This window comes from Hemiscyllium ocellatum, chromosome 2 (assembly GCF_020745735.1).
Source record: "Hemiscyllium ocellatum isolate sHemOce1 chromosome 2, sHemOce1.pat.X.cur, whole genome shotgun sequence".
Classification (NCBI taxonomy): Eukaryota; Metazoa; Chordata; class Chondrichthyes; order Orectolobiformes; family Hemiscylliidae; genus Hemiscyllium; species Hemiscyllium ocellatum.
The window spans coordinates 41,513,416-41,635,311 of record NC_083402.1 but is presented as its reverse complement, the minus strand read 5'-3'; the positions used below and the strand labels follow the sequence as shown (position 1 = coordinate 41,635,311).

Sequence of the window (121,896 nt, the reverse complement as noted above, 5' to 3'; positions counted from 1 at the left end):
TGGTGCATGGGTAAAAACAATGACTGCAGATGCTGGAAACCAGATTCTGGATTAGAGTGGTGCTGGAAAAGCACAGCAGTTCAGGCAGCATCCGAAGAGCAAGAAAATCGACGTTTCGGGAAAAAGCCCTTCATCAGGAATACGGCAGAGTGCCTGAAGGGTGGAGAGATAAATGAGAGGGGGTGGGGTTGGGGAGAAAGTAGCATAGAGTACAATAGGTGAGAGGAGGGCGGAGTGGATAGGTGGAAAGGAAGATAGACAGATAGGACAAGTCATGGGGACAGTGCTGAGCTGGAAGTTTGGAACTAGGGTGAGGTGGGGGAAAGGGAAATGAAGAAGGATTCATATTTTTGGATCATTGGAATCTCTTTTGGGGTAGAAGTGACCTGTACAAGAAGGACGGATTGTAACTAAATTGGAAGGAGACATATACTGGCAGGGAAATTTGCGAGAGCTGCTCGGGAGGATGTAAACTAGTAAGGGTGGGGGTGGGACCTAGGGAGATAGTGAGGAAAGAGATCAATCTGAGACCGGTACAGTTGAGAACAGAAGTGGGTCAAACAGTCAGGGCAGGCAGGGACAAGGTAGGACTAATAAATTAAACTGCATTTATTTCAATGCAAGGGGCCTAACAGAGAAGCCAGATGAACTCAGGGTATGGTTAGGAACATGGAACTGGGATATCATAGCAATTACAGAAACATGGCTCAGGGATGGATAGGACTGGCAGCTTAATGTTCCAGGATACAAATGCTACAGGAAGGATAGAAAGGGAGGCAAGAGAGGAGGGGGAATGGCATTTTTGATAAGGGATAGCATTACAGCTGTGCTGAGGGAGGATATTCCCGGAGATACATCTAGGCTAGTTATTTGGGTGCAACTGAGAAATAAGAAAGAGATGATCACCTTATTGGGATTGTATTATAGATCCCCTAATAGTCAGAGGGAAATTGAGAAACAAACTTGTAAGGGGATCTCAGCTATCTGTAAGAATAATAGGGTGATTATGGTAGGGGATTTTAACTTTCCAAACACAGACTGGGACTGCCATAGTGTTGAAGGTTTAGATGGAGAGGAAGTTGTTCAGTGCGTACAAGAAATTTTTTTGATTCGGTATGTGGATGTACCAACTAGAGAAGGTGCAAAACTTGACTTCCTCTTGGGAAATGAGGCAGAGCAAGTGACTGTCAGTGGGGGAGCACTGTGGGGCCAGCGACCATAATTCCATTAGATTTTAAATAGTGATGGAAAAGGATAGACCAGATCTAAAAGTTGAAGTTCTAACTGGAGAAAGGCTAATTTTGAGGGTATTAGGCAAGAACTTTCAAAAGCTGATTGAGAGCAGATGTTTGCAGATAAAGGGAAGGCTGGAAAATTAGAAGCCTTCAGAAATGAGATAATGAGAATCCAGAGAAAGTATATTCCTGTCAGGGTGAAAGGAAAGGCTGGTAGTTATAGGGAATGTTGGATGACTAAAGAAATTGAGGGTTTGGTTAAGAGAAAGAAGGAAATATATGTAAGGTATAGACAGGATAGATTGAGTGAATCCTTAGAAGAGTATAAAGGAAGTAGGAATATACTTAAGAGGGAAATCAGGATGGCAAAAAGGGGACATGAGATAGCTTTGGCAAATAGAATTAAGGAAAATCCAAAGGGTTTTTACAAATGCATTATGGACAAAAGGGTAACTAGGGAGAAAATAGGTCCCCTCAAAGATCACTGCACTGTCGCCCAACATTTCAACTCCCCCTCCCACTCTGCTGAGGACATGAATGTCCTGGGCCTCCTCCACCGTTGCTCCTCCACCATCCAATGCCTGGGGATGAACGCCTCATCTTCTGCCTCGGAACACTTCAATCCCAGGGCATCAATGTGGACTTCACCAGTTTCCTCATTTCCCGTCCCCCCACCTTACCGCAGTTCTAACCTTCCAGCTCAGCACTGTCCTCATGACCTGTCCTACCTGCCTATCTTCCTTTCCACCTATCCACTCCACCCTCCTCTCTGACCTATCACCTTCATCCCCACCCCCATTCACCCATTGTACTCTTTGCTACCTTCCCCCACCCTCCTTTCTGACCTATCAACTGCATCCCCACCCCCATTCTTTTATTGTACTCTACACTACTTTCTCCCACCCCTACCCCCTCTCATTTATCTCTCCACCCTGCAAGCCCCCTGCCTCTATTCCTGATGAAGGGCTTTTGTCCAAAACGTCGATTTTCCTGCTCTTTGGATGCTGCCTGACCTGCTGTGCTTTTCCAGCACCACTCTAATCCAGACTCAGGTTTCCAGCATCTGCAGTCCTTGATTTTTACCCCCTCAAAGATCAGCAAGGCAGCCTTTGTACGGAGCCGCAGAAAATGGGGGAGATACTAAATGAATATTTTGCATCAGTATTTACTGTAGAAAAGGATATGGAAGATATAGACTGGAGGGAAATAGATGGTGACATCTTGCAAAATGTTCAGATTACAGAGGAGGAAGTGCTGGATGTCTTGAAATGCATCAAGGTGGATAAATCCCCAGGACCTGATCAGGTGTACCTGAGAACTCTGTGGGAAGGTAGAGAAGTGATTGCTAGGCCTCCTGCTGAGATATTTGTACATTCAATAATCACAGGTGAGGTGCCGGAAGACTGGAGGTTAACAAACGTGGTGCCACTGTTTAAGAGGGGTGGTAAGGACAAGCCAGGGAACTATAGACCAGTGAGCCTGACGTCGGTGGTGGGCAAGTTGTTGGAGGGAATCCTGAGGGACCAGATATACATGCATTTGGAAAGACAAGAACTGATTAGGGATAGTCAACATGGTTTTGTGCGTGGGAAATCATGTCTCACAAAGTTGATTGAGTTTTTTGAGGAAGTAACAAAGACGATTGATGAGGTAATCTATTTGGACTTAAATAAAGCATTCGACAAGGTTCCCCATCGGAGACTGATTAGCAAGGTTAGATCTCATGGAATACTGGGAGAACTAGCCATTTGGATACAGAACTGGTTCAAAGGTAGAAGACAGAGAGTGGTGGTGGAGGGTTGCTTTTCAGACTGGAGGCCTGTGACGAGTGGAGTGCCACAAGGATCGGTGCTGGGTCCTCTACTTGTTCTCATTTACAAAAATGATTTGGATGCGAGCATAAGAGGTACAGTTAATAAGTTTGCAGATATACCAAAATTGGAGATGTAGTAGTCAGCGAAGAGGGTTACCTCAAATTACAACAGGATCTGGACCAGATGGGTCAATGAGCTGAGAAGTGGCAGATGAAGTTTAATTCAAATAAATGCAAGGTGCTGCATTTTGGGAAAGCAAATCTTAGTAGGACTTATACACTTAATGGTAAGGTCCTATGGAGTGTTGCTGAACAAAGAGACCTTGGAGTACAGCTTCATAGCTCCTTGAAAGTGGAGTCGCAGATAGATAGGATAGTGAAGAAGGCATTTGGTATGCTTTCCTTTATTGGTCAGAGTATTGAGTGCTGGCCACTACTGGCATATTGCGTGCAATTCTGGTCTCCTTCCTATCAGAAAGATTAGATTAGATTACTTACTTAGATTAGATTATTTAGTGCGGACACAGGCCCTTCGGCCCAACAAGTCCACACCGACCCACTGAAGCGCAACCCAAACATACCCCTACATTTTCCCCTTCACCTAACACTATGGGCAATTTAGCGTGGCCAATTCACCTGACCTGCACATCTTTGGACTGTGGGAGGAAACCGGAGCACCCGGAGGAAACCCACGCAGACACGGGGATAATGTGCAAACTCCACACAGTCAGTCGTCTGAGGCGGGAATTGAACCCGGGTCTCTGGGGCTGCGAGGCAGCAGTGCTAACCACTGTGCCACCATGCCGCCCATTTAGATGTTGTGAAACTTGAAAGGGTTCAGAAAAGATTTACAAGGATGTTGCCAGGGTTGGAGGATTTGAACTACAGGGAGAGGCTGAACAGGCTGGAGCTGTTTTCCCTGGTGGGTCGGAGGCTGAGGTTACAAACCTTATAGAGGTTTACAAAATTATGAGGGGCATGGATTGGGTAAATGGATAAAGTCTTTTCCCTGGGGTGGGGTAATCCAGAACTAGAGGACATAGGTTTAGGGTGAGAAGGGAAAGACATAAAAGAGACCTAAGGGGCAACGTTTTCACACAGAGGGTGATACGAGTATGGAATGAGCTGCCAGAGGAAGTGGTGGAGGCTGGTACAATTACAACATTTAAATGGCATTTGGGTGGGTATATGAATAAGAAGGGCTTGGAGGGATATGGGCCGGGTGCTGACAGGTGGGACTGGATTGGATTGGGATATCTGGTTGGCAAGGATGGGTTGGACCAAAGGGTCTGTTTCCATGCTCCACACCTCTATGACTCTAAAAGAGAATATTGCCCAAAGACAGCATAATGTTCAGCATCATTCACAATTCTTCAGATATTGAAGCAATCCATGTTCACATTCAGAATGAACAATATCTAGGTTTAAGCGGCAAGTGACATGCTACATAGGGCTGACCTTTTCCAATAAGACCATCTGACCATCAGTTTTTGAGATTCAATGGAATTGCCATTGCTGAATTCCCCACTGTAAACAATAAATAGATTTTGTTCAGTAGGAGAATCAAAGGTTGTGAGGGAAATGCAGGAAAGTAGACCTAAGGCATGCCAGATCACCCATGATCCTGCTGAATGATGGAATAGACTGGAGGAGCAGAATGGCCTACTCCTGTTCTTATTTCGTATCCTGATGAGTTACCACTGACTAGAATCTGAACTAGACTAGCCATATAAATATTGTACGACAAGCGAAAGGCAGAAGCAAGGAACCATGCAGCAAGTAACTCATCTCCTGAGTCAGGGGTGTGATGGAATACTTCCCACTTGCCTGGATGACTGCAGCTCCAATAAGCTCAAGATGTTTGACACCAGCCAGGACAAAGCAGCCTGCTTGATTAGCACCATAGAATATTCAGTCCATCCACCACCAACATTCAGTAGCAGCAGGATGTACTATTTCCAAGATGCACTGCAGAAATTAATCAATGGTCTTTGGACAGCAGTTCCAAACCCACAAACAAATTATCTAGTAGGTCAAGGGTGGCAGATACACGGGAACATCATAACCTACTAAGTTCTCGTCCAAGCTGTGTACTATCCTGACTTGTAAATATATTATCGCTCCTTAAGTATCACTGGGTCAGAATGCTGGTGCACACATACCAAACAGACTGCAGTGGTTCTAGAAGGAAGCTCACCGCCACCATCTCAAGGAGAACTAGCTATGGGCATTAAATGCTGGTCAGCTATTGATGCCCAAATTCCATGATGTAATCTTTAAAAAAAGACTAAGATCAAATGGATAATATCTCCATTGTTCACAAGATAGTGTTTCTTTTTCTTAAAGCTGATAATGCCATCTGTAAATAGTAGAAATAATATTTTCTACAACTTTTCAACTTTGAATCTGCAGTGCCAACTGATAGTCTCTGGGCTATCCCTCAATGCCCTACAGTTGAATCCATGATCATGGATCAGAGAGTTGCGACAAACAACTAAATGACAGAAAACAACAAAGCCTGCGGCTGTGGTGGTGTTCCAGCTGAGATCAAACCGGGTTGGCTTATGCTCACATCAAAATTCCACAAACTAATGCTAGGGATTTGGGAGCTAAGTAACTCAACTCACTCCCTTGAATGCTGCCTAACCTGCTGTGCTTTAACCAGCAACACATTTTCAACTCACTCCCTTGCTGTCAACTTCAGGAATATGACAATTATAATCCTCTTCAAGAATAAACATCCATCATGTTATGGATTTTGATTTACATCCCCTCAGGTCCATAGCACGGATTATTATCGACAGGCATTCTCCTCAACCGACTATTTCCTGTGTCTGTCTGGGGACATCTGGAGACATGGTGTGGCATTCGGCCTTCCTTAAACGTGGAGCTGAGCATTGCCAGCAGAAATGTTTGGAAGTTTTCCTGGGAAGCGGCTTCCCTTTGCTGGAAACATTCGAATACAAGCAAAGTTTTGCAGATACTGGAAATCTGAAATTAAAAGAATAACAAAACGCCAGAGAAACTCAGTAGCATCTATGGAGATAAAAGACGGAGTTAAATATTTTGAGTCCAATGTGACTTTTGAAAGAGTCAGATCAGATTTGCAACATTAACTGTTCATTCTTTCCACAGATGCTGCCAGACACACTGGGTTTCTCCATCACATGTTGTTTGCATTGTTTGAAATACTGTCTCCGTTTATACAAAATATCTTTCAATAAAGGCAATGCGGAAAAAAAACGCAACCGAATGAGGCAGTCTTTGTGAAAAGTCGTTTTCCTGCCTCATCACGCAGTTGGGAGCACGTCATCGTTCATTTCAAATTGTAGATTTCAAACCTCCCCTCATTTCATGATTCTGGTAATAATCGACTGGACAATGCCCCCAGGTCCTGCTTCTGAATTTTGGAAGATGCTGATGTTTGGGTAAATGGGAATGACTGTGACTTTGTGGCTCTCACTCACACAGCTTGTTTCAGCTGCACCCAGAGCACGTTCTGGGTCGCCTTCACGCAGCTTACGTATTGGATTCTTCCTGCTCCCACATTACAGCCTCTGTTCACACACACACACGCACACACAGATAGACACAGAGATGGCGAGTTTCTTCAAGATTCTGCTTCCCTCGGTTCGGAGCTGCTCCTGGTGGAGAAACCCCACCGTCCGTACTCTCCAGCGAAGAGACTGTGAGTCAGCCTTAATCATAATCTTCTCCCTTGAACACAGACTCAAGTGAACTCAGGAAAGTTTCGTCCTGCATATGTGAACAGCTTGCGACGTGACGGCTTGCACATACGGGCTGCCGGCGTTTTCACTGGCACAGCTCATTCATTTTGCGGTCAGGTTGAAAGCTGGGAGGCTCCACAAGCTTTACACAGCTCTGGGACCCCTACAACACCCACCTTCCCTAGGGCGGAAGGTCACTGCATCACTGAATTCAAAAAGGTGTTTTTCAGGAACCATTCACAATGTTAGCAGTAGACAAAGGGACCCGTGGATGAATGAATCCAGCGGTACCAACTTGTAGTAATGGTTCACCTGAGTTAAGCCTGTTTTGTTTTAAGATGTCCAGAATCTCTATTATTTAAACCATAGCTCATCCACACTTTACGTGTTGTTTTGTCATCACTGTTGAGCGCCAGTTTTATTTGCCATTTCAAAATTCCGATGTCTGTATTTCTAACAGCATTCTGTGATGTAAGCTTGTGCTGTGAAATACACCGTTTGGCCACTCGGCGTTTTGTTTGCAGTGAATGAGGTTGTTAGCTTTCGAGTGAATGTGTTCCTGTAGCTTTCACATTCTTCAGAAACCAGATTTTATCTTTCTGCTGCTCTGAAAGTCCAGCTTTGCATTCCATCTTTAACTTGGGGACAAAATCATTGACCGGTTCGATGATTATTGACTGTCAAACAGTTGTATGTCCCAAAAGTCCTTAAAATGTAGAAACAGCATAGGCCATCCAGTCTACTAAGACTGCCAGCCATTCAATGAGATCATGGCTGATCTGATAGTCCTCAACTCCACTCTCCTGCTCTGTCCTCATAACCCTTGATTTACTTGCTGATTAAAATCTGTCTATCTCAGCCTTGAACATACTTAATGACTCAGCCTGAGAGGCTTCTGTGGTTAAAAAATCCACAGATTTGCTATACTCTGAGGGAAGACATTCCTCCTCATCTCAGTCTTAAATGGACAATCCCTTACTCTGAGATTGTGCCCTTTTTTCATCGACTGTTCCACAGTTCTGCTGCAAATGTGTTGCTGGTCAAAGCACAGCAGGTTAGGCAGCATCTCAGGAATAGAGAATTCGACGTTTCGAGCATAAGCCCTTCATCAGGAATAAGAGAGAGAGAGCCAAGCCGGCTAAGATAAAAGGTAGGGAGGAGGGACTAGGGGGAGGGGCGATGGAGGTGGGATAGGTGGAAGGAGGTCAAGGTGAGGGTGATAGGCCGGAGTGGGGTGGGGGCGGAGAGGTCAGGAAGAGGATTGCAGGTTAGGAGGGCGGTGCTGAGTTGAGGGAACCGACTGAGACAAGGTGGGGGGAGGGGAAATGAGGAAGCTGGAGAAATCTGAATTCATACCTTGTGGTTGGAGGGTTCCCAGGCGGAAGATGAGGCGCTCCTCCTCCAGCCGTCGTGTAGTTGTGTTCTGCCGGTGGAGGAGTCCAAGGACCTGCATGTCCTCGGTGGAGTGGGAGGGGGAGTTAAAGTGTTGAGCCACGGGGTGATTGGGTTGGTTGGTTCGGGCGGCCCAGAGGTGTTCTCTGAAGCGTTCCGCAAGTAAGCGGCCTGTCTCACCAATATAGAGGAGGCCACATCGGGTGCAGCGGATGCAATAGATGATGTGTGTGGAGGTACAGGTGAACTTGTGGCGGATATGGAAGGATCCCTTGGGGCCTTGGAGGGAAGTGAGTGTGGAGGTGTGGGCGCAAGAACTTGTGGCGGATATGGAAGGATCCCTTGGGGCCTTGGAGGGAAGTGGATATGGAAGGATCCCTTGGGGCCTTGGAGGGAAGTGGATATGGAAGGATCCCTTGGGGCCTTGGAGGGAAGTGATATGGAAGGATTTTTACCCACAGTTCTGCCCACCTACTATGTCAAGTCCCATAAGCAAATAGTATGTTTCAATAAGGTTATCTTTCATTCTTCCAAACTCTATTGAGTACAGATTCTGGATTAGTGGTACTAGAAGAGCACAGCAGTTCAGGCAGCATCTGAGGAGCAGTAAAATCGACGTTTCGGGCAAAAGCCTTTCATCAGGAATAAAGGCAGTGAGCCTGAAGGGTGGAGAGATAAGCTAGAGGAGGGTGGGGGTGGGGAGAAAGTAGCATAGAGAACAATAGGTGAGTGGGGGAGGGGATGAAGGTGATAGGTTGGGGGCGGGAGGAGGGTGGAGTGGATAGGTGGAAAAGAAGATAGGCAGGTAGGACAAGTCATGAGGACAGTGTTGAGCTGGAAGTTTGGAACTAGGGTGAGGTGGGGGAAGGGGGAATGAGGAAACTGTTGGAGTCCACATTGATACCCTGGGGTTGAAGTGTTCCGAGGCGGAAGATGAGGCGTTCTTCCTCCAGGTGTCTGGTGGTGAGGGAGCGGCAGTGAAGGACGCCCAGGACCTCTTTGTCCTCGGCAGAGTGGGAGGGGGAGTTGAAATGTTGGGCCACAGGGCGGTATAGTTGATTGGTACGGGTGTCCCGAAGATGTTCCCTAAAGCGCTCTGCTAGGAGGCGTACAGTCTTCCCAGTGTAGAGGAGACCGCATTGGGAGCAACGGATACAATAAATGATATTGGTGGATGTGCAGGTAAAACTTTGGATGTGGAAGGCTCCTTTAGGGCCTTGGATGGAGGTGTGGGCGCATGTTTTGCAATTGGAGGGTGGGTTGTAGGGGGGCATGGACCTGACCAGGTAGTCACAGAGGGAACAGTCTTTATGAAAGGTGGAAAGGGGTGGGGAGGGAAATATATCCCTGGTGGTGGGGTCCTTTTGGAGGTGGCGGAAATGTTGGTGGATGATTTGGTTTATGCGAAGGTTGGTAGGGTGGAAGGTGAGCACCAGGGGCGTTCTGTCCTTGTTACGCTTGGAGGGTTGGGGTCTGAGGGCGGAGGTGTGGGATGTGGACGAGATGCGTTGGAGGGCATCTTTAACCATGTGGGAAGGGAAATTGCAGTCTCTAAAGAAGGAGGCCATCTGGTTTGTTCTGTGGTGGAACTGGTCCTCCTGGGAGCAGATATGGCGGAGGCGGAGGAATTGGGAATACGGGATGGCATTTTTGCAAGAGGTAGGGTGGGAAGAGGTGTAATCCAGGTAGTTGTGGGAGTTGGTGGGTTTGTTAAAAATGTCAGTGTCAAGTCGGTCGTCATTAGTGAAGATGGAGAGGTCCAGGAAGGGGAGAGAGGTGTCAGAGATGGTCCAGGTAAATTCAAGGTCAGGTTGGAATGTGTTGGTGAAGTTGATGAATTGCTCAACCTCCTCGTGGGAGCACAAGGTGGCGCCAATGCAGTCATCAATGTAGCGGAGGAAGAGGTGGGGAGTGGTGCCGGTGTAATTACGGAAGATCGACTGTTCTACGTAGCCAACAAAGAGACAGGCATAGCTGGGGCCCGTATGTGTGCCCATGGCTACCCCTGGAGGAAGTGGGAGGATTCGAAGGAGAAATTGTTAAGTTTGAGGACCAGTTCAGCCAAACGATTGAGAGTGTTGGTGGAAGGATACTGTTGGGGACGTCGGGAGAGGAAAAAACACTGGGCTTAGAGGCCCTGGTCATGGCAGTTGGAGGTGTAGAAGGATTGGATATTGATGGTGAAGATGAGGCGTTGGGGGCTGGGGAAACGGAATTCTTGGAGGAGGTGGAGGGCGTGGATGGTGTCTCTAATGTATGTGGGGAGTTCCTGGACTGGGGGGGGGAGGTGGCACTGTGTCGAGGTAGGTAGAAATGAGTTCATTGGGGCAGGAGCATGCTGAGACAATGAGTCGGCCAGGGTAGTCAGGCTTGTGGATCTTGGGAAGGAGGTAGAACCAGGCAGTGCGGGCTTTCCGGACTATGAGGTTGGAAGCTGTGGGTGGGAGATCTCCTGAGGTGATGAGGTTCTGTATGATCTGGGAGATGCTGGTTTGGTGATGGGGGGTGGTGGAGTCATGGTCGAGGGGGCGGTACGAAGAGGTGTCCTCGAGTTGGTGTTTGGCTTCAGCCGTGTAGAGGTCAGTGTGCCAGACTACCACTGCACCCCCTTTATCTCCTGGCTTGATGGTGAGGTTGGGATTGGAGCAGAGGGATTGAAGGGCTGCGCATTGTGAGGGTGAGAGGTTGGAGTGGGGGAGGGGGGTAGACAGGTTGAGGCGGTTAATGTCCTGGCGGCAGTTGGAAATGAAGAGGTCGAGGGCAGGTAATAGGCCAGCACGAGGTGTCCAGGTGTATGCAGTGTGTTGGAGTTGGGTGAGGGGGTCCTCGGAAGGTGGGTGGGAGTCCTGATTGTGAAAGTAAGCTCGGAGGCAGAGGCGGCGGAAGAAGTGTTCGACGTTACAGTGTGTATTCATTGATGCGTGGACAGAGGGGGATGAAGGTGAGTCCTTTGCTGAGGACTGATCATTCGTCCTCAGTGAGGGGGAGGTCTGGGGGGATGGTGAAAACTCGGCAGGGCTGGGATCTGGTGTGGGTGTGAAGCTGGGAGTGGGGGTGGAGCCAGTAACAAGAGTGAGTGTGATGGTGGGGGGAATGGGGGTGGAGTCATGAACAGGGGTGATGTTCCCCTCAGGGTTCTGGGGGCCGGGAATGGTGACAGTGGGATCTGTGGGGGGGGGGGGGGGGCGTGTCAGCAGAATGCAGGTGAGTGGCGTTGGTGGGGACAGAAGTAGTGGCAGACATGGCAGTAGTGGTGGTGGAAGTCAATGAGCATGTGACATCAGCAATGATGTGAAGGGGAGAAGTGATGTCACTGTGATGCATGAGGAATTGTGAGGGTCAGAAGTGGCTATGGGAGTGGCCATGATGGGGGCGGAAGTGACATCGTTGATCAGCGTGGGGGTGGTAGCTGCATGGCTAATGGCGTCTGAGCAGTTCCAGAGGCCGGGGGAATCTTCTGGAATGTTTGTTGAGTGCTGGTTATGGAGGTGGGTAGATAAAAGTTTGTTGTACTTACAGTTTTTGATATTTGAGATGGAATTGAAATACTGTTTGTTGAGATTATGAATTCTCCTGAGGATGTAGTACGGAGTGGGTCCTTTGCAATTCTGAGAGAGTGTGGCCCTCAGCTGAGACAGGGCTGACTGTAGAGAGGTTAGGTGCTGGTGCATTGCTGCAAGCGTGGAGCGGAGGATCTTGAAGGAGAACTGTTGCTGGTGTTTTTAGGTCCAACCTGGAACGATGACATGGGTCAGTGGTGAGCACTGCTGCCTCACAGCACCAGGGAACTGGATTTGGTTCCAGCTCTGGGTGACTGTCTGTGTGGAGGTTGCATATTCTCCCTATGTCTGCACTTTTTTGCTTGCATGATAATTATTATATTTATTTCAATTCTTCCCCTTCAATATTTAGTAATCTTAGAATGCTATTAGTTTTTCCTACTGTGAAGATTTATGCAAAATATTCATTCAACTGTCCTGGTTCCCCATTATTATTTCCACTGCCTTACCCTCTAAGGGACCAATCTCATTTTGTTCTTTCTCTCTTAACTTTTAAGTATTTAGAGAAAGTCTTGCTGTCTGTTTTGATATTAGTTTCAAATGTACTCTCAATGTCTTTTTCCGGGTCATCTTTTGTTGGTGTTAGAATCTTTCCCGGTCCTCTGGCTTACCACTAATGTTCCCTACATCAGGTACTTTTCCTTCAATTTGATGCTGGCCTTAACATCGTTTAACCATGTTTGGCTTATCCCCTTCCTAAAATTCTCCTTTCCTACCAGGATATATCTTTGATGTGAGCTATGAATTATTTTCTTCAATGTCTGTCATTGTCATTGTTTTTTTAACTAACTTTACTGCAAAACTCCTTTCATAGTCCACTTCAGAACGCTCAGTTATCATTCCTATAGAATTACCCTTATTTAAGTGTGCACAGTTGTTTCTGACCCAAGTTTCTGCCTCACAAACTAAATGCTAAATTCTACCATGTTATCAAGACTGTTTTATAGAGAATCTTCACCCTGAGATCATTTAATACAACTGCCAAATTCAAACATCACCACATCCAAAATAGCAGGATCTCTGGTTACATCCACAACATATTTTTCGAGGAAACAGTCTCGAATACACTCTATGAATTCTTACTTGTGGCTCTGCTAGTCTGATTTTTTCACTAAACAAGTATTTTGCACCAGTGTTTACTGTGGAGAAGGAAATGCAAGATATACAATGTGAGGAAATGGATGGTGACATCTTGAAGAATATCCATATTACAGAGGAGGAGGTGCTGGATGTCTTAAACACATAAAGGTGGATAAATCCCCAGGAACTGATCAAGGGTACCCTAGAAGTTAGGGAAGTGGTTGCTGGGATATTTGTGTCATCAATAGTCACAGGTGAGGTGCTGTAAGACTGGAGGTTGGCTAATGTGCCACTGTTTAAGAAAGGTGGTAAGGACTAGCCAGGGAACTTATAGACTGGTGAGCCTGACATCGGTGGTGGACAAGTTGTTGGAGGGAATCCTGTGGGACAGGATTTGCATGTATTTGGAAAGGCAGCACTGATTGGCTTTGTATATGGGAAATCATGTTTCACAAACTTGATTGAGTTTTTTAAAAAAGTAACAAAGAGGATTAATGAGGGCAGTGCGGTCGATGTAATCTATGTGGACTTCAGTAAGGTGTCCAACAAGGTTCCTCATGATAGGCTGGTTAGCAATGTTAGATCTCAGGGAATACAGGGAGAACTAGCCATTTGGATACAGAACTGGCTTGAAGGTAGAAGAGGGGGGTAGATTAGATTAGACTTAGTGTGGAAACAGGCCCTTCGGCCCAACAAGTCCACACCGACCCGCCGAAGCGCAACCCACCCATACCCCTACATTTACCCCTTACCTAACACTACGGGCAATTTAGCTTGGCCAATTCACCTGACCCGCACATCTTTGTGACTGTGGGAGGAAACCGGAGCACCCGGAGGAAACCCACGCAGACACGGGGAGAATGTGCAAACTCCACACAGTCAGTCGCCTGAGTCAGGAATTGAACCCGGGTCTACAGGCGCTGTGAGGCAGCAGTGCTAACCACTGTGCCACCGTGCCGCCCAAATAGAGTAATAGAGGGTTGCCTTTAAGATTGGAGGCCTGTGACCAGTGGTTTGCCACATGCATTAGTGATGCGTCCACTTCTTTTCATCATTTATATAAATGATTTGGAGTGAAAATAGGAGGTATAATTCGTAAGTTTGCAGATGACACCAAAATTGGAGGTGTAGTGGACAGTGAAGAAGGTTACCTCAGAGCGCAATGGGATCTTGATCAGATTGGCCAATGGGCTGTGGAGTGGCAGATGAAGTTTAATTTAGATAAATGCGAGGTGCTGCACTTTGGAAAGGCAGATCAGGGCAGGATTCACAGAACAGCCTCAATTATCTGAACGAGACAGGTGGGGAGTATTTTGTTCAGATAACCAATCTGAATGCAAACAAAGGAACATACAGTGTTATGACCTAATGCTTTGAAGTGTTCGAGCAGGGACACACTTCCAGAAACAAATATCACCAGTCATTGATACTATTCAAAGGGTCTCACTGGACTCAAAATGATAACTCTGTTTCTCTATCTCTAGATGTGAGTCAGTTTTTTTTATTTCAGATCTTCAGCAGCTGCGCTATTATATTTTTATTCTCAATACTGAAGCTGTTTTGTGGATCAGACCTTGCTGTTGAGGCTCTCCTGTGTTTTCAATGCATCATGACCCTTTCCTTCGTACAGGATGGATTATTCTACCAATTGAGATTCAGAAGCAATTGGACTTGGCAATCTGTTAATTGGAGAAATTGAATTGAATTTATTGTCACATGTACTGAGGCACAGTGAAAAGCTTTGTCTTGTAAACACTACAGGCAGATCTCATCGTTAAGTAGCATAAATAACTAAATAATAGGTAAACAGCGGCAAAAACAATAACACAGATACAGCCGAATGTTAAGAGTTTGTGAGTCCATTCAGTATTCTAACAACAGTAGGGTAGAAACTGTTATGAAACCGGGTGGTGTGTGTGTTCAGGCTTCTGTACCTTCTCCCTGATGGTAGAGGTTGTCGAAAAACTTTGCCAGGGTGGGATGGATCTTTGAGAATGCTGGGGCCTTTCCTTGACAGCGGGCGTGGTAGATGGATTCTATGGATAGGAGGTTAGCCTTTGTGATTGGGCCAAGTTCATCACTGTCTGTAACCTTCTCCGATCTTGAATGATACAGTTGCCCTACCATGTAGTAATACATCCAGACAGAATACTCTCAATGGCACACCTATAAAAGTTGGCAAGGGTATTCGCCATCATGCCGAATTTATTCAGCTGACTGAGGAAAAAGAGACCTGTTGAGAGGATGGCTAAGAGCTGTACTCGGACACGTTAAAAGCTGTGAATCAGCGTCATGCTTCCTGTAATATATAGCTGGTTAGTTTTCTTTTAATGTCTGTCATTTCAATTCCCTGTCCATATCATCTCTCCAATAAACCACTGTGGTAGTTACAGCAGAATACGTTATTTAAACAGTTCACATGTGTTTTATTTAAAAAAAAAAGCAAGTATGTAAAACATTCAGAGGTCTTCCTTTCCCTCCATAACCAAAGCATTTTCAGAAGCATGGGAGGCATAATCAATCCACTATTTCTTGATGGAATTCATTTTCTCAATGATTCCTTCCACCTTCGTGCAGTTCAAACAAAAGATGCGATTGTCGCACCAGTGTCGGTAACACCTCTTTGATGTAACCTTGAGATCTTGTTTGGAAAATCCAAAATTTGGATAATTGATGTTCAGATAACCGAGGTTGTTCTGTGTACACTCAATGGTAAGGTCCTGGGGAGTGTTGCTGAACAAAGAGAGTGCAGGTTCACAATTCCTTGAAAACGGAGTCGTAGGTAGCTAGGATAGTGAAGAAGGTGTTTGGTATGCTTTCTTTTGTTGATCAGTGCATTGAGTATAGGAGTTGGGAGGTCATATTGTGGCTGTACAGGACATTTCAGAGCATTGAGTATGGGAGTTGGGAAGTCATGTCGCAGCTATATAGAACATTGGTTAGGCCACTTTCGGAATATTATGTGCAGTTCTGGCCTCCTTTCTATTAGAAGGATGTTGTGAAGCTTGAAAGGGTTCAGAAAATATCTGCAAGGCTGTTGCCAGGATTGGAGGATTTGGGCTATAGGGAGAGACTGAATAGGCTTGGGCTGTTTTCCCTGGAGTGTTGGAGGTGGCCTTATAGAGGGTTATAAAATCATGAGAGGCATAGATAGGCGAAGTAGACAAAGCCTTTTCCCTGGGGTGGGGGAGTACAGAACTACAGGGCATAGGTTTAGGGTGAAAAGGTAAACATTTAAAAGGGACCTAAGGGGCAACTTTTTCACAAAGAGGGTGGTGTATGTATGGAATGAACTGCCAGAGGAAGTGGTGGAGGCTGGTACAATTATAGCAGTTAAAAGACATCTGGATAGGTATATGAATAGGAAGGGTTTAGAGGGATATACTGGCAAGTGGGACTAGATCAGGTTGGGATATCTGGTCGGCATGGACGAGTTAGACCGAAGGGTCTGTTTCCATCCTGTACATCTCTATGACTCTATGAAGATTGAAATCACCCATGATTAATACACTACCTTTCTTGTATACCTTTATTATCTCTGATATATTTTGTCTTCTATAGAACAGCTACTGTTAGGGGACCTATAGATCAATGTTCCCAATAAAGGTATATAGCTGCTTCCAGTTCTGGAAGTCACTGTTGCACATGGTCCTTGCAGGCTGCAAAATTAGAAAGTTGGAGTGCTGTTACAGGCTGCTCCTACCAGTGTCTTCATCCCTTTGCTATTTCTTAATAGGAAATAGAGAATAGTGGTATACAGTCTTTGGATTAGATTAGATTAGATTACTTACAGTGTGGAAACAGGCCCTTCGGGCCAACAAGTCCACACCGACCCACCGAAGCATATACCACCCAGACCCATACTCCTATATTTACCCTTCACCTAACACTACGGGCAATTTAGCGTGGCCAATTCACCTAACCTGCACATTTTGGATTGTGGGAGGAAACCGGAGTACCCAGAGCAAACCCACGCAGACACGGGGAGAACGTGCAAACTCCACACAGAGAGTCGCCTTAGGCGGGAATAGAACCCGGGTCTCTGGCGCTGTGAGGCAGCAGTGCTAACCACTGTGCCACCGGAAGGTATATATTGAAGTTCTTTGTGGCCTGTGTTAGGACTCCTGCTTTTTTAAATATTTTATATATATGAGCCAGACTTCAGTGCACAGAGTACAATTTCAAACTTTACTAAACTGTGGGGAGAATAGTAACAAGTCTTAAGAGGACTTATTCAGGCTGTTGGAATGGGGATTGACAAGTGGCAGGTGCAATTTAATGAAAAATATGCCAAGTGACTTAATTTGGTGTGAAGGACGTGGTAGGCTATATAAGACAGAGTGTGTACAGTTCTGCAGGGGAATACGATACAGAGGAATGGCGGGGGGTGAGGGTATATTCACCACAAATCATTGAAGATGAAAGGATATTTTGAGAAAGTGATTAATAAAGCACTTTAGACCCTAGGTCTGTCAGTGTGTTAGAGTACAAAGCTGGGATGATATGACAAAACACTGGTATGGCTTCAACATAACTTTTTTAAAAATCCTTTCATGAATTGTGGACCAGAAATACCAGCATTTGTTGCCCAACTCTAATGATCTTGAGAGGGTGGTGGTGAGTTAACGCAGTCCATATAGTGCAGATATGGTCACGGTGCTGCCAGGAAGTGAGTTCTTGGATTTTAATCCTGTGACAATGAATGAATGGCAATATAGTTTCAAGTTAGGATAGTATGTGGTGTGGAAGAGGACTTGAAAGTTCTGGTACACCCATGCATTTGCATTCATATCCCCAAACTCATGAAGGGTCTGGACACAATAGATGGGGAGAAACTGCAGAAAACCAGCTATGAAGTATTGAAGAAATCCTGTTTGATGTAGTCAGGATCTGGAATGCACTGCCTGAGGATTTGTTCGAGGTGCACTCAATTACGACCTTTTTAGTGGAAAAATGGATAATTAACTGGTGGGACAAGCTAGAGGAGGCAAGGTAGGAGAATGGAAGTAGTCGAGCGCTTTTGTAGAGAGCTACCATAGACATGATGAGTTCAATGGCCTCCTTTTGTTCTGTAATCATATGGTGGGGGTGTTTCAGGAGCTTTGGGGACAAGTTGGGAGTTGGAGGTAGATTGCAAAAGCTTGAATGAGCTGCCATCGCTAGTATTTTACCAGGAGCAGGAAAAGTAGTGGAAGCCACTAGGGACTAAAATTGGGCCCTTGAAGACAGAAACAGGGGAATATATTACAGGGAACAAAGAAATGGCAAAAGAATTGAATTATTACTTCAGATCTGTGTTCACTGGGGAAGACACAAGCAATCTCCCAGAGGTAACAGTGGCTGAAGGACCTGAACTGAAGGGAATTTATATTTGCCAGGAATTGGTGTTGGAGAAACTGTTAGGTCTGAAGGTTGATAAGTCCCCGGGGTCTGATGGTCAACATCCCAGGGTACTGAAGGAGGTGGCTCGAGAAATCGTGGATGCGTTGGTGATTATTTTCCAGAGTTCGATAGATTTGGGATCAGTTCCTGCGGATTGGAGGGTGGCTAATGTTATACCACTTTTTAAGAAAGGTGGGAGAGAGAAAGCAGGAAATTATAGACCAGTTAGTCTGACCTCAGTGGTGGGAAAGATGCTGGAGTCTATTATAAAGGATGAAATTACGACACATCTGGATAGTAGTAACAGGATAGGTCAGAGTTAGAATGGATTTATGAAGGGGAAATCATGCTTGACTAATCTTCTGGAATATTTTGAGGATGTAAATCTGAAGATGGACGAGGGAGATCCAGTAGTTGTAGTGTACCTGGACTTTCAGAAAGCTTTTGATAAAGTCCCACATAGGAGGTTAGTGAGCAAAATTAGGGCGCATGGTATTGGGGGCAAAGTACTAACTTGGATTGAAAGTTGGTTGGCTGACAGGAAACAAAGAGTAGTGATAAACGGCTCCATTTCGGAACGGCAGGCAGTGACTAGTGGGGTACCGCAGGGATCAGTGCTGGGACCGCAGCTTTTTACAATATATGTTAATGATATAGAAGATGGTATTAGTAATAACATTTGCAAATTTGCTGATGATACAAAGCTGGGTGGCAGGGTGAAATTTGAGGAGGATGTTAGGAGATTACAAGGTGACCTGGACAAGTTAGGTGAGTGGTCAGGTGCATGGCAGATGCAGTTTAATGTGGATAAATGTATGGTTATCCACTTTGGTGGCAAGAACAGGAAGGCAGATTATTACCTAAATGGAATCAATTTAGGTAAAGGGGCAATACAAAGAGATCTGGGTATTCTTGTACACCAGTCAATGAAGGTAAGCATGCAGGTACAGCGGTAGTGAAGAAGGCTAATAGCTTGCTGGCCTTTATAACAAAAGGGATTGAGTATAGAAGCAAAGAGGTTCTTCTGCAGCTGTACAGGGCCCTGGTGAGACCGCACCTGGAGTATTGTGTGAAGTTCTAGTCTCCAAATTTGAGGAAAGACATTCTGGCTATTGAGGAAATGCAGCGTAGGTTCACAAGGTCAATTCCTGGAATGGCAGGACTATCTTACGCTGAAAGACTGGAGCGACTGGGCTTGTATACCCTTGAGTTTAGAAGAGGGGATCTGATTGAGACATATAAGGTTATTAAAGGATTGGACACACTGGAGGCAGGGGTGAGTGCCGAACCAGAGGACACAGTTTAAAAATACGGGGTAGACCATTTAGGACAGAGATGAGGAGAAACTTCATCACCCAGAGAGTGGTGGCTGTGTGGAATGCTCTGCTCCAGAGGGCAGTGGAGGCCCAGTCTCTGGATTAATTTAAGGAAGAGTTGGATAGAGCTCTCAAGGATTGTGGAATCCAGGGTTATGGAGATAAGGCAGGAACAGGATACTTATTAAGGATGATCAGCCATGATCATATTGAATGGTGGTGCAGGCTCAATGGGCAGAATGGCCTACTCCTGCACCTATTGTCTATTATTTAATCAATGTTCTTCATTGGCCAGTTAACAACTATTTAAGGGCTTCTTGGTAATTTATTCTTGGAGGGTGGCTCCTCTGCTACATCTGAAGGCCACTTTATATTGCCCAACACTTTCTTGTGACTTGTTGAAGGTGTGCTCTCCAGATTTAGCCACCCCCTTGGAAACATTCACTCCACCCCCCCTTTACTGTGTTTACCTGACTGGCCTCAGTAAGCCCAATCTCATCTGGACATGGGGCCTTTTCCATCGTTATTATTTGTACTTGTTTACAGGCCCTGCAGTGGCTACCACTTTTTGGGAATGAGGAACTGACTGACCTGTCTTTTGATTGAAAAGCAGCCCTTGCAGACCTCAACCCTCAAAGGGAAATGACCTTTGCCGACAGGTAGCTAATTGCCTGTTACATGGAAAACGCTGTGAGGGCTCCCTAAGCAACCTGACAGATGGTTATGGCCACTGCCATTCTGTGGTATCTTGGTTTGTTATTCATTGTGACATTTTGCATAACTAAAAATCTGGGACAGCAACAGATAATACAGGAATTGTGCAGCAACCATCAAGAGAGAGAGGGGAGAACCTCCCTCTAACTGGCACCTCCAAGTTCAGTTACCCTTTATGGGACTGACCTTACAAGGAGGGACACCTGTAAGTAAATGTTTTAATCATACTGACTCCTATGAAAGTGAGAAGTTACTAGGTTAAATGGCCAGTAACTAGACTTGTGAAATGTGATAGATGATAGGAGAGATTAATTCAATGAGCTTTGAAAAGAAAACAAAAGTTGAGAAGTTATGAATGATTCACAGAAAAGAATTCTTAACAGTGGAAGTAAATGCATGCAAAAAGTGAATAGCTGGGCACAAGTTGGCTAAAGATAATCACTACTACAAATGGAAAACAGGCACACATCCCTTCCTTCACTGGATTACCTTTAAGTAAATTAACAAAATGTTAACCAACCTCCATCATCCTTGATACCCATGAACACACCATAACACCTCATGCTTCCAAGAAAACAGGAGCTAATGAGAATGATGAAGTCAATTTTTTCTGATACCTAGACAAATGCAAAAGATCAAAAACAAGGGATGTGAATTGGATTGAGAGAGGAATTAGAGACATAAATAGCAGTAGTGTGTACCATCTATAAGATGCAGAAATTCATTGAGGCACCTCAGTCAGTAACCTTCCAAACATGTGACCTCTACCTTCTAGAAAGGCAAAGGCAGCTGATACAGGAGAACACCACCATCTGCAAGTTCCCCTCCAAGCCATTTACCATCCAGACTTGGAAATATATCACTGTTCCTTCAGTGCCACTGGCTCAAGCTTACTGGAACTCCTTAATGGCATTGTGGGTCTACTTCCATCAAACTTCCACCATTTAAAGAAGGCAGCTTACCATCATCATCTCAAGGGCAATTTTGAATTGGCAATAAATGCTTGTCTAACCAGTGATGGCCACATCTGCTTAATGAGTAAAATAAATGAGCGAGAATGACATTTCCAGAGAGAATTGAAATATTGATTTTAAAAAAACCTCTGCGAGTTTTAACACAGTTATTAAAGTATTTAGCATTGTGCATTTGAAAAATGTGACATGGAAGCTATTAGTACATTATTTTCTTATGGATCCTCTTGCAAATTCTGTAGCAAACAGGATATGAGTATATAAAGTTATTCCAAATCTGATTTTCTGCCTCTGCTTTATTGTAGCTATCTATGACTGTGTATCAAATCTGATTCTGCAGTGTGTATAAGATTGCCAGTTCAATTCTGATTCTAAATGGTAATGTACATGTGACAGTCAGGCTAACTCTGGCTGTTGTACATTCTTCTGGTCTTATCTAACCTATTGACATTTTACTTTTTAAAAAAAACTGTATTCTTATTTGTTTATGGGATATGTGATTTACTGGCTGGGCAAGCATTTACTGCCCATCCTTCTCTGTGTGGTAAGACATAGGAGCAGTAGTCAGCCACTGAATGAGATCATGGCTGGTCTAATAATCCTTAATGCCACTTCCCTGCCTTTCCCCCACAATTCTTGATTCTTTTATGTATAAAAATTTATTAAATAAACTTAATGTCTCTACAGCTCTCTGCAGTAATGAATTTCACCAATTCATTACCCTCTGAGAGACAAAATTCCTCCTCATCTCTGTCTTAAATGGGTGATCTGTAGTTCTGAGATTATGCCCTAGATTCTTCCAGAAGGGAAACCAGCCTCTCAGCGTCTCTATCCTGTCAAGTCCATCCTCCCCTCACTGTCAAGTCCCCTAAGAATCTTGTATGTTTCAATAAGATTGCCTCTCACTCTTCTAACCTCCATTCACTACAGGCCCAACCTATTAAAAGTCTCCTTAAAAGAAAATCCCTTCATACCTGGGATCTACCAAGAGACCATTCTCTGGATTGCCTCCAGTGTCGGTATATCTTTGCATAGATAAATGGAGTAAAACTGTTCACCATTTTCCAGGTGTAGACTAATCAGTGTCTTGTATAGTTTTATCAATACTTCACTATTTTTGTATTCCATTCCCTTTGAAATAAAGGCCAATATTCCATTTGCCTTTCTGATTGCCCATTGAATGTGTTTGCTATTTTGTGTTTTACACAGAGGACTCTGAATCCCTCTGTGCTGTAGTTTTATGTTGTCTTTCTCCATTCATCTCCTCTATTCTTCATGTCAAAGTGCATAGCCTTACATTGTCTCACATTTTATATTCCATCTGCCAAGTTTTTGCCCTCTCTCTTAACCTGTCCATATCCCCCTTCAAGCTCTTTGTGTCATTTTCACTACTTGTCTTCCAACCTATTTTTGTGTCATCTGCAAACATGATTATATTTACTTTCCTCATCCAAGTCAGTAACAAATTGTAAATAAGTATGACTACAGCACTGATCCCTGTTGAACTCCATCAAGTACAGATATCCATTCTGAAAATGTCCCCCTCATCCCAACTTTTTGTCTTCTATTAGTTACTTCTCTATCCATGCTAACACACTACCTCAAACACCATTATCTTATTTTGTATCTGCACATGTGGTAACTAATCAGACATCATCCAGTAATCTAAATATATAACCTCCACTGCTTCCTTTTTATCTATCTTATTTGTTATCTCCTCAATTGGCAGAACCCAAGTTGAGCATTAGTGTGCAGGTTTTTGCTAAGCAAGTTCTGCTTGATAGTACAATTTGCGAAATTGTTTTTTCATTCATTCTCAGGATGAGGGTATCCCTGGTTAAGCCAGTATTTATTGCCCGTCCCTGTTTCCCAGAGGGCAGTTAAAAATCAATCACATTGCTGTGGGTCTGGAGTCAACTGTAGACCAGACCAGGTAAGGATGCCAGTTGATTCCTGATGAAGGGCTTATGCCTGAAACGTTGATTCTTCTGCTCCTCGGATGCTGCCTGACCTGCTGTGCTTTTCCAGCACCATACTCTTGACTCTGATCTCCAGCATCTGCAAAGCTTACTTTTCCAAGGATACCAGTTGCCCTCCCTAAAGAACTTTAGAGAACTAACTGGGTTTTTCCAACAATCTGGAATGGATTCATTGGCATCATTAAATTCTGAATTTCAGATTTTTTTATTGAATTCAAATGCCACCATCTGTCATAGCAGGATTCAAACCTAGGTCCCCAGAATATGACCTGGGTCTCTGGATTAACAGTCCAACGATAATACCATTAGGCCTTATCTTCCATCTCTTTACTGATAATCAAGCATAGCCTGACGGGGTCGTAATTGCTCAAGTTGGATTTGTCTGGCTTTTTGCATACAGGACATACCTAACCAATTTACCATATTGTCAGTTAGATGTCTGTATAGTGGCTGATTGGAACTGCCTTGGATGCGGCAAGTTATGGAACACTAGTCTTCAGTACAATTGTAGGAATGTTATCTGGGCCAATAGCCTTTGCAGTAGCCAGTGCCTCCAACTCTTTCTTGATATTACTTGGAGTGAATTGAATTGGCTGAAGACTATGTGGGAAGGTGGGGATATGTGAGGTTATGCACTTTGACAGGAAGAATTGAGGTGCTAAATAGTATTTAAATGAGAAAAGACTGCAGAAAGCCAAAGAACAGATAGATTTGGGAGTCATTGTCTATGTGGGAGTCCTAGCATTCAAATTCAGTGGGTAACAGGAAAGGCCAATGGAATATTTAGCATTTATTTCAAAGGGAATGAAATATAAAGGTAAGTAGGTTTTGATAAGAATATACAAGGCGATACTCAGACCACAGCTGGAATTCTGGAATAGGTTTGGCCCTATGGTTTTTTTTTAATCAATATTTGAATTCTCTCTGGAAATGTCATTCTTGCTCATTTATTTTACTCATTAAGCAGATGTGGCCATCACTAGTTAGACAAGCATTTATTGCTAATTCAAAGATACATTGTCATTGGAGGCAGTCTAGAGAAGATTCACTAGGTTGATAATAGGTATGGAGGGACTACCTTATGAGAAATAGTTGAGTAGATGGGCTCATACTCTTTGGGATATAGAAGAATGAAAGGTGATCTTATTGAAACATTTAAATTCTTCGGGTACAAGGTAGATACAGAAATGGTGTTTCCCTGTGTGGGAGGGTCTAGAGCCAGAAGGTATAACCTCGGAAAAAGGAGCTGCACATTAAAACAGGAACCAGGAGGAATTTCCTTCCTCAGAGGATAATGAATCTGTGGATTTCTTTATCACAGAAAGTATTGAGGTTGGATCGTTATGAATATCCAAGGCTGAGGTAGATTTTAATCAGCAAGCAGACAAAGGGGAATAGGGAAAAGGTAAGAAAGGTTGAGAGTTATCAGAGTAGCCATGATCTCATTTAATGGTAGAACTGCCTTGATGGGCTGAATGGTCTGCTTCTGCTTCCATGTCTTATGGACTTGCAATTGTGACGCCGGGATGTCCAGAGAAGGCTGTGGTGAGGCTGAAATAAAGCATCCACTTGACACTGTTCGCTAAAAATTATTCCAAATGTTTCAGCCTTATCTTTTGCACTGATGTGCTGGGCTCCCCATCATGAAGGGAGATATTTGTGGAGCCTCCTTGTCAGTGAGTTGTTTAGAACTGGACGGAGCAGGACTGCAGAGCTTAGATCTGATCCGTCAGGTATGGATTCAACTGGCTCTGTCTATCACTTGCAGCTTATACTGTTTAGTGTGCAAGTAGCCCTGTTTGGTAGCTTTGCCAGGTTGCCACCTCATTTATAGGTATGCCTGGCATACCTTCCTGCACTCTCCATTGAACCAAGGTTGATCTTCTGGCTTGATGGTAATGATAGAATGGTGAGTATGCTGGGTAATGAGATTGAAGATTGTGTTTGAGTACCATTCTACTGTTGTTGGTGATAGTCCACAGCACCTCGGGGATGCCTAGCCTTGAGTTATTTGATCTGTTCAAAATTTATCCTATTTACCATGGTGATAGTTCACCACAAAACAATGGTTTCCTGAATATACTGGTGGGACTTTGTCTCCAGAAGGACTGTGCGGTTATCATTCTTACTGATATTGTCATGGACATATGTATGTGTGGCAGGCAGATTGGTGAGGATGCAATCAACTATATTTTTCCCTTTTGTTTTTTCCCTCACCACTTGCTGCACACACAATCCAGCAGCTATGCCCTTAAGGATTTGACCAGCTCGATCAGTATTGACATTGCTGAGCCACTCTTGGTGATGGACATTGAAGTCTTCCCAGAATACTTTCTGTGCCCTTTCCACCTTGAGTGCTTTCCTCAGTGATGTTCAAGATGGAGGAGTACTGATTCACCACATGAGGAGGTGCTGGTGTGTGGCAAACAGCATTTAGTTTTGTTGCCCACTTTTAACCTGATAACATGAGATTTCTTGGGGTCTGGAGTCAATGTTGGACAACTTCAGAGGAACTTCTACCTCGCCATTGACTGGTGCCATCATTTCTGTGCATCTGTCCTGCTAATAGGTCAGATTTTCTTCATGAAGGGTGTTAGTGAACTTGATGGGCTTTTATGACAGTTGGCAATGGTCTCATCATTATTATTAAACATTTAATTCCAGATTTTTAAAAAAATTGAAATTCCACTACCTGCCATAGTGGGACTTGGGACTCTGACCTATTAATCCAGAGACAATATCAGGATATCATTGTCTCCCATAAAATGAATCACTATGTAAATATTTAAGTGGATATAAATGGAGAATGCAGCAAACCTGTTATAGAGTCATAGAGTGGTACAGTACAGAAACAAACCCTTCATTCCAACTCATCCATGCCGACCAGATATCCTCAACTAATCTAGTCCCGTTTGCCAGCACTTGGCCCATATCCCTCCAAACCCTTCCTATTCATAAATCCATTCAGATGCCTTTTAAATGTTGCAATTGTACCAGCCTCCACCACTTCCTCTAGCAGCTCATTCCATACATGCATCACCCTTTGCAGGAAAGTAGTTGCCCCTTATATCCCTTTTTTTCCCATCTCACGCTAAACCTATGCCCTCTAGTTCTGGATTCTCCCACCCCAAGGAAAAGACTTTGTCTATCTACCCTATCCATGCCCCCCATGATTTTATAAATCTCTATAAGGTCATTCCTCAGCCTCCAATGCTTCAGGAAAATCAGCCCCAGCCTGTTCAGCTCTCCCTATAGCTCAAACCCTCCAACCCTGACCACATCCTTGTAAATCTTTTCTGAACCCTTTCACGTTTCACAACCTCCTTCCCATAGGCCATGATGTTCTTGAAAATGTTTGTACAAGTCCCTGAATAGGAAGGAATTCAGTATGATGTATAACATTCTCCATACGCTGCCAATGTGAATGAAGAATGTGCCAAACTTCCAGCAGAATGTAAGCTCCTGAAAGTGACTGAAGCCAGTTTTCATAATTGTAGGAAATACTGATAAAAGTGGTTTACCTAATTGAGAAGCACAAACAGCTCTCTCAGTAACATGTTGTTCAGGCAAAACATCAAGGTAATTTATTTAATGGGTTTGGTTTGTCATAGAAAACTTCAAAAGCAGCACTCTGCACTAATAATTTGTAAGAAACCCTGTGATATATTTCAAGCAATTGCTGCATAAGCCAACCTGAACACCGCGGGTATAAGATTGGTCCCCACTACATTGTCTGTATTAGCATATGTTTACAAGACAGGGGATGCTGAACTTGACATGTTGCAAGATCTGTAATTAGTGAAAGCCTTGCTGTATGTCTAGCATCTGCTAAATATGCTTGGTTATCATGATCTGTCCGAGCGATTATACAGGTAGATCACATTGCACTATCCTTTCAGACAGTACAAACCAGACAGTAACAAAACTGTTTAAAATAAATTGTAATTTTGCCCCATCATACTTTTTCTAAATATCTTAAATTGATGTGATTAGGTTCCTGACCTTTAAAGATGCTCATTAGCACCCAGATCAGAGTATTTTAATTATTTGTACCTATACAAAACATATTGTAGATATTAGGGAAGGCAAGTCACCAATACCTTTTTCCAGGGTTAATAGGGATGGACAGTAACTGCTGACTCAGCCAGTGAAGATTACATCCATGAATGAATTTTTAAAAATCCAAGTTTGGGCACAATATCCTTTGTATTAATCACTGCAGAATGTATTTCCCTTCAACATTTACCATGGTAACTTGCCACACTCACTTCAACAGTCTCTTCCAGTGCAAACTTTATCACCCAGGAAAGATGACAGCCGCAATAGTGTACTGTCACCTCCATGGCACCCATCATCCTGATTTAAATACTTCCATTGCAATTGGATGAAAATCTACAATTAAAGCGCTAACAACACAAGGACTGCAGTGCTTCAGAGACAAGATGACCTATCAGAGCATCAGACTGAACAACAAATGTGACCTTTTCACATTTCTGAAAAAAATGTTTAACGTGTATGCTACACTGATTTATGAAGCATTTCCTGTGAAGAAAATGAATGTTGATGGGAATATTCGTTAAATATGATATGCCCATTGAGGGCTTGGGTTCAAGTTCCTCGTGAGATTGTGTATAGGTATAAACAGGCAGGGAAAGAGTTAAGTTCTGAGTTTTGTGAAACAAAAGGTTCAGCTGAGCATGATTCAGATCAGATAAGAACTTACAGTTAACAATGGGGTGCTGGAGGCAAGAGTAATGGTTTAAAAGAGTGGAAAAGCATTCATTATGTAAAGCTATTTAACAAGGTGAGGTAGTGTTCAGCATGTGAAGTCAGTTTAACAAGGTGAAAACTATTCATTATGTGAAGTCAGTTTAACAAGGTGAAAACTATTCATTATGTGAAATCAGTTATTCAATGTGTAACAGCAGATAGCTTAATCTTTACTTGTGCTGATTGTAATAGTCACCCAATCAATATGTATGTTGCCATATCTGGACGCTCCTCCCTGTAAAATGGCTATATAGTTCATTGAGAAACTGCTGTTCCAGAGAAGACCGTGAACTCATGTGTGTACATGAGCAATCGTTCTCTCTCCCTCCAAGGCCAAGAATAAAGATGAAGGAGGGAAAACCACTCTGTGTCTCTGAGCATTTTGCTTTGACTATTGGCGTAGTCAGCAGGATCCAAATAGATAGTTACGATGTCAGCGGCCACCCGGGACATCGGTGTCTTGAGATGGACGGGCCCACAAGGTAAGATTTTAAACCTTGGTCCCGCTCAATATTCCTGTGTGCCAGAGAGGGTCCTCTCGCTCGATTGCTGTCTATTCTATGGATTTCTTGAACAGTAATTAGTTCAGTTGAGAGACACAGTTTTGCAAGCGTGCTTGTAGGCAGAGGTTTGAGTCCTCTGAGTTGCATTGGGGAGAATGGGGTGAGATTGAGGTTCGGGTCCTCTGCGTGGGACTGGGGTTCGAGTTCCTGGAGGGGGGGGGTTGGGTTTGTATTGAGATTAGAGTTCTCTGCAAGGTACTGGGGTTCACATCTACTAGGTGGGTTGATTTGAGGTTCAAGACCTCCACACTCTGCTAACTTTCAAGCTCTGTGTGTTTGAGATTTGAGTTTTCTGTGTTTAATTGGAGTTCATATTATCTGTGTTTGATTGGGGTTCAAGTTTTCTGTTTTAATTCTGGTTTGGATTCTCTGTGTTTAGGTGGGATTCGAGTTCTGTGTTTAAATGGGGTTCCAACCCCCGTGATGAGTAAAGTGAGAATTGGGTTAAAGTCCCCGGTGGCGAGATTTGAGGCTCTGCGAGTCTTTGTTCGGGTGGAAGAGAGTGGCTTGGATTGCGGCGTCATGTGGTCCGCTGTGAGGGTTTTCTCTTTTTGTCAGTGTAATCTCAGAGAGAGGATGCAAAAAAAAACAATGACAACCGCTGAAATTAAGGTTATACTGATACTTGGGTTAAAAAAAGAAAGTTTCATTGTAAATTGTGCTATGCTGAGAGTGTTTGATGTTTTAAATTTTGGTTTATTAAAATACTGGTTCAGAAAATCCTGTTCAGGAACTGTTTTGCCTTGTTTGAATCAGAATCTCAATTCAGTGTGTCATATGGGCTATGTAATGGGAAAGATTTTGTTTTTACATTGAAATCGTACAACATTGTGTCCGTTTTAAAATGATCAAACTTGTAATCTTAAAACAAATTGATTGCCTTGAGCCCTTATTTGTTTGAAACTCTACAATACCTGTTGTTGAAATAAAAACAGCTGGGTCAGTGATCATGCTTTAGCCAGATGACAGTCTTGTCTTGAAATATCTTTGCTGCTGTGTTTTTAATGCAGTGTTCACAAAAAGAAGAGTGAATTTTGAGTTTGATGTTTTGTTAAGATTTTCTAGAGAATATCAAAACTTAAGGCTGAGCTGTTTCAGTTCAGTTAATTATTGTTAAGACTTCACTGGCCCTTCATATTGCAAATTCAAAGAATGTTTACCAATGTTGCCACTGTAATTCCGACTGTTTAATTTGGGAAGCTCCATTTGGAGAACGTATTTAGCATTTGTTTCCCACAAATATTTGAGACTTAAATCTGAACTGAAACTGCCTCTTCAGTTGCTAAAGCACAGGAAACATTTTGTTGTTTTCTTGTGCTCCAAACTTCTGAGATACTTTTCCTGCCAGCTTTCACATTAGCCAAGTCTCAATTTGTTAAAGGAAAATAATTTTTGAATAACCTGAAAGGGGTCCCGAGAGTTTGATTTTCGGACCATTGATTGCTGTTTATAATTGGCTGAATTGTTTAGGCAGTTCAATTTAGAAGTTTATGGATTGTATAAATCCTTATAATGTCACGAATAGTGAACAGAGTAATAGACTTCAAGAATTCAAAGAAGGATGAAATGGCAGGCACAACTTAGTGTAGTTAAACATGTGACTGTCTTCACACTGGGAACCACCTTAGCAAAGGAGGAATGAGAGAGGAAATGCAAAGGTACTTTCAGCAGCTAACATCTTCTCTAGAGTTTCTCCATTCGTAGGTAAAGCACATCTTTGGACCACCACCCACCCCTCCACAACCTGATCCAATCAGCTCCCCAGTCATGAGCACAAAAAGTGAAAAAGATAACAACAGTGAAGAGGAGGTCAGTACGCTTTTTGTCAGCAGCCTTCCTATGGACATTAAAGCGTGTGAGCTTTACCCAGTCTTTCAATCATTTAAGGGATATGAAGGTTCACTGATTAAGCTAACATCACAACAGCTTTGTTACATTTGACAGCAGAGCGGGAGCAGAAGCAGCAAAGAATGCTGCGTTCACCTAGCCTGCTGCTGCACTGCACACTCCGATGCGCTGGGATCCTCCATCTGAAGCATCTCTGGAAGGATGGAAGTCTCGTCAGTTTTGTTAAGTATTTAACTGCCCTTAGCCAATAATTCAGATTTCTCTAAAGAGTGATACACAAAGACAGACTGAATTTCGTTTTCAGGTTGGAATTACTAAAGAAGATTTTGGAGAATTGGCTTGATTCCATTCAACTTGAAGGGGTTGGAGTGTCACTCAGGACTGTGGATTTAAGAGCCTCTTTTTCACATGGGAGGATTCTTCCCATTACTGTAACGGTCTAGAAATGTTTGTTGTTATAATCATTGCATGCTGTATGTCAATAACTTGCTTAAATACTGACTGTCAGAGTCTTATGAAACCTGGTAGTGCCACCTTGGTGGCTATCATGAAATGATTAGAGGAGGAAATGAGAATGTGTATAGAATATAAACAGGCAGGAAAAGAGTGAAGTTCTGAATTTTGTGAAGGGAGGGAAAGAGTTAAGTTCTGAGTTTTGTGAAACAAGAGGTTCAGCAAAGCATGACTCAGATCAGGTAAGAAATTACAGTTAACAATAGGGTGCTGGAGGCAAGGGCAATGGATTAACAAGGTGGAAAAGCATTCATTATGTAAAACCATTTAACAAGAGGAGGTAGCATTCAGCTTGTGAGGTCAGTTTAATAAAGTAAAAACTATTCATGATGTGAAGTCAGTTATTCATTGTGTAACAGCAGATGGCTTAATCTTTACTTGTGCAGATTACTTGCTGATTGTAATAGTCACCCAATCAATATGTATGTTGCCTTATCTGTACGCTCCTCCCTGTAAAATGACTATATAGTTCATTGAGAAACTGCTATTCCTGAGAAGACCGTGAAGTCTTCTGTGTACTTGGGTAATCGTTCTCTCTCCCTCCAAGGCCAAGAATAAAGATGAAGGAGGTGAAACCACTCTGTGTCTCTGAGCATTTTGCTTCGATTGAAGGACAACACCTGCACATGTGTATAATAACATCCATGAGTAGATTAATTAGATAATATGTATATTGACTTTCAGTGCAAGAGGATTTGGTTCAGAAGTAGGGATGTCTTACTGCAGTTATACAGGGTCTTGGTGAGAACACATGTGGAGTATTGCATGTGGTTTTGGTCTCTCTATCTAAGAAGGTCTATATTTGCAATAGAGGGAATGCAGTAGAGGTTCACTAGGTTGATCCCAGGGATGGCAGGACAACCATGTGAAGAGAGATTGGTTTCACTGGCCTATATTCACTAGAGTGTAGAAAAATGAGAGAGGATCTGATTGAAACTTGTAAAGTTCTAGCAGGGCTGGACAGACCAGTTACAAGGAGGATGTTTTCCTTAGCTGGGGAGTGTAGAACCAGAGGAAACAGTCTCAAGAAATTGGGTAGACCATTTAGGGATGAGAGGAGGAAATGTTTACTCACTCAGAGGGTCATCGACCTGTGGAATTCTCCATCTCTGAAAGATGTGAAGACCAGGTTACTGAATATATTCATGAAAGAGATAGATAACTTTTTAGATTTTAAAATATTAAAGGATGGAGAGAGAAAGCAGGATTATGGTCTTCAGATAGAGGATCAGCCATGATCCTGTTGGATGGCTGAGCAGGCTCAAAGGGCCAACTGATTGACACCTCCTCATTTCTATGTTTCAATTAGAGGTTGGAGAGTGTAGAAGTACAAAGAGACCTAGGTGTCCTTGTCAGTAAGGATCCTGCAAGGAAGCTTAATGAAAAATTAGCCTTGACCTTGAGAGTGTTTGAGTACAGCACTAAATACAATGCTTCAATGGTATAGAAGCTTGGTTAGACTCCGTCTGGAGTAATGTGTCTAGCTTTGGTCTCCTAACCTCAAGAAGGATATTATTACCATAGAAGGAGTTTAATGAACGCTCACCAAAGTTGGTCTTGGGAAGGCAGGATTGTTGTAGGAAGAGATATTAGGCAAACTGGGCCTATTTTCTCTTGTGTTTTGAAGAATGAGAGGTGATTTCAATGAAACTTACAAAATACTTAAATGGATAGTTAGAGTAAGTGCAGGTTGGGAAACTAGAACAAGAGGAACAATTTAAAATAAAGGGTACGCTGTTTAGGATCAATATGTGGAGAAGTACTTTTCACTCAGAGTTGTGAATCTTTGGAATTCTCTACCTCAGAGAATATGGAAGCTCAGTCTTTGAGTATATTTAAAGTAGAAATTGATAAATGTTCTATTATTAATGGTGGAAAGGGTAATAGGGATAGTCTGGCTGAAAGGCACTCAAATGTTGAATCAGACATGATCATATCAAATAGTGAAGCAGGCTTGAGGGACTGAATGGCCTACTTTTATTCGTATGTTCCTAAATGTTCCTAAGAAAGTGTCCCAGGTTGAAACATTCCAAGTTAAAGGTGTTTGAATTGTCATTGATTTAATCTAGAGATCCCATAGCTACTCATTTGCAACCAGTTTTTCTTGGTCTGGGAAGATGTCTCCTTTACCTATCGTATGGGAGGAACGCCTCCCCACGTTCAGTCACCGGTTGAAGGAGGGTATGCAGGGTGTCATAGTCAAAGTGTGGGATTGTTTATCCTGCCTCTGCCCTTGTTCAAGTTAGCTAATGGTATTGCCATTTCTCAATCAGTCCTGATTGGCCGAGATCTGGATAAACAGTTAATGCTGGTGTTGAATGTGTTGGAAAAATTGAGATCGGCAGAGATGATGGCAGCCCCTCATTTTGCAGCAGATTTTTAATAACAGGTCTGGACTGCGTGCTAACTTCCCGATGTCGCCTCTCTGCTGAGGCACATTGCGGAGGGATCTTTAATCCACACAATGACAGCTACTCGCAGGTGAGTATCCACCCTGTCACAGCCTGAACTCTTGCCTTCCTGAATGTATTTGCTGGTAGTCCTGGCAGTCAGTCGTTAATTGGTCCTTAATCATGGTGGGGCTGGTGGGACTGGCTGGGAGCAGGCACACCACACAGTACCACCACCATGACCCCTTCACCTGGCTGGAGAGCACTGACATGGTTTTGGCTGTGGTCCACTGACATGGTTTCTCATGCTTTATCCCCAACTATTTACATGAAATTGAAATTGTATTTCTTTCTTTATCTCACCCTCTCCATTTTAATTTTTAGAATTAAGTTCCTTAAGCCGTCTCTGTACCCTTTCTTACCCCTCTTTTTTTTCTTATATTTTTCTTGAATTCATTGTTCCTTTTGTCCCATTTTTCATTTTTCTTCCAAGCCTCTGTACAGTTCTGTTATTCTAATCTTTTTAATTTCTGTTTTCTCTCTCCTCTTTCATGTAATCTCTCCTTCCTGTGTCTGTTGTATTTCTGTCTCATTCCTTTCCTCCCACATATTGCAAGACAAGCTTTTTATCTGAAGATTTGATGTTGGCTATTCTCTGCAGGTATTGTCATCTGATTTACTTTCTGCTGCAAAGGTTGATTCTGTTGACAGTGTAGGCCTCTGACAGCAGACACTATCCGTTGCAGTTTAATCATTTGACAGGCATCAGACTAGTCACTATCAAAGTCACCTCTACTCCTACCTCTATTTCATGAATATCTAATGAATGAAATTGACAGGAGTTGTTTGGCTGCTAACAGCATGAAAACTAGATAATCAAAAAATAAATTCATTCTGAAAAGAACTTTTTCTTTAGAAGGCAGGCTGGAGTATAAACCTTGTGTATGTTAATTTGCTGCGACTAATTCTGTAGGGCAGCCAGATTAAAATGGAAGGTTGCAGTGGCTCCCATTGTTTGTTGCATTGAGCGTTGCACATTGAGACTGACGGCTGAGGTAGGGGAGCTACCAAACAGCTGCACATCAGCCACTGAACAGCCACTTGTGATTTATTGCCCCATAATGGAAAGTGTGTAAGTGTTTCCTATGTATCTTGGGTCACTATGACAGAACATGAAATATTGTTGATGGTGAAATTTTGCGTTAAAATCAAAACATGCTGAAGTCACTCACTAGATTAGACAGTTGTGTGAATCAAGGACAATGGTACTATCAGTTCAGATCACTCTTTTATTTTGAGCATAATAGTGTAGTTCTTTCACTTCGTCATAGATTGAGAGTGACCATTCGTGTGCCCTTGAGAAGGTGGTTGTGAGCTGCCTCCTTGAACCACTGCAGTTTGTTTGGTGTAGGTACAGGACTGATTTGATTTGATTGAATTATTGTCATGTGTACCTAAGTAGAGTGAAAAGCTTTGTTTACGCGTATTACAGGCAGATGTACTAAGTAAGGATCATGAGTGAAACAAAAAGCTAAGTCAGAGGCACATAGGTTACATTGCATAGGGCACCTGCAAGGCAAGATTAACAATAGCAAGATCAGCATGATTTGAAGTTAGAGAGTCCATTCATCAATCTAATAACAGCAGGGACGAAGCTGTTCTTGAACCTGCTAGTGCATGGGTTCAAGCTTCGCTGACAGAAGAGGTTGTCGGAGAGCATTGCGGCAACAAGCAGTGTAACTAGAGTCCATGAAATTCTCAAGCTGTTTGCTTTGACTGCCCAAATACCACTGTCAGCTCTTCTCAACTATCCAGGGACGCAGTATATAATCAAGTACTGTGCTTTAAAAGGCATCTTTTAATGAAGATATTCAACAACAATCGGTGTAAATATCGTTGTTATTGTGAAAACTTTCTTTGTAAACCTGCTGGCAATCTGAGTTTGGGCATTAGGAATTTCAATATTCAAGAGACAGTCATAAGTTTGATCACCTGATTTTTTTTCAGTGATTTGAACTATTCAGTTTAATTCTTTTCTAAAGTATTTTTTGGTTTGAATGGGTTCTTTGTAGTGCAGGATGAAGAACTGGGAGATATAAATTGTACTGTAAAGAGGTTTTATTATAATGTGGTTAAAAATTTACAAAGGCTTGCTTTTTATAAATGTGGTCATTGCATCTTTTAAATTAAAATGTTAGCATTTGTTAAACTTTTAATATAATAGTTATATTAAAATACAACTGAACTAATATTTCTTATGAAAAATATATATGGGCCTGGATCACCTTTAGATTTTAAAAAAAGCTTTCTTCTGTTGTGACCATATCATTGGATTAGTTTGGATTTAGTTGGGAATCATGGAATCATACACTACAGAGGTCATTCAGTCCATCGACAAAGCTACAGATGAAACTACTTTATATCTGCGTTAGTCCCACTTTTCTGCACCTGGCTATGTTATGACATTTCAAATGATCATCCAATTTTTTTTAAAGGTAAAGGTTTTCCTTAATTCCCCTCTATACCTCCTGCATTTCACCTTTAACGTCTGCCCGTTGTTACTGACCCTTCAACTAAGGGGAATGACTATTTGTTTCCACACTGATAGTCGCATTTGGCTCTATTACATCCTCCTTCAATCTTCTCTACTCTTTCCACACACCCCCCAAAAAAAAACAACCTGAGCTTATCCAGCTTCTCTTCAAAACTAAAACACTCCCTTCCAGGTAGCATCCTGTTGAATCTCCTCCAGCACAGTCACATCCTCCTACACTGTGGGGACCAGAACTACACACAATACTCCAGCTGTGACCTAACCAAAGTACAGTTCCAACATAAACTACCTGCTCTTTTAATCTATAAAGGCAAGTGTCCCATTAACCTGTCCTGCCACCTTCGGAAGTCTATGGTGTCCCAAGCTTCCTCTGTTGTTCTGAGCTTCTTAATGTCCTGCCATTCATTGAGTACTCCTTTGACTTGTTACTTCCAAAGTACACCACCTCCCCTTTTTAGGGTTAAATTTGATCTGCCACTGATTTGCCTGTCTGACTAATCTGTCTCTATCCTCCTGTAACCTGAGACTTCCTCCATCACTGTCAACCACCCAGCAAATCATTGTGTCATCCATAAACTTACTTAACCCTCCCACATTCTTATCTAATTGTTTATATGTGTGTGTCAAACAATAAGAAACTCAGCATTGATCCTTATAGTATGGTATTATCACTGGCTTCAAGTTACACAAAAAAACCTTGTGTAGCCACTCTCTATCTCCTACCACTAAACCAATTTTGGATCTAATTTGCCAAATTACCCTGGATCCCATGTGTTTTTATCTTCTCTATCAGTTTCCCACGTGGGACCTTGTCAAAGACTTTGCTAACATTCATATAAACTACATAAACTGCATTACCCTGATCTACACAGCTGGGTCATTTTCTGAAATAAATCAAATTTACTTCAGGAAAGATCGTTTTCTTGGAGGTAGATCAGTGAATGTTCACGAGGATGTTTCCTAGTATGGAAGGATTGTCTTGTGAGCAAAGGCTAAGCAGGTTGGGACTGTACTCACTGGAGCGTAAAAGAATGAGAGATTATCTCATTCAAACATAAGGATTCTTAAGGGGCTTGGCAGGCTAAATGCTGAAAGGATGCTTCCTCTCTTGGGAGAGTCTAGGATCAGGGGGCATTGGCACCCTTTATTCTGAGACTATGTAAGACTGAGATGATGAGGAATTTCTCCTCTGAGGGTTGAGAGTCTTGGGAACTCTTTGCCACAGAGTCCTTACTTACACTTAAGGGTGAGATAGGTAGTTTCTCAATCAGTTGGGAAATCAAGGGTTATGAGGAAAACACAGGAAAATGGATATGAGGAATGTTGGATCAGGCGTGAATGGTAGAGCAGGTTCGAGGAACTGAACAGTCAACTCCTGTTCCTATTTCTTACCGTCTAATGAAAACCTGGCTCATGACCAAATTCATTTTAAAATTAGACCAAAACCAAACTAATCAGACTGCTGTGAAATAAAACAGTGAGCCATTTATTCGCATGCTGTTCTGTTCCCCTTGTTTCACCAATATCTCTTAAAACATATCCAAGCCCCTTTGGATAGCATGTATATAATCGCGCACAGGTTTACCTTCCTTCGGTAGTGAAGGTTTCTGTAGGTGATAGAAATTTATCTTTTTTTGCAGATGCCGTAAAACGAATCAAAGCAGATAATCCAGTGGTAGAAATGGATGGAGATGAAATGACCAGAGTGATATGGAGCTTCATTAAAGAAAAGGTAATCATTGTGATGGATTGAATTCAAATGAACAGAAATCTTGTATGTTCTGTCCCATGCTCATCTGAATAGATGATTTGTTTTGATCTCAGTAATGTCTTAATAAGACATCTGATTATTTCTGGAAGTTGCAGAATCACTAAGAGGTAGAGATTAATCAGCAGAAAAACTCTCCATTAGTTACAGCCATACCTGGTACAAAGGAAGATGGTTGTGATTGTTAGAGATCAGCTCTATGGCAACTTTGTAGGAGTTCCTCAGGATAAATATTTCCGAATCAACCTGTTCAGAGATGTTATCCTGCCTGTCCAGAGGTGAGTCGTTTGAACCTGGGCTTTCTGACTCAGAGATAAGGACACTACCGCTCCACCAGAAGAAACCTGGACAGTCCCTCACTGTAGTGTCCAAGGTCTAACCATCTTTAGCAGCTTCATCAATTACCTTCCCTCCATCATAAAGTCAGAAATGGGGATCTTTGCTGACGATTGCAGAATGTACCTCACCATTCACAACTTCTCAAATACTGAACACTCCAAATGCATCAAAATCTGACAGTATCCTGGTTTGGATTAATAACAGTAAGCAACACCAATAAGGGGGTTATTTCTCCAGTCATGTAACTGACCACGTGGTGTTCTTTTGTGATATCAGTTCTTCAACTGAATGGATCCATTAGAATTTAATTAGCACATATGATATAACATATGAATAAGGCATTACAATGGGAAGTCTGCAAAATGACTTCTGTAGATAAGAGTCTATTTAAATTTGTGAACAGCACAATCTTCACAAAGCTGGACTCAAACAGCAGCGATCTGGAGTTCAACATTTTTTCCACTTGCATAACCATCTTAAGACATGTTTACTACATTTACATTTGGAATCACATTTGCTTGGAAATTTTTCAAAAGACGATGTCAAATATATGTGAAGGTGTGGAAGTCATCATATGTCACAGGGATGACATCTTTGGATCAACGCAACAAAAAAATGCAAACAAGGTGATGAGTTCCTTCTTGAACTGCTGCTGTGTTTGGGGTGTAGGAAGATCCATAATACTATTACAAAGGGAATTCCAGGAGTTTCACCCAGTGACAGTGAAGGACTGATGATATCATGTCAAGATGGTGAGTGACTTGAACAGGAGCTTGCAAGTACTAATGTTCTCTTGCCATTGCTCTTGTAGATGATAGAGGTTACAGGTTTGGAAGGTGTTATTGAAGAAGCCTTGGTGAGTTTCTGCAGTGTATCTTGTAGCTGGTACATGTCATTGTGCATCAGTGGTGGAGGGAGTGGATTACAAGGTAATGGTTGGGGTACCGTATCCTGAAGTGGGCTGCTGTATCCTGAATGGTACTGAGCTGCTTGTTTGAGCTGCATCCATTTAAGAAAGTATTCCTCACTCTTCCTAACTCGCGCTTTGTAGATAGTGAGCAGGCATTGGGAAGACAGAAGGTGAGCTACTTGATGTAGAATTCTGAGCCTCTGATCTGCTGTTTTGGCCACAGTATTTACATAGGTACTCCAGTTCAGTTTCTAGTCAGCTGTAATCTCCCAGGATGTTGAGCAGTATCCAGCAACAGGGATCATTGGAGACCTGTAGAACACGAAAGTCATAAGGGAATTTCCAGTAACAGGAATATTATAGAACTCTAGTATTTCAAATTTGGCAAGTCAGGTTAGAAAATTCCTTTGCCCTTAGCAAAGCAAATTCCAAGCAAACTAACCTCTAAAACAACTTTTGAAGCATGAGATGTGGTGCTGGACTAATGCAGTAAGGCAGCTGAATCAAAACAGATGCTGAAAACTTTGGGGATCTGAGCACAATGATTCCAAAGTTCAAACTATTGTAACAGACTTCCATAGGTCTAAGAGTGGTCTTATTCTAAATACACGAGAGCAGAAAACCGGTCAGTTGTCTTCAAGGCTTTTCACTCAAATGGAACTGTCAAATGTAGTGATGGAGAAAGAAACACTGTTGGCAACTTGGTTGTGTAAGAACTTTTCTGATTAGATCTAATACTTCCCATTTAAGACTGAAACTGACCACACACTGCTGGCAACTTTACTGAATATGAAAGACATTGCAAAAGTACCGTACTGATTCCAGAGATTTCAATTATAGCTAATGCCACAGAGTATATCCAACAAAAATACCAGACTACTGCTGACATTTTACGAATAATATCCATCAATAGCCCAAAGCAAAAAGATGAAACGTTTACTGTCAGTACTTGCCAACATCGGAGAAGAAATTGCACAAATTTTGAGAGGGTCAAGAACGTGCGCAGATTTGCATATGTTGCTTTGATGCCTGGCCAGAGTTTTTCCCCAGTAACCCTGTCCCACAATCATTCTTTAAATGATGTCACCACAACATTATCGATGACCTCTTGATCTCTGATGAGCAATTGGCTGGCCAGCTGGATTTCAATCGGAAGGTTAGTAAGGGACATCTTAGTATATCGGGGTTACAGGCCAGAGTACAGCAATCAGGACGATGGTCAGATATCTCGGGTTTCGAAAGGACATGTTTTCAACTGCACCCCCTGAATCACTTACAGACAGGAGCAGAAAGAGCATCTTCTGCTGTCTGTTTTGACAGCTGGTCCATGGAAACACTGTGGCATTGCCCTACTCAAATTCAAGGGGACAGACTTTCTCATCCTTGTGAATTATTATTCTGATTGGATTAGGATGCAAAGCTACATTTGCTCACTTCTAAAGCCGCTTTCACCTTCCTAAAGAGAATATTTTTTCACACACACAATCCTGGACAATGGCTCACAAATTTTATATTTCCAATCCTTTGCAGCCCCATATGGATTTGTCCACATCACAAGTTCACCCAGGTAGTCTTAAACCAGTGGTGAAGCTGAGATACCATTTTACGAAAAAAGTCATGAGAAGAATAACCGCTCTCACTTGGCCCCGCTTAACTCAGCTCCTGCACTATTGTAGAATAGTTTCACCCCATAACAGCTTTTGAAGAGCTGCAGGCTACAAACCCAACTTACCTTCCTTTCACATTATTAGCAGGAGTGTCCTGATTTGCATTAAAAATAAACTGTTAGCTTGATAGGCTGCACACCCTGGTCCTCAGGAAGAAGATATGACTCCACAATTAATAATGATAGACAAAAAACAGCAAGCCTTCGCAGAATGTGTTTGGAGTAAACACACCCTCAGTTTCTTCTGGAATAATTCAAGTGAGGTTCGGTGAGAACACCCCACTACATATGTAAAAACACTAGCTTTGTTGGGAGTTGTAGGATGCGTAATAGATAGGAATCCAGACTTGAAGAGATCGGGGATAGTGAGGTAGAGGAAGGTGGATTTGGACTAGAGGGCTAACTGTTCCAATGATCTAACCAGAACCACTGAGGATGTAGTAAGAATTTATCTTAATGATGATGTCAGATTAAATGGATAGAGACCTGATGGAAGAAGACACTAGTGAAGCAATGCCATATTCCTGTATTTACTTTAATAATTAATAAATGGTAATGGCTTGCACTTGCCTTAAGTTCAGTCCTTATCTCTACTGGCTTCTAAAAGCTGCTAATGTTATTCCAACAAATAGCCATAGGACTTGTAAAGTACTGGTAAGTCAGAGCTCCTCTTGAGATATTGCCTGTCTGTGGGAGACATTGATAATATTTGGCCAAGTGTTTCAGCTTGTGATCTGAGGAAAAGTTTGAATGGAACATATTGATATAAACTTTTTTCCCATATTTTTGACCCATGCACATGTCAACAAAAATGTTTCCCCGTGGAGGAATTATTTTCTGATTGGCAATCTGCCCTCATGTGTGGAGTTGCAAATTAGTAGTATACTGGAGACGTCATGGAATGCCCATCAAATTTGCCTTTTCTGCTAAGCCTGACGATTATTTACAGGTTGAATAATACATGGAAGCAGTAAATAAACATCAAATAGGATAAGTCTAGAAAGGGTTTAAAATGTTCAGAACTCTTGCACAATTTAATAGCAGTGGGAGTTTCAGTGAAGAAGTCATCCATGAGACTTTGATGCTTTGATGTATGTTTTATGTTGATGGTACAACATTAGGAAATCCAAACAGAAGTAGAGACATTGGAACATTCTTTCTTTTTTGCTTTTTTTAAGTACAAGTCCCTGAAGTCTTAACATTTGATCATCATTGATTAAAGGCACGGTGAGACAGACTAATACCTATGATGTACAGCTGTTTCCATGTTATTCCATTCTATGGTGCTAATGCTTTGCCCATGTATAATCTAACTAATGTCCACAGCTCTGCTATCGTGACTAATCTCACAAGGTCAATTGATCTGTTCCTATAAGCAGCATGCTTAGATCTAACTGGTTATACATATCGAACTCCACTGCCATGGAAATAATGCAGTTCTGTCAGAGATGAAAGCTTCCATTTTATGTGAATCCTATCAAGATCATCAATGTCAGATAAAATATAAATTCTTTTCTGCAGACTATCGACACCTTTACTTTCTTTGAAAATCTGTCCTATTCATGAGTTGTATGTCACAGACAGTGAGGGTTCTCAATATTCCTCTCGGCAGGGTGCACTGATGTTGGTCTGTTTATATTGCAGCTTATTCTAACTAATGTTAGTGTGGAATTGAAATATTTTGATCTTGGTCTGCCAAATCGAGATAAAACAGCTGACCGGGTGACCATTGAGTCTGCATTGGCAACACAAAAGTATGGAGTCGCTGTGAAATGTGCCACCATTACACCAGATGAAGCTCGAGTGGAAGGTACATGAATGACATCAATTCATTTCAAAACTAATCTGTTGTGGTTACACAATCAGAATTAATAGGCCACTGAAGTTTTACTGTTGAAATTCAAATAAAAACATTTTAATGCCTGTGTGTGTGTGTGTGTGTGTGTGTGTGTGCGCGCGCAGAATGTGTGCATTTTTTGGTACCTAATTTTAATTTATTTGACTGAAAGGTACTTTTTTTTAAAATGGATTGTTATTTAGTTTGTCATTTTATGGGAAGTAAAAACAAATGTTTGTTGATCCATGTTCACAGCAGAATTTAGAATTGGCAGCCGAAGGGTTTATCTGAAGGCTCCATGCTGAGTCGAAGCTGAACCATACAGTGTAGGAAGTTCTTGGTTTCCATTCTCAGCTGAGTTCACCCTTCTGGTTATGACACAGTAGGAGCTCTGTGATTGGCCACCTTATTCATGGGTCAGGGAGATCAAAGTTAATCAAGTGTGCTGAGTTGAGATCATGCTTCATGTCAGCATCCTTGATAATAAATATTAAGAACTTGGATGAGTTCCCAATGGGCAGCTAATGGTTTGGGGTTAAAAATCCAGAAGAAATAAGGCCTTCATGGAAGGTGAGGAATGTATAAGCCCATACTTTTCTTTTTGCAGGAATCGAGATTCATCTTTCATTAAGTAGCATTTGGGAAGAAAGTTATCATTTTTGGCTATCATAGAATCTCTACAGTGGGGAAGCAGGCCAATCAGCCCATCGAGTCCACACTGACCCTCTGAAAAGCACCCCATCCAAACCCACTCCACCTACCCTATCCCTGTAACCTTGCATTTCCCATGGCTAACCCATTAACTTGCACATCAGTGGACACTATGGGCAATTTAACATGACCAATCCACCCTTTGGACTGTGAGCGAAAACTGGAGCACCCAGAGGATTCCCACACAGCCTGAAGGTGGAATTGAACTTGGTTCCCTGGCACTGTGAGGCAACAGTGCCAACCACAGAGCCACTGTATCACCTCAATAAATTAACTGGAATGAAGGCAGAAGTACATGTTTAAATTGCATTACTCCAAAGACATTGTGATTTATTTTGTATCAAAACTTTCTCTTCTCGAGAAATGTAAACAGATGGCAAAATGGAATCTGGTAAAAGGGTTTAGTCAGTGGGATAAAAGTAGGGCGAGATGAGCAATGAGCGGAAAAAAGTCAAATGTTGAAAGAATGTAAAGAAAACAATTGTAGACAAAAGTAATTGGGAGCAGCTGACCTGTGTAGATAAGATGTTAAAATAATTTGGTTAAGCTGTCTGTAATGGGGCTCATCTGTGCAGATGGGGTATCATTTGGATTTAATATTCTGTCTGGTTGCACTGTTTAAAATAGAAGATACACCACACATTTCCCATAACACTTGATGCGATTAACACTACTGCAAGTGAATTTTTAAAATATTAATCAGTTTGTAAGTGGTATTATGTGACCAGTTTTACTTCAGAATGAAATTGCTTTAAACTAATGACTTCATGTTTAATGCAATGATGCTCTGAAGACTTTGAATAATGTGATCCAATTTCGTAATAGCTCTTGCTGTCACTGTTCAGTGTATAAAAGGATTAGTCTCCGTGTGTACAAGGAGGACTAGGCAGTTGGTTTCAAGTTGGTAGAAACTGCAGGAAATTGATAACAATCATTGAGAAAATAATGATAGCAAATTTTCTGCTTGAAAACAGTTTAAAACATCTTCTTCCATTTTGTGCTGTAAAGCCAATATGTGCAGCATCCTCTCAACAAGATTGTAACTTTACAGTTTTGGAAAACAGCCACCTGGTGGTGCTACTGTTGAAGAGTGAAGGTGAAGGACTCACTGATCTAAGAACAGGAACCCTAATTTCTGTGGCAGTTCCACTGTTTCCAGAACTGATAGTTCTCTTTATGTAGTCTTAACTTATAAACAAATGAATAAGGAGCAGAGGTCAGCCACTTAGCCCTTCAGTAAGATGGTGGCTGATCTGTTTGTGCTATGAATTCCGCATTCCCACCTGTCCCTGATAACCTTGTATTTCCTTGGTTAATAAGAATCTATCCATCCCTGCCTTAAAAATATTCAGTGAGCCCATCCCACACCTTCAGAGGTAAATAGTTCCTGAGTTGCACAATCCTGTAAGAGAAAATAAACCTCTCGCCGCAATCCCAAAAGGCAACATCAAATTTTAAAGTAGTATCTTCTTTTTCTGCACACACCCACAAAAATAAACATCCTTTCCACATCCACATTGTCAAGGCTATTCAGGATCTTATATACTTCACTTAAATCACCCCTCACTCTCTTCAAAACTTCAGTGAAAACAAGTCTATCTAATCTTTTCGCATAAGACAACTCGCTCATTCCAGATAAGTACTCACTCAATTGTCTCCAATTTGTTTGCATCCTTCTGTAAATAAGAAGATGAAAACTGCACATTGAATTGTAGATGTGGCCTCACCAATATCCTGTATAACCAAAGCATGACGTCCTTATTCTTATATTCAATTTGTTGCTTAATAATGGATTGCATTCTATTAGCTTTTTTAATTCCTTGCTGTATCTGCATATTAAATTGTTGGGACTCATGCACTACATCACATTGATCACTCTGCTCCTTGAAATTCTGAATTCATTCTCCATTTAAGTAATTCTTAGCTTTTTTTTGCTCCCAAAGTGAACAACCACACATATACTCTATTTGCCAGATTTTTGCCCATCTACTAAACCTTTCATATTGGTCTGAATCCTTGTTCTGTCATCTCCACTGCATACTTACCTATCTATCTTTGTCATTTGCAAGGTGAGTCACCATGCCTTTGATGCCCTTATCTAATTTACATAATTAATCAATTGGTAATACAGAACTTGACTTCGGATGTAAATATGCTCGCTGAGCTGGAAGGTTCATTTTCAGATGTTTCGCCACCATACTAGGTAACATCATCAGTGAGCCTCCGGTGAACCACTGATGTTAGTGCCCCGCTTTCTATTTATGAGTTTCGGGTTCCTTGGGTTGATGATGTCATTTCCTGTGGTTATGCCATTTCCTGTTCCTTTTCTCAGCGTGTGGTAAATGGGGTCCAAGTCGATGTGTTTGTTATTAGAGTTCCAGTTGGACTGCCATGCTTCTAGGAATTCTCGTGCTTGTCTCTGTTTGTCATGTCCCAGTCAGTTTGGTATCATTCTTCATCTGTATGTAAGGATACTAGTGAGAGTGGGTCATGTCTTTTTATAGCTAGTTGATGTTCATATGTCCTGGTGGCTAGTTTTCTGTCTGTTTGTCCAATATAGTGTTTGTTACAGTTCTTGTAAGGTATTTTGTAAATGACATTAGTTTTGCTTGTTGTCTGTTTGGGGTCTTTAAAGTTCATTAGCTGCTGATTTAGTGTGTTGGTGGGTTTGTGGGCTACCAAGATGCCAAGAGGTCTGAGTAGTCTGGCAGTCATTTCCAAGACGTTTTTGATGTAGGGGAGACAGTCATTTTAAACCAAAGAGACTACTTTGAGAAAGTGAACACACTGCTTGCACATACTGATACTTACCAACAGGTGGCAATAGACCCGACCCCACAACGAGAGAACCAAATCCAAAAAACTTTAGAAATCTGGACAATTAAATAAGACAGACTTCCAAAGATGAAATGAGATGGATCCAACACACCAACGCTTCTATGAATTTCTTAATTCACAAACCAGGAGACCCCCTCAGACCCATAGTCTCACTACTTAGAACACCAACATACAGATTAGCCAAAGAGGTCCACTAAAGACTGAAACACTTGGTAGAAGACTCACACCACTGTATCCTTTCCACTCAAGAATTCCTGAACACCATCATAGATACCAATAAAGAAGAGGATGAAATAATTGTCTCCTTTGATATGACAGCCCTATTCACATCCATCAACATCAACTTGGCCAAGGAAACACTGACTACACTGTTAGAAGAACCAAAGACACATCAAACACCACCAACTTCATCAGCAAGGACAATAATATCAAGCTAGTGGACCTATGCCTTACCACCCACTTCAATAAAAAACCTACCGACAAGACAACGGAACACCCATGGATCTCTGATATCAGGATTCTTAGTAGAGGCAGCAATGCAGAGAGACTTGAACAAACAGCTCTGCCAATCATCCAACTCAAACTTGGGTCCGCTACATGGATGACACCTTTGTCAGCACTAAATGGAGCAAATTAGAGGAAACCTTCACAACCATCAAAAATATCCTTATTGGCATAAAATTCCCTAACAAGGAGGACAACAACAACAAACTGCCATTCCTAGGTGTCATAGTAGTGCAAACAGCCAATGGAGAGCTTCAAACCAGCGTCTCCAGGAAAACAACACATATGGACCAAATACTGAACTATAGAAGTAATCATCGCAACACCCACAAACGACGCTGCATTAGAACATTATTTCAACGAGCCACCACACTGTAGCACTGAGGAACTATGAAGAGCAGAGGAACATCACCTACACATTGTATTCAAAAAGAATGAGTACCCAATGAATATGGTCCACAGACTTCTCAGCAACAAACCCAAAACACGTCCAGAAACCCTGGCCACTCTCCCCTATATCAAAGACATTCGGAAATGACTGCCAGACAACCCAGACCTCTTGGCATCATGGTAGTCCACAAACCCACCAACACACTAAAACAGCAGCTAATGAACTTGAAAGAACCTATACAGACAACAAGCAAAACGAATGTCATTTACAAATTACCTAACAAGAACTATAACAACTCTACATTGGACAAACAGGCAGAAAACTAGCCACTAGGATACATGAACATCAACAAAATGCCACTCTCACTAATATCTTTACATACAGATGAAGAAGGACACCACTTTGACTGCAACAAGACAAACAGAGGCAAGCATAAGAGTTCCGGTTGGAATGCCATCAACTAACATATTGACTTGGACCCCATTTACCACATGTTGAGAAGAGGAACAGGAAATGGCATCACCCACCCAAGGAAATCTAAATCCATAAATAGAAGCCAGGTCACTAACATTAGTGCTTCATCAGAGGCTCACTGATGAGGTTACCTAGTATGGTGACGAAACGTCTGAAAGTGAACCTTCTAGCTCAACAAACAAATTTACATCCAGAACCTCAACCTGAGCTACAAACCTTCTCAAAGCCCACTAATAGAACTTGACTGTTTACAGTCATAGAGTCGCACAGCATTGCTCCATTCTGTAAAAAGAATGTTTTTTGAAGCTTTTCATTTTGCATCCAAGATAATTTACAAAAATACTAAATCAAAGGGAAAACATATTTATATTACATGAGGAGACTGCTGATTGGTTGGCAATTAAGAGTCTGATTGGCAGAGACTTTACCTTGGTGAATGCAGCAATTAATGAAAAGTAATCAACTGTTCTTTCTGTCTGCAAAGAAAAGGGCCCTATATATTAATATTTCCAGCTTTTGGTATATGCAGTTGTAAGCCCAACTGACAATCCTGAACAATATTCTGGATTATCCAGAAAATGTTGTCCACATTAAAGTTGCCTGTTTTGTAAGCATGGGCCAGTCTAGTATGCTCCGTAATTTGGTTGTGGCGAACAGCTGAATCCCCTTGTCGCATGCTCAAATAAACCCATTTATGCATACTCTCTGTTCTCTTCCAGCCATCCAATCTTCTATGCATGCAAATACATTAGCCATTACACCATGTGCAATAACCTTTCCATGAAAGCTTGTCTTCTGGAAATCCAAATTCAGTGGCACCTATTGTATGTTACTCACAGGAAACCTAGAAATAGCAAATAGGAGCAGGAATAGACTATACAACTGTTCGATCTGCTCCACTATTTAATCTGATCATGGCTGATCATCCAACTCAATACCTTGTTCCTGCTTTCTCCCCATGCTCTTGGATTTCTTTAACCCGAAGAACTATATCTAACTGTTTGTTGAAAACATTCAATGTTTGACCTCAACTACTTTCTGTGGCAGAGAATTCTACAGGTTGACTGCCATCTGGGTGCAGACATTTCTCCTCACCTCAGTCTTAAATGGTCTACCCCAGATTCTTAGACTGTGATCCCCAGGTTCTGGTTCCCCAGTCATAGGGAACATCCTTTCTGTGTTTAGCCTGCCTGGTCCTGTTAGACCTTCATAGGTTTGTCTGAGATCCCTCCTTCATTCTTCTAAACTCAAGTAGATATGGCCCTAACTGATCCAATCTCTCTTCATATAATCAGTCCTGGCAAATTGGAATCAGACTACTCCTTCAAAGAATTCCAATTAATTCCAACTCCGTTAACACAATTCCCCTTTCACAGAACCATGCTAACTCTTCCCTTGAGTTACTTCTTGAGTTATAACCTTCTTGACTATCAATTCTAACACCTTCCCTGTGACAGATGTCAAGCTAAGTGGCCTGTAGATTTCTGTCTCCTGTTTCCTTCCCTTCTTTAGTATAGGGGTTATATTTGCTACTTTCCAGACCAATAGAACTTTTCCAAGGTCTAATGAATTTTGGAAATACAGCTCCCAATGTTTTGAACTATTTGTTAGCCACCTCTTTGAAGGCCCTAAGGTGATGACCCCTGAAGATTTTTTGACCCACAGCTCTATTAGTTTGCTCAGGAACACTTTCCGAGTGTTTGTAATTACACCAAGTTCTTCTGATCCTTTACCCTTCGATATTATAGTTATTACTGGTATATGTTTGTTGTTTATAGTGAAGACCGAAACAAAATGTTTATTCATCCCATTCACAATTTCTTTAATATCCACTACTAACACCCATTCTCACTCTCTCGAGGGCCAACACTTACTTACTCTTTTCCTTTTAAGATATCTCTAGTTACCCTTGCTTCTGTTTTTACATCTCTAGCTTCCTCTCTAGCAGAATTAAACAGAATATTCAGTCTAGTTTCTTGGGATGGAAATACTGACAAAAGCCCAATTGATAACTTTTTCAGAATTTGGACTGAAAAAGATGTGGAAAAGCCCAAATGGAACTATCCGAAATATCTTAGGTGGCACAGTTTTTCGAGAACCAATTATTTGCAAAAACATCCCACGACTTGTCCCCGGTTGGGTGAAGCCAATCACAATAGGCCGACATGCATATGGAGATCAGGTAAGGCTGTTGTTACAAGATTTATAGCCCTATTACAAAGAATTTGCTTTATTGTTGAAGAAAACCTCCAATGTTCACTTTGTAAGAATAATTTAATGCATTCAGTTTATAAACGATGAACAAGAGTAAGACCATTCGCACTCTGAGCTGCTCCACAATTGAATAAGATCATGGCCCTGATCTGATTTTAATCTCAACTTTATATTCCTGCATTATCCCAATAATGTTTCATTCCCCTAATAGATCAAAATCTATCTACCTTTGCAGTAAACATATTGAAATTTTCTGCCTCACTGCCTTTTCAGGCAGGGAATCTCAGTGACTCTCAACCCTCTGAGACAGTTTGTGTTTCCTTGGTTTACACTGCACAGCAGTTCCATAAGCAAGGGAGTAAAATTATATCAGTGCAGTACTGACACAGTGTTGTATTGTCTGCATTGTTTTCTTTTGGGTGAGATATTAGACAAAAGTCCTGGCTGCCTTCTCGGGTAGTGCAGAGAAATCCTCCAGTGTCCTGGTCAATAAGGATCCCTCAACTAACTGTTAATTCGTCCCATTTTGTGGGACCTCACCGTTTACAATGCAAATCTGGAAATGGAAAGCTGTTGAAACTAAAAGAGAGCTTGAGGCTGTTGGATTGCCTAAAATCCGAACTGTTTCCATCATGGCCTTTAGGGAAAGAAAAATACCAAAATGAAACATTCAGCCACTAGAAATCTGAAATTAAAACAAAATGCTGGAAATATCTATCAGGAACATCAGTGGAGAGACAAAGAATTCACATTTCTGGTCACTCATCTTTGTGGTGAGGGCATGAGGGCCTAACCATGATCCCAGCTGGACTGTGTCCCAGTAAACATTCCCTCTAGCTTGCTATCTGCCTGACCCCATTAGGCCTCTCTGCTGCAATTTAGGCAACAAAGCCTCCTAACAGAGACAGGATGGCAGAGTTTGGAACTTTCTGAACTCCAGATACCTGTCTTCTTCAGGAAAGTCTAATGCAGCTCAATGAAGGCAGTAATGGTGGATAGGGAGGTTGGTGCATGATGAAACATAAGCAGTAAATGTTCAGTGATTTAGGATGAAAGGTTGCTTTTGGGGCATTGAAGGAATTGTGTGCGAAGGTAGAAAAGCTGTGAATGGTTTGAGGAGCAGGTGGTTTCAGCTCAGAGGTACAAGTGAGCAGATAAGATGCTGATATTAGGTATGGAGGGACTGTCTTTTGAAACGAGGCTGAGTAGATTGGGCCTGTGCCCATGAAATTTAGAGCAGTTATTCTCAATAGGGGCATATGGCCCCCTTAGGGACTCTGGCACATTTGAAGGGGGCCACAGACTGAAAACTGTGAAATGATTTTCTATCTATCTGTTTGTGTTGTATCCCTGTTTGAAAAGGATCCCTACTACTTTAGAAGAGCACCTAAGGGGGCCGTGGCCACAAAATGGTTGAGAATCACTGATTTAGAGGAATGAGAAGTGGCCTTATTGAAACATACAAAATTCTTAAGAGGACTCGACAAAGTAGATGCGGAAGATTTATTTCCCCATGTAGAGGGGTCTAGGACCACAGGGCATTATTTCAGAGTAAGGGGTTGTTTAAGACAGAGATGAAGAGGAATTTCTTTTGTCGGAAGATATAGAACCTGTAGAGTTTTTTTATCAAGGAGAACTGTTGAGGTTGGGTCATTAAGTATATTCAAGGCTGAGATGGACAGTTTTAATCAAGGAATCAGGGTAATGGGAAAAAGGCAGGAAAGTGGAGTTGAGGATTATTAGATCATCCGTGATCTCACTGAATGGCAGGGCAGACTCGATGGGCTGAATGGCCTACTTCTGCTCCTATGTATTAGGGTCTAAAGGTATGGCAATAGCAGCCTTTGTGATGAAAAGCATATGTAATTAGAAGTGTTTATCCAAAACTTTGGCTTCTGAAAGGAGGTGAGCAGAAGCTGAAAACTGACTTCCACTTTTCACTATAAACAGAAAATAAAATGATGTTTGATGACGAGATAATATTGAAAATTCTATTATTGTTTAATTTAACACCTTGTGTGCTCCATGACTTTGATAAAGGGATCTTTTTGTCTATAAACATTTTACAGCAAAAATGAATCTGCTTCCTCATTTTAAAGAAACATATTACATAAGATGATATATTGCCTCTGTATTTCCAAATTACAATGGGAATTTCTCTTCAGTAGCATAAGAAACTGCAGACAATTGTAGAGGACGTCACCACTGAGAGACAACAAATAAATAACTGATGAAATTAAGGATTTGTAAGTGCTGTTATAAAGTAGAAAAACTAACTTAATCCGATTTAGAGACAACAGGCAGAGCAGACCTGGCACTCAAACGTAGGACGTGAAGTTGAAGTATTATACTTTGTTTTTATTTAAAATGTGAATGTCTAAGTTTTACCAACTACTTGCATTCTAGTATCGAGCCATAGATTTTGTCATGGACCAGCCGGGTAACTTTAAACTAGTCTTCGTACCCAGTGATGGGAGCAAATCCCTGGAATGGAATGTGTTTGATTTCCCTGGTGGAGGGGTAGGAATGGGAATGTTCAATACAGATGAGGTAAGTTGCTCATAGTTTTCTGAATTTACCTCTGCTTCAGTTTATCTATCTTTCCTGGACACTGACAGTAACTTTTTGTTGGGTATTTATTAATGTTACTAAACATTTGAAACTTTACATTGTAATTTATTTCCACACATTCAAAATATTTTCCGTTAACTTGTCTGGTCTAACATGGTCTAACAAAATGCGGATATTCTCTCCTTCTTCACAATGTTGCAAATAGGAATGGCATATTTTTCACCTGTTTTCAATGTTAAATATTGAAGGAGCTGTTTTAAAATGTCACCTTGCTTTCAGGTCTGTTGTTAACACAATAATCAACAATCGATGGATAAGCAGCTGTTGAAATGCGTATAGTTTTAATATTACAGGCATGCAGTTTGCAGCTAGTTGGATTAATGGGTTATCTTAAAAATGACACGGATTTGGGTTTGTTTCCAGGGCAGTCAGTGGAAATTGTTTTTTCTCCCATAATGATCAAAACAGCTTCCATGTGGAATGGAATCTGGAGAGTCTTTTGACACTGTAATGTTTAAGTATTCTATTGTGGACAGGTGGGGGCTACACCATGTGGGAAACCCATCAATTAAAGCCTGGCAGGCTCACTTGTGCTTTGGTGAGAGATGGTCCCTCCTAATTTGGCAGACCAGCCCATCAGTGGGAATACATCACAGACAAAAAGACACAAAGCTCTCCTTTAAATCAAACCAACCCCGATCCCCGCCAAAGCCTTCTAGATAGGAGAGTGGGGGGGTGGGGTGGGGTGACAGGAGGGGTTATCCACATCACCTGACATCACTCTACCCCAGTGTTGAACTTGCCAATACTGGAGAGCTTCTGGTCTCTGATTGGAAGTTCCTGAACACATTAAGGATCCAGATGCCCAGCAGCTAGGTGATCCATTAGTACTAATTCAGGTTGTGATGAGGATCCAGAATGATCACTGGTTCTCCAGCCCAGCGCCGTAATCATTCAATTCAACCCCAAGTATCAATTTTGAAACTATGGGAATTCATCATTGACCCAGTAGCTTTTGTACCTTTTTCAGAAAGGTTTAGAAATCCAATCCTGTTGTTGGTCTTTGACTTGTTCTTTTTTTTAATACATAGTCTATTACAGGATTTGCACACAGCTGCTTCCAGTATGCCCTAAGTAAGAAATGGCCCCTTTATATGAGCACCAAAAACACTATTATGAAGGCCTATGATGGACGGTTTAAGGACATATTCCAGGATATTTTTGAACTGTAAGTTTGTTTCTTTTATTTAAAGTAATAAATCTTGAACTGCAGTCTAGCTAATTAAATGCAAGTTATCATATTCAGTTTAGACTAACTTTGAAAAAGGACAAGGAATTCAGGGTAAAAGTAATTAACTGAGGTAGGGCTAATTTCATTGGTGAGGGGAAAGGATCTGGGCTGGAAAAAGTAGGATCAAGATTAGCAAACAACACCGTTACTAGACAATGAACAGCTTCTAAAGTGGAGGTAGTTCAGGTACAATTGAAGTTCCTTCCCATGAGGGGTAAAAGGATGATGTGAGCTCCTCGGATGATGAAAGGGATAGAGGAGGGTGAAGTAGAAAAAGGCTATTCATGACCAATGTGACTCTGTTAATACAAGTGATAACCTGGTTTCAGTACAAAAAAAAGGTGAAAAGAGAAGCAGAGGGAGAGTATGAGAAGAGACTGGCAGTTAAGATAAAAGGGAAGGTTAAGAGAATCCAAAAGTCTTCTGTCAACTTGTAAGAAGGCAGTATGAAATGAGAGTGAAGCTTATTACTTACCAAATAAGGGATTGGTGCATAGACGCAGAGGGTATGCCTGAGGCCCTAAATGACTACTTTGCACCTGCCATTTCAAAAAAGATGTTGCCAAAGAAAGAAGAGCTAGTTGAGACATTGACTGGACTAAAAATTGACCCAGAGGATGTTTTGAAAAGGCTGAGCAGATTAAGATTAAATCATCAGGGCTAGATGAGATACTGAGGGAAGTAAGGATGAAAATTGTGGAAGCACTTTCAATAAACTCCCAGTCTTCCTCCGATAAAGGGTTGGTGTCAGAGAACTGAAGAATTGCAAAGGTTATATCCCCACTTTTAAACAAGAATAAGGATATGTTGATAAACTAATTGGTTTGACCTCAGTCATAGTAAAGGTTTTAGAAATATGGAGGAACCTCAATTATCCGGCATTCGATTATCCGAATTTAAGATTATCCAGACAAGATCGCAAGATCTCGATGCTTGGCCAATCTGTGTTATCTGGCATTCGATTATGTGAACATTCGATTATCCAAACAAAATACTCCCTGCCTGTGTCATTCTGATAATTGAAGTTCCTCTGTAATGATTTGGGACAAAACTAACTAACAATTGAACAAATATGAATCAATTAAGGAAATCCAGCATTGGTATGTTAAAAGCAATCTTTAACTAATATGATTGACTATTTTGTTGAGGTAGCAGGGATGGTTGATAGGGATAATACAGCTGACATTTTGTGCGTGAATGCCCAAGGACATCTGATAAAGTATTATGTACAAGGTTTGTCAGCAAAGTTGAGGCCCACAAAATAGCAGTGTGGGTAATAACCAGAAATATCTCCCTTTTATAGAAGGACAGGAGACAGAGACTAGCAAGTCAGCTTGGACGAAAATACAGAGTAGGATTTCCCAGGAGTTGGAGAGAATCCATGCATTTTTTCTTGATGTTTATTTATAAGTATGAAAAGGACAATTTCAAAACGTGTGGATGATACCAAGAGCTTTGAAGGATACCTCAAGAGGGCAGATAGGGTGATGTTATTGGCAACATGTGACAGATGGAGTTTAATGCACAGAAATATGAAATGATGCATGTTAGCAGGAAGAACAAGTAGAATAAATGCAAATGCAGGATAATATTCTAAAAGAAGAGCAAGCTGGGTATATATCTACACAAATTGCTGAAGGTAGCATAGCAGAATGAGAAAGTGGTTCACAAGGCATGCAAGATAATGGGCTTTATAAATTGGTGCATTGTGCAGGGAGGCACGGCTGATACAGCAACTCTTTATAAAACTTTGGTTTGGCCTCATCTGGACATCATACTTTAGGAAGGATATGAAAACATTCGAGCAGGTGCGGAAAAGATGGATAAGAATGGTTCCAAGGAGGACTTCAGTGATATGAATAGATTGGAGAAGATGGGGCCATCACCCTTAGTGGAGGAAGGTTGAAAGAAGATTTGAATTGGGCAATCAAAGTCACAAGGGATCTGGACAGAGGAGACAGATATAAATTCCTCATTGGTGGAAAGGTTAAAAACCAGAGCTCTCAATATAAAGTGAATGATTAAAGAACCAAATCAAATATGATATTATATAGAAGGACTTTGGGATGGGAATATACTTCCTGAGAGGCAGATTCAGTCATATCTTTCAAATGGGAATTGGATAATTATCAGAAAAGAAAGGAGGAATTGGGACGAGGTGAATTGTCCTTACGAAGAACAAGCTGGAACGCAGTAACTGAATGGCTGCCTTCTCTATTATAATCATTCTGTGTTTCTATGATAGAAAGCAGACTGAATCTGACTTCCCCAATGGACATTATTGAACCAGCAGAATTTTGAGGAAAATCTAGCAGCTGAATGGTGACTTTTATTGATTAACAGATTTTTATTTTGAGTTTTTGTTTTGTTTAAAACTGAAGCTGAATTTACAGAATATTCAGGGATTTTTAGTCATTATGGAATGTGAGCAGTGCTGCCAAAGCCAGAATTGTTAATTGTCCAGGCAAAGGTTATGGTGTCTCACCTTTTCAAGTCTATCTGCAGTGACTAGTTATGCTATTGCGAAGTAAGGTCCCCTAGGTTTTTAATCCATCATCGGTGAAGGAACAGCAATTATATTTTCAAGCCAGGATGTTGAGCCCCAGTTAGAGGATGCTCTGAGGGTGGCAAGGGTACAGACTGTACTCCGATTCGGGAAGTTTAGTGTCCATCACCAAGAGTGGTTCGGCTGCAGTACTACTGATCGAGCTGGTCTAGTTCTAAAGGGCAGAACTGCTAGACTGGGTCTGTGGCAGGTGGTGAGTGAACCAACAAGAGATAAAAACATCCTTATCCTCAGCAATTTGCCTGCTGCAGATGCATCTATCTATGACAGTACTGATAAGAGTGACCACTGCACAGTTAGAGTGAAGGATAAGGCTCGTAAGAGCAAGGAACAATGGAAGAGTAAAGATATTGATGCTCTGGTCATCAATTAGAAGGAGTTATATATTTGGGTATAGAAAATGAGGAAGAAGGGTCATTCTTATGAGGGAAATCAGGGAAGCAAAAAGGAGATAGCCACGGCAGAGAAAGTTAAGAATAATCAAGATAGATTCTACAAGTGCATCAAGAGCAAAAAAGCAACTATGGAGAGAATAGGGCCCCTTAAAGATCAACAACTCCTTCAAGTGTGGAACCACAAGAGACAGGAGCGATGCTAATCAAATATTTTGTGTCAGTTTTTACTGTGGAGAAAAAAATGGAGGCTGCAACTCGGGGAAATAAATATTGATATCCACAATTCTGAAGAGGAAGTGTGAGAGCTTTTAAAAACATAAAGGTGGATAAATATTTAGGACCTGATCAAATGTATCTCAGGATTCTGGGAAGTTAGGGAAGAGATTGCGGAGGCCTCTAGCAGAGATGTTTGTATCATCTACTGCACGGGTGAGGCGCCAGAGGACTGCAGGTTGGCTAATACAGTGCCTTTATTTAAAAAAGGCTGTAAGGAGAAGCCTGGGACCAATACGCCTGTGAGTTTGATATCAGTGGTAGGTAAGTTGTTGGAGGGGATGCAAAGAGATGGGGTTTACGTGTACTTGGAGAGGCAAGGACAGTTTGAGGATAGTCAGCATGACTTTGTACATGGGTAACCATGTCTCAGGAACTTCACGTTTTGAGGATGTAACCAAAAAGGTTGAGGGCAGAGCGGTTACATGGGCTTTAGTAAAGCCTTTGCCAAGGTTCCGCCTGCTGGACTGATTAGTGAGGTTAGATCACATGGGATTCAGGGAGAGCTTGCCAATTGGATACAAGATATACTTCAGAGGGTCGTGATAGAAGATTGTTTTTTGCATTGGAGATCTGTGAACCACAGTGTTCTGTGGGGATTAGTGCTGGGTCCATTTTTGTTGGTAATTTATATAAATGATTTGGATGAGAATTTAAGAGCCATGATTAGTAAGTTTGCGGATGACACTAAAGTTGGTGGTATAGTGGACAGTGAAAGTTATCTAAGTTTACAAAGGGATCTTGATCAATTGAGACAATGGGTTGAGGAGTGGCAAATAGAGTTTAATTTGGATAAATGTGAGGTATTGCATTTTGGTAAAACAAATAAGGGCAGGACCTTTACAATTAATGGTAGGGCCCTGTGTCATGTTGTCAAACAGAGAGACCAAGGTGTTCAGGTACTTCATTCTTTAAAAGTTGCATCACGGGTAGATCGGGTGGTTAAAAGGATATTTAGCTTCATTTCTTCAGACAATTGAGTATAGGAGTTGGGACGGTTGTACAGGAAGTTGGTGAGACCTCTTCTGGAGTACTGTGTACAGTTCTTGTCACCTTGCTATAGGAAGGATTTTATTAAATTGGAAAGGGTTCAGAAAAGATTTACCAGGATGTAGCTGAGAATTAGATTAGATTACTTACAGTGTGGAAACAGGCCCTTCGGCCCAACAAGTCCACACCGACCCGCCGAAGCGCAACCCACCCATACCCCTACATATACCCCTTACCTAACACTACGGGCAATTTAGCATGGCCAATTCACCTGACCCGCACATCTTTGGACTGTGGGAGGAAACCAGAGCACCCGGAGGAAACCCACACAGACACGGGGAGAACGTGCAAACTCCACACAGTCAGTCGCCTGAGTTGGGAATTGAACCCAGGTCCTTGGCGCTGTGAGGCAGCAGTGCTAACCACTGTGCCACCCAGAATGTAGGATTTGAGTTATAATGATAGGCTGGGACCTCTAGGAAGTGGAGGGGTGACCTTATAAAATCATGAGGAGCATTGATGAGATGAAAAGCAAAGATCTTTCCATAAAGTGGGGGAGTTCAAAACTAGGGGGCATATTTTTAAGGTGAGAAGAGAAAAATTTAATAGGAGCAATTTCTTCATACAGAGAGTAGCTTGTATGTGGAATGAACTGCCAGAGGGAGTGGTAGATGCTGGTGCAGTTACAACATTTAAAAGACATATAGATAGATGCATGAATAGGAAACATTTAGAGGGATGTGGGCTAAACGTAAGCAAGTGGGACTAGACTACTTTGGGAAACTTGGTGGGCATGGACAAGTTGGACCAAGAGTCTGTTTTCCTGCTGTATGACCTTTTGAATATGCTGTTCAATTTGTTGTGTATGGTAAACTATGCTGCCCCTGTGCGCCAATGGTGGAGGGGGTTAACATTTATGGTGTGGTGTCAGTCAAGTGGACTGATTTGTCCTAGTTGGAGCTGAACTCTTACATCAGGAGTATAATGGAATAATGGACTGTATGCGTTGTAGATAGTGGACAGGCTTTGGGGAGCCAGGAGATGAGTTATTCACTGCACAATCTGCAGACTCTGAAATGCGCTTGTAGCCATTGTATTTATATAGCTAGTCCAGTTAAGCTTCTGGCCAATTATAACCTACAGATGGTGATGGTGGGTGATTGAGTGATGGTAATGTTGTTGAATGTAAAGGGAAGCATTTAGAGCCTCTTGTATTGGGATGGTCACTAGTCAGCACAAGCCTAATGTTGGCCAAGTTTCGCTGCATATGTGCTGCTTCAGTGTCTGAGGAGTGGTGAATGGTACTGTAGATGATTGACCTCCAACAATTGCAACCATCTTCTGTTGAGCTCAATATGGCTTAGTCATGAAGTTTTCTCCCCAATTCACATTGCTTTCAATTTACTATGGATCCTTGAAGTTCATATTCTGCCTTGATGTCAAAGCAGTTACTCACATCTTATTTCTTGTGTTCAGCTCTTTGTCCTTGTTTTGACCAAGTCTGTAATGAGCTCAGGAACCACATGACCCTGGCGGTGTCAGTGAGCAGTTTATTGCTTTTCATTTGATGGCATTGTCAATCAACACCTTCCATCACTTAGCTGATGATGAGGAATAGACTGACAGTATTGGATTTGTCCTGCCTTTTGTTGACAATAAGGACATCAACCTGACTTGTATCAATCAATTGTACAATGGATGAATGTTCTTCCATGAATGGACACCAAACACAAGATTTTATGAGATCCAAGCGAGACAAAGTGTAATTCTGGGTAAGGAGCACACAAGTGCCTTGGCCAATTTTTCACATAGTTGGTTAGATGTCAGAGTTGCAGCTATATTGTAACAACTTGGTTAGGAGCAGAGTTAGTTCTTGAGCACAGATCTATAATACTGCCAGGAAACTGTCAGGCAAATAGCCTTTGCAGTACAGATTGTACCTACCTAATCTGGCATTTTCGATCTGGCAACCTCTCTGGTCTGACACTTGCAGTGGCTCTATTTTTCTCTGTAGTGGTTCTGCATTAATATTTATTCATTTTACTTTTTGTTACACTTTGTCTAGCTTGGATCTCATAAAATCCTTAGTTTGGTTTCCAATCACGGAAGAACATTCATCCATTGGACAAATGAAGTCAGGTTGATGTCCTTATTGTCAAACGTTTGTGCATTGGATATACTTAATCTGCAGTGGTCTGGCAAATTCTCTGATCCGGCAAAGGCACGGTGCTGTGTCTGCCAGGTTAGGGAGGTGCAGCCTGTATTTGCATCAATCGACCAGTAATAAGAGCTCTAAGACTACCACAGGCTTGTCCTATCCCTTACCTTGGCAAAAGATGGCACCAAAGTCAAAGGCTGGAAGCCCATACAAGTTTTTTTTAATCTGCTTTTCAATTATGTTAATTTTCTTTCTTTTCTGGATATTTTACAGATAGTATAGTAGCTGCATTAAATATTGTTTTGCATTGTATGATTAGACTATGGTCAAGTCTCCGATTAATTTAAGTAATTCCTGTTGTCTGTGCTTTCATAGGCCTAACGAAATTATTTTGAAATTCTTCCATCAGTGCTGTTCCTTAACTTTATACAGTGTGCTGCTCCTCTGTGGGAGTACCTTCCAGATATATCTCAGGTGTTCAGACAGTGCTGAATTGCTCAAGGTTCATTAATTGCTGTTTGGTAATCTACATCCTTTATTCTATTTAATTTCTCTATGAATACTTTGGCACTCTTTAGTTTTCACTCTCTTCTTCTTTCTTCTTTCTCTCTTCTTTCTTTCTTAGCGAATCTTGATCTCCTCTCACCACTTCTTCCTCTACCAGCGTCTGTCCAAGAGACCCAGTCACTACCAGGATTCATCATTGCCAAGGCTCTAGACTCCAGATTCCTAACTGATAGTTAACTCAGCTGATTGTGGGAAAACAGCACGCTCATAGAGAAAGGAAACAACTTGGAGGATTTGAGCATGATGATTCACAAATGAAATTTGATGGTGATGATCAGAAGGTATATACCTTATTTAAATTTATAAATATGTTTGCAGAATAAAGGAGGCACTAAACTAATTGCCACATTGACCACGGTGAATCTGGACATAAAAAGAGAACTTTCTGGAAATGTTTACCGGCCCTGCTGGGAGGGAAAGAGGCAGTAAGTTGGGTCACAATCTGAGAGAGAGCCTTAATTCTGGATAGGGAGCACACAAGTGCCTTGGCCATTCATGTTGTCGCTTCTCGGAGGTGTCTGTTAAGAAGTTGCCTCTGTGAGCCTTTTCACTTTAATAACAAGAGATAGGCAGAAGCAGAAGACTCGAATAAAGGGACTGGAGTGATGTGCAGTCAGCAATGCTATCAGGACACACAGTACTGCTACACAAGGACCACATGTGTCCTCAACATGGCATTCCCTGACAATCTTCAACTTCAGGAAGAGGTCCAAGATCTCCAGGAAGACCCCACTGGCACCTCAAGGGGGTGGCATGGTGGTTCAGTGGTTAGCAGGGGACAGCATGGTGACTCTGTGATTAGCACTGCTGCCTCACCACACCAAAGAAATGGGTTTGATTCCAGCTGCGGGCACCTGTCTGTGTGAAGTTTGCTAGTTCTCCCTGTGTCTGTGTGGGTTTCCTTCACGTGTTCCAGTTTCCTCCCACAGCCCAAAGACATGCAGCTTAGGTAGATTGGCCATGCTAAGTGTATAGGCCAGGTGGGTTGGCCATAGGAAATGGGGTGAGGGGGCTGGGGCTGGGGCTGGGGCTGGGTCTGGGTGGGATGCTCAAGTCTACAGGATTGGTGTAGACTTGATAGACTGAATAGCCTGTTCACACTGTCATGATTCTATGAATACTTTCTCCCGGTTGGAACATTCCTGGGCCTACTTTTGGGCAGATAGACTCTGCTGCATTGACTCTAACTCCCACAAGATCACTAGGACCTTGTATTCAAATCTATCTATATTCCTCTTTGCAACTTATGTCCCCCCCCCCCCCCCCCCCCCAATCTTTGCGTCATTGGTCAGTTTAGCTACCATGCATTCCAAGGTGTGGAAATTCACCTGGGGCTTTTAGTGGGCAGGTGGACAGGCATCACTCCTTCAGAGGTACTCCTTCACTGCCTGATAGAGGGGCCTAGTATTGGGCAGAGGGATGCTGTTGAGATCCACCTCATTTTCCTTGCTGCTGACCCTCCCCAATACTTCAATTGCAGCACAATCTCTAGCCTTTGAATACCCAGCTGCCATCAGGAATGTCCATCCCCAATTCTGTAGCTCAGGTGAGTGGCAGGCTTGACTCTGGGACAGACCTGCTACTGGTCTGTCGAGTGCATGAGTGGCACCTAATTCAGTGGGCATCGCCAAAAAGAAGCAAGATAGGCCTCTCTCTGGCTTAACCCCTGTCACATTCATTAAACATCTCCCAGTGTTTCTCATTGTTGGGAAAAGCAAAATTAGAAGCCATCAATATAAGATTGTCTTCAAGGTAATAAGCATGCAATTCAAAACTGCTTTCAGTTCTGGTCACCCTGCCAAAACGAAGAGTTATGTGAAACTTGAAAGGGTTCAGAAAAGATTTACAAGGATGTTGCCAGGTTTGGAGAGTTTGAGCTACAGGGAGAGGCTGAATAGGTTGGGGCTGTTTTCCTTGGAGCGTCAGAGGCTGAGGGGTGACCTTATAGAGGTTTATAAATCATGAGGGGCATTGAGAAAGTGAGTACTCAAGGTCTTTTCCCCAGAGTGGGGGAGACCAAAACTAGAGAGCATAGATTTAAGCTGAGCGGGGAGAGATTTAAAAGGGGACTAAAGGATAGCTTTTTTTATGCAGAGGGTGGTGCATGTATGGAATGAGCTCCCAGATGAAGTGGTGGAGGCTAGGACAATTACAGCATTTAAAAAGCATCAGAAAGGGGTTAGAAGGATATGGTCCAAGTGGTCTCAAATGGGACAAGATTAATTTAGGTTATCTAGTTGGCATAGACAAGTTAGACTGAAGGGTCTGTTTCTGTGCTGTACAACTCTATGACTCTATAATGCTTCCACAAAGAGTAGTTGAGTGTGTTGAGAATAATTAAAGTACCATTGCCTGAAAAATTTTAAACAGGTCCAGTCAGCCAGCAGAGATGGGCTAACTTTGAAAAGCTACACATCCCATCCAGAACTCATGATGTTTCTGTTTTGTGTACTGCCTACATATTATGTTTTTCTTTAATTTTATCCTGTCCAGTTGCCCTACTCCCTCCTTTGTTGTGACATTAGCCGCATTTTTGTGCGCACAGATGAAAAGTACTAATTTAGTACCTTAGCCAATGCAAGATTTCCTTTACAGTCCCTAATCGACCTCACCCTTCCTTTGACTATTATTTTGACTTTTACTCTTTAGATGTTTAGCAAAGACTTCAGTGTTCTTTTTAAGTTACCTTCTATTTGCCCTTGTATTTCCTTTTTCCGCTCCCTGCACTTTGTGTTTTGCTTCACTTAAACAAATTAACTTCTTTGTTCTGAATTTTTGAGCCTTTATTTTACATCTTTTTGTCCCCTCGGCTATTCTGTTGAAAAAATTGTGCTGCTTTTTAGGTGTCTGTAACACTGCTTAATTCCTCACTGCTAAGCCAGAACAGAAGTTGTACAAAAAGTACGTGTGAAATCTTTCCCCAGTACAGAAGTAAATTAGCTTGCTCTTTATTTGCCATCCAAAAAGAAGCAATATCATTACCAGATCGTGAGCCAGATTATAAACATTCCAAGGTCCCTATCATCTCACGTAAGTCTCTGTTCCGCCCTTTGCAGTTGAATCCTTAACTTTCTGACACGCAGACTGCAATCAGTGAGAACAGGCAACAACACCTTTTCACCTCAACATTGGCGCTCCGCAGGGTTGCATACTCAGTCTGTTACTGTACTCCCTGTACACTCATGACTGTCTGGCCAAATTTTGTCCTAACTCCATCCACAAGTTAGCTGGCAACACCATTGTTGTGGTCCGATCTCAAACAGTGATGAGACAGAATACTTGGTGGCAAGATCACAATCTCTCCCTCGACATCAGCAAAACAAAAGAGCTGGTCATTGACTTCAAGAAGCGGAGTGGAGGGCATACCCCTATCTACATCAATGGGACTGAGATGGAGTATACTGTCAAGAGCACTAAGTTCCTAGGAGTGATGATCTCCAACAATCTGTCCTGCTCCATCCACATCAACACAACAATCAAGAAAGCACAACAGTGCCTCTGCTTCCTCAAGAGGCTAAGGAAATTTGCATGTCAGGAAGGGCTCTTACCAATGTTTATAGATGCACCATCGAAAGCATTCTATCTGGATCCATCATGGCTTGGTATAGCAACTGCTCTGCCCAGGATCGTAAGAAACTACAGAGAGTTGTGATAACTGCCCAGTCCATTACACAAAAGAAACTTCCCATCCACTGAATCCATCTGCACTTTCTGCTGCCTCTGGCAGGCAGCCAACATTATCAAAGACTCCTCCCACCCCAGTCATAATCTCTTCCATCAAGGCAGCTTAAGCACATATACCAACAGATTCAAGAACCACTTTGTACTCGCTGAATGGACCCCTCAAATTTTAAATTTAATGTTGACCTCACTATTTGTGCACTTTCTCTGTAGCTGTAACATTTTACACCTTGCTCTGTTTTATTATCCTTATGCACTTTGTATAGTATGATACAAACACCAAACAAAACATTTCACTGTACCTGTGACAATAACAACCAAATCATAATTCAGGAAAGAAAGTGAACATAGAAGTCAGCCTAATATTAAGCAAGTATAAATCACAAGGTTATTCTTTTCACTGTTTTTTCTCCCTTGCTAGCATTGACTTCTTACTAATGTGTGGTGTAACAGCTATTAGCACCTCAACCTAACTATAGCTTTTATTCAGGTGAGCTTTGAGTGCAAAAGTTGGTAGGTATTAGATCATGGAAAGGCAGATGAAGTTTGAAACTCAGTTGATGCTAGGTCAATTACTAATTGAAAATTACTTTTTTTTTGTTAATGATGGTATGCAGTGATATTAGATGGAGGTAAGTATATAGAATTAAATTGCAGATCAGGCATGATTCTATTGTCTACAAGGAAAGGCTTTCCAGCTCAGCACTGTCCCCATGACTTGTCCGGACTTGTCCTACCTGCCTATCTCCTTTTCCACCTATCCACTCCACCCTCCTCCCTGACCTATCACCTTCATCCCCTCCCCCACTCACCCATTGTACTCTATGCTACTTTCTCCCCACCCCCACCCTCCTCTAGCTTATCTCTCCACGCTTCAGGCTGTCTGTCTTTATTCCTGATGAAGGGCTTTTGCCCGAAACGTCAATTTCACTGCACTTTGGATGCTGCCTGAACTGCTGTGCTCTTCCAGCACCACTGATCCAGAATCTAATTTCCAGCATCTGCAGTCATTGTTTTTACCTACGGCCTACTCTTGCTAGTGCATTTCAGTGGAAGTGTTGCAACTGAGACTAATCAAGGCTACAGTGGTAATTGAGGAATTACATTACCATGAATCATTTTTTTTCTTTGCTACCTAACACAATGATGCTGATGACTACACAAGGCTCTCAACACAAACTGTACGCCTCAGATTCTATGTAGCAGTTCATCAAAAATTGATGAAGGTTTATAAAGGAGGAAACCCAGGTACAAACAATCGTGAAAGATCTGTTTTGTAATTCTATTCTTTTTCTCTTGCCTCCCAGCAAAGACTATTTTGTATTTGACAATGCACAGGTTAGTGCTTTTCCGTCTACAATTGAGTGCTTATAAAGTGGTGACAGTGTAACTGTGCAGACACGAGGTCTCCAGCAGAGGTCGTTCTAGGAAACGGTGTGTGAAAATGTTCACCATTTAGTCCAGCAATTCAACACTGACCATCTGGAGCTTTTACTGTTGAGTATGCAAAGTAAAGTTTGCTTTCAGCTGGATGTATGTTGTAATCAGATCCTGAGGTTTAACTACAGGAGTCCCACTGTTAAAATACTTGGACAATGCACAATCTTGACTTCCCATGGTGTAGAGAAACCATATCAAACAAATGTACCAGAACAATCTTCAATATGGGTCCCATATTTTCACAAGGTCACTTCTGCACAAATTCTGTTCCTTTGTCTTCATAGACTAATATAATAGCATTTTACTGAACTGAGAACAGTTTAGGCTTTTACTGCAAAGAAGCAGGATCTTACTAGAATATGTGACAGTATGAAGAGTCTGTGGTTAATAATGATTGATATTTATCACATTGTTTGATTTTTGTCTGGTCGTCTTTGTTCCACAGACATTACAAAGCAGCTTTTGATAAGCTAGGCATCTGGTATGAGCATCGGTTAATCGATGATATGGTGGCTCAGATGCTGAAGTCCTCCGGAGGATTTGTCTGGGCCTGTAAGAACTATGACGGAGATGTTCAATCTGACATTCTGGCACAAGGTAATTCTCATTAAAGAGAAACAACTGTTTTTTTGGCTTAGCTTCTTAAAGTGCTTGCTATGTTTCAGCTTATCAGCATACTCCTTATTCATAGAACTTTTGCCAAAATACATTCATTTTAACTGGCTATTAAATACACAAAAACATCTGCAGACATGTGCAATGATTTCTTTTTAAAAAAAATGAAATGAATTACAAAGAATATGAGTAAAGAGATGCCACCTATTAATTGAAGACACAGATAGGTTTTTAGTTCAGGGTGACATCAGTTGCTGTAAATAGTCTAAGTACCATATTACTTCAGTGGGAGATTTTATTCCCTGCATCTTTTACCTTTCTACCCCTTTAAGAGGCTCCTTGGCAGCTCCTTACAAGACCAAACTGTCCTAAAATCTCCTGATGTTACTGTATGTGAGATTTTATTTAACGATGATGTGATGAACTGCACCCAGTGGGAGTGCAGGTCATTCCTGGATTTCAGAGTCTGGGAGATAGTCGAGGCTCATTTATTATTGGTAACCTCTTCTGCAGCTGGCACAGATGATTTGTGTTGAGCCAAGGTCAGCTTAAGGGCTTTCCTTCCAGCAGGTCCTCTTTCTCAGCATTTGGTCATTTCTTTGGGCCTGTACGTTTTCCCTTGCTCCCCATGACTGTTTGTCTCCAGCCACTCTGATCAGCACTGAGGACTTCTCATGTATCATTTCTGATCCATGAGAGCTTAAAGTCTCACTTATAGAGGTATTTGTATTGCAGATGTTGGTGACCTGTTAGTTTTATGCGAATAGCTAGCTTGCTACAGAGCATGTCTTTAGGGATGTGATCATCATCCATTCAGTTCTCGAGATCCAGCTTATAGAGTCACCATTGAATGAAGAGTCAATGTGCTGGGAATGCCAGTGTATTTCTACCTTTGGCACTCTGTTCTGCCAGGAGGTGCCCAGTGATGACAGAGATGGCAGCACGGTGACTCAGTGGTTAGCACTGCTGCCTCCCAGTACCAGGGACCCAGGTTTGATTCCAGCCTCAGGTGACTGTATGGTGTTTGCACATTCTCCCCGTGTCTGAGAGTTTCTGCCAGGTGCTTTGGTTTCCTCCCACAGTCCAAAGATGTGCAGGTCAGGTGAATTGGCCATGCTAAATTGCCCATAATGTTGAGGCATTAGGTGCCTTAGACAGGGGTAAATGTGGGGTAATAGGGTAGGGAAATTGGTTTGAGTGGGATACTCTTCGGAGGGTCAGTGTGGACTTGTTGGGCCGAAGGGCCTGTTTCCACACTGGATATTCTAAAACTTCTAAAGGTCTGCAATTCTGTCATTTTGTTTGGCTTGCGTTAGTTGTCAATGGCTGACTACTGTAAAGGAGAGCAGCTAAGTCACAAACGTGTTAGACACAGGGCTTTATATTGTGGTTAGTTTGCTGTTAGTCCACTCAACCTCTCATCTTTAACATAACAACTGTAGCCCAGGTAGCCTTGGTGCTGGTTTCGGCATCAAGGTATAGCCTGTGGTAAATGTCGAAGAAGTTACATGAAGCTGTTGATGAGCTGCAGTGTGAGGTTGTCAATGTTGATTGAGTTGATGCCCTAGCCAACAACTGTGGTATGCCTGACACTGATTTTCAGTTCAAACTCCTTGCAGGCATAGAACACCAGTCCACAAACTGTTGCAAGCGAGTATCAATATGGGTTCATCAGCAACTATGACTGAGCTTAGTGGGCGGCACGGTGGCACAGTGGTTAGCACTGCTGTCTCACAGCGCCTGAGACCCGGGTTCAATTCCCGACTCAGGCGAGTGACTGTGTGGAGTTTGCACGTTCTCCCCGTGTCTGCGTGGGTTTCCTCCGGGTGCTCCGGTTTCCTCCCACAGTCCAAAGATGTGCGGGTCAGGTGAATTGGCCATGCTAAATTGCCCGTAGTGTTAGGTAAGGGGTAAAATGTAGGGGTATGGGTGGGTGGCGGGTCGGTGTGGACTTGTTGGGCCGAAGGGCCTGTTTCCACACTGTAAGTAATCTAATCTAATCTAACCTTGGTCTTGATCTGACCAAAATGAACAGTGTGCTGTCATTCAGGTAGACATGTTCATTTGAGTTACCAAAAGTGTACAACAGCAGCATAGAGAGAAATATGTGCTTTGATATGCTCCTGTGATATGGCTTGGGATACCTTGCTGCATAAAAGATGTTACATGAATGAAAGTTGTTATTGTAAAGAGGTTTTCTTTTTAATTCATTCAATGACATTATTGCCCAGAAGGCAGTTAAGAGTCAACCACCTTGCTGTGTATCTGGAGTCTCATGTAGGCCAGACCAGGTAAGGATGGCATTGTAGCGATAAAGAATTGGTAAAGACTCCATGACGGATTTCCATCAAATTGACTTCCTTCCCTTCTATTGCCAAGACCAAAAGTCGGTAATGTAACTTGGCAGTGACCTCTTCTGAGTTAAATTATAAATAAAGTAACAGTTGTTACACCAGCAGTAGTTATCAATGAGCTGCCAAATTTTCAACTATATTTTGTTCTCTGCATTGGATTGATTCAGATAAGCTACCACCTCAATGTACCTGTTTGTCTCCCCCTTTGGTGGGAGGCCATCCTGACTCCAGTAAAATGCTGGCGAGGTTGTAAATTCAGTTTACTGGTTAGGTCATTGTCTAATCGTCTGCATTTGGCTGAGCTGCTGGTATTCCTGTTTTTGGAAATATCTTCTGTTGGTGAGAAGACATCAGACTTCCATCATATTGAGTTTTACAAGATATTGCTATCCCATTTTTATCAAGACTGCTCTCCATAATCACCCATGACCCTGTCTGGTTAGTTTATCCTTTTCCATTTCTTTCTTCCCAAAGCATTTGATATGGTGACCAATGCCATTGACCTCTTGTTATTTTAGTCATAGAATTTTACAGTACCAAAGGAGGCCATTCAACCCATCATGTCTGTACTGGTTCCCAAAAGAGCTACCCAGCTGGTCCCATTCTCCAGTCCTATCTCTGTGGCCCTCTAAATCTTGAATTTCAAATATATATCCAGCTCTCTTTTGAAACCTTTGATCAAATCCACATCCACCACTCTCCCAGGCAGCACATTGCAAATTTTAACAACTCTCTGAAAAAGAAGTTTCTCCTCATCTCTCTCCTAGCTCTCTTGCTGATGATCTTGAAATTGTGACGTCTATTTACTGACACATAAAGTAGTGGAATCAGAATATTCTTCTTCACTCTGTCAAAATTTTGAACACCTCAATAAGTTCACTTCTTAATCTTCTCTACACCAAGAGGAATAAGCTCAATCTCTCTGATCTTTCCTGGTATCTAAAATCCCTCAATCCTATCATCATTCCAGTAAATCTCCTTTGCACACTCTCCAGGGCTTTAGCATCCTTCCTTAAATCAGGCACCCAGATCTGAATGCAATATGACAAAGGTGGTGACTAGTGATTTGTATAGGTGTAGCATCACTTCCTAGCTTTTATACACCATGCTTCTATTTATAACTCCAAGGAACCTATAAGTCGCCTTAACAACTGATTCAACTTGCTTGACCACCTTTAGAGAACTAAAGAACTAAATAGAAGGGAAGGAAGTCAATTTGATGGAAATCCGTCATGGAGTCTTTACCAATTCTTTATCGCTACAATGCCATCCTTACCTGGTCTGGCCTACATGAGATTCCAGATACACAGCAAGGTGGTTGACTCTTAACTGCCTTCTGGGCAATAATGTCATTGAATGAATTAAAAAGAAAACCTCTTTACAATAACAACTTTCATTCATGTAACATCTTTTATGCAGCAAGGTATCCCAAGCCAAATCACAGGAGCATATCAAAGCACATATTTTTCTCTATGCTGCTTCATGCCTTGCACTTGTTTATCAGTAGGCTGTTCCATAAGTGACAACGTCCATTGGGACAAAGGGCAAATGATACTTAACTCTATCTCTCCTTTACTTCTCTCAAACACTCATCTGCCTCCATGTGGTCCAACTGCTTATTTAAATCAAATCTGACCTTCCTCCAACTCGTCATCGGGAAACTCAAATTCATCATTCGGTGCAAACTCCAGTCCATCACAGCAATGTGATTGATTCTTAACCCACCCTCTGGGCAATTAGGGATGGGTAGTATAAGACAACCGTATCCCATGAGCAAAGCACAAAATATAAATCCCCTCCCTTTGTTAGCGCTAAGTCTTCAGCTACCTCAAAGCTGAGCTTTTAATGTTGAGGTCTAAACCTGTTCAGTTCTGCACATCACATTGTATTTTCAAAATCCATTACCTTGATTTATCTTCCCTTTCTAATTGCTTATGACTTAACATCTGCTTTCATGTCTATTGAGAATTTTGCTTCTGTTACAGGCCCTTACAATACATGCAAATTGTTCTAACTAAAATGGTATTCATCTTACAATGAACTTCAAAACCTCATTGATGTTCTCAGTTAATCTATTTGATATCCATCAAGACGGATGAGCAATGTGACTTCCATTCCCTCATGTGAAAGGAAGTCACTTTAATGAAGAAGAAGTGAAAATATTATAAAGATCCCTGAACCTGAAATCATGTTATTTCAGTATATGTGGATGTCAACTGGAACTCTAGTTTTGAGGAGCTGTTGACACTAAATGCAGTTGCTTATGAAAAGGAATTCAACCAAATTGATGTTCATCCTCCCACCACTCTCAAGAGATGGTTATGGAGCAAGCATGTTTGTTATTTTCCTACTTTATTATGAACCTACTAATTTATGGTCTTAGTTACAATTCTCAGCAAAGGCCACAATTATCTGCCTTACAAAGTGTTCCAATCAGCCAGGCCTGAGTTCTTGCTACCATGTTGACTTTGGGAAGAATGTGAATGAGTCTGGCAGTAAGTTGCAGTTCCGTCCCTTTGCTGAGTTATATTTTGTCACAGGTCTTGCAAGGGAACAAGGTGGAGGAGAAACAGAGAAAAGGGTGGTAACTTGTAGGGATTTTAATTTTGGCAGTAACAGCAGTCAAAAGTCCAGAACTATTAGAAATTTGTTCTTATGGAAAGAATTTGGGAAATATCTTTCATTCAATAAGATTAATAAATCAGCGAAGTCTCTGACAACTGATACAGATAAGGCATTCGATTTAGCTCAAGTTGGTTTGGGAAGAAGAATTCTGTGAATGCTCGATTGTAAGTGGTCACTGAATTAGAAGTGGAAAATGTCATATGATTCTGTTTAATTGAGTAGCTCCCAAAAGCCACAGGATGATTTGCAGAGAGAGTGAAGAAATGTGTCATGCGTGCTCTTTTTGAGTCAGAGTGGTTGATGAAACAGAGAGTGTATTGCATTGTATTCAAAGAATCAGTAAAGCATGTGGCCATGCACCCTATCAGGCTTGTACAATATTAGACCTGGAAGTGATGAGGGTAAAGACTGTGTAGCTTTGCTGATTGTGTGGGGTGATGTTGCTGTTATGGGATATGGGCATAACATTGGGCTTGTGGCTGTTTCACTGCATTACATACAGCTTTGGAGGTGCATGAGTCAGCCCTGGAAGTTGCACAATTGAATTTCTTTCAAACAAAATTCCCAGCTATGCAAGGTAGTTATTAGGCAAGTGGTTGTGGGCACAGGTTTGGGTGAAATACCTATACAGTGGTATAGGTTGGAAACCTGACATCCTTTGCCCGCTTTCATGTTTCCCGTTCCCGTGTTCTGAAACGAGTTAAAATATTCATGGACCCAATTAACTTCAGCCATTCATTCTGACTTCAGCAACCTGCTTATTGGTTCCATGGTCTCTCCACAGCTTGCCATGCTTGCAAGAGGAGGAATGATCTCTTACAGAAACTGACCAGTTGGGGGTGCTGCAAGCACTGAAATCCTTCTGATCAGACTTGGTGTGCAACATTTTTGGAATTGCTTTCAAGTGCTTGGAGTTAACACACGTGTATCTTGACCTCTTCACTGTCAAACATCACTGGATAATTACTTGGGCCTCTGAGGACAGGGAGGAATCAGACATACCCACGGCTTCTATTGCTGCACTCAGGGCTGCCAAAGAAATCTCTGCTAGATGTGTCCACACACATTTCACTAGGCACGTGTGTGTGCCAACAGCAGAGAGTTCTATCCAAAGCCATGTGCCCTAATCCTATCTCTAAATAACCCTCAGCACCTCTCATTCCAGCAGCCAATCAGCTATCATTACACTCATATCCTTGCCTTCTCATAGTTGTCATGGTTACCCTTACTGAAACTAGTTTTGAAGTTATAAGTTGAATTTAACTTCCACCAGTCAATATGGAGAGATTTGACCCCATGTTCCCAGAGCATTAGCCTGGATTACTAAATCAGAAACTTAACATATGCCGCCATCTCGCCATTCTTGAGGCTAATCTTATCTACAAGGGCATTGTTGTAAGAGTTTTTCAGGTTGGTGTCCTAGGCCTAACATTGTCAGCTGTATCATCAATGTTTTGCCATCTTTCATAAGGTCAGAAGTTGGGATGTTGAGGGCTGTGGTGGTGCTGTGGTAGTAACCCTAGCTCTGAGCCAGGAGGCCTGGGTTCAGGTCCAGAGGTGTATCATTACCCATCTGAACAGGTTGACTAAAAATATTCAGAAGTGGGGATGTTTGCTGATGATGAAATGATATTCAGCACCATTCTCATCTTCTCAGGTACTGAAACTGACCATGTGCACATGCATCAAGACCTAGATCACATTCAGACTTGTCGTGATAAGTGGCAAGTCACATTCAGGCCACAAAAGTACCAGACAATGTGCATATCCAACAAAAGGGAATCGAACCATCTGTTGATCTTAAATGGCATTACCATCACTGAATCCTCTATTCTGAGGGCACCATTGACCAGAAGCTGAACTGGACCAGTCATACAAACAAGAGCAGGTCAGGGCTGGAACGTGTCTGATTAACTAAGTAACTCACTTCCAGACTCTGTCAACTTTTGAATGGAAGGCACACATAAGGCATGCTGTTTGCTCCTATTTGATGTGTGTAGTTACAACAACACTCAAGAAACCATACATAATCCAAGACAAAACAGCCCATTGATGAACAGTTAATTTGCCATTTTTAACCCACACTCCCTCTGTCTATTGGTGAACAATGGCAGTAAAGTGTACCTTCTACAAGATGCACTGCAACAACTTGCCATGGCTTCTTCAGCATCACCTATCAAACCTATGACCTTTACAATCCAGGAAGATATAAGCAGTAGTGTAATGAGAGAATCATTATCAGCAAGCTTCCCTCCAAGCCAAACACCATCTGGAATTGGAACTTTGCCACCGTTCCTTCACTGTCACTGGATCAGTGTCGGGAATTCCCACCTTAACAGCACCTTGGATGTTGTTACTGTCAGATTAGGAGAGGTGTATTGGCCCCCCTGTTTTCACTCTCCTGGATTGACAGCAACAGTGTTTACTGTTCTTTTCATCATGAGGCTATACCTCCCTTTAATAAGAATGTGATTAGTTAATGTCTGTTGTATCATGAAAGCGTGAATTACAAGGTTTTCATGAGTGAAACAAATAGCAATTTTATTATCTACTAACCCTGAAAACAAAATACAAATGTTACATCAGGCATATATGCAAAGGAACAACATTTTCAAAGAAGGTAGTGTGCACTGTAAAAGGAAATTAAAATAAAGTACATTTTAAAGTCCTTAAAGTAACCTTGGGGCATAAAGGGTTTAACCTGAGATCATGGTTCTTTAATTATAGTCATATATTGGACCAACTCATCCATACTGACCAGGTTTCCCAAACTAAACCATTCTCATTTGCCTGCATTTGGCCCATATCCCTCTAAATCTTTCCTATTTGTGTACCTATCCAAATGTATTTTAAATGTTGTATCTGTACCTCCATCTACCATTTCCTCTGACAGTTCATTCCATAAAGGGACCACTCTGTGTGATAAAGTTATCCCTCAGATCCCTTTTAAATTTTTCCCCTCTCACCTTAAAAATACACACTCTGGTTTTGAAGTCCCCTACCCGGGGGAAAGGCCTTTGCTGTTCATTTACCTATGCCGCTCAAGATTGTATAAACCTCTATAAGGTCATCCCTCAACCCTTAACACTCCAGGGAAGAATGTCCCAGCCTTCCCAGCGTCTCCTAATGATGAAATTCTCCAGTCTCAGTAACATCCTTATTAATCTTTTCAGTACCCTTTCCAGTTTAATCACATCCTTCCTATAGTAGGGCAACCAGAGCTATACACAGTACTCCAAAAGTGGCCTCACTAACGTCCTGTACAGCTGTAACATGACATCCCAACTCAATGGTCTGAGCAGTGAGGTTGGAAACCAGAGAGTCACCAGAAGACATTAGCAAGTGTAAAAGAGCAGTTCAACATTTCCTGACAAACAGAAACAGCACTAGAAGGCATGGGGCAGATGTGTCTCAGTAAAACAAAAGATCAGAGGCATTTTTGGGAGCAAAAAAATACAGGCATCCAGGACCCAAAGCGGACAAATTGAAAGGGCTCACTGTTCGCAAGCCATCGAGAGCCATGACAAACATTCCAAGGTGGTAAAACCAATGGACGTGATGCCCCTGATTGGTCAAGCCCTTGGAAAATTCACAAAAGTCATCCACAGTAATAGCAAATATTTCAGATCTGCTTGTATTCTTGGTGCCTGAGTGTTCCTTACCAGTGTGTGTTGTCACAGATGCTTTGACCTTTAAGCGGGGCTGAGAAAGCTTTCTCCAGTTCTGAGGTCATGCATTAATCTCCCAGCCTATGCCAAAAACAACTTGCTGCAATTCAACTGGTGTGTCAATTACGGTGTTTAAGTTCATTGTTCCTAAGCTTGATAATTACAGGTGACATCTTTCATCTCGAGTCAGTGAAACTTATCATGCACATAGATACACGATTAGAAAATGAGGGTTTCTTTACACCTGACTGGGAGCACTAGTTTTGGTGTGTTTTGATAAAGATGTCAATTTCAGTTCAGATGATCTTGTTTATTCCACTTTGGTTTCATGAGCTTGGCTGACCCAACTGGTGAGCTGATTGCTTCATCATTTTAAGTCAGTGTTTTCTAAGTAGTTATTTGGCAGTACAGAACTTCAGTATTGTTGAAAAAAAGACACATTTTGTCAAAACTTGTTGATGGCACTCATCGGGACAAATCATAAGAAATCCTAGAGTAGAGGGAAACCAACATTTGTACTGCATGAAGGTACACTGCTTTTTTATTAACAAGTACACGCTCTTATTCATAGAGACATTGCCATTGGAAATGTACCAGGTAATGATGAATGGCAGTTAACTGCCAAGCTTTGTTTACATTTTAAACAAGGCAGATTGACTTTGATTTGCTTGAGAAATAAACCAAATATCACTTTTTAATTGTGTTGAAACAGGCATCCATATGTATACACATTCTTTTGTATTTTTCTTTCACTTTAGTATATCACGCGAACAGTGCTGATGAGCTCAAGATGAAAAACTTCAACAAAATATCTTTTTTCAACCATGCCCAATATTTTCCTTTTAAAACCATCTCAGTCCATGGAGCTTGAAGGTGTGAAAATCAGATTGTGAAGTTTGAAAATCAAGTCCTTTTAGATCACTATTCTGACAGTGTACTACAGTAGTAGGACTGCAACAATTCAAGAATGTCCCTCATCAACACCGTCTTGAGCACTATTAGGGATGGTGTGTGTGTACCATCCCTAATAGTGCTCAAGACGGTGTTGATGAGGGACATTCTTGAATTGTTGCAGTCCTACTACTGTAGTACACTGTCAGAATAGTGATCTAAAAGGACTTGATTTTCAAACTTCACAATCTGATTTTCACACCTTCATATATATATATACACACACACACACACACACACACACACACACACACACACACACACACACACACACACACACACACACACCCCTACCTTGCTGCTAGTGTGCATATCCTGTGCCCAAATGTGTGTTTTTTGAAAAAAGGGAGAATTCAATCAGTTGTGTGTTACTGAACCACCAAGGTGAGGTTTTGCTGTATCTCCTTCAGAATTGCAGCAGAGCGTAGGGGAACGCTCAGGGCAAGCATTGCATTTAGCTCTATATGCCATGCCTGATTCTCCATGCAGGTGACCACTCTTTACATTGGTGCAAACATTAGTGTAAATGCCTGAGACAATATAGCATGCTCAAGATGGACTCCAATCTCCCTCAAAGCATGTGCACTGTCTCTGGAAATGCTGACAGCAGCAAACACATTCCCTATTACTGAGCAACAAGTTTATTTTCATTATGACCCATGAGGACCCTTGGGGTGGCATGGTGGCTCAGTTAGCGCTGCTGCCTCACAGCACCAGAGACCTGGGTTCGATTCCAGCCTTGGGTGGCTGTCTGTGTGGAGTTTGCACATTCTCCCCATGTCTGCATGGGTTTCCTCCTGGTGCACCAGTTTCTTCCTACGATCCAAAGATGTGCAGGTTAGGTAAATTGGCCATGCTAAATTGCCCATTAGTGTTCAGGGATGTGTAGGTTAGGTGCATTAGTCAAGGGAAATGTAGAGTAATAGGATAGGGGAATGGGTTTGGGTGAGATACTCTTCCGAAGGTTGGTGTGGACTTGTTGGGCCAAAGGGCCTGTTTCCACACTGTAGGGATTCTATGATTCCATAAGGATCAGCACCAGTATCCAAAAGACCAACGCTCAAGAGTGTCTTGTGACATCTGACAGAAACTCACTGCTGTTCTCCTCCCGATTCCCCAGTGCCTGTTCCTTCCCACATGTGATATGCTCCTCTGGGTGAAGCACTGGTGGTATGGCCCATTTTTTATTTATGTGTTTAGGTTTCCATTAGGTGGTGATGTCACTTCCTGTTCCTTTTCTCAGGGATGGTAGCTGGGTCTAACTCGATGTGTTTGTTGATAGAGTTCCGGCTGGAATGCTGTGCTTCGAGGAATTTTTGCACATGTCTCTGTTTGGCTTGTCCTAGCTTGGATGTGTTGTCCCTGTCGAAGTGTCCTTCCTTATCTGTATGTGGGGATACGAGTGAGAGTGGGTCATGTCTTTTTGTGGCTAGTTGATGTTCATGTATTCTGGTGGCTAGTTGGTTAATCTCTTTGCTAATCACCTGAGTGATACTTTGGTAATCTCCGGTGTCCTCTTCCATTTGTGGAAAGCAGATTGATCTGTCGTTTTCTGCCTCTCTTTGTAGCCCTAGATTTTCATCTGTAATGTGAAAAGCCAGAAGGTTATGGATGTGAAGAAATAGGATACAATATTTGAGGAATATTACCTGTGAGGATTGGGGGTGAGATAGCATTAGGATGTGGCTGAGGATATTTGTTGAGGTGAAGACAGGAGAGAAAGGGTTGTGTTTGACAGCAAGCTGTGTCAGTCAAAGTGGTGACCTGTCCGGGAAAGCTAGGAATGTGAAACATTGATGGCTAAGAGTGATACAGTGATACTTTTCTTGTGCTGATGAGGTTTTTAAGTGCGTTAAAGCACTGGATCTTGCAGGTGAGAATCACCCTTCCTCCTGTTGCTCACTGCCTCAGCTATCTCCAGTCATAGCCTTGCTTCATTTGGCAGACTGGCTTACATCATTGTTTCTCAAGGAAGGGACTGTCTATCCTGACTCTGACAACATTGTGGTCACCAGGGAGGGGCCTGAGAATTGGAGGGATGGGTACCTTCCCACATCTCCCATGCAGCATTTAGTTTCAAACAGCCGCAGTAAAGCGTAACCTGCAGCCTCTAACCTGATACATACTCTTTGCTCAGGAACTAAATAATTTAACATTCTGCCCATGGAATCTAGGGAGTTTAAACAGAAGACCACAGTTGAGTTGCTGATGAAAGCTGTGTGTCGTTTTGAATTCTGACTTTTAAGTCAGTTTTGTTCTTTGCAGTTTTTACTGGTTAACCTACTTTAGCTACCGTTAACTTTATATTTGATTATTGTTGCTACTTAAGTAAAATTGTCAAAAATGGCAAAGGTTTGAATTACTTGGAAGTGCAGAGAACATTTCATAGTTTAAAAAAAGGATGCCAAGATTATAAGGGACCAACTAAAGGCAGGTGCAATAAACACTATCTCCAATTATTGAAAGACTATGTCTCCATTCTCCAACAATAACATTCACTGTTGAATATGAAACTGCAAAAAGCAAGTGTACATAATTAATACCAATTACAGAATGGTAGGATGTTTAAAAGCAAGAGTTTAGATGAGTGCATGAAAATATTTTCAATTCTATTTTATGTTGGCAGGAATATATTTTATGGCTGTTTGGGTAAGACCCACTAATACTTGGCTATGTAGAGTGTATAGCTTTGTCACATTAACATTGTTTCTCTGCAGGTTTTGGTTCTCTTGGACTGATGACATCAGTGTTGATTTGTCCAGATGGGAAAACAATCGAAGCTGAGGCAGCTCATGGAACAGTCACTCGCCATTTCAGAGAGCACCAGAAGGTCAGTGCCCCTGCATATGGGAACTAAAAGATAATGCAGCAGAGGATGTCTTATCCATTAGTCTTCCCTGACAACTGAAACTAGGCATCAGCATATACTGTATATACAGTAGATATAGTCTGCCAGCACCTCATGACATTTATGTTTTTGTTTCAACTTATAAATGTTATTATTTTCAAAGTACTCATACCTGGAATAAACTCAGACTTACGCCAGTTGATTCTTTTAACTGGGACCAACTTTAATGAAAATGAGTGTCACTTGTTCCTTCCCATTTCTGTTTTCCGTGAGCTGTTAACTTGTTGCCCTTTGCAGTGCTTTAAGCTTGATGTTTGCCAGTCTGTTTCCTATTTGTGTTCCCAGTTGCTGTGAATTCACACATCCTGCAGCTTATAGGGAACACTGGTTTGCACTGTCATAAGTCACCCTATTATTGTTACAAAGCTGTGATATATGAAGCCATGCAAGTCACTTTTGTTTGATTTTTTTTCACTCAAAGAATGTTGTAAGTTCTTCCATCTGTAAATTTACCACCTGATGTGGCACAATTTTTGTTTTTGAGAAAGCAGGCATTTGTCCACCCTTGACTGCTGGTACCCCAATAGATGACCAAATGTGGAGGATCTGTTCAGTGTTGTTAGGGTAGGGGACTTCTTTCAAAATTAGATCTGACAAATTGTCATCTTCAGCTTGAGTTAATTGATGAGTCTAAGTCACATTTAACTATTAATGCATAAGCACGAGTCTGTTTCAGTTTCAGAGGCTGCTATTTGATGTTTCTCCAGGCCCCAGAATTTTCCAACGATGAATAAACCAAATTTTAAGAACAATTCAGGGATTAGCGCATTATTTTGAAGACACTTATTTCAGCTTCAAATATGCACACAGGTGATGACAGACCGATGAAGGTGCTCCAATGCTTAGAAGGACTGGAGTTTGGGTGAAAGCATACAAATGTGAAATGTTTCAAAATTCTCTCGGGTATTTCAGTAACCAGATTGATAAACATGGGTTACATCTCACCCCAAGTATGGTACAAGCAATCTGTTGGTCCATCCATTTAAGGTTTTGTATCTTCTGCCTGATGAAGATTAGATTAGATTACTTACAGTGTGGAAACAGGCCCTTCAGCCCAACCAATCCACACCGACCCTCTGAAGAGTAACCCACCCAGACCCATTTCCCTCTGACTAATGCACCTAACATTATGGGCAATTTAGCATGGTCAATTCACCTAGCCTGCACGTCTTTGGACTGTGGGTGGAAAGCAGAGCACCCGGAGGAAACCCATGCAGACACAGGGAGAATGTGCAAACTCCACACAGACAGTCATTTATGGCTAGAAAGAGGTTTGAAGAGATCACAACCTGGGTGGAAGGCACCTTTGATGTTGGCTGCCTTTCTGAGGCAGATGGAGTCAACGGATGGAAGGTTGGCTTGGGTGACAGATTGAGCTGTGTTCACAACTTTCTCATTGTTGATATGAAGATCTAATTCCTACTCTGCTCCTCCACATAAAACAGAGGAAAATACAATAAAGCTCCCTCTATCATCTTGCTTCAAATGAAGCAATAAGGATACAGGCCACATTGTTAAGTGTGCTCCTGTTAGATAAATGTTCAATACAAATTAAGTTAAGGTCAGATTGGTTTCCAGATTTGGAACAATTGTCAAGTGAGAGGCAATGATGTAATGATTTTGTCACTGGACAAAGAATCCAGAGACCTGGATAATGCGCTGGGAGTCTGGCTTTGAATCGCACCATAATAGATGGTGAATTTTAAATTTGAATGAAAGAAAATCTAGAATTCAAAGTCTAAAGCTGGTCATTTAGCTGTTGTTGTGAAAACCCAGCTTACTGAAGTCCTTTGAGGAAGAGACACATACCCTTAGTTAATCCGTCTTACGTGTAACTCCTGACCTATAGCGGTGTGGCCGATTCTTTCCTGCCCCCTGAAATGGCCGAGCAAATCACTCAGTTTTTAAAACAGTGAAAAAGCCTCAATAAAGTAAGAGAAAAGAATGGACCATCTAGCATTGGAAATGACGACAGTGACAGAACAGCCCTGTGGACTCTGCAAAGTCCTCTTCGCTAACATCTGAAGGTGGGCCTCAAAGCTGGGAGAGTGGTCTCAGACTACACAAGTAATAGCCTGAGATTGTCCTGCTTAAGGAGTCGCACCATGCCATTTCCCAGACCACACCATCACAATCTTTGGGTATGTCCCATCCCGTTGGCGGGTTGAACAGCGTTTCATGGTGATGCTGACAGTGACAAGGGCTCATGAAAACGCTTGGTTGTGCATTTCATGTCCAATCAGTCAGGGTGGTTCAGCAGCACCACAACTGACCGAGCTGGTCAAGTCCAAAAAGACATTGCTGCGAGACTGGATTGTGGTTAAAAAACTAACAAGAGGGAAAAGCAAACATAAATCAAAGAACCATAGATGCTGGAGATTTGAAACAAAAATAGAAAATCCTGGCACGACCTAGCAGATCCAGCAGCATCTATGGGGACAAAGCAGAGTTAACGTTTCGAGTCCAGGGATGGGATAAAGGAGAGTATCCTTGGTCCCATCCTCGCCAAGCTGCCTGCTGCAGATGTATCTATCTATGAACAATTACTTCACAGTCTTTGTGGTGACAAATTCCTGCCTTTATATTGACAATATCCTGCACTGTGCTGTGTGGCACTATCACCATACTGTATGGGATAGATTTCAAACAGATCTTGCAACTCAAGACTGGGCTTCCATGAGGCATTGTGGACCACCACCAGCAGCAGAACTGTACTCCGACACAATCTGCAACCTCATGGCCTGGGATATCCCCGACCCAACCATTACCTTCAACCCAGGGCGTTAACCCTGGTTCATTGAGTGCAGGTGAGCATTCCAGGAGCAGCACCAGGCAAACCTAAAAATGAGCTCTCAGCTTGGTGAGTCTACAACACGCAAAATATCCAAACACTTGCATGCCAACCCATATTAACAGCAAGTGATAGATAGAGATAAGCAATTCTACAACCAATCCATTAGATTTAAGCTCACAGTCCTGCCTGATCCGGTTTAGTTAAATGTCCAGTTGTGTACTACAGAACAACTCCACAAATATCACCCCCCTGCCCCTCAAAGATTGGAGAGGGCAGCAAATCAATGGGAAAAATGAGGCTGAATCATTCACAGCAATCTTCAGCCAGAAGTGCAAAGTGAAAGATGCATCTCAGCCTTCTTCAAAAGTCCTCAGCTCAACAAATGCTAGTTTCAGCCAATTTGATTCACTCCTCGTGATATCAAGAAACAATTCAAGGCACTGTTTACTGCAAAGCCTATGGGCCCTGACTACATTCTGCAATAGTACTGAAGACTTGTGCTCCAGAATTTGCCACTCCCCAGGTTAAGCTGTTCCAGTACAGTTACAACACTGGAATCTATTCAACAATGTCGAAAATTGCACGGGCATGTCCTGTACACAAAAAGCAGGACAACTCCAACACAGCCAAATAGCACCCCATCAGTCTACTGTTGATCATCAGTAAAGTGATGGAAGGGGTCATCAACAGTACTATCAAACACCACCTGCTCAGCAATAACCTGCTCAGTGTTGCCCAGTTTGGGTTCTGCCAGGGTCACTCAGCTCCTCGTAGAACATAGAACATTACAGCGCAGTACTGGCCCTTCGGCCCTCGATGTTGCGCCGCCCTGTCATACTAATCTGAAGCCCATCCCACCTACTCTATTCCATGTACGTCCATTTGCCTGTCCAATGACGACTTAAATACACTTAAAGTTGGCAAATCTACCAATGCAGGCAAAGCATTCCATACCCTTACTACTCTGAGTAAAGAAACTACCTCTGACATCTGTCTTATACCTATCTCCCCTCACTTTAAAGTTGTGTCCCCTCGTTCTCGCTGTCACCATACTTGGACAAAGGCTCTCCCTGTCCACCCTATCTAACCCTCTGATTATCTTGTATGTCTCTATTAAGTCACCTCTCAACCTTTTTCTCTGTAATGAGCACAGCCTCAAGGCCCTCAGCCTTTCCTCGTAAGACATTCCTTCCATACCAGGCAACATCCTAGTAAATCTCCTCTGCACCCTTTACAAAACTTCCACATCCTTCTTATAATGCGGTGACCAGAACTGTACACAATGATCTCATTATAGACTTGGTTCAAACATGGGCAAAAGAGCTAAATTCCGGAGGTGAGATGAGAGTGACGGCCCTTGACATCAAGATTGCATTTGCATAAATGTGACATCAAGGAGCCCTGGCAAAACTAGAGTCACTGGTAATCTGGGGAAAATTCTTTACTGGTTGGTGTCATAACTGTTTATGGGCAGCACAGTAGCTCAGTGGTCAGCACTGCTGCTCCAGGGACCCAGGTTCGATTCCAGTCTTGGGCTACTGTCTGTGTGAAGTTTGCACATTCTGTCCGTGTCTACGTGAGTTTCCTCCGTGTGTTCCGGTTTCTTCCCACAGTCCAAAGATGTGCAGGTTAGGTGAATTGGTCATGCTAAATTGCCCACAGTGTTCAGGGTGTATAGGTTAGATACCTTAGTCAGGGGTAAATGTAGAGTAATATAGAAGGGGAATGGGTCTGGGTGGGTTACTCTTCAGAGGGTCAGTGTGGACTTGTTAGGCCAAATGGCCTGTTTCTACACTGTAGGGGTTCTCTGATTCTGTGATCTGGCACATAGGAAGATTATTGTGATTGTTGGAGGTCAATCATCTCAGCTGCAGGACATCTCTGCAGGAGTTCCTCAGCGTAATGTGTTAAGCCTAACCATCTTCAGCTACTTCATCAAGCCCCCTCCATCGTAAGACCAGAAGTAGAGATGTTCACTGATGCGCAGTGTTCAGCACCATTCATGACTCCTCAGACACTGAAGCAGTCCATGTTTAAATTCTGCAAGACTTGGACAATGTTTAGATTTGGTCCGACAAGTGGAATGTAATATCCAGGCAATGGCCACCTGCAACAAGTAAAAGCTAACCGTCGCCTTTTGACATTTAATAGCATAAGTAAACCCTCACCCCACTATCAACATTCTCAAGGTTACCATTAGAGTAGTGCTGGAAAAGCACAGAGTTCAGGCAGCATGCGAGGAGCAGCAAAATCGACGTTTCGGGCTAAATCCCTTCAGGTATTCCTGATGAAGGGCTTTTGCCTGAAACGTCGATTTTGCTGCTGCTCGGATGCTGCCTGAATTGCTGTGCTTTTCTAGCATCACTTTAATCTAGAATCTGGTTTCCAGCATCTGCAGTCATTGTTTTTGCCTATCGAGGTTACTATTGATGAGAAACTGAACTGGATTCGTTATGTAAATACTGCAGCTATATTGCCTCTACTGTTGTTGTGTCAAAATCCTGGAACCCATTCCCTTACAGAATTGTGATGGTGCTATATCAATGGTATGGAGCTGGTTGGACAATAAATACTGGCGTTAGAAAGCAACACCTTTCAGTGTACTCTCGATCATCAGTAAAGTGATGGAAGGTCTCATTAACATGAGTGATGAAAGAAACGATGTAACAGTCACAAATTGGCAAATTTATTTCTTTGTGATACACCTTGCATTATGAGTAACAGAATACACAGCTGAATTGTTTATTAAAAGACACTGTGGAATGGGATTTTCATTGCTGAAGCCAAATGTTGCAATCAGTAGGGAAAAAAACCAATCAAGACAGCGCAATAGGGTAGTGAGAGAAAGAAGATGAACTTTCAGGTGACAGAACATCATCGTTACTGGTGACATGTCTGCTCAGGAGAGTATGTGGCCTCACAACTTTTAGTCAGAATGTTTGGTAGTGGTAAGGTTGGGTGTGCACATGTGGGTAAAAAATGAGGTCTGCAGATGCTGGAGATCACAGCTGAAAATGTGTTGCTGGTTAAAGCACAGCAGGTTAGGCAGCATCCAAGGAATAGGAAATTCGACGTTTTGGGCATAAGACCTTCATCAGGAAACTGATGTGCACGTGTGGATCATGTTTACTTTTAGAAGTTCATGAGATAGAAGGGAGTAGGGGAGAATCAAATCACTGTGATTAATTTGAAAGCTGGGATATAAGTAAAGTGCCTGGAGTTGTAAGTTGTGCCTGAAACTGGTTCAGATCTGAATTGAAATCAGATGGAAAGTCTTGATTGCATGGAAACTTCAATTGAAGAGCTAGGGAAAATATAGTCCTTATGGGAAAACCTCTTCTCAGACTCAGGCCAAGAGAGGTTTTGGGCCTTTTACAAGTTCTGAAAATTCAGGTCAAGAAAGACATACTCTTAAGAATAGGGAAAAAATTATTAATTAGATTTGTAACTAAATGAAATGGGAAATGTATTTAAGTTGTATGAAGTTTTGAACATTGTTTTAGATTAGATTACTTACAGTGTGGAAACAGGCCCTTCAGCCCAACAAGACTACACTGACCCGCCGAAGCGCAACCCACCCATACCCCTATATTTACCCCTTACCTAACACTATGGGCAATTTAGCATGGCCAATTCACCTAATCTGCACATTTTTGGATTGTGGGAGGAAACCAGAGCACCTGGAGGAAACCCACGCAGACACAGGGAGAGTGTGCAAACTCCACGCAGACAGTTGCCTGAGTCGGGAATTGAACCCGGGTCTCTGGCGCTGTGAGGCAGCAGTACTAATCACTGTGCCACCGTGCCGCCCACTGTTAACCACTGTGCCACCGTGCCGCCCATTGTGTGAGAGATTCTTTAAGGAGTGAGAGGTGGAATAGCTCCCTTGATTCTGGAATATCCACACCTCCTGCCCCTGACCTATCACCTTCATCCCCTCCCCCATTCACCTATTGTACTCTATGCTACTTTCTCCCCACCACCACCCTCCTCTAGCTTATCTCTCCACGCTTCAGGCACTCTGCCTTTATTCCTGATGAAGGGCTTTTGCCCGAAACGTCGATTTTACTGCTCCTCGGATGCTGCCTGAACAGCTGTGCTCTTCCAGCACCACTAATCCAGAATCTGGAATGAACCACTTGAGTTTGATTTTCCATGTGCTTTATTGTCTCTTGTGTTTGTCCTACAAGGATATCACAAATTACACGTTAGTGTTGAATTATCAATCCCAACAATGCTCAGAACTGCATTCTATGACTGTACCATGCTGTTTCTGTTTTGTTTTAACACCAGGGCAAAGCAACTAGCACAAATCCAATTGCCAGTATCTTTGCCTGGACGCGAGGGCTGGAGCACAGAGCGAAACTCGATGGCAATCAGCAACTTAAACAGTGAGTCGTTTCTGCTTTTTAAAGGATTCGATGTATTGAGAATGCTCTGAATTTTGTAGGGAGACAATAAATGCATTTATTACTCTAACTATTACTCTGACTATTACTCTGACAAGCTGTGCATGCTTCACCTAGTGAATATAATGGTGAAGTATTCAAGATCTGAGGAGCCTTGTGTACGTATTGTAGTGCAAGTGCTGATTCTATTTGTTTTAGATGAATGAAAATAGATGGATGGCACCCTGTCACTTCAGGCTACAAATCTGCTTTCTGATCACTCCAGTGAACCATTCTGAAAAAGTTCACGGTCGTACAAGATACTCTGTTCAGATTGAACTGGCTTTCCCATCAGATGAGATGAGAAAACGCAGTCCCCGGTTTGTGAAGGGGTTCCTGAGGCTGTTTGTAAGTCGATTCATACACAGGCTAGAAAACAATGCAGAACAATATAAAATAAGCATTTGTAAGTGCAGGAAATGTTCATATGTCAGATATTTAAAATTATACTCTTGTTTAAGGTCGCATTCATAGGTACAAGCATTTGAAAGTCAAACGTTCGTAATCTAGGGACCTCCTGTATCATCATCTTTAAAAATCCTGGATCTGCTATGATATAACCTTTCTTTGTCCAAACTCAATCCTTACTACTTATAACATCAGTCATCTCCTTCCATTATGTATGAGAATCTCACATTTTACGAAACGTGTGGAAGTGCTGTATTGGGATCCATGACTAAAATATAAATATTGACAAAGTGAATTTCATTCTCATTCTGCATTAGCTCACTTCGGACCCAGTGACAAGCTCTGTCCAAAGAACAAGGCATTTGCCAAAGCAGCAGCTGAGGAGGACTGTCCAGTGTGATTGCCCACTGCGAAACTGGATCCTCAATCCAAGGGAGCTGCAGCCATAAACTCTTTTGAATTGAATTGAATTCACTTTATTGTCACATATGCTCAAATGAGTACAGTGAAAAATGTATAAGTCACCATTTACAGCAACTTAGTACAGAGTATCTAGGTGCAATCCATAGTTACAGAGTAGAGAAATGAAGAATAAAATGTTTCATTACAGCCATACAGGGTATGACCATACCATGAAAAACAAGAAGCATCACAGGCCCTCTCCAAGGGCTACCTGCAGCAGACCAACACCGGGAACCTCCACGTGGTATGACCACTGGCTGTCACCATGCTCCACACTGGGCCACTGGTCGCTGGTATCCCTACTTTCTGCTATTCTGTGACTTGGTGCACGGAAGGATTCTATTATCATTGCAGTCATTCATATTTTGTCATTTATTCTTTCTATCATAGACCCCTACAGCATGGAGACAGGCCCTTTGACCAAGATGTCCATCCACACTAACCCCATTTCCCTGCACGTAGCCCATATCCTCCTCAAACCTTTCCTATCCATGTATTTATCCAAATGCTGTTTAAATGTAGTTAATGCACCCACCTCAATCATTTTTGCTGGCACCTCATTCCATATGTGTACCACCCTCTGTGTAAAAACATTTGTCCCTCAGGGTCCCTTTTATTCTTTCCCTTCTAACCTTAAACTGATGCCGTCTAGTCCTTGATTCCCCAATCCATGGAAAAAGACTGAATGCATTCACCCTATCCATGTCTGTCATGATCTTATACATTTCTGTCTTAAAGGTTTACTGATATCCTGGAGCAGGTGTGTGTAGAAACTGTGGAAAGTGGTGTCATGACAAAGGACTTGGCAGCTTGTATTCATGGGCTGCAGAAGTAAGTCATTGTTTTTTTTCCCTAATGTAGTCAATCCTGAATCTACAAATCAATTCAAAAAGCCTCGAACCAAACCAGTCGTAAAGGAATCCAAAGTGAGGTGTGATCTTGGATAAGAAATTGGTTTAGAACAGGAACATGAGGAAACCCATGAGAAGTTTCACAAGATAAATATTGCACTCCTATCATTCGAATGAATGAATGGCATGAATGATATCATTGTCATGTGTATTTTGCAGTGAGAAAAACGGTAAAAGGCTTTTCCACTGTTGCCACCATTGAGTGCCATTTTGAAAAGTTTTACAAATAAGAAAAAAGTAGAAGGATGTAGCTTAGAGAGAGAATCTATCAGCTCTGAACCAGCTGATCATCGACAACACCCATGCTGCCATCCTTCCTCCTCCACCTCGCCACTGTTGACACCGCACCAACCAACGCTGAACTCCCTACTCTTCAGGCGTCATCTTGTGCTGCTGGGCTGATTCTCCTCTGTCATCGCCTCATCTGCTTCTGCACCAGACCCACCAACATGAGTTACATCTCTCATCGCTTTGCTCACCTTGATGGTTGCTGTGATGCCCTTCTGCCACTGATTTGCCGCTGCCAGTGCCAGACCCAACCAACGATGAAGTTGCCAATCATCATGTGCCATCTTTCACTGCTGGGCCTAAGTCACCAATGCCACCACCACCAATGTAGCAGCCACTGCCAAAATCAGAAAATGACTAAGGATGACATTATCTTATTATATTACTTTATATAGATTCCATTAGGGCTCTATGACTCTATAAGTACTGTCTAAGTGACAGGTGCTGGAGTTGGAACTCAGCGAATTGAGGGCTAATTATGATCTGGTTCAGAAATTGAGCAGATGGGAGACCACAGTAAAGAGGATGGGAAGGATCTCCAGTTAGCAGGATGTGACTTGTAGAGTATAACAAAGATCTGTGTTTGGACCTCAACAATGCACTTACCCTGAAAAAACCCACACAATGCCATAGTTCTAAATTTGTTGCTAGCACAAAGATTTGGCGGGTTCAGCAATGCAGGTTTTCCACAATTTCATGATAATGGCGTGCACCAAATCTTGATGTTGGGAATTGATGACAAAAGCACCCCAGTAAAGTCAGTGTAGTAACATCAGAAGAATGAAGGGAGTGAGGTTTGAGGGTAATGGCGGCTATATCACTTCCAGTGTGGGACCATGTAACAAAAGAATTGTAGGCAGTTTAGCCTAGAGTTTAAGACAAAAAGTATTGATGTTTTGCAATGTATTAATCAGATCACACTTAGAATAATGTCATTTTGAGCACTACGGTAAAAGGAAAGAGCTGTGAGAAAAGGTAAGATATTGAACCTCACGGATGAGACAAAAGGCAACTAGTGGGGGGAATAATAAAAATGTACTTGAACTATTAGATGGCATATAGAAATGGAAAGCACATTATTAATTCAAAGTACACCAAACTTCAAGACTGGAGCACACAAATGGAGATTATAAAATTAGAAATTTAAATTATCTGTTTAGGAAATCTCCTTTTGATGTTTGGTGTGATCTGCTAATGCACAACACATTGGAATAGTTTAAAATGTAATTTCAAGTCATACTGGGCAAATAAATATACCAAATATTTATTGATTTGAATGAACTTTTCCCAACTTCAGTGCTATTCTGTGCTGTAATAAAGAGCTTCTTGAGAATTATGATTATTACATTTATCTATGTAGGTTCCTACTTATTGTCTCCTTTATGAAAAGGGGATTTACATTTGCTCTGTTCTAATCTGATGGAACCTTCCTGAATTGAAGGAAGTTTGGATAATTAAACCAATGCAACATCTACCTTATTAGCCACTTCTTTTAAAACTCAGAATGAAGTTCATCAGGATCCAGCCCACAGCTCCAACAACTTGCTCAGGATCATTCCCTGGTGATTGGAACTTTGAGTCGTTCCTTGCTACCATGTCTCGGAGTTGGAAGCTGCTCGCCTCTGGTCAGCTCACACTGATGACCCAGGTCACAAATGTCAAGGCCTGTGAGAAGTTGGGAAACATGCTCTTGCTTGCTTTTCTGCTCTCAGTGTGATCTACCATGTTCAACCTCACACTTTCCTTTTGAAGAAACAGAAAATCACACCGTTACTGTGGTTAAAAAGCTTCATGAGCACTCAAAAATCATGTAGCACATGTAAGCTAGTGGCAATCCAAAATTGTGTGCGCATTTTCCTTTTTTAAGGAAGAATTTAAATGCAGCCCATATGCAATTTGCTCCATTATTTCATGTTGATTTCTTGCTTTCAAATTGTTAGTGCATTCATGCCTCCTGCTGGCTCAGTTGGAATGATTATGGGACAGAACAATGGGCCATAGTTGAAGCTGGGTATGGTTGTAAATTCTTAAATTCTGTTGTTTGTGTTTTGAGTTGGAAATGAACTGAGTGTTCAAAACCTGTTACTGCAATTTTCCACTAATGTTCTGTCATTTCCTCCATTGCTAGTATAAAACCAGGACAGCATTATGTGTACACTGAAGAATTTCTTGATGTCATCAAGGAAAACTTGGACAAGAAGTTGAGTCATTGAAAATGACCAAGAGCACGGAAGAGCCTTCAGGATTCATTCCAAGATGAATGTTACCCAATATTGTTCTGTGATGCAGATTTAAGATACTGAGACACTGGATTATTCTGGCAATAGGATTCTTTCTGTTACATGTTTATTTAAACATGGGTCTTACTTCAAATGAAAAAAAAAATCATTTTCAGTTGCTCATAATTCCTTCCTTTGTGGCAACAATTTTCACTACAGAATAACCAATGGTTTCATACAGTGTCAGTGCTTGTTATCTGTAACACAGAAGTGAGCCTATTGCAACTTCTCTTTATATCAGTAGAAACTTTTCAGTACCCATTGAAACTTTGTACTTTGTTCATTTTAAGTTTAAAAAAATCTGTGTTTTTGAAATGAAAGTACTTAAACTGTGCAGCTGTAGCACAGTCCAGATCAGCTGGAATTACAGACTACAGCAACTGTGTAAATGAGTGAGAAGCTGGTGGATACATAGCCCACCTATACTTAAAATGGCAGCCTTGACAGTGAGAATTGTAAAATACTGACAGTTAATTTTAAATATCACTGACTGTGTGTGTGTGTGTGTGTGTGTGTCTGAGGACATTAAAATAAAATGGTGTTATGGCTATTATGTTCCCATCTGTAATCCTTATCATCATTCATCACCTACACAAAGCATCTGAGAGAAAAAAAACTCGGGGCAGTTGTAGGCCATTCAGCCCTTCGAACCTGCTCCAGTATTCAATATCATCATAGCTGATCATCCAGCTCCACACCCTGTTCCCGCTTTCCCCTACCCCTGTAATTTCTTTAGCCTGTATTTTTAACTCTTGAAAACATTCAATGGTTTGGCCTCAGCTACTTTCTGTGGTTTCTCTAGTTGAACTGAACTAGAGTAATAGTAAATATTAAACTACACCTAAAACATTATGATCGATTATGCAAAATTAATGGTTGCAGGGCAGTGATATTGAGTGATACTTATCATCACGGCTGAACTGGAAGGATGATAATTAGATTTGGAATTTTCTGCAATCTGTAGCAGGTTTTGCTGAAGTCCTTTCTCCAAAACATAGCCACAGCATCTTGTCTCTGGATATGGCAGGCAGTTGGTGGAGTCAAAGGAAGGGGTTCCAATTAAAATGATCTTGAAATGTTTAAAAGGCTTAACGGGTGATGGATGTTTGAGGTTGCAGCAAACATGAGGGTGGAAAGGGTGAAATGACTGTACAGAGGCTGGTGTCCTGTCACCAAGTCACCCTTTATTTACACATGCGTAGTATGTGACACTGCTCTGGCTTCCTCGGAGTCCAAACGTGTGGTGCTGGAAAAGCACAGCAGGTCAGGTGGTATCTGAGGAGCAGGAGAGTCTGCCTGAGCTGCTGCACTTTTCCAATGCCACACTTTTCGACTCTGACTCTCCAGTATCTGCAGTCCTCACCTTCTCCTGGCTTCCTCAGAGCTAGTTCTCCGTGTGAACGGAATCTCTGACTCTCCTGTTTGTATCTGTCAGCCATGGCTCCCTGAGCAGAACAGATTAACAGCCCCAATCAGGGAACTCATATTCTATGATGTCCACCTGGCTGACCTGGTTACAATCACTACACAGTGAACACAGAAGGGCTGCTTGCTGGGTCTCCCACGCTTGTGTGGAGCGTCTGTTGCAGGATCTATGGAATCTTCCTTCAGCACAGGAAGAAGAGGGCAACCTCTCCAGGTATGGATGGAAGTTACCAAGAAAGCCAACAGTAAAAGTGTGGAATTTCCAATCTGGAGATGGAGCATCAAGAGGATCCAGCACCTCAGGAGAGCAGACAAGGTGAGAGAAGGGGTAATTCCAGGAGCAAGTCCCGGCACCTTTGACTTTTCCAGCATTCTCCTGCAAAGATCTCCATGGAACAACATGACTTGAACCCTCTGTAGAGAATATTTGATGGTTATTTGGATAGAAATAGCATGCAAGAGAATTGGGGAGTAAAGCGGGAGGATGGCATGAAGTAACGATGCTCGTTTGAAGAGCTGGTGCAGGCACAGTGGGCTGAATGGTTTCCTTGTGCATTGTAGCAATTCAGTGATTCCATCTGAGCAGCCAGCATTTTCACTCAGCCTCAGCCTATTGCCTTCTCATATCAATGTCTTGCGGTCACCCTCCAGCAACGTTGTTCTCAGCTATCCACACAAGCCATTAACAACATTGAGCAACTCTGCTTTCTCTCCTTACGGAAGAAGAGAAAATCCAGTCGGGAAAGGCAGAGAGCCGATTGGAGTCTCTCTCCGGTCACCATGAACAGCATATCGGCACGAGTGATTCATAGTCACCTGGCTGCCTGGGAAAAAGGCTTTATTGCGGAAGGCTACAGATGGCAGTAGTGGCCTGCTATGAAAACCAAAGCCTCCTGAGGCATTGGAGCTCCGATATAGTGAGAGAACTGATCTTTTGCAGACTGAGGATCTTGTCTCTTTTGGCTGAAGGAAGTACAATTAATGCAGTTGTGGCACCTCAGGCTGCTGGTATTGTGAGAGTCAGTGTTGCAGCCCTTTTTCACTCCTCATCAAAAATGAATTTCTTCCTTTCGAGAGTCATGAATCTGTCAAATTGTTGATGGCAGAGTGCTGTCGAGACAGAGTTGTTAAGTGTGTTGACAGTTCAGATAGATTTTTCATCAGTAAAGGAATCGAAGGTTACAGAGGAAAGGGCAAGAATATGGAGTTGAGGATAATCCGATCAGCCATGATCTCATTGCATGAAGGAACAGATTCAATGGGCTGAGTAGCCTGCCTCTCTTCCTTGGTCTTATGATGTGCCAATTGCTTCCATGCCGCAACAATAGTGTTGCAGCAGGAAGTGAGTGAAATTCAAGGCCAGTAGAGAGCCTGGCAAGCACTGAAAATACTGTATGAAAAGGAGTGTGAAAGCAGTCATCTCTCACCCAGCCATATTCAGAGCTCTGCTGTTTCATTGATTAAAGACCTTCCAGCCTGTCACTTTCATTGAAGAAATATTGCTCACTATGCACTTATCTGGCCGATCTGGTGAATTGTTGACAGTTTGGGCAATAGATCTGCAGCCTGTTGAAGGCAGGAACCTCGGTTAATAAAGTACTTAATGATATATTGGAATATTTAAGTAACTTACCCGATAACTCCGTGGGTGTTCTTCACTTGCCTTCTAAGCAACTGGGGTGAAACCGAGAAATGGTGGCATGATGATGATATATTCTGACTAGATCTGGATTTAACTCTACACGTACTCAAACTGCCTCCCCTTGCCTCCAAAAAGACCTCCATCAAAGCTGCATCAAAGTGTGAATGCTGTGGAAATCTTTTTTTCTCTATTTATTGATGTGATGACAGTTCAATAAATAGCAAAAGCAGAAGACTAAAAGGTCTGTCTAACTCAAGTGACTGATCATGATTTGGAAGGACTAGTGGAACTTTTTGATTAGATTCTGACCTGTCCATTATCTATCTGATATTTATTGTTTCCTCTTCCATTCATGTTTGAAGGTCAACTATGGGAGAACCACAACTTCTAATTTTCTCAGAAATTCTAATTAATAATTCTAGAATAAATAAGATCTAATTCTTTTTATTGTTTTGAGATGGAAAAGAAAATCAGATTGGATGGAAAGTGAGCGATCTGGTGGAACTTGGCTGTTTCCTGCTGGACAGATTCAGTTAAAATGATCCCAAGGTTCTTGTAATAAATAACTTTATATGAGGCTTCTCCATTTGTCCTAATTATCCTTCATTAAACCAAAGCTCAATACAGCAATATGTAGATTGGTAAATGAACAAAAGCCGACTACATTCTGTACCAATTTTAAAGCAGCTTCTGGCAGCAAAATTATCAAAGCAGACCTTAAAGTACATCTAAAATAAAAGCAAAGTGCTGGAGATACTGGAGATTCAAAAGATAGAAGTGGAAAGTGCTGGAAAAGTACAGCAGGTCTGGCAGCAGCTGTGGAGAGAGAAAAACAGTAAACATGGTCTAAAGAAGAGTCGGATCTGACTCGAAACATTAACTTTCTCTCCACAGATGTTGCCAGACCTGCTGCCTTTTTCCAGCACTTTATATCTATGTGGAAAATGTACCCTGTCTCCAAAACATCCATTCTGAAGCATGTTAACATCCATTTATCTGCTTTCCAACTTACTGAAAAATAGGATAGAACTAAATTTCCATTTTACATAACGGACCTGCAAAGTTGCATAGTTCCTCAAATCTAATTAAAGATACCAGAGAAGAAAGGGAACTCACGTTACCTACATAGTGATGACTCATGGTTGCCTCGGCGTCTCATGGTGCACATACTCCATCTAGATCAGCTGCTTCTAACCAGTGGTAGCTGTAGTGGCACCACTACAATCCTGCAAGACCCCCAGCCCTGAAGTGGTGCAGACAATCATATTAACTTTCTCATCTGAGATACCTGACTGAACTTGCTACAGTTTTGAGACTTCTAAATCTAAAGCCTCAAGTTTTGTCATTATTTGATCTCCAACTTCTAAAAATGATTTTCTTGAAGGCTCTTAATTTTGTTTTCCCAACAATAAAAGAAGTCCTGCCAAGCCTGCTAATCTAGCCAAATGAATGTTATATGGGTAGGTCACACAAAAGGTTTACCTGGGATTTCTTTTTTTCTCTCCCTTTTGAAAGTTTCTGTCCCTGTTGAGGACAGGATACTGAATCTTCTGGAAAGCATCAAAAGGGTGATTGGTCCAGATGCCGGAGAACAGGTAAATCAGCCAATAGGAACAGAAGTCTCTCATCTAGATTAGAGTGGCCCTTTAGCCCAAAATGTTGATTTTCCTGCTCCTCAGAAGCTGCCTGACCTGCTGTGCTTTTCTAGCACCACTCTAATCCAGAGTCGGATCTCCAGCAACTGCAGTACCCACTTTCGCCTAGAAGTCTCTCAGGCAATCCGACCAGCTCTGCCATTTAATAATACCTGAAGGTCAATCCTATTTACCTACCATTGATCTATACCCATTCACACCATTAGCAAAACTCTAGTGTTCTGAGTGTTGAAAGGCTCAGTTTAGCCTTTGTGGAAAAAGTTCAAAATTTCTATTACGTTTTGCGTGAAAAAGTGTTTCTGATTGCATTTGTAATTAACCTAGCTCGAATTTTAAGATGTGGTACTGTGCTACTACATTGTGACTTGCAGGTTGATGCAACTTGTCCTCAATCTTTCTTTTTAAACCTTGGGTATCATTCTGTCAAAGCTGCATTCCTTGCCCTTCCAGGTTAAATGTATTATTCCTGAAGTACACTGCCAATACAGAACAGAATTCTCCAGATGGGGTCCGATCAAGGTTCTGTATCATTGAGGCATAACGTTTTTTTCACTTTGTATTGCTAGCCTCCTTCAGATGAAGGCTAACATTTCATCAGGGTTTATGAGGTTTTTCTGTACCAGTCTGCTGTTTTCTGTACATGGACATGCCAACCCTTTTTGTGGCTCCTTTGTTCTTAACGTCTTGACATTTAAGAAAATATTTTGATTTGTCAGTCTTTGATTCAAAGTGGATGACCCCACATTTTCCTTCTATGATGTGAGTTTGCAGTAAATTGTTTTGTGGGGGTGAGGGGAATTTGGATTGATGTGGAGGAAAAGTGTGCTTTAGTTTTCAGTTCTGTGGAGCTGACTTACAAAGGACAGAAAATTATTTTCAGTCGTGAACTAAAGGCAGCTTTTCCAAGAATGCATGTGGCTTAAGTTAAAATACTTAATCAGTTTCTTAGGTTAATTGCTGAATGTTCACAATGTTAATGATACAGGACCACTGGTCCGTTGAGTTCAGAAAGAGAAAGTGGTTGTTCTCACAGAAGGGCAGTTCCTTCGTGTATAGATGTTTCCAGAGGCTGAGAGTTGGTTAAAATCTGCAAGTTGTCAGTATTGTAAGGAAGTATCCAAGCCGTCAGAGCTGGAAAAACATATTTAGGCTATAAGAACTTAAAAGTCATTGGACTAGATTGAGTTGGGATATCTGGTCAGCATGGACGGGTTGGACTGAAGGGTCTATTTCCATGCTGTACATCTCTATGACTCTAAAGGAAAGATCCAGAGAGAGTCAACTGAGTAAGAAATAAGAGTTAAAATAGAAATGTTACTTCATAGAATCCCTTCAGTGTGGAAGCAGGCCATTCAGACCATTAGGTCCACACCGACCCTCCAAAGAGCATCCCGCCCAGACCCACCCTTATCCCTGTTACCCCACAATTTCCATAGCTAATCCACCTAGCCAGCACATCCCAGGACACTAAGGGCAATTTAACATGGCCAGTCCACCTAACCTGCCCATTTTTGGACTGTGGGAGGAAATCCCGCGCAGTCACCAAGGATGGAATTGAACCCAGGTCCCTGGGACTCTGAGGCAGCAATACTAATCACTGTGTCACTCTTTACTGAAGTTGAGTGACGATAAAGGATATTGCAGAGAAAAAGTTTGAATCTTTTTACTGTTGATGTTAGGATAGTTCTAAAATATTTTATGTTTTGTTGTTTCTCCTTTTTGTAATATACTTATGCTCTTCTGTTAAAAACACACTGACATCCTTATGCGACTATTTTCAATGGCTGTGGTGCCGGAAGAGCACAGCAGATCAGGCAGCATCCGAGGAACAGGAGAATCGATGTTTCGGGCGTAAGCCCTTCTTCAGGAATGAGGCTTTTGGGCCAAGGGGCCAAGAGATAAATGGGAGGTGGGTGGGGCTGGGGGGAAGGTAGCTGAGAATGCAATAGGTAGATGAAGATGAGGTAGAAGGTGATAGGTTGGAGAGGAGGTTGGAGCGGATAGATGAAAAAGGTGATCGACAGGTCAAGAGGACGGTGACGAGTTAGAGGCTGGGGACTGGGATAATGTGGGGGAGGGGAAATGAGGAAACTGTTGAAACCCACATTGATCCCATGTGTTTGCAGGGTGCTCCTTGGGATCAATGTGGATTTCAACTGTTTCTTCATTTCCCCCCCTCCCCCCCCACACATTATCCCATTCCCCGGCCTCCAACTCGGCATGTTCTGGAGGAATGTTTTTTTTTAATCTTGGACTCCGTGTTGGAGCCCCAAGGCAAACTTTCTGCCCTAGTCACCTCAGCAACAGGCAACCTCCTCAGCTCTTTGCAGGAGCCCAGACCTGGCTTCCGTGAGTGCTCCCCCACCTTACTGTGTCTGACCAGGAGTGACAATCAGGGCCTGTGGGCCTTTGTAACTCTCCTTCTCCAACTACACGATTGTATTTTTCCCTTCACAGCAAGAGGATTCAAGTACAGGAGCTCACCACCACCTTTTTGAGGGCACCCAGGGATGGCAATAAATGCTGGCCATCCAGCAATGCCCATGTCCCATGAGAAGACAACATAAAGGTGTGGTCTCACCGGTGTCCTGTTCAATCGACATGAGACACTCCTGCTGAAGTGGGGCAGGAATGTCTTGTGTCGACTGAACAGGGCTCTGGTGAGACCACAGCTTTTGTTTAAAATTTCCTTGTAGGATGTGGCGGTTGATGGCTGAGCCAGCATTTATTGCCTATCCCTAGTTGCCTGTGAAAAAGTGGTGATAAACTACCTTTTTGAAGCGCTGCAGTTCCTGGAATCTAGGTTGACGAACAATGCCCCAAGAAATTCCAGGATTTTGAAACAGCATCAGTGAAGAAAAGGCAATATATTTCAGGATAATGAGTGGCTTGGAGGAGAACTTGTAGATGTTGGTGTTCACATGTATCTACTGCCGTTGTCCTTCTAGAGGATCTTTGTTGAATTCTGCACTGCATCTTGTGGATTGTTCGCATTGTTGCTACTGAGCATCGGTGGTGGAGGGAATGGATGCTTGTAGATGTGGTGCTGATCAAGCAAGCTGCTTTATCTTGGATGATGTCAAGCTTCTTGAGTGTTCTTGGAGTTGCACCCATCCAGGCAACTGGGGAGTATTCTTGACTCTTGACCTGTGCCTTCTAGATGGTGGACAGGCTTTGGGGAGTCAGGAAGTGAGTTACTTACAACAGTATTCCTAGCCTCTGGCCTGTGGTTGAGCCATTATGTTCATGTGGCAAGTCCAGTTGAGATTCAAATCAATGGTGACCTCAAGGCCGTTGATAGTGGGGGATTCAGTGACGATAATACAGTTGAATGTCAAGGAGCAGTAACTAGATTGTCTCTTATTGGAGATGGTCATTGCCTGGCATTTGTGTGGCACGATTGTTACTTGCCACTTTTTGGCCCACACTTGGTTATTGCCCAGATCTTGTTGGATTTGAATATGGACTGCTTCTGTAGATGAAGAGGCATGAATGGTGCTGAATATCATGCCAATATTGGTGAACACCCCATCCCCACTTCAGATCTTATGATGGAGGAAAAGTCATTGCTGAAGCAGCTGAAGATGGCTGGGCGTAGGGGACTACCCTGACGAACTCCTGCAAAGATGTCTTGGAGCTGTGACGACTGACTTCCAACAACAACAATAATCTTCCTATTTGTTAAATACGACTCCAACCAGCAGAGAGCTTGCCACCTGATACCCATTGATTCCAATTTTGCACAGGCTGAGTCAAATGCATCCTTGATGTCAAGGGCTATCACTCTTACTTCACCCCTAGAATTCAGCTCTTTTATCCATCTTTGAAACATGGCTGTATATAGTGGAATACATGTTTCCAATTTTTGTTTTAAGGAATACAAAAGAACTCATAAAAGAATGTTTTATTTCAAGGAAAGAATGGATAGGCAAATAAATATATAGGAAATTAAATCATTTTTTTTAAAAATGAGGTAACACGCCATCCTATTAAAAACTTTGCAACCAGAGAAAATCGGCTAGGATTCAAATTCCTGATTACAATCCAATGTGCTGTGCTGGAAGTGAGTGTGGAAAAGATAGGCGGGTAAGCATAAGACCATTTTCAGCTTCACCATAAATTGCTAACACTTGCTGTCTAAAAATATTATTCAAGCAAGGTACCTGCAATAAACTGGAGTTGTTAAAACAGAATGTTGTGAAGGCAACAGGCGAAAAGTGGAAAAGAAAAATAAGTTATTGTAATAAAATGCTTGGTAAATGTTTCGCCTTAATCCTTATTGTTCCTTTACTAACCATCAAGAAGTGCGGATGGAATGGCTATAACATCCTACTTAGTTTTTGAAGTGCTTGCTATATAAAAATAGATTGAAAAGAACTAAAGTGAAATTAATCCATTTATTTTTTGGACCACATAGGAGCAAGTGCTATAACTGAATGTGAAAGGGGATGTGTTCCCTGAAACAACTGAGTAAGAATGAATGCCTTTAAAACGGAACTGTTCACAGCCGATAAGAGTTGAGGTGAAACTTTCTATTTGATTAAAAGAGCACCTCATACTATGTTAACTGGAAACTGCTCATTTACAACAACTTTGTTGTTCTGTGCTGTGAGTTTAACTTATTAGCAATGTTAGTTCTGTATCCTTCTGGGTTATAGAGAAACAATAATTCATACTTCCTTTAATTTATAATACATAACTTATACCGACTGCACACCCTGAGGGTTATCCTCCTCCTCTGGACTACCACAAAGCAGGAAGATAGCTATTTGTTGCTGTCAGTAGTCTATTCTGTTTGAAAGTTTTACTGCAACCTAATTGTAGCACCTAGGTTATGGGGTTAAATACAATCTAAGGTCCTATCTTCCTGTTCAGGTGGATATAAAAGATATTAATGTACAATCGAAGGCTGAATGGGAATTTCACCGGTCCTCGTCAACATTCCTTCCATAATCAATGCCATTGAAACAGATCGATAGGTTATGCATGAATTTGTTGTTTGTTAGATCTTGCTGTCTTCATATCTAATAACAATGAATGTACTTTTAAGGTATGCTACTGATGGTTGTAATGTATTCACTCACTGACAACAGAGGATAAGGCACTGTGTCATGTAAGTATTTCCATTTTCTATAAACACTGATTTGCCTCCTCTATGTGCAGAGATCAGCTGACATAAGGACCTCTGGGAAACATGAACACACTTTAAGGGCTCTCCGCAAGGTAGAGTCATAGAGATGTAGAGCACTTCAACAGACCCTTTGGTCCAAGCTGTCCATGCCAACCAGATATCCCAACCCAATCTAGTCCCACCTGCAAGCACCTGGCCCATATCCCTCCAAACCCTTCCTATTCATATACCCATCCAGATGCCTTTTAAAGCTGCTAACATGTTTCCAGAAACAAACAAGAACAGAAATTGCTGGAGAATCCCAGTCCGTCTTAGATGCTGCCAGACCTGTTGTGTTTCTCCAGCAATTTCTGTTTTTATTTGTTTCAGATTTCCAGCATCCATGGTTTTTTTTATTAAAAAGATACATCTCTAAAGTTTCTACAGGGGCTCTCATGAACTCCTGCCACAGTTGCAGCACCAGACAGGCAAATCCCATACAGCCTCTACCATAAGTCTAAATTACTACAGAAACATTTCTGATTAATATATAGAATCAGGACATAACAGTCAGAAAAGAAAATATATACAGTATGATAAGATGCATGACAATCGCATCAACCCATTAAGTTTAAAAAAGATATAGAAGGAAAGAACTAAAACAACTAAATAAGTTCAAGGTATAGTTCAGGAAAAAGTGAGGACTGCAGATGCTGAAGATCAGAGTTCGAGAGTGCAGTGCTGGAAAAGCACAGCAGGTCAGACAGCATCCAAGGAACAAGAGAAATGACATTTCTGGCATAAGCCCTTGATCAGGATTCCTGATGAAGGATTTATTTCCGAAACATCGATTCTTGTGCTCCTCAGATGCTGTCTGACCTGCTGTGCTTTTCTAGTACCACACCCTTGACTCAAAGTATAGTTCAGCCATGATAATAACTGAATGATAGAACAGGCTTGAGGGGATGAATGACTTATTTCTAGCCAAATGTACTAATCTCATCACAGGCTGGCTGAGCTCCAAGGATTCCAATTTGATAATTAACGTGATGGACTGGAAAGTAATCTATGTAATTCAGAAAGCAACCATCTAGCCTATGCACACTATTCTGTAAAGGACTCACCCACAGATCTCACTCTTCCTTCTCTTTCCCAACATTTCCCACTAGAGACACATAATGTAAAGACTTACAGCCGGTTCCCAATTTAGTAAACCTACAATTTTGATAATCCTAATAAACAGGAGGTGATTAATCACAAACACCAGGTGCACTCAATTAATGCCTGAATCCAAGTGAGCATTCACCCCTTTTAAAGCAAAATACTGCGGATGCTGGAAATCTGAAATAAAAACAGAATATGTTGAAGAAACTTGGCAGGTCAGACATTGTCTTTGGAGAGAGAAACAGAGTTAACATTTCAAGTCTAGTCTGGTTTTCTTTATGGTTGAGGGCCCTGTCAACTGCATGAGAAGACTTTATCCTTTGGAATAATTTACAAGGCTACAAACTGGAAATTGGAAAGTGGCATTTAAGTTGAATGGCCGTTTGTCAACTCATAGGGATCCAAAAGATCAATTGTCCTTCTCCAATGTGTAAACCTCTATGACAACCAAATCCAGTCCTATCTCCACCATATATCCATTGGAAAATGATTTAGAGCAGAAATCAGTGCAGACTTGTTTTTTTCTCCATTAGTTTAAGTGTGCTGATCTTCCCTTGTCAGTTTGGCTCAGATCAGCTAATTCAGAATAGGAACTAGACATAATAACTTTCTGCTCTATGTGGTTCACTAAGTCTCCCTGACTAAACTCACTGCATGATCAAGAGCTATAATATTTTGTATGTTTTACAAAAACCACATCATACTGAATTCTAATGAACACTCTTTGCTAATAAGGTAGTGTTAATAAATTGTGATTTGTTTCTGAACCTCGTTAGGATAGAGAACATTTGTTTAAAAGGCATAATTTTTCTTTGGTGGAGAATAATGCTGTTTACTTGTTGTTTGGATGAATGAGAATATGATTTAACAGAATGAAGTACTGTCAATTTTCACTCAGGAGGAGACCATGAGGAGGATGTGAGAATTTTCTGGTTTCAGTCTCATGTTTCTGTCCACACAAGGTGGAGAAACAGAAAGACGTTGTGGGAATTCAGACAAAAATATTGACTTATTTTACAGTAACATTGTACACAATCTGAGAACAGCTAACCACTTACTTAAGGAATAGAAAGTAATCGGTTGAAAATCCTTTTGAAGTGATTTGTAGTTTGATGCTTCCAAACTGTGCACTAAATACTCTCTTTATGACAACAATAGTTTTGCTAAAATAAAGCTACCAGTTTTATTTATTGAAATCATTATTTACTGAATTACATTGTGGTCTAGACTCTAAAGACACCATTGCAATGATCAAACATCATTTGACAAACATTTCTGTACTTGCACAGGAAGGATATGTTGAAGCACTGTAGAACTATGATTCAATGATTTGACTGTATATTTTGATGAGGCTTTACTTTATACCATGTAGTTACAATGACATAAGAAGTGTTTATTATTGGGAAGACAGTGCCCTGGATCAATAATCAGGAGCATGGATTTAAGGTAAGGGGGAGAAGGCTAAAAGGAGAGTTGAGAAGAAATGGTTTCAGCCAGAGGGTAGTGGAAATCTGGAACTCACAGCTTGAAACCACGGTTCAGTCAGAAAACTTTGCAAAATTTAAGCAGTATTTTGCATTGCCTTAGCCTCCAGGCTGTGGGTCAAGAGCTAAAAATGGGATTACTGAGGTCAGATCTTTATGACTGATGAAGGTTCAATGGGCTGATTGGCCTTATTCTGTACCCTAAGCATCAATGAGCCACTTATGGAAATCATGTTAGGGTCCTGATTTTAACTTGTATTTTCAGGGAACGCAGACGGTCATATTTCTCATGGCAATCCAACCCCATCCTGACCTCCACAACTCAGAGGCCATTTAGAAAGGGGGTTCGGGCTAGCCAACACGTGTTTGATTGTACTTTAAGAATTGGAACCTACTGATGCCATTTTACCCTGGATGACCTAATGCATTACTAAATCCCAACTTGAGCAGAAGTAATGGGTGCAAAGGAACAGCAGGCTCTGGGAAGCATTGAAAAGAAAAGGGGATAAGTGAAATGGCAAGGCGGGTGATGGTAAATAAGACCATAAGACATAGGAGCAGAAATTTGGCCATTCAGCCCATTCAATTGTGGCTGATATGTTTCTCAACTCTATTCCCCAGATTTCTCTCTATAACTATTAATCTCATGATACTCAAGAACCTATCTATCTCAGTCTTAAATATACTCAATGACCTGGCCTTCACAGCCTTCTGTGGCAATGAATTCCATAGATTCATCACTCTCTGGCTGAAGAAGCTTTTCTGAGGAAATGTTGGGTGCCAGTATGATCCAGCGCCATTAGATCTACAGTCCATACTGCAGCTGCAGGAATGTTGGCTCAGAGTTATTGAACTGGAGGCTGGGCTGTAGGCACTGTGGCACATCAAACAGAGGGAAAGCTACCTGGATACTTTATTCCAGGATGCCTTTAGGACAAAATTCTACTCAAAGAGAAGAAGGTGTGACTTTAAATGAGGCAAATAAGGGGACCTAAAGGGCAAGAGTGCAGGGCCTTCAGCCTTTGCAATTATCCACCGGCCTATCTTATCAATCATCCGCTGTTGCCCTGTTGCTGTTGGTCCTTTGAACCCAGTGTTTTGAGATTTGTTTCAGCTTGTTTGGGTGTGAGTGATGGCTGTTGAGTGGATGAGCTAACTGATCATGGCAGCATGGTACAAGAAGCTATTCAAAAGGAGGAGGTAAGCAGGGATGTAGTGGTATTAGGGATAGCAGAGTGAGATATTCGACCTCATTCTCCTCAGCAAAGCGTGTGAGATCCAGGTGGCTATGTTATCTGTCCTGTGCCAAGGTTTAGGGATCTGCTTTGAGTTGAAGAAGATCCCACAGTGGGAGGGAAAGGATCCAATTATCATGGACCATTTATTCATTGTCACAAGTATCTTGTTACAAAATAATATGTTGTATGGTGCCACCACTCTCCGGCATCATGTTAAAACCCAGATAAATAAGCCAAAACACGGAATAGAAAGGCATAAAAATGAAGAAATAAAGGAAGTGTCCAACTTTATAGTCCTTCTTGTGAAGTGCTCTGTCTGGGCCATGGGCATAGTGCCCAGGTATGGGTCCCCTTCATTGCCACTGCCACTAGAAGGAAAGTTGCCACTCTTCAGTGCCATCTTGCCTCCACTGACGCCCTCGCCACGATGAGTCCCTGATAGACCTCGCCAATGCAGACACCACCAGGTACCGAATTGGCCCAACTGGACTCCTCTGCTGCCATGAGTCTGTTTCAGGTCCACTTTGCCAGTGCAGACATCACTAATGCCATTGGGCATTGCAAACTCAACTCCACCACCAATGACAGAAGTAGAACTGGGGAAGAGGTTCTGCTGAGCTAGTATGAGAAGTTCGATACAAAATTAAGAAAACAGAACCACAAAGGTATTAATCTGTGATTTACTACCTGAGCTACATCCTGAGCCTGGGATGAATAAAATTGCTGAAATGAATGCATTGCTTGAAAGACTGATATGGGAGAGATGGCTTCTTCTTAATGGGACACTGGCATCAATCTGGGGAAAGTGGTGACTATTCCATTGGCACATTCCACACCTGAGCAAGCTGGGCTAGTGTATGAGCGAGCTGCATAATTAGGGAAGTTGATAAAATGAATGGGAATGAAGTATGTTGCGAAGGTGACATAAGACGTCTGTAGACTGGTACGAATATGTGGACAAAAACCTTGCAGATGGAGTATAATGTAAGGAAATGTGAAGTTCACTTTAGTAGGAAGAATAAAAAAATGTACTGTTATAAAATAATGACTACAGAATTTCAAAATGCAGAAGGATATGGTGCATGGATCACAAAAGGTTAGTGTGCAGGTACAGCATGTGATTAAAACGATAATGAAATACTATCCTTTATTACAAGAGGAATTGGGCATAAAAGTAAGAATGTTATGCTTCTGTTATCCAAGATGTTGGTGAGACCACACCTTTTATGTTGTGTGCAGTTTTGAGCTCCTTGTTTAAATAAGGATGTGAATATATTGAAGGTGGTCCAGAGGAGGTTTGCTACATTGATGCCTGGAATAAGCAGGTTGTCTTACAAGGAAAGACTGGGCTTGTTTTGACTGGAGTTTAGAAGAGTGAACTGATTAATCCTGAAAGATCTTGACAAAGTGAAGATGGAGAGGATGGTTTCTCTTGTGATTAAGTCCAGAACTAGGGGACATTGTTCTAAAATTGGATTCCATGTTTTTAGGACAGAGTTGAAGGAAACTATTTTCTCTCAGAAGGTGTGTGACTTTGAAACTGTGCTGCAGAAGTAGTCGACACAGGGTTATTGAATGTTTTAAATCAGAAATAGATCCTAATTGAGCAAGGGAATCACAAGTATGAAGGGTAGGTGAGATGTAGAATTTGGGACACAAACAGATCAGCCACAATCTTATTGAATGATAGAGTAGTGCTGAAGGGTTAAATGGCCTTTTCTGCTTGTACCTGTATATTCAGATGTTAGATAACTGAACTTTTTTTTCAATGTTTCTTTCTGCACCAAGAGGAGCAAAATGAAGGCTGCCCTTCTCATTGTCGCTACTCCCTGATGCTGGTGATCATTTTGCTGTTTCCTTTCACCTGCTCACATTTACAGATTGCAATAGCATTGGGTTCAGATGAACATTGGGAATAGCACTTTTCAAGGAAACCTGAATCCCAGGCTAACACTATCTCCCCAACAGTTACCCTTTCCTCTCCATGAAATGCACAAATTGGAACCCCATAAAAACATATTTACAAATATGAATTCATCAAAAGTTTGCAACTGTTGAACTTTGCAAATGCATCCACACATGATTGTTATAATTTTCTTTATTTATAATAGCTGGAAATGCACTCTTTAATGTTGCAGTTTCCCTTTTCCTTTGCCTTTTGTAGCTTTGGATTGAAATCTGTAATAAAAACAGAATGTTACCCTTGTTTGAATTTCTGCAATTATTTCATTTCCTTTCAATCATTTTAAACTTGAGGACCTATTTTGAATTGGGTCACTCAGTGTTTATGTTAGACTGCTATCGAGTCTTCAAGGAGGACATGAGTTAGACATCATGGAGTTATGGAGGAACATACAGGTTTAAATCAATCTATTCTGGCCTTGAAATGTCCTTGAAATGAACCTTATTAACATTGTCTGGATATTTAATGTAATGATTAATTTCAAGAGTTGAATTCCTTCCAATATTCTCTTTCTAAAATTGAAATAAATTTATCATTCCATCATTTATCATTTATTAAGAATGAACATTCAGTGACGTAATGCATACAAAATAACAGAAGGGTTCTCGCTCACCCTAGATTCCAGATTGATTTACTCTTGTGCCATAATAATATGTGAAATGAAACATTACAAGCCATTAATCATAGTTCATTGTAACCAGAAACTCTCATACATATCAATTAATCTCTTTTCTTCTTCACTCCAAATGTATGTGAGAGGTCCTCCCTGCTTTTGTATCTTGTCCTTTCCTCTTCCCGGACTAGTTACTGAGGACACTGAAATAACAATAATTGAGTTTCTCTCATCATCTTGATGTTACATCCCATCTATTTATTTAATACTCAGACCTGTATGTTGAGATTTTTTTTATTGAATACAGCACATTATTCTGTCAATAAAATTATTGCATCTCTTGGCAGAATTCCACATTCCACCAACCAAATTCCTCTCCTTGGGCCAATAAGTAACAAGCAGCATTCACTCCGTACAGATGTCATTCTTTTTCCAACAAGACTGTATCTATAAATGACCCTTTACATTTCAGTGTTTTTTCACTTTTTAAAAATTTTTCTTTACTCATTGGATGTGTGCGTCACTGACTAGGCCCCAGCGTGTATTGCCTGTCCCTAGTTGTCCTTAAGAAGTTGGTGGTGAGTAGCCTCCTTGAACTGTATGTGATGTAGATAGCCCAGGGTGCTATCAGGAGGAGATTTTCATGATTTTGCCCCAACAACACTGAAGGAATGATGATATATTTCTTGAAGCTTTCTTTCTGACATGGAAATATATCACTGTTCATTCATTGGGTCAAAATTCTGAAATTTTCCTAACTCAGGGTTGGTGAGTGCCTTTTGGAGGGGAACTCTCAGGATGTAGGCTGATGATTACACAATGTTCAGCACCATTTGCAACTCCTCAGATACTGAAGCAGTTCACATCCCAATGCAGCAAGACTTAGAAATATCCAGGTTTGGGCTGAAAAGAAGCAATTAAGATTTACACCACATAATTTCCAGGCAATGATAATCTCCAACAAGGCAGAATCTATGCATTTCCCAGAGCCTTCCTATAAAGCACAAGCCAGAAGTGTGATGGTGTACTCTCCACTTTCCTGGTTCAATGCAACCCTAGCCTCACTTGAGGAGATTGACACCATTCAGGATAAAGCAGTCCTCTTAATTGGAACCCCAAAATCAGTCCCTCCACCAATAATACCCAGTGGCAACAGTGTGTTCCATACACGAGATGCACAGCAACAACACAACATGCCTTCTTTGACAGCTACTTCCAAATGTTTGACGTCGGCCACTTGGAAGAACAATGGCAGTAATTGCATGGGAGCACCACTACCTGCAAGTTTCCCTGCAAGCAACATACTATTCTGAGTTGGAGCTATATCAATGTTCCTTTAATGTTGCTCAGTTAAAACCCAGAACTCCCTTCTCTTCCTTCCTTCCCTTGGCAATGGATGAACTATAGAGGATCAAGATCCGTGATCGAATTCCTCCCTCAAGGACAATAAAGGATGGACAACAAATTCTGGATCTTGCCAACAGCTTCCATATCTCATACATGATTGAAAAAATACTTGAAGAAAATGACATACAGCTCGAATTGCACAGAGATTAGCCTAATTATAGGAAATCCCAGGAAGATCAGTTGAAAGTTCAAAAATATTTTCTATAAATTTTGATTTAATTAATTAGTGTTTGGCAAGGTAATCAAGGGTTATCAGGGTGAGATAAAAACATGGATATTGGAACACAAACAGATCAGCCATGCTCTTTTTGAATGGTGGAACAGGTTTGAAGAGCCAAATGGTCCACTCTTGCTCTTCATATGCATTGAGGTCTGGATAGGAACATCACTTACATTTTTCACATGATTTCTCAAATGAATATACAACTACTTGCCTGTAACCAGTGATACAGAACTTGACAATCATACTCGTTAGACAGTGATGGCTGACAATGGCTTGCCCTTGAATTTCCTAACTCTGCTATCTCCATGTGAAGAGTTCCAAACACCACACACATATGACTCATGGAAGATATCTACATCTAATTACCTGTTCGCATTTACTAACCTTCAATTGTGGAATATGTACTTGTGTGAAAGACATCATTAAGGTACAGGCAAAAGTGAGGACTGCAAATGCTGGGAACCAGAGTCTAGATTAGAGTGGTGCTGGAAAAGCACTGCAGGTCAGGCAGCATCCGAGGAGTAGGAAAATCAACGTTTCGGGCAAAATCCCTTCATCAGGTAACCACTCTAATCTAGACCTTCATTAAGGTACTTGACTCTTGTTCTCTCTGCAATTTGTATCATTGGGGTTTGCATCTTAATGTTGTTTGGTTGACACAAAATAAGATAGTTCCACAAGGAAACATTTCATCTGTCTACTCAATCTGATCTTAGTAGAGCTGCTTCTAAGACCAATGAAAAGCGTTGTAGCCATATACTGGCTGGGGCTGGGGCTGTCGGAGTGTGTTGTCCCTATTGGCTGCCACTGGCTAGTTGATGTATGTGTGGATGAGTAGAGAGTGGCTGATTACAGCATATGAGCTGAAAATGTGTTGCTGGTTAAAGCACAGCAGGTCAGGCAGCATCCAAGGAACAGGAAATTCGACGTTTCGGGCCAGAGCCCTTCCTGATGAAGGGTTCTGGCCCGAAACGTCGAATTTCCTGTTCCTTGGATGCTGCCTGACCTGCTGTGCTTTAACCAGCAACACATTTTCAGCTCTGATCTCCAGCATCTGCAGACTTCACTTTTTACTCGAAGATTACAGTGTGTGAGGCTGGATGTGATGAAGAGGGACTGAAACCTTCACATGAAACAGTGGCTGTTTGGCTCATCATGAATTAAAATCAATGATGTGAAGATGGTTATTAAAGAATCTTGGTGTGGATCTTTTGCACATCAAGAGTATCCACTGCTTTCTGATCAAAGCCCTGAGCTAGTGTTGCTCAGGTGAAACAAGGGGCAGGTGAACATGGAAAGTAACAACACTTTTACAAAGTATTTTAAAAGCACAGATTTTCATATTTGTCTAAAGTATTGCATGTTAATTTATAAACTTTCATAATTATAAACTGAATGTTAATATGTCATTTATTGTTGTTTTGCTGTTGATGGAGTATGGAGAGGGTGTTTATGGGGAGTTTGAAGAAACCATTAAGACAAGCGATTAGACAATGAAAAAAACAACTAACTTAAAAGGGAATTCATAAATCTTGTATAGATATACAAGTAATAAAAGGGTTGTAAAATGAGAAACAGAACCAAAATGGGACCATAAAGGGGACTTACAAATGAAGACAGAGAGCATGGTTGAGGTGTCAAATTAATACTTTGCATCTATTTTTACTGAGGAATAATATGCTGCACTAGTCATGATGAGGGAATTCAGACAGTAAATTGACAGAGAAGGTATTGAATGACTGTCTGTACTTAAAAACTTGATAAGGGATTACTGGATGACTTGTATCCAAAAAGTGAGATTGGAAGTTGCAAAGGTACTGGCCATAAATTTCAAATCTTTGTTTGATTCAATGATGGTGCCAGAAAACTGGAGAATTGAAAATGCTAAACCCTTGTTCAAAAACAGGTCTAAAGGTAAGGAAACCAGCTACTTGATATGGTAACAGAGATTGTTGATGAGGATAATGTTACGGTTGTGGTGTACATGGATTTCCGAAAGGCATTTGATAAACTACCACAAAACAGACTTGTGAGCAAAGTTAGCGCCCATTGAATAAAAAGAAAAGGAACATGTTGAATACATTTGGCTGAGGGACAGGAAACAAAGAGTAATAGTTGTTATTTGGGACTTTAGGAAGATTTACAGTGGAATTCCACAATGACTGATTAGGACCCCTGCTCTTCCTGACATAAATTAGATCTAGACCTTGGTGTACAGGGCACAAATTCAAAACTTGCACGTGACATAAAGCTTGGAAGTATTATGAATAGTGTGGAAGAAAGTGATGACTTCCAAAAGGACATGCATAGACTGGTGGAATGGGTGGACAAATGGCAGATCAAATGTAGTGCAGAGATGTACAAAGTAAATTTTTATCACCTTGCCATTGTGATTTTGTGCACTCTGTTATCAAAATGGTATCAATATCCTGTACAAAATCCAATCTGTAGAAAGTCCAACAAGGATAAAGGGCCATTCATGTAACAAAACAAGACACGCTGAGAAAAATGGGTCATTAGAGCAGGAGTGCTCTACTTGATGTTCATGTGTCATTTCTGGCTCTCAATATGAAGTCTATATGAAGTGAATGAAGTCTATATCACTAATGTTCTATTGCACTATGTCTCTTGTTTTGCTTGTTGAATTTGAAAGTTTGCAAAACACTTATCTTAATGCTTTTGCTTGATCCGTGACTAAATTGTAAGTTATTACTGTACAACCAGTCTCTATCACACGTTGAGATATATGTAAATTAAAAGAAACATCTCCAAGTCTATACAGTGCCCATGCAGTTGCCCTTTAGTGATCCCCAAAGAGAAAGAAAAAGCTTTGAATCTCAAGGTATAGAGGTCGTCATGCTATTTAAATTAGATTCATGGTCCAAATTTAAATAAATAAGGTTGCAATGACATAAGAGGTTGGAAGATTTTTTGCTGGATTAATGGATATATGTAAAAGACTGCCAATTAACAGAATGTTGGTTAACTTGTTTTAAAAAGAAAAGATTGGACAAATATCTGGTTAGAACAGGATTAAATGTTTTATAAATAAATCAGATCTAATCGAACTCTTCGTAAAAGGTGATTCAACCAAAGAAATTGTAGTAGTGGCAAACAGCTGGACTGGGTTGAATAATGGAAATTGTAATGTTCATTAAATATTCCAGAGCTTCATTTGATTATCTTTGCAATTAAGGGCAAACTTATCTCAGAAACTGTCTTTCCTTAGGTTAATTAAGCTCAGTAGGGTTCATCATTAGGTCAGTTATAGATAGCAAACAGAAGGAATGAATTTAATAGGCTAACTAATCTCTCCTTAATGCATATTTCTATTTTCCTGTCTTTCAAGAATCTAGGTTTTGCTCCTTATCTTATTGATTTACAGCAAATGTTCTCATAAACTAGCTTTGTTTAACTGCCATTTCTGGCTATCACTCAAATTAGTTTCTGAATTAATCTCAAGTCCTTCGTTCTAAGAACTGATCATTTGCTTCCCTAGTTGTGTTTCCCAGGGGAAATAATAAAAGTGGCTAAGGTTAGACTACCAACATGAGAAATTCTCATTTTTCACAATGTCTTTACTTTAAAAAAAGGAGAACTGACCCATTAAACCACTTCAGTTAGACAGCCTCCAGCATTGAACCACTTCTGTGTCCACTTTAAATGCTGACAATGAAAATAAAATCAGTGGGACAGCATCTTCTGTGCATTGTTTCATTTCAATTCACCATACTTTCAAAAGCAGTCTTAGCAATATATACCTTTAAATGTTCTCCTCTCGGACACCTCATTTCCCAACTGAGGAGTCCAAGGGATAACATTCATAGTGATGTAAAGATGGTGGTATTGAACCTATTTTACAGTCTCTGATATTAATTTCTCTTGAATTCAATGAGATAAATAGAGTTTGGGCAAATGGAAGCCACTGTGAGGGTGTAAGGGCCATCCTAAGTTTCAGGTCCACTGTATATTGATTGCTGGCATCATGCCATTCCCCCCACTTCATAACAATAAAAAGAACAGGCAGAACTTTCTGGATGACACGGTAGGTCCTGAGAATATTCCATCGCACTCCTGACTTATGCCTTGTGCATGACATCCTCTGTTACTGTAAGAAAGATAAATTGTCATTCCACAAAGGCAAAATACTGTAGATACTGATTTTCATTTCCTGAACTTGCCTCCAGTGGGAAATTGATGAAAGTCAGAACTTTTACAGGGGTGAACTATTTAATTAAGAGCAGCTATCAAGCTCTTGAACCCAGAGACTAATCCTGGCCTTCCAGATTTGGGAAAGGCTTACTTTTTGAAGGGACAGAAACTCATTTTATTTGGTAGTGGATCAAAACAGCATTTCTAACAAATCATGTAACTTAAACTAAAGGACAAAACAAGCAACCCGGTGAGTTAATTGCTAAGATTTTGTGACCTACAGAAGGAAAGGCCAGAGACCAGATGCAAATTCAGTTTAGAAGTATAGAGAGGTGATGGCCTAGTGGTGTTATTGAGAGACCAGGTACCATTCTGGGGATCCAGGTTCAAATCGTGCCATTGTGGATGGTGGAATTTGATTCAATAAGGAAAAAAAAGGTTGGATTAAGAGACTAATGATGACAATCAAACTGCTACTGATTATTGGAAAAACTTATCTGGTTCACTAGTCCACTTTAAGGAAGGAAATCTACATGGTCTGACCTACATGTGACTCCGATCCACAGCAATGTGGTTGACTCTCAACTACTCTGTGAGTGATGGACAATAATTATTGCCCTGGTCACTGGTGTCCACATCTCACGAATGTTTTTAAAATCCTATTTAGTAGAAGGATGATTTAATTTTGTCAGTACCTACACTGGAAAGAAGTCTTAAGCTGTTTTAATAGCCCAAGTAGACAGGGCTGGAAAAAACCCTGAGCTTTTCTTAGATTTCAGTGGGAAATATCAGTGAGCCAGCCCATGTCTGTCTCTCTCTGGAAGAGGTGGAGAGAATCAATCCGGTGAATGTGTAGAAAGTCACCAGATGGAAATTCTTGAGGCCATGTCACTTGAATTACAAATTTAAGAAGAAAGACAGGAGTGATACTTAACATTTTTTTAAAAGCTTGTTCATGGGATGTGGGTGTCACACATCAGGCCAGCATTTATGGCCCATCCCTTAACAGTCAGTCACATTACTATGATCCTGGAATTACATGTCAGCCAGACCAGAAAGGACAAAGTGCATTTTGAAGCAGATGGGATTTCATGGCAATCAACATTTGTCACCATTTTAAGTCATAAGCCCTTCTTCAGGGCTTATGCCCGAAACGTCGATTCTCCTGCTCGTTGGATGCTGCCTGACCTGCTGCGCTTTTCCAGCAACACATTTTTCAGCTCTGATCTCCAGCATCTGCAGTGCTCACTTTCTCCTCACCATTTTAAGTCCAAACTTTTATCGAATTTAAATTCCACTGTCAGCATGGAATTCAAACCCATGTCATCAGAACATCAGCCTGAACTTCTAGATTACCAGCCCAGTGACAATACCACTAGGCCACTTCCTTTTTGTGGGGGAGAAAGTTTTGATTCTTTTTCTTTTAGCTTTTAGGATAATGTTTTTACACAATGTCATAGATACACAGCTTTGCTTTTGTGTAATAAACTTGAGTTTTCATCACCAACCTTGTGTGCATATGTCCAATGAATGACTACTCTGGTAACCAAATTACAAAAATAAATATTGCACTCTGGGATCTGACTTGTCCAGTGCATTCATCAGCTGGGATTATACCACCTTTGTCCAGAAGCTGAACTGGTCTAGCTAATTAAATACTGTGGCTGTGAGAGGAGATCAGGGACTGGGAATTCTACAGTGGATAACTCACATTGTAACTCCCCAGAGCCTGCCCACCATCTATCTCTGATGGGATGTTCTCCATTTCTCTGGATGGGTGCAGCTCCAACGACACTCTGAAATCGTGACACCTTCTATGCTAAAACATCCCATTTCATTGGCAATGCGACCATCAAACGCAATGTACTCCTTCCACCCTCAATGCACAGTGACAGCAGTGTGTACTATCTATAAGATGCACTGCAGCAATTCACCAAGGTTCCTTCAACAGCATCTTCCTCTATGGCCTATACCATCTAGAAGGACATGGGCAGCAAATGTATGGGGTCATCATCATATGCAAGTTCCCACTAAGCTCCACACCTTCTGACTTGGGGCTATATCAATATCCCTTCACTAGTGCTGGGTCAAGATACTGGAACTGAATTCCTACAAAGCATTGTGGGTATACATGTCCCCAAGGACTGTTGCAGTTTAAGAATGTGGCTCACCACCACCTTTTCCCAGGGCAACAAGGGATGGGCAATGACTATTGTCCTAGTCAGAAATACCCACTTCCCTCGAAATAGATTATTTTTAAAAATTTGCTTGTTCCAATTCACTGTCTACCTTGTTGGGGACAGCCTTTCACTCTCACTTACATAGCATTAATTTGGACAAACCTGAATGCTGTCCCTGTCTAGCTTCATTTGGCATCAACTTCTGAGGAATTATAATTGGGACTGAAAAAGGTGGAATAATCAGTGCATATTCCCACACTGAATTCTGCTGGAGAGAAGGTGAAGATGGTTGAGTCCAGGACACTACGCTAAGGAGCTCCTACAAAAATATCCCAGGGTTAGAGTGATTGGTATCCAACAAGCACAACAATCTTCTGTTGTGCTAGGTATATCTCCAATCAGTGAAGAGTTTCCATTGACTTCAGTTTTGTTTGCCCTCAATTAAATGATGTCTTGTTACTATGCCAACAGCTCTGGAATTCAGTTCTTCTATCCATTAAACTGGCTTGGCCAAACCTCAACTGGGAATTGGAAAAGTATTGCATCATATTGCTGACTTGCGTGTTGTTGATGATTGCCAGAGATTGAGGAGTCAGGAGTAGAGTTATTCACCACAAAATTCCCAGTCTATGACTTGCTCTTATAACCATAGTATTTATTTGGCTAGTGCAGTTAGGTTTCTGGTCAATGTTTACTCCAGGATGTTAATGATTGGAGATTCACCATGGTAATGCCGTTGGTAGTCAAATGGAGAGATGTGTATTTGCTCTTGTTGGAGATGGTCATTGCCTGTCAAATGTGTGGTGTGAATATTACTTGCCTCTTATCTACATATATAAATGTGTGGTGTGAATATTACTTGCCCCTTATCTACATATATAAATGTCAAAATATCAGGAGCAGGTGTCAGAAACAATCCACAATACAATGGCAAATTTTGAGAATTAGAATATAAGAAGGTAGAGGTCATGTTACAGCGATATAAATCCCCTCGTCAAACAACATTATAAATTGTAAGTTCTGGATCCCAAAGCTGAGGAAAATGTATTGATTTAGGAAGGCATGTCACTTAGATACCCACAGGGCTAGTAACCTGGAGAGACTACAGAAACTAGGTTTGTGTGCCTGCAATTTAGACGGTTATGGGGTGATTTGATTAAAAATTTCACATTATTCTAACTGAAAGCCTGGGTTTAAAGGCTACAGGGGTAAATTAGAAACAAATCTTTAAGGAATGAAATTAGAAAACTTCTTCATGTAAGCATCAGTAGAGATTTGGAATTATCTTCTACAAAAGGCAATTAATACTGTGTTAAATGTAAATTCTAAATTTGAGATGAAGTCTTTTTTATCTACAGGCTGTAAAGAATATGGACTAAAAGTTGAGATTAGAACTCGGACACTGATCAGCCAAGGCCCCAGTAAAATGTAGTAACAACTTATTAGGTTAAATGGCCTCCGTGTGCATCTTGCTCATTCAACAACTGTCGAAAATCAATGGGCTACTTTGGATCTTCTTTGGATATCCAACATTCTTTTCTTTTTTATTTGTTCGTTGAACATGGACATTACTAACTAGCCCAGCATTTATTACCCATCCCTAGTTGCCGTTGAGAAGGTGGTGGTGAGCTGTCTTATGAACTGTTGCAATTCATTTGGTGTAGGAAGATGCACAATATCATCAGGGAAGGAGTTCCAGGATTTTCACCTGGTAACAGAGAAGGAACGGTGACATATTTCCAAGCAGAGATGGCAACTTCAGTGACAGGGTGGGGTGTGGTATTCTCATGTATCTACAGTCCTTCTCCTTCTAGGTGGTAGTGAATTTGGTGAATTTCAGTCATGCACCTTGTAGACAGTACACATTGCTGCTGCTGAACACTGATCATGGACAGTGTGGATGCTGTGGATGTGAAGTCAATTGACCGGCTGCTTTGTCCTTGATTGTGCCAAGCTTCTTGAGTATATACATGTATATATGTGTGTAGATGTGTGCATTTGGGAGTATGTGTGAAGGTGTAAGTGGGTATGTGTGGGTGTGTATATACATACGTGTGTATGTGTGGGAGTATGTGTGAAGGTGTAAGTGGGTGAGTGTTGGAAATGTGGAGTTGAATCTGTATGTGAATATGAGTGAGTGTATGTAAGGGTTTTGGTGATGTATCTGTGTGGGTATTTGTCGGTGAGTGATTGTGTCTGATGTGTATATGAAATGGAGTGTCTCTTTGTGTGCGAGTGTGGGGTTATATTTATGTGGCTATGTGTGGGTGGGTATGTTAGCGGTGAGGTATGTATCTAGGTGTATATGAATGATACAGTATATGATACTGTGTGTGTGTATGGGTGTGTGTGGTTGTAGACATATATATTAGTGTGCATATGTATACAGGGGTTATGTGTGCTTGTGGAGGTGTATCTATGGATATATGTGTGGAGGCTTGTGGTTGTAGCAATATATCTGTCTGTGTATATGTATGTGTATACATGTGGTGTGCGTGTATATTGAGGCTCATCTGTGTGTATAAATATGTGTGTGCATGCAGGGGTGTGTATGTATAAATGGCTGTGTGTTTTTATGTGAATGTTGATTCTAGGAATAGTAATTAAAGTTTCTGTGTGTATACACATTGTGAATGAATTATTGTACTGAAAAATCTGAACTTTGTACCTGTGATTTGAGCAGTTGCTCAATCACATTCTATTGTATTCTTATAATCCCTCTTTTCCATATCAGTCATTTTTGTGTGAACTCCTTGGGGAAATGAGGGTAGAGTTTTCAATTCCACTTCCTTTCCTTTGTTCAAAGAAATAAGGGAACTCAGCTGCAAGTTGTAGAGAAAAAAAGGAATTTAAAAAGTCCAGAAAATGGTCAATCTCCTTGCTTCACATTGTGCATGTAGCAAAAAGGAAATAGTGAGGAGCGCTGATACAGAATCTCATGGGATTGAATCCGGTCACTCCTAGTTAACAAAGAGGCGTATCTTCCTCCTCTCATGCCCCAATCTCCTCCTTGCCTGATTACAAACACTGCTTTGTCCATTATTTGTTATGAATCTGGTTCTGTTATTTTTTTTCTCTACCACTGTGATTATTTAACGTTCTTATCAGTTTTACAATGACACAATAGAAATGGTTTCACAGCATTGAGTATGATTGAAAGTGTATAAAATTCAAGAATGATCATTAAAAGGTTTGAAACAGAATTATTTTGAGTCTGATTCTTCATTTATCTAGTTGACATGCAGAGAGCATTAACCTATCTTCCTTGCAGATGCTTATCGGCCAGCTGTTTGTTTTTAATCCACATTTTCATGTTTCCCTTTGTATCTGTATATAGAGGAGATTTGTCCTCAGATAACTTGCTGAGCACAGTTGGCCTTTCTTACAATGATGAACAATTGCATTTAACAATCTAAATATAGAAAACAAAAATTCTGCATATCGTTTTAGACTCAAATGCATTTACAGCATTAAAAAAAGGCCCTTCAGTCTATTGTGTCCATGTCAGCCATAAGAACTAAACAAATAGGAACAGAACTGGGCCATTCAGTCCATCCAGCCTGCCCTGTAATTCTATATGGTCATAGCTAGTCTGCCCCAATTAACTCTTCTTTTGTGCTCCTCATAGCCCTCAAGTTCTTGCAAATATTATTCATCTTTTTAAATTCTTTCCGTAACTTAGCCTCCACAGCTCTGGGTAGAATTCCAGAATTCATTAATCTCTGAGAGAACTTCCTTTGCATCTCAGTTTTAAATGATTCTCATTATTCTTTAACTATGTTCCCTAGTTTGAGATGCCCCCACTAATAGAAACATATTGTCAATACTTACTCTGATAAGGCCCTTCAGAACTTTGCATATTTCAATATGATCACCTGTTATTCTCCTAAACATTAGTGAATGAAGACCTAACCTATTTAGCTGTTGTTGAGAGACTAGCACCTTTTTCAAGGAATTAGCCTTGTAAATCTCTTTTGAACTGCCTTCAATGTCAGTATACCCTTTTAGAAATATAAGAGACCAGCCTGTACCACATTTCCAGGTGCGAACTCACCAACACTCTGTATCGGTCGTAACAACAGCTCTCTATTTTTAAATTCCAACTCATAAGCAATAAAGATCGAAATCACATTTGTATTTTTAATTACTTGCTGTACCTGCATGGTCACACCTTCTATTTCACAATCAAAAACAGCCTCTATTGTTTACTTTTTTGGTATGCATCTTTCCATTTAAATCACAATATGTCTTTTAATTCTTCCTAACAAAGTGCATGACTTCCGACTTCCCTATATGAAACTCTGTCTGCCAAGTTTTTGTTCACTCACTCAATCTACTTACAACATGGAACATTGAACAATACAGTGCAGAACAGACCCTTCAGCCCTCAATGTTGCACCGATGTGTGAACTATTCTCAGCTCGTCCCCCTATAGTATCCCATCATCATCCCTGTGCTTATCCAAGGGTTGTTTAAATCTAACCTGACTGAGTTAACTACATTGGCAGGTAGGGCATTCCACGCCATTACCACTCTCTGAGTAAAGAACCTGCCTCTGACATCTGTCTTAGACCTATCTCCCTTCAATTTGTAGTTATGCCCCCTCATGCAACCTGACATCATCATCCTAGGAAAAAGACTGTCTAACCCTCTGATCATCTTGTATGTCTCTACCAAATCTCCCCTTAGCCTTCTTCTATCCAATGAGAACAGACCCAAGTCTCTCAGCCTTTCTCATAAGACCTGCCCTCCAGACCAGGCAACATCCTGGTAAATCTCCTCTGCACCTTTTCCAATACTTCCACATTCTTCTCGAAATATGGCGACCAGAACTGTACACAACATTCCAAGAGCGGCCGCACCAGTGTTTTGTATAGTTGTAGCATGATATTGCGGCTCCGGAACTCAATCCCTCTATGAATGAAACCTAACACACCGTATACCTTCTTAACAGCACTATCCACCTGGGTGGCAACTTTCAGGGATCTATGCACATGGACTCCAAGATCCCTCTGCACATCCACACTACCAAGAATCTTTCCATTGACCCAGTTCTCTGCCTTCCTGTTATTCTTCCTAAAGAGCATCACTTCACAGTTAGCAGCATTGAACTCCATTTGCCATCTTTCAGCTCAATTCTGCAGTTTATCCAAGTCTCCCTGCAACCTGTAACATTCTTCCAATACAGTTTTACTAACCCATCCACCTATGCCTGCATCTGAGTCATTTATAAAAAGGACAAACAAACAGCAGTGGTCCCAAAACAAATCTTTGTGGCACACCACTAGTAACTGGACACCATGTTGATTATTTTCCATCAACCACCATTTGCTGCCTTGTTTCAGAAAGCCAGTTCCTAATCCAAACTGCTAAATCACCCTCAATCCCATGCCTCTGCATTTTTGTCCAACAGCCTACCATGTGGAACCTTATCAAAGGCTATACTGAAGTCCATGTACACCACATCAACTGCCCTACCTTTATCTACATGCTTAGTCACCTTCTCAAAAAAACTCAGTGATGCTTGTGAGACATGACTTGCCCTTGACGAAACCATGTTGACTAGCTGAAATCAAATTGTTGCTTGCTAGATGATCATAAATCTTATCTCTTATAACCCTTTCCAAAACCTTTCCTACAACAGAAGTAAGGCTCACTGGTCTATAATTACCTGGGTCATCTCTGCTGCCCTTCTTGAACAATGGCACAACATTTGCAATCCTCCAGTCCTCAGGTACTAAATCTGTAGACAATGACAACTCAAATATCAAAGCCAAAGGCTACCTCCTCCCTAGCTTCCCAGAGAATCCTCGAATAAATCCCAGCCGACCCAGAGTACTTGCCTACTTTCACTCCTTCTAGAATTGATAACACCTGTGTGTATCTAACCTCAATCCTTTCTATCTAATATCTCATAACTCATTTTTTCCCTCTACAATATTGTCCTTTTCCTGAGTGAAAACCATTGAGAACTGTTTGCTTAGCACCTCTCCAATCTCCACAGAGTCCACACTCAACTTCCCACTTCTGTCTTTAACTGGCCCTATTCCTAACCTAGTCATCCTTTTATTCCTCATATACCTATAGAAAGCTTTAGGGTTCTCCTTTATTTTATTTGCTAAAAACTGCTCATGTCCTCTCTTTGCTCTTCTTAACTCTCTCTCTCTTTAAATGCTTCCTAGCTGATCTGCAACTCTCCATCGCCTCATCTGAACCATCTTGTCTCATCAACACATAAGCCTCCTTCTTCTTCTTAACAAGAGATGCGATTTCTGTAGTAACCCACGGTTCCCTTACCTTATCACTTCCTCCCTGCCTGACAGGGACATACCTATCAAGGACAGGCAATATTTGTTCCTTAAACCAGCTCCACAATTCGATTGTCTGCATCCCCTGCATTTTGCTGCCCCATTCTATGTATTCTAATTCTTGCCAAATTGCATTATAATTGCCCTTGCCCCATCAATAACTCTTGACCTGTGGCATGTACCTATCCCTTTCCATCGCTAAACTAAATGTAACTGAATTATAGTCACTCTCTCCAAAGTGCTCACCTACAACTTGTCGGCCCTTCGACATACTGTGTCAGAAAACCCTCCTGTACACATTGGACAAAAACGATCCATCTGACCTATTAAACTTATAGCATTTTCAGTCAATGTTGGGGAAGTTAAAGTCCCCCATAATGACAACCCTGTTCCTTTCATTCCTACCCAGAAAAATTTTGTCAATCCTCTCTTCCACCTCCCTGAAACTCTGCAGAGGCCTATAAAAAACTTCAAGCAGTGTGACATCTCCTTTCCCGTTTCTAACCTCAGCCCAGGAGAAAGAGAGGACTGCAGATGCTGGAGATCAGAGCTGAAAATGTGTTGCTGGAAAAGCGCAGCAGGTCAGGCAGCATCCAAGGAGCAGGAGAATCGATGTTTCAGGCATGAGCCCTTCTTCAGGAATAAGGAAAGTTTGCCAAGCAGGCTAAGATAAAAGGTAGTGAGGAGGGATTTGGGGGAGGGGCAATGGAAATGCGATAGGTGTAAGGAGGTTAAGGTGAGAGTGATAAGGTGAGGGTGATAGGCCAGAGTAGGAGTGGGACGGAAAGGTCAGGAAGAAGATTGCAGGTTAGGAAGGTGGTGCTGAGTATACTATAAACCGACTATAAACCAAACGACTCCCACAGCTACCTAGACTCCACCTCCTCCCACCCTGCCCCCTGTAAAAACACCATCCCATATTCCCAATTCCTTCATCTCCGCCGCTTCTGCTCCCAAGAGGACCAGTTCCAATACCGAACAACTCAGATGGCCTCCTTCTTCAAAGACCGCAATTTCCCCCCAGACGTGGTCGACGATGCTCTCCACCGCATCTCCTCCACTTCCCGCTCCTCCGCTCTTGAGCCCTGCCCCTCCAATCGCCACCAGGACAGAACCCCACTGGTCCTCACCTACCACCCCACCAACCTCCATATACATCAGATCATCCGCCGTCATTTCGGCCACCTCCAAACGGACCCAACCACCAGGGATATATTTCCCTCCCCTCC

At 41.7% G+C, this 121,896-nt stretch overlaps 1 protein-coding gene across 1 annotated transcript; it reads left to right on the top strand.

The window, feature by feature from the left end:
- Nucleotides 1–6,405: 6,405 nt before the first annotated feature.
- On the top strand, nucleotides 6,406–90,653 carry LOC132822837 (isocitrate dehydrogenase [NADP], mitochondrial-like). Its single transcript, XM_060836209.1, has 11 exons — nucleotides 6,406–6,736; nucleotides 37,449–37,540; nucleotides 42,136–42,301; nucleotides 49,268–49,428; nucleotides 51,867–52,010; nucleotides 53,123–53,259; nucleotides 65,838–65,989; nucleotides 78,323–78,435; nucleotides 85,601–85,698; nucleotides 87,364–87,456; nucleotides 89,953–90,653. The coding sequence occupies exons 1-11, from the start codon at nucleotides 6,481–6,483 to the stop codon at nucleotides 90,035–90,037; spliced, it is 1,497 nt and encodes a 498-aa protein (XP_060692192.1). The 5' UTR covers nucleotides 6,406–6,480; the 3' UTR covers nucleotides 90,038–90,653.
- The last annotated feature ends 31,243 nt before the right edge of the window (nucleotides 90,654–121,896 follow it).

Excerpts from the sequence above, each read along its gene's own strand:
- LOC132822837 (XM_060836209.1), top strand. The coding sequence starts at position 6,481 with ATGGGAATGACTGTGACTTTGTGGCTCTCACTCACACAGCTTGTTTCA. Across the intron at positions 49,429-51,866 it reads GACATGCATATGGAGATCAG|TATCGAGCCATAGATTTTGT; the intron begins GTAAGGCTGTTG and ends CTTGCATTCTAG. Across the intron at positions 52,011-53,122 it reads GAATGTTCAATACAGATGAG|TCTATTACAGGATTTGCACA; the intron begins GTAAGTTGCTCA and ends TTTAATACATAG.